At 39.7% G+C, this 144,179-nt stretch overlaps 4 protein-coding genes across 12 annotated transcripts; 1 reads left to right on the plus strand and 3 right to left on the minus strand.

Moving 5' to 3' along the window:
• Positions 1 to 26,905: 26,905 nt before the first annotated feature.
• Positions 26,906 to 39,609, minus strand: IMPA1 (inositol monophosphatase 1). Of its 3 annotated transcripts, none has more exons than XM_031590938.2 (9): positions 39,485 to 39,609; positions 37,146 to 37,227; positions 35,869 to 36,002; positions 33,566 to 33,670; positions 32,506 to 32,551; positions 32,245 to 32,353; positions 31,395 to 31,503; positions 28,974 to 29,125; positions 26,906 to 28,537 (listed from the first exon to the last, which is right to left on the minus strand). In XM_031590938.2, the coding sequence occupies exons 1-9, from the start codon at positions 39,559 to 39,561 to the stop codon at positions 28,419 to 28,421; spliced, it is 933 nt and encodes a 310-aa protein (XP_031446798.2). In that variant the 5' UTR covers positions 39,562 to 39,609; the 3' UTR covers positions 26,906 to 28,418. The 3 variants fall into 3 exon arrangements, with proteins under 3 accessions (XP_031446798.2, XP_031446796.2, XP_031446795.1); XM_031590936.2 differs by having other exon boundaries at positions 39,490 to 39,573; XM_031590935.2 differs by lacking the exon at positions 39,485 to 39,609 and adding an exon at positions 38,993 to 39,475.
• A 313-nt stretch (positions 39,610 to 39,922) lies between these two features.
• ZFAND1 (zinc finger AN1-type containing 1) lies at positions 39,923 to 50,489 on the minus strand. The gene is made up of 8 exons (XM_031590939.2): positions 48,499 to 50,489; positions 47,550 to 47,592; positions 46,626 to 46,665; positions 46,163 to 46,290; positions 45,983 to 46,074; positions 45,096 to 45,220; positions 43,229 to 43,384; positions 39,923 to 43,110 (listed from the first exon to the last, which is right to left on the minus strand). Exons 1-8 carry the CDS (start codon positions 48,551 to 48,553, stop codon positions 42,940 to 42,942), a joined length of 810 nt encoding a protein of 269 aa, XP_031446799.2. The 5' UTR covers positions 48,554 to 50,489; the 3' UTR covers positions 39,923 to 42,939.
• A 399-nt stretch (positions 50,490 to 50,888) lies between these two features.
• Positions 50,889 to 75,272, plus strand: CHMP4C (charged multivesicular body protein 4C). 3 transcript variants are annotated; one of them, XM_090137764.1, is made up of 6 exons: positions 50,889 to 51,290; positions 58,119 to 58,296; positions 59,272 to 59,386; positions 61,642 to 61,750; positions 64,198 to 64,303; positions 75,254 to 75,272. In XM_090137764.1, exons 1-5 carry the CDS (start codon positions 51,095 to 51,097, stop codon positions 64,260 to 64,262), a joined length of 663 nt encoding a protein of 220 aa, XP_089993890.1. In that variant the 5' UTR covers positions 50,889 to 51,094; the 3' UTR covers positions 64,263 to 64,303; positions 75,254 to 75,272. The 3 variants fall into 3 exon arrangements, with proteins under 3 accessions (XP_089993890.1, XP_089993889.1, XP_031446800.2); XM_090137763.1 differs by lacking the exon at positions 75,254 to 75,272 and adding an exon at positions 69,483 to 71,266; XM_031590940.2 differs by lacking the exon at positions 75,254 to 75,272 and having other exon boundaries at positions 64,198 to 66,237.
• SNX16 (sorting nexin 16) lies at positions 71,651 to 95,941 on the minus strand. Of its 5 annotated transcripts, none has more exons than XM_090137760.1 (9): positions 95,860 to 95,941; positions 95,304 to 95,441; positions 91,079 to 91,554; positions 86,630 to 86,716; positions 81,401 to 81,549; positions 79,247 to 79,316; positions 75,731 to 75,867; positions 73,519 to 73,635; positions 71,651 to 73,207 (listed from the first exon to the last, which is right to left on the minus strand). In XM_090137760.1, the coding sequence occupies exons 3-9, from the start codon at positions 91,448 to 91,450 to the stop codon at positions 73,096 to 73,098; spliced, it is 1,044 nt and encodes a 347-aa protein (XP_089993886.1). In that variant the 5' UTR covers positions 91,451 to 91,554; positions 95,304 to 95,441; positions 95,860 to 95,941; the 3' UTR covers positions 71,651 to 73,095. The 5 variants fall into 5 exon arrangements, with proteins under 5 accessions (XP_089993886.1, XP_089993885.1, XP_089993888.1 ...); XM_090137759.1 differs by lacking the exon at positions 95,860 to 95,941 and adding an exon at positions 95,732 to 95,802; XM_090137762.1 differs by lacking the exon at positions 95,860 to 95,941 and adding an exon at positions 94,941 to 95,173 and having other exon boundaries at positions 95,304 to 95,569.
• Positions 95,942 to 144,179: the final 48,238 nt, after the last annotated feature.

Here is a 144,179-nt window from a genome sequence, read left to right on the forward strand (position 1 = left end):
GTGGGCTGCTCACTCACTTCAAAGCAATCTGGGAGCAGGCTTATGGGCTCTCACTTGGGAATTATCCTACCCATGGTCTTCTCTGCCTTGAAAGAGACTTCTGTGACAAGAGATAGGCTTGTGGCATTGATACCATCTAATAGAGATCCTGCTGGCTCACTGGAGCAAAGGCCTTATGTAATACAACCCTGCTGGTAGAAGTTAGAATACTTAATGGTTATGGAGAAATTGATGATGATTTTGAGCCCAAAAACTTGGGCAAATCTGGGATGTGTCAGTTGTAGAAACCTTGCCAGCAAGAGTTGGGCAGCCTGTGGTCATCAGCACTGATAGGATCTAATACTATCAAAAGCAAGAAAATCTTAAAAAGTGTGGAAATCTTGAAAATAGGAGAGAGTTTTGAAGAAAACGCAGAAGATAAGAGGTAAAGCAAAGAAAGGATGCAGGAAAGGACTCAGGGGAGAGCTCTGTCTATTAACTGGGATATGAACTGATGTAGCTGAAGCCTGCAAACAGTGATGGTATACTGCATGTGACGTGTTTGGGGTGTTACGAACTCTGAGGATGGTCCTGACACAAGAGGTGCAGAAGTGGAACAGCTAAAAGGCAGCCATGTGGTGGAGATCAGTGGACAGGAAGATGGTGATGTTGGGTTGTGAGTCAGAGCAGCTGTGCAAATCTTAGATAAACAGCTTTTCACAAAAATGAACACTATAGTAAACTCCCTCTGTTTCTTTCAGAAGTACAGGAGGAACAACGTCATTTCCACTAGAGTATGTGAGAAGAAGGATGATTTTTTCCAGCAGATCTGTCACTTCGGGCATCTTTTGACAGAGAACTGTGTCAAAACTTTCATGGTACTTCAGATATGCATGGATTTCTCAAAAAATACAGCTTACTCTCAAATGTGAAAACGTGAAAAAGCAAATCAGAATTAGGGCTACTGGCAGGAGACATGAGCAGGTCCCTCCTCATCTGTTCAGCAGAGCAGTCTCCAGAAGCACACTGATGTTCCCCATGCACTCATGGCTGTGCCCTCTCACCTCACTCAGGACTCAGGGCACTATTTCTATGTTTGCTTTGCTAAGCATGTTGTTTTGGGTTTGTTTTGTTTTGTTTTTTTTCCATCACATTGAAAACGGATGCAGGTACTTCCAGAACATAATGTAGGCATTTATGTATAAGAGTATATAAATGCCAGAGCTTTACCTCAAATATACTGTATTCAGCAAATGCAATAGCGAGGTTAATGAAGTCTAACTCAATGACTTTCAAAAACTGACATGAAGATCCTGCTTCTCTGACTACAATGTAAGTACTACAGATGTTTCATGTTCCTAGGTACTGACTTCCTTTATCTAACAAACAAGTTTAAAGGCATTTAAAATTTCTGATTCTTAACCCTGTCCTGTTAACCATGTGTTTTTCCTATACTGTACATCAAGGCGTTTCTTCTTGAGAGTCTGCCATAACAGTTGGCCTTTCTCTGACTCCTACTCTGCTTTTTTCTGTAGACGTTATTCCCCTGGACTTGTCTTCTAACACATAAATCCTACCTGCTCTTCCAAAAAATATATATATATGTGCATATATATTCTTATTTATCCTTAAAATTTTCTCTAGATTTGCTAATTTCATTCTGACAAATACCTTTGCAGTCCTTCCATGGAGATGTTTTTCTGAATTATCCCAGATCATCCAGCTGAAACCATATCTTGACACATCCATCTGATCAAAGTGATAAGACTATTATATCTGCTTTAAGCCTGCCCAATTTGTTTCCAGTTCTGCCCTGTTAATGAGGCTCATATGATACTGCCTGCAAAGAGCCAGGCTTGGGTCTTATTTCCAGAGATTCTCTAAAGTCAGTCTGTCACATCTCAAGTCTGCAAAGGTCCTGGCTCAGGTTAGATAAGTAAAACCAAGGTGACTACAGCTGTCTCCTTATTAATTGTTTTTTCCCTCATCATGCAAGGCCTCATTCTTTACCTATCAGTTGATGAAGAGCTAAGAATGGGATACAGGTCTATTGGCTCCTAGGAGGAAATTCCCTCAGATCTTCCTAATTCTTCCTACACATACTGACAGTCTCAACAGAAGATTTACAGAGAATAAGAGTATCTGCTATTGTAAGAACTTGAAGTTTCTCAGGAAGATCTTCAGGACAGCTGGAGTCTCTTTTGGTGCTTTAAGTTGAGAGTAACACTGCATATGCAAAATATCAGTGAGAAAATGTATTACTTTTGGAAGATGACTGTACCAAACCCAGATTCTTTACTCTCTAGCTAAGAAACTCATTGTCACTAGCTTGCATTTAAAATCTTAACATTAACAGCTTGGCTTGAATCACTTTTACTTGCTGTAGGTAGCTTGCGTGGACTTCCTCTTGCTGTTTATATTAACCCTAGTAAGCATTGCCTTTTTCCTGAGGAGTGGCTGGTCTTCAGTGTGAATATAGTTACTATGAATGTAGCTTTCAATGTTATGATAAAGTTGAAATTTTACATTTAATGTTTTTTTCTCTCTTTTCTTGCTTGATATTTCCAAGCAAGCTGAGGAGAAGTGCTGACATAAAGATGATGGACTAATGCATTTTGATAATTTGCATTTGTATTGTAAAATGCAGTATCTTGTAAGTTTCAAGTATTCCTCTCACTGGCTGGCATTCTTTAGTAACAGCTGACTTTCTCTGAAGCAAGAACTTTCCCAGAATTTTGCTTCTTCTAAGAAAGCTGAAGAAAGAATAAAGTGTAAAAAATGCTATTTCAACAAGGCCAAAAAGGAACACTACAAATCATTTAACCTTCGCAGGAACTGTGGTTTGGGTAAATATATGCATTTTTCTGTCCTTATTTCTACATCTCCTCACTCTTCATGTCACAGTGTCTTGCTGCCAATGCAGTAGCCTGGCTGCTTGGCTCTAAAACCTTTCTGAGATCTCCTGTTGTATTTGCTAGAAAGCTCTCAGTTGTTACAGATGTACTGGGATTGCATCCAAAGACCCATTATTCCACGCAAAGGAAAGAAAAATCCCAAAGGATGAGATGCCCTGGCTTCAGAGACTCAACCTTGCTGAAATCAGAGACCCAACTTTGCTGCTGTGTGTGCAGCAGGGAGGTGGCTGGAGTCTGGCAGTTTCCCCACAGTCTGCATGCAGCACTGCAGCTGAGTGCTGCCGCTGGGCACTGGGAGCCAGGGGGGAGGAAAAAGGCTGCTTTGCAGACTGTCATCTGGCCTCATTTGGTGATCTCTTACCACAGCTTTATCCTCAGCATCACCAGCACAGCCAAATAGTTTGATCTCCTACTGGTCAGTAGCCAAAAGGACATCAACAGTGTTAATGTTTGGCATGTAAGCTTCCCTCAAGGAGTGCCTATAAATGCACTTTTTATCTCAGGTAGTAAAGCAGCTCCTCATTTGGAATGCTGCAGAGGGGCTGGAGGCACAGAGTAGCTGACACAGGGAGGCTGAAGCTGTGCTACTGCATCCTCTCCAGGTGTGGACAAGGTGCGTCCCTGTGCCTCTCGGTGTCTGGATCCCTAACATGAGCTGAGACTTAGTGTGGACATGCACAGGTCTCTAAAGTTTGTAGTGCCATAATGATGCCTAGCTGATCCCTGAAAGGGTTCCAGCAGTCCAAAAATGTCTTCTACTTTTTCCCCACTGAGGATCTTATCACAGCTTTGAGACATGGGCTGGGGCTGTGTATAAGTTGGGGTCTCTAGTGAAAACAATATGAGGAAAAAATGGAGATCTCAGTACTGTCAGCCATTTCATTGATTTATTTTCCCTGTGTATTAAACAGGGATTCTACTCAACATAGCATCTTCCCAAATTCTGTTGCTGCTTCAGATTGTAACTGGTAAAGCTGCTGCTGGTTGTCAACAAAGTTGGCAAGAATAAAAAAGACCTGGAAGCTTTGTCCTACATTATTTATTTGTATTTCTGTTACCAGCTATTGTAATGATGGTGTGGCATTTCTTCACAAACCACAGTGCAGGAGTTGCCTATTGCTGTTATCTGCCAGCTTTCAGACTGTTTTGAAGGTAAAGCTGCAGTGTCTTTCTGAGCTTCTTATTGCAGGCCTGAAGCACACAGAGCCATCTGCAGAAGTTCTGATGCATGGTTTTCCCTACCGCATGGGCTCGTTGCATTAGCCACCTTCATTCACTCAAGAGCCCCTCTATTCCTTTAGGGTATGCCAAGTTCTGCCATTTGTCATAGTGAAGGTTGCTGTAAATTTTTGGTAGAGCGTTTACTCCATGGTGAAGGTACCAAAGAATCATAGAATCACAGAATGGCTTGGGTTGGAAGGGAACCTGAAGATCACATAGTTCCAAATCCCTGCTGTAGGCAGCGTTGCCACTCACAGCACAGCAATTTATGCCACGTTAGGGGCCTGTACCCAGTGGGCCTGAGGAAACTGCCAGTGCCATGTTCATGGAAAGGACCATAGCAGATCTCATTCAAGAACTGAAGGAAGGGAGCATGACATGAGGTTAAACGTGCTATTTTTTAACAGACTCTTTCTCCCCCAGCCCCTGCAGATACAATTTCCTTATTCTCTTGTATCATTTTAGTCCTGTTGCCAAATTATCCAAGCTGAACATAAGTTGATTACTTTTATGATCTGATATAGCTTTGGTTGTACATATTACTGTTCTAATAGTACCTTCCATGCTAGTTTTTTTGTTTTGTTTTGTTGTTGTTGTGTTTCTACATGAAATGCTAGTAAGCCAATACCATCTTGCTGGAATTATAGCAAAATATTTGAAAATCCCTTTCTGTTTTCAAGTTACTGTCTGGCTTATTGCTGCTTCAAACCACTTGGCCACGAATAAGGCATGACTGTTGCCTTCTTGGTGTATACAAAACTCCTGTGAGAATTCCCCTTATTTTTTGCACCTCCAGTTTTCCCTTTGCTTATATGCATGGCATGAACATGATCATCAACATCAAGAGCAGAAGATGGGAAAGGCAGAAATGTCACTTCTGACTGCTGAGAATGACTCCCCAGGAACAGACTGTCAGCAGCTTTTTTTTTTTTTCCCCCACAAACATCTAGCACAATCCTGCTGTACAGAAATGGGTTGTGGTTTATCAGCTCCTAAAGTGAGTGACTATTATTTGCAAAGTAGGAAATACATTCTCCACTGTTGTCTGTTCATTGTGCTCCACTGCTGCTTTTTACAACTGCCAATACTTGGCAGCAGGATGATCTATGAGCATGTTGAATTGTCACACAGACCCTGCACTTCCATACAGATTGCACTTCATGAAGTGAATAATTGTATATATAAACCTGCCAGTTTTTTGTTTTTGTTGTTTTGTTCAAAAATAAAAGAATTTTTGTTACTTATATACATTATCTATATTATATATTCTATATGCAGCTGAAGATGATTCATTTTCACTTAATGCAGCCCAGGCAAGGCAAAAGTTTGGACACCCATGTATGAGACCATCTTCCTAGTATGACTTACTGCTAAGCACAGTGGTGAATTCCCCAATTCATCTTTTCTGGTTGGACAAAATATTACCAGTAACTGAGCTCCAAATGGGAAGCTGAACACAAACAGGACTAAATGCATTTGGCACATGTATTGGCTCAGCAAAGAAAGCCAGGAGCCTAATAACACTTAGAACTGTTGGTTTCTTCCCACAAGCTCCTTTTACTGCCAACGTGCTCATGACCAGACAAGCTAGAATACAGGATTCAAACATCCCACTGGCATCAGGCCTGAAAACAAACCCAAGAGAGAAGCAGATGGACTCACAGCTGCAGCAGGACTCCTCCAGAGTATGGAGGTGCTTTGTGTTATTTAAACTGCTAATAGCAGAATGAAAATGCGATGCCCTCACTGAATCTTGTTCTCCTCACCCTGAGAGAAGGTGAACCTGGAGTAAACATAGTCACTGTATGATATTGCCCTGTACATTACAATGACACCATCCTGCTTCATAGTCAGATAAGAGAGGACTGTAAAAGTTTAATGTAAAAGTCTATCTTGTGTCAGAGAAGCCAGAGTTTTACATGGTGTTGGTACTGAGACAAAAATGACTGTGGCTGCAGAAGCCAGAAGTGTTGAGGAGCAGCAAAATATAATACTCTGTTGATTTCTGAGGTGATACCAGCTGCTTTATTGCCAGGGTTCCGTGTTAAAAGAAACAGGAGATTTTTTCCTGAGCATGCACTCCAGCTGCCTGTGCCAAAGCTGGAAAAAGCCAGAGTTGCTACATGCAGAAGGTACAGCACAGATGTGTGAATGTTACCTAAGAGGATGATGCACATGACCACTCCACCTGCAGACTAAGAGATATTCACACCTGGAAAGAGGACCTTGCAGATCAGCAGCATGCCATGCAAACAGCTGCAGAGCATGCTTGTACTTACCTGGCCATGCACGATCGGGTCTTCTGCCAAACTGATTAGGATAGGCTGCAAGCCTGAAGGAAGCACCCAGGGATTTCCAGAGCTGTTAACAGAACAAGCTGAAACTTCTCCACCTGATCAATCCCAGGAAAATTATTTGCAGCACTAGTAGTTCTGTGCCCTTTCCAGAGACTGATCTGCAAAAACTGCAGATTTCTTTCCATCTTTGTCTTTTCAGAAGTGAGAGACGTTCAGTGATACAGTGCATGCACATTCCTGCTACAGCAAATGTCTTTATACCTGTGGCTTGGTGGATTTTTTTTTCAGAGCATCACTACCATGTTCTGACCACTCCCATGACTGATGCTCAGGGCTGCATAAAGATATCTTATGATAAGCAGTTTTGCAAGTAATTTTTATGCACACAGCTGGAATTTTACAGTCCATATAAATTGAGATAAAATGAAGTCTTCAAGACCCAAGACAGGTCTGGGTCTATTCATAAGTCTTATTACAAGTCCACTAAGAACATTCTGTGCCCATTTGGGAAGGTAAAGTTGAATCAACAAGTGGTGTTTATTTTGAGAAAATGGAAACTTTAGACACACGGCTTACCAATTTTTTCTCTTTTTTCCCCCAAATGTATTATGAACGCTCACATTTCATTTAGATTTTAATTCTGACCACAAGATTTTCAATAGTGGTGGCAGGCATGTCCAACCTGCAGGCCTCGTGCGGCCTGGCCCAACACATCCAGCAGCCGCCCCCTGCCATCGTGGTGGTGGCTCTTCCCACCAAGCAGCCCAGCCCAGCCCCAGTCCCACACCAATGGCTCAGCAACAGCACAACAACCACTATCAATTCAGGAGTGTAAAACAGCCTAGCTGAGGCTGAAGAGAAGAAGCAACTGGAAGTGGGACGGAACCTGCTTTCTGCTCCTCTGCTCTGCTCACCCAAACATCCAAAATCAAGCTTAGATAAACAATGCTGCAGTTTTGAATGGAAGTAGATAATGATGGGCTGCATTCCCAGAGATAATGAATGTTCAGTGCTTTGGTCCTTAGCTGAACATCAGCAAGAGAAAGGAAACATCAGAGGTAGAGAGTGAAGGTCACCTAAGGAGACATGGGCATAGTTAGTAAATTTAAGTTTAAGATGTGTCAGATAAAGGCTTGCGACCAGTTTAGAGTCAGGCAGAAGAAAAAAGTAGAGGAAAAAATGTGAGTTAATAAGAAAGTAAGAATTCATGGATTTGAGAAGTGGATTCCACAGTGACTCAAAAACCAAAAAAAAAAAACCCAAAACCTATAAGAAGTTGAGTGGTGCAGAGTTATAATGAGAATTTTGTAGAGAAACAGAAGGAAAAACAAATTTGTTGGATAGAGGGAGCATACTTAAACCTTGTTTGTGTTTCTGTTGTTTAGACCCTTCCCTGGTGCTAGGAAGAATAACTCATTCTGTGATCCTTTATCATCGTCATGTCATTACTTTTCCAATATTTCACTTACTGTAGGTCATCTGGCAAAGCATATAGCATTTTATCATTGATTTATCCTCTCAATCCATGGTGCCAGCTGAGGACAGAAGCACAAGCCTCATGCCAAAGGAGTAGGTTGTCCCAGGGGAGGCAAACACAGCTACTAAAACAAATTAACACTCCTACTGAAGGACTGCTGCCCCTTGACTCTGTAAGGATCTATGAATCTCAGGTGTGTTGAAACTTAATCCCTGGGAGATACATCCCACTACAGCTAATACTGACTGGCCAATTAGTCAAGTTACCTGTGTTATTGCTGGTGGGCTGTTCTTCACGCCCTGAAAGTTTTTCTAATCTTTTCACTAAATCCCATTCTAAGGAATTACTTAAGGGAAAACGTGGTACTGGGTAGAGCAAGATTAGAACAATGATCTTCTTGATGAGCTGAGACTCAGGAAAAGGAAGGTATCTCACAGATATAAAGTCCCTGAGGCTTAGGCTTCCTTTCACTGAAGAGGATTAAAAAGAACTTGACAACCTGCTAATGCTTCACCTAGGGCTTCCTTCCTCAACAAACACATAGCACAAAGAATTGCAGAAACCTACTGAGGAAATTCAAGATGACTCCAAGTTTGAAGTTTCAATGTGAATCCATGACAGGGGAGAGGCTGAAAGTCATGGAGTTTATGTATGGAAAACTCTGAATCATCCATCATGGATAAAGTTTTGAAACACGAGGAAAACTTGTTGTTCAAGGAAACCCTCTTTAAGCAGTGGTTTTATCACCCTCAAGGTGTAACAGTCCAAATACTAATTCCCACACTTTCACAAGACGTGAGCAGTTCACCCTTGAGAATATACCTGGAAAAACACGTGCAGTTCCAGGACCTGCTGGAAGTCTTACGTGTGCAGGAAGGGCTGGCTGGTAGCAGACTCACCTATGCCAGCAAGCTTGGCAGATTGCTGCCAGTGCAATTTTGGAGGGGAGTAAAATGAAATGTTTTCAAAATCCACAGAGTGCCTTGCTAAAAAAAAGCAATTCAAGTGAAGACCCAAAGCCCTGACAGGAACTGTTGATGAAGATAGCCTGTGACTTCACCCCTGATGAGAGCAGTTGTGCTCTGGAAGTTTTGTCACTGGTAAGAGGATATTCCACATAGTATATGTACAGGATATTTCCACTCTACTACCAGTTCCGAGAGCTGGGTTTACCTGCATCTCTCAGTATCTGACAGCTTCCTTCAAGTCCCATGGGAGACACAGGGCTTCATTTAAAATGTGTTTCTAGATTTGATGGGAAACCAAACTAAAGGAAAGCAAAACACAAAACTTAGAAATGTGTACTCAAAAAGAAATAAAATAATAAGTAATTTAGTTTTTCAAATACATCTGTACTTTAAATTGCCAATATGAACACATTTTTTTTGATGTTGGAGCTGACTGCTGAATTTGCTTAAATGTATCTACTTATATATAGAGTGCCTAGTCAGAGCCACGGGTGATGGGCTGACTTCACTAATATCAGCTGTGAAATGCTGCCAGTTAAAGGGCTTGTCTTGCACCATCAGGAGACTGCTAACTTCTGGTGATCCAAAACTACAAAGAAGTTTAAGAGAGTGGCAGGGCTTGTAAGGACAGTGACAGTATTTACAGACAGACTGATGTCTGGGGAAAAAAATGGACAAGAACCTGAGCACTTCACCTCTTCAAACATCTTTGCTTTTCTGTATTTATGCACATAGGACTGCCAGTGCTTCATCCCTGGGGTCTGCTGACCATAAGACAAAAACCACACGCAGCTGTTCCCTGCTTAACATCACCCGAAGAGCAGCCTCAGACCACGGGGAGAGGTGTGCAGACAGGTCCCAGCCACAATGACTGCAGGTATTGGGGATGGGCTGGTAAGTGGAGGTGAGCAGAGTAGATGCGATGTCCCACCCACAGGATCTGTAATCTCACAGATTCATTATCTCAGAAGCTTTAAAGTTAGTAGTGACAGAGCAATACTTTTCTGATATCATTAACATATCATTCAAATGCAGGCATACGCACACACAGAGTTAACTATACTGCAGCCATGAAAAAGGCTGCTGCTTTTTATGAAGCTTGGTTATGTTGGCAGATTGATAGCTTAGGCGGGGAAAAAAGGATTTTGCTTTTCCTTGATGAATGTGACATGTTACTATCAAACTGATATACAGTAACAAGTAGCAAAATCAAAGGAAGGACAGCAGGGAAAGGGCCCAGCTTGCTGTGAATAAACTTTTTATGTTAATAGAGATGAACAAAGAAAGGCTTCTACAAACAGCATCAACAACAGCCATCACAGTATGCAATGTCCAGGAAGAGCACACACAACTGGAAGCAAACAGGAGTGTGATTTCTTCTGGAAGTAATTGATGTCAGCTTATTTCATGAGTACCTGAGAGTGCCTAAACTATGGAGCAGACTCCCATAAACACATATTCCATCCTTCATCTTTAATACTAATAACATCTCACTCAGCATCTGAAATTTGTCTAAAAGATAGGAGAGCATGGTGTGCCAGATTAGAGGTACTAAGTAATTTAACCTGTCTTTCCCCTTTCAGATTATTCCAGTTGTGGTAATAGACTCCTCACTAGATGAATCCACGAGAAGACTGGTCTTTAATTGGATGGGTGAGACTTTCCCTGTCCTGTGCAAAATCAGGTGAATCTGAGCTGCATGGAGCTCCTTCCACTGCCATCGCACTTTGAATCTCTTTCAACCATGCTTATATAGGAAACAAATTATGCTCTAGACAGCTGGGGTCAATGTTCCTGGAGCCCTGCTAGGCACCCTGTCAAGGCGCAGTACCCATGTTTCTCTGATTTTTTTTCTACTTTGCAACTTAGACTGGATCCCAGTTTCTCCATTTATTCATTGAGCATCCTTGAACCATTTCAGCCCACCAGCTGAAAATCCAGCTGTGTAAAATTCTGGTTTTGAGAATTTTTCAAGCAGTAAAAATATGTTTATTTTTACAGACACATCCTTTTACGCCTTTACGGGATCTTAGAACACATATTGGCTGGTTGAGTTGTGAAACGCCTGGGCTGAGCCACTTGCGTTTTGCTGCAAACATGGCTGAGTGTGGAGGGAGGATGTCCAAAAAGCTGAGATCAGAAATAAGCAGGCCTTGTCTCAACAAGTCAGCTGAATTCATTACAGGTTTTCTGCCGAGTCTGCAAGCAGTAGCAAAGGAGAAAACGTCACTGCTCAGCTGGTGTAGCAGCTCCTAGCTCTCCTCTAGTGGCTCATGTCTGCCAGCTCAGAATTAATTTAACCTGCTAGATTGAAATCTGCAGATGGATGGGACACATTAATCCCTCTACGTGAATGTCTAAGAATAATTTTTCCCACCTCCTGATGGTGAGCAGACAAATCAATTTATCTGGTGCAGTGCACTTCGTAAAGATGAGGCTTTTATGTACCTGGCCTCAGTTCTACCATTTTGTTAGAATCTTAATTAACTACATAATTAATGTTTAAAGTCCTGTTGGTGTTGCCGGTAGGGCTGTCAGACTTTTGACTACTGCAGTAGTGATGCATACTAATGTTTAGAAGACTCCTTCACATTGCAGATGAGAAGCCTACTGTTATGACCTGCCAGTGTAAATATTTGTACATCTTCAAACTCCACTGCAACCCCAAGAATAATAAAAGACTGTTTCCATCTTCTAAGTGCTTTTCTGCTTATCATGTAGTCTTATTCTTATTTTCTCTGCATTATATACATAGACACTGCCTTGAGGATTTTCCACTCTCCTGAGACAGGGCAGCAAAGGAGAAAGTCCTGATAAAGGTCTCAAAGAGCTGGATTTTCTTCTGGTTGCTAATATATCTTCTGTCATATCTGCTTCTATTTGTATCTTATCACAGAAGTACAGACAACGTTGCAGGAAGGGACCTTAAGAGGTCACTGTCCTTGAAGAGACAATCACTAATGTCTCATTTCTGATGTATATCCACATTACCTGCTCTTGACAACTTGCAAGTGCAGACATTTCCAAAGCTCTCTGAGGCTTTTTTTTCTGAAGATAACTAATATTTCTTTCTGCTATTTAAGTCTATTGTTCTATCACCAGATGTTTATTTCCCTTTTCTTTCTGCATCAGCTGCGTTAAGTATTTCAAATAAAACTAAGTATTCTTATCTTTGTCTAACAATTTTCCTCTTAATAGCACAAATGAAGTGTCTTCCCAGCAAACATCTGTTTATCTCCTGCATCCCTCTGGCTAGCTGGCAGCTGTCACTGCTGAGAACTCGGCAGATGCATTCCTGTTGTTCAGTGTGCCTTTGCTGCCATGACACAGGCAGGTGTTAGATGCTGTTTTTACTAAATAAACTTTTACGAAGTGTGAAGCTACAGGTGACATGGCAGATTTGGATCTGGCGCTGTAATCAAGATCAAGAAGCTACTGTTCACACACAGTGTGAAGCAATCGTACAGACAAAGGTGTATGAATCATAGGAAATTATGGCTGGAAAAGGCTTCTGCAGTTCATCTCTCTACCTCCCACCCAAACTCTGGATAAACTCTATCCATGCTTCTCCCAGCAGATGTTTGTCTGGTCTTTTGTTAAAAGTTTCCAATGATGAAGCCTTCCACAGATTTCCCAAGGCAATTTATTTCAGGGCTTGACTGTACTCACTCATTTTCCTGAAGTATAATTTAAGAAGGACTAATGTGTAACTTAGCTTCAGACAAGAAAGCAGAACGATGAGAGAAAGATTTCTACCTATCTGCAGTAGTATTGCAGCTACAGAGTACACACTGAGCTCCACAAAGGTGCTGAACCAGAGTAACCCGTGTGGGTACCTACATGGGCATGGGCATAGCAGCAGTAAACTCGCCTGGAAGCTCTGTAAATTAGGCCACTGGAAGTGCTGAGGTCTGATATTTTCCCTACAATTCTCCCTCCCTGGGCCTGAGGTGTCAATCAATGCTCTGAAGCGATGCTTCCCTCCATGCAGGTTTCCCAACTTGGATCCTTTGCCTGCAGCCTCTCCTCCAGAGACGGGGCTCACTCCCTTCTTTCACACATTGCAAGGAGGAACAAGCTGTTTGCATCACCCAGCTGTGGAGCGCTCATGTAAGATGAAGAAAGTTGGGTTCAATGTCCTCTTCTGCCTGAGGAGACCAGGCTCATGACATGCACCAAGGTGCCTTGTCTGCAGGCTGCTCGTCGTCTTCTCCTGTTGCAGTGGCCTGCTTGGTATAAAATAGTTAAGGTTTTCATTACACTGGAAAGCAAGACTGGGACTTTCAGCCTTGCAATTAGATGCCTGCAATGAAGCTTTGGAACAGTGGGATTGAGCCTGGTCGGCAGGATTGCATCAGTATTTTATGCAATATTTATTTCATGCCAAACACATACACAAACTTTGGCTTGAAGGGCAGGTATCGCCCTCCGCCCCAACCACCTTTCTCAGGAAGCATGCACTCTTCCAGTGACTCACTGAACATTTCACTTTTCCACACAGTGGAACAAGTTCAGCAGGTGAAGCAGAGCCTTCCCTGCCCTCTGCTACACACCCTTTGGAAGTTGAGTCATTGGTGGTCTGAGTCCTTTCCCACAATGAGATGAACCCTATAGCCCACTTTGTGGTGGGCTATGTAACCCTAAAGCTGAATTCTGGCTCCTCTCACATGAGAACCACCAATTTCTTCAGATGAAGAACTAACAAGCAAAGTTCTCAAGGACCCCAGGTAGATTTGAGTTTAATAGCCCCTTCATGAACAGGCAAGGAATCTACAAAGCTGAAAACTTCCCATGCTCCACTGTAATGATCTAACTCCCACATTAAACTTAGTAATGTGATAAGGGATGTTGTCTGCTCTTAAAATTGTTATCCTGCATCTTAGAGAATAGGACACCAATTAATTAACATAACCTTCTTGCAATTACTCATCAAAGATTTTTTATCTAACGATGGCAGTTTACTATAAACTTTTCCCCAGACCATGATATTGCTAGGAGAATTGAATAAAGGCAAGGTGAGGTAAGGTAAGGTAAAGATGCACTATTCTAATTCAGTCATTTGGGAGTATTTTAGTGTCTAATTCCCACAGATTTTCTTATCTCTTTTGTTTTAATCTCAGATGTGGTTAAGTCAATTCTGGAAAATTAATTAACAACCAGTACAGAGAAAACAAGGTTGAAAGCAGCTTGCTTGAATGTGACGAAAGAGAATTCCCAATTAAAAGAAGAAAAAGGGAGAGATGAATAACAAAACAATAGACCTCAAGAAGGTAAATTTGAGCAAAATTAGGTAAATGCTTGAATAAAATTTCAGAGGAAGCAAATGAAACCAAAGGGTAAATTAAAGAGAATGATTTTCATTGAGAAAAGACAGACAAAGAGGAATTCGGAGTGCAGGCCTAAGGAACGGCAGAGAGTTTGTCGCTGTCTCTAAATGCAAAAGGAAAAAGAACAAAATGGAAAGAAGGACATTTTCATAATTACAGGAAAAGAAGAATAGTGTGAGCAATGAGGGATAGGCTCCTAGAGGCCAAAGCATAAAACAAGCTGCAACAAGAAGTTTGGCTTTTAAACAGGCTTACTAAGGGAAGAGTCAGGCAAGAGGAAGGCCTCTGCCTCACCAAAAAGCTTGGTGCAGAGAAGGATACTTTCTTTTGCTTAGCTTTCCCTAAAAAGTTCAAAAACAAGCAAACCTATAATTAACACCTGCCTCCCCCCCCCCCCCCCAAAAAAAAAAAAAAAAAAAAAAAAACAGAAAAAGAGTGTAAGATTTCAGCCTAGAATAGGAGAAGGATGGGATGAGGAGGTCTTGCATGGCAAACTTTTGATGCTTAATGTTTTAGCATAGCTGATATATTGCCAGGTATATTTGAAGTCAGGCTTAAGCAACCTCAGTGAAGAATATACAGGAGATGAACGTGAGCCCAGGGTAAGTGCCTCCAGAGCACCTGTCCTTGGGAGAGAAGAAGAGAAATAGAGACCAACAGGCTTTATTGACAGCTGTTGAAAAACCAATTGCAGCCATTCAGATGATTTTAAAAAAAAGGTAGTACTTGCTAACACAGATATCAAGAACAAGTTATGTCAATACTACTGTATTTTGGGAAGATATATAGGAACATTGTCAGTACATGCACGGATGCCACAAGGAAGGCTAATTGCTTGTAACTGAATCTGGTAAAGGACAACAACAAAGGCTTCTTTCAGTATGTCAGTAGCAAAAGGACAATGGGAAAATGTGGGTCCAATACTGAATGATGTGGGTACCATGGTAAGGCAGGACACTGAGAAGGCAGGGTTATGGAATGCTTTCTTCGCTTTGGTTTTTACTGCTAAGAGTGCACCTTGGGAATCCCAGACCTTGGAGATAAGAAAAAGAGTCTGGGGAATGGAAGAATTCCTCTTGGTTGAGGAGGATCTGGTCAGAGATCATCTAGGCAACATCAGTGCACACAATTCATAGAATCATAGAATCACCAAGGTTGAAAAAGACCTCCAAGATCATCTGGTCCAACCGTCTACCTACCACCAATATTTCTCTACTACATTTCTTTTGGTACAACATCTTTTAGTACAACATCTAAACATTTCTTGAACACCTCCAGGGACAATGACTCAACCATCACCCTGGGCAGCCAATTCCAGCACCTGACCACTCTTTTGGAGAAGAAATTTTTCCAAATATCCAAGCTGAATCTCCCCTGGTGCAACTTGAGGCCATTACCTCCTGTTTATTCCTACTTATGCAGAAGAGGCTGACATTAAGTTTCAGTAATATTCATTTTAGACATTATTAAAAACATTTGTAACTGTAAGTAGCACAAGGAAAAAGGGACAACTTCAGAATCTCTATCACTGGAGGTCTGTAATAACAGACTGAATGAGCATGTCAGAGTTAAAAAAGCTGCCTTGAAAGAGAAGAAGAGTTTAGGTCTCTTATCTCCCTCCTTTTTGTCTGTGATTAAAGGTATTCAACAAACAAACAAAAAGCTTTACTCAAAATGCAATAAAAATCATTTTGCATGACTTAAAAAGAAGAAACCTCCCAATGGTTTCTGGAATCAGGTCTTCACATATCCTCTATCACATCAAATACCGTTGATGTTTATGAACAACACTATCTATCTGTATCATTTATCTTCATTTCTAACAGCTGTAATCATAATTAAATTTCAACATTGCAGTTGTGGTTCACGCTAAAGCTTCTTGCTTTGCAACATCATTGCTGAGTGATCAATTTCTGGAGCTGATAATTAAACGACGAACATTCATGGCAGAAGTGCCAAGTACTCCCCGATGCCACTGGGAGTACATGTGAACCTAAATGTAAGACGTGAGGAGCAGCTGAGGTCCCTGTGTGCGCTCAGCGCAGAGCAGAGGAGCTGAGGGGAGGCCTGATGGCGGCTGCAGCTCCTCACAGGGAGCGGAGGGGCAGCGCTGAGCTCTGCTCTGTGTGACAGCGACAGGGCCCGAGGGAACGGCATGGAGCTGCGTCAGGGGAGGGTCAGGTTCGGGGTCAGGAAAAGGTTCTGCACCACAGGGCGGTGGGCACGGAACGGGCTGCACAGGGCAGTGGGCACGGCCCGAGTGCCGGAGTTCAGGGAGCGTTTGGACAGTGCTCTCAGACGCAGTGTTTGAATTCTGGGCGGTGCTGCATGGATCCAGCAGTTGGACTCGGTGACTCTTGTGGGTCCCTTCCAACTCAGTATATTCTGTGATTCCATATATGTAACATAATAATAGGTGTACACGGATTTTGGCTAAGTAACATAAATCATTTTCTTATGATGATATCAGGAGTCACCTCCGTGATTCATGAATCCATGACTGATTGTTCCAGCATGAAATCTACTGAGTTACGCGAAGAACCATCCTGACCTTACAGATTTTCTCCCTTAGTTTCACTAACCTAATTAGCTGAAATTACATCCACTAGAATGTTATTAATATGACAAAGTAGCTGCTGTATGTTTGTTTGGCCCACTTACAAACCTGCTGTGAATGCGTCTGTTTTAAAAAGCCATTGAACTGAGAGCTGAAATGACACCAAACATTCACGTTTTACTGCACAGGGCTTCACTTCATGCAATGTCTTCCCCCTAGTAGGAGGCTATTACAAACTGTCTTCTCTACCGTTAGCTTGCAAGATCTCTGTCACAACTAAACAGCTCACGTGCTCTCTTCAAAAATGAGTTCACGTTGTCCCTAAATGTACTTCAGACTGAATTCATTAAGTTTGTGTTGCCTCTGAACTCACTGACAAAGACATTACAACAAGCAGGTGGAATGGATTGCAGGCAGTCAGCTGCTGTGGTGTGTTTGGAAATGGTGTGGGCACATTCTCACAGGTTGTAATGGAAGAGTCACACATCTTAGACACTGCCTCTGCATGTCATCTTGCATATCCTGGAATAGATGAAGCAAGGAGGGTAGAAAAAGCCTTCAAATGAATACAGTATGTGATTGGTACAACACACTCTCCTCTCCAAGAAAATGTAGGCTACAAGACTATTATTAGTCCACAGACACTATTATTTAGTTTTTGAGTCTTTATTTCATAATCCAAATAACATCATTAATGTATTTACAAATCTCACTTATTTTCACTGATGAGTAGTTTACTGTAGCTGATGCCACCTACAGAATGTCATTAGCCTTCTCATGGGTTAAAACCATAACTGTGTCTTTCCTGGTTTCTCATCTTCTGGTATCAGTCAGATGATACCTTTATTGTGAAGGCAAAGCCAATATAAAATTTTAAATACTTCTGAAAAACTGTCGTATGATTTTCTTTTCTAGATATTCTGCTAAGATTAACATATTCTTTTAAGAAATGCAAATGTCTCTAATAAAATAAGGGCAAAAGAGACAAACATGCTGGTTGCATGTTCTTCATTCTTAGGAAAATCAATCAACTAACATATAGTTACATAAAGACAACAAGTGATCCTCCAGAGGACAAAGGCTCCCTGGGATCACCATCTTCCAGAGAGCACTCACTAAATGCTTTTGTTCTGGACTACAGTCATAAGGCTGAGGGTTCCGCCTGGATACAGTTCTTATCTGAGCAGTGCCCTTTGTGAAGCTGGAAGTAGCTGGTTTTAGAGTTCATTTTCCAGGGTGTTCATTCAAACTTGTTACTGCAGAATACAAACTAAATCATTAACACCTAAGCGACTTCCTACAGGCAGCCTGTTGAATGTGCATACTCAAATAGTTGAACACTTGCTGGAATCAGGGAGTATTTTTTCCAACTCCCGAGTTCAAATGGCTCTTCTGGATGGGACCGTGGAACTGATCCCATTCTGCTGAGGTGTATGGAAAATGTCCCATTAGGCCAGGATGATCTCAGAAATGATTTCATGTAGGTTCTCACTGAACATGTAACCATAAGAGAATGAAGAAACAGAAAAAAAAAACAAACAAACAACAAACCCCAATTCAAACCTCCGTAACTTGTCTGTACCTTGAGTTACTTACGTTGATTGGGAAATGCGGGCTTTTGTACTGCATATTTGTTCTGTATATTGTCTTTTCCCTGCAAGTGTAAGAAGACTGTTGTGGCTTCTCAGTTCTCAAGAAAAAACATATTCCTGAACTCTCACTTAGCATTTGTTTTCTAGGAGTGAAGATGGTGGTGTGACACCAAGGGGGCAGAATGATGGTGTGATACTAAATGTTGAGTTAAGTTCTTTACTAGGAGAGTGGTGAGGTGCTGGAACAGACTGCCCAGAGAGGTTGTGGATGCCCCATCCCTGGAGGTATTCAAGGCCAGGTTGGATGGGGTCCTGGGCAGCCTGGGCTGGTATGAAATGTGGAGGCTGGTGGCCCTGCATGTGGCAGGGGAGTTGGAGATTCATGATCCTTGAGGTCCCTTCCAACCCTGGCCATTCTGTGATTCTGTGATTCTGTTGGGCTGCATGTGTCCAAACCCAGTGATGTGAGTCCCTCTGCTGGTACAGGATGTCCAAAATGGCAGTGAACAGATGTTGCTGAAGAATCTTAGCACAGGAAATATGGGTGCCTAAGTCTCCAGATTCATTATCCAACAGATCTCTGCAGAGTTGCAGGCTCTCACTGGCAGCACCTAATCACTCTTACTACTTTGTTATTTGTCTTGAGAATTCCTGAGATGCCCAAGAGGTACGTGGCAGATGCTCAGAACTGCGTAGTATTGTCAGCAACTAACACCTCGGACACTCCAAAATTTAGCAAGTAAATCTGTAAATTTACCTGTAAATCTGTTTGAGAATGAAGATCAGACTAAGCCATTTGAGAGACTCTGGAAATTCTTACAGCATACTCATGGGGTGGCAGCATCTTCTTTCAGAGATTAAAGGCCAGGCTGTACTTGTATGGTCTGTTTTTGCACTTATTGAAGTGCAAAAAACACTGCTGTTGGACTAGGAACTGGAAAAATAAAACCAAAAAACCTCCAATTTCATGTGCAGGTGTGTATCTTAACCAGCAAACTGCACCCCACCAATCTCTCTTGCTTGCTCTCTAGCCCAATGCACGTCAAATTCTTCTTTGGTTGGATACTTATCTGAGAATGGAGCCTTGAGTCCCCTCAAGCAAAAGAAAAACAAAATGTGGCCTCCCACGTGCTGTGAGAGTATCCTCCACCAGGTACTCATCTTTGCCTCTAGTCAAGCCAAAATAAAATGGGGGCAGCAGGGAACCAAACAGTTTCTGCTTCAATTGCACAATAAGAGCAGGAGAACCACACACTCAAAAAAAAAAAATTCATGCTCCCAACTGTCATCCGCATTCAACTCAGGAACTTCCTGAGCAAGCTGTGATTTATTTATAACTTCTAGTGAATTTCACTTCACTGGTGACTTGAATCTACTCTACATCCTATTTTGGGAACTGGTTTTCAAATTCTACTAGGAATAGAATTCAAGACAGTGCTACTCCTCAGTTTTGTCTACTGAATAATTGTTAGAACTTCCAACTGAAGAGAGCTGTGTTTTGAGGGCCCCTATTTCTCCATGTTTATTGCACAGAAAGATAATGTAAACAACTATCTGGACAGGCTTGATAGCTGGACTGAGGCCAATGGGATGAAGTTCAGCAAGACCAAGTGTCCTGTGCTTCAGCCACAACCCCCACGCAATGCTACAGGCTTGGGGCATAGTGGCTGGAAGACTGTGTAGAGGAAATGGACCTGGAAGCATTGATTGATGCTCAGCTGAACATGAGCCAGCAGTGTGCTCAGGTGGCCAAGAAGGCCAGTGGCATCCTGGTTTGTATCAGAAATAGTTCTGCCAGCACGGGTGAGGCCATACCTTGAGTACTGTGTTCAGTTTTGGGCCCCTCACTACAAGAAAGACATTGAAGCCCTGGAGTGTGTCCAGAGAAGGGCAGTGAAGCTGTGAGGGATCTGGAGCACAAGTCTTACGGGAGTGGCTGAGGGAGCTGGGATTGTTCAGTCTGGAGAAGAGGATGCTCAGGGGTGACCTTATCACTCTCTACAACTGCCTGAAGTGAGCTTGTGGAGAGGTAGAAGTCAGCCTCTTTTCACATGTACTAGCAATAGGACAAGAGGGAATGGCCTCAAGTTGTGTGAGGGGAGATCCAACTTGGATATTTGGAAAAATGTATCTGAGAGAGTGGTCACGCACTGGAATGGGCTGCCCAGGGAGGCAGTGGAGTCACTGCCGCTGGAGGTGTTCAAGAAGTGTTCAGATGTTGTACTGAGAGACATGATTTAGTGGGAAATATTGGTGATAGGTGGATGGTTCAACTGGGTGATCTTAGAGGTCTTTTCCAACCTTGGTGATTCTGTGATTCTATTCTGAATTCCCAAGGAGGCATCAACATAACTGATGGTGAGGTACACTGATACTTCCCTGTTGAAGATTGCAATGAAATCTTCAGGAAGTAAAGGAAATAAATACTTGTAACAGAGCCTGCTGAACTGGAGCACCTAACTTTGTGCACAGAATTGGACTGACATTTCCTAAAACTTCAAGTATTAGGCTTAGCAGTTGGCAGGTACTTAGAGGGCAGAAAAAATACTTCTCATTTGTTCACAGATCATGCATTTTCCACAAAATTTCAATAAAAGAGAGAAGAAATTAGGTGAACAGGAGCACACGCTAGTGCTTATTTTCTCTTTTAATTGATTTGTTTTTCAGCATCAGATACACAAATGACTGTTGGTGGAAATCATTATTTCAGGGTTTGCACTGCCTTTCAGTGAAAACAGCTATTTAGACCTAAGTGTCTACAGAATTAAAGCTTTTAACCTCTCTGCTGTTTGCATTTAGTTTAACATGATGAATTCCATTTCAGCTAGTGAGCTGAAAAAGGTGCACCGATGAAGTGGGGTACAATTTACTTTCACATAGTTAATACATTGCTAATTACACCTGAGTAAATATTGAAACAAATTTCTAACAGCATTAAGCATTACTCTCTTTTAAATGTGTTTTGCTGGAAGACTGTTCAGAACTGTAATCACAATTTCAAGTATAATGAAGCAGAAAGAAAATGATTTTTTACTATGTTTAGCTTTCAGTAGTGAGGTGAAAATAATAACTATTTTCCAGCTGTTTGCCTACATGAGGCCAATGCTAACAGTCAGTAAGCTGAAGGTTTCTGTCATTAATAACTAATAAAGTTATCCTAGACCTTTTGTTTGGGGAAAGCTGCATCTACTTAGGCTTTCAGTATAGCTAGATGGAAAACCTATACAGAACTCACACTGGCTGTTCATTATTGGACATGAAAAATAATTGCCTTTCTAAAATCAGAATATTTAAAATCAGAAAAATATCATAGGTACTGATGCCAGCCCCAGACTAGGACCTCTTGTCCATTTTGCAGCTATCTGCTGCTGTTGGTCTTCTCTGGCCAGCTCCTCTGCTGTCCTCCTAAGATCATACACCCCATGCATTCCCCAGGTAGTTTTTTAGTCCCACATCAACACAGTCCCACAGCTGGGGCTGTCTTTCTGCAGCGATTTGTCCTTAGCCAAGCTCCTTACTGCCAGGAACAGTACTTGAAACTTTTCTCCAAATGGGAATTTGGAGCTGAGGATAGCCAGAGGAAAAACAAACCTTTTGCATCACCACAGAGAGGTCATAGCGGAAGAAAGTTATATTGTTATGATCCCACACTAGAGTAACTTGGTCATTTTATGTCCCTCTGGCTTGTAACGAAAGTGAGTTGCAGGCACTCCTGGACATATCTCTCCTTTTGCTATATGCTATTAGGATACAGAGTGCCTCAGAGCCTGCCCAGTACCCTGTGCTGATGTGCTCAGCAGGGCTTACAAAGGGCATGGCATGTTTGGGATGGCAGGGTCCCTCCAGATTTGCTAGTGAAGGCAATCCTTAACCAGCCATATTGACATAAATTGTGAACCATTCGTCTGTAATGTATTAGCATTACTTTTTTCTCTCTGTCACTACCTTACACAAATACAGAGAAACTTTCTCTTGTGTGCTGCATATAGACCTATGAGAAAATGAAATAAAGGGATAAGTCATCTGCCCATGCTAGAACAGGTTATTAAAAGCATAGGTCTCAATACACTTTTATGGTCTATTGACACAGTTTAGACACATCTGGTAAAGGTCCTTCAACATCATCACAACACATTTGGAAGCAAAATAGTTTCTACTATTTTGCTAGTAGCAAAGGGCTAGAGTTCTCTTTGGATAATAAAACAGTAGCATTGCTAAAATGATTAAGAGCTGTTCATTTGTGCCTGTAGCCCAAGAGCTGTTGTACCTGCATACAGATTGATGCACAGATACCTTGACCATTTTTTATAAGTTTAAAAAAGGCTTCCAAATGCCATGTCTTAATTTGTGACAGCAAAAAACCTACAGACTTAAATATAGTACAATCTAATATTTTGCAAAGCCTCAATAAATCAAAAAGCTCTTGCTTTAGTTTAGAGTCCAAGTACCTGTGATAAATACCACCATATTTCAGTACACTTACGCTAAAAGGCAGGGAATATTAATGCTGCTGGCACAAGAAAAGTCCTGTTTCAAATTTCTTGTCACGACACAGACACACAGAGTGCAAATCCTCACACATTCGAGGTATAATTCGTTTCAATAATTATGTGATATGGTTTTATTTGTTAATTAGGGACAGCAGAATGGGGTTAGAAGGGATTGAAGGGAACCCTGGTGTTTTCCTGGCTCTGGCTGCCATCTAGTGTTATGTCAGGAACGGTGAAGTTCGGCTCAGTGAGTCTGTGTGAGTCTCTATAAGACTGAACTCTATTTGTGTGCAGATACACAGATCTCCGAGGGACAGCAGAGGGGGAAAATTTAACATAGCAGGGGAGGAAGAGCTTCTACGATATTAGATGCCAAGTACTACTTCTGACTTAACTGCTTTCCATGGTTGTAAATGTGATCCCTAAGAACAGATGTATCCAAACATAAACTTTGATCCCCACTGCTTGAAGAGGGAGTGGGTTTCCATACCTCACTACTGCCATTATACAGTTGTCGCTGTTCTATTTTGGGCTTCTTTTCCTTTCACTTAAATGGGTGTGCATATGGCTTGATTGTTAACAGCAGCAACAGTGCTGTAGGAAAGAAAAAATCCCAGTGTAAAACTCTTGACCACAACCGTGGAAACCAATTGCAAGTACGATACACAGTGTATAAGCTCAAGCTAGTGTAGAAGCCATCAGCATAGGTGATAAACTTCTGGGACAGGATGGATATACACCATCATTTCTACCATTTTGACAGCTTGAATTGTGGTAAGAAAATTTCTGTTCTACTGCAGGAGGATCTAATCCATCCTCCTCCAGCAGGTAGGAGTTTGTAGCACTTTCACTCAGTGACATGATGTGCATTCAGCTGAGCATGCTTCTCAGTTTGCTTTGCATGTTGCATATGGCTTTGAAGCTTTTGCTTGTCCCACTGTTGTAGCAGACAGTGAGCACAAAGGAGGACATTTCAGAAATTCGTGCTTGTCTTTAGGAAGCCACAAATCAGCGTGTGAAGATTGTGCAGACTGAAGAGTGACGTGACAGACTGCATTCACTGCCACTTTTTGTGCAGCACAGGCGATAAGCCAGAGATGAAATGGATTATGTTGTCCTGGAGATGGCTGGCTCTGGCACAGGCTCTTGAGGTGTCACATCACCAACAATAACCTTCTGATGCCTGGAGCTTGCACAAAGGAAGTCATGCCGACCGCTGTAGAACCAACAACAATATGCTGTTGGAAAATTGCCTGTCAGCACTGTAAAAGCAGGATCAGACTTGTGAAGTAATTATTTCACCCACAAATAATAATAGAACTGAATTAGCAGCTGACTTTGAGAGGATGGGAAGCTCATGAAAAGACAGATCTCCTGTATTTAAAATGCTTCACACTGAGCTCACACATTGACATCTTGTGTCTAGTCAAAGTACCTACTCAGCTCTAGGCATTAGACCATACAGAAGAGCCTTAAAATCATAGCTTTGGGACACGGATATTAGGAATAATAATCTATATTTATTATTGAAGGAAAAAAAGGATTTTTCACAGCTGCTTTAGCAATACTACATGCAGGAAAAGGCTTCCAAGGATAAAGTCTACTAGAAGACCCTGATTTGAAGAAGTAGAAAAGCCCTGCAGTTTGTTACAGAAAATTATCACAATCTATCCTCAAATCAGTAAATGGAGAGGGCTACTGTGATCAGGGATGATAGCCAAGAAACATCATTTTCTTTCTTGTACATAATCAGTACTAAAAATAGATTTAATGGATAGACCATTTAGTGGGAAGGAATTGGCTACATAGCCACATTCAAAGTGTTGCAATCAATGGTTTGATATCCAGGTGGAGACCAGTAGCAAATAGTGTTCCTCGGGGATCTGCAGTGGGACTGGTGCTATTTAACATCTTTGTCAGTGAGGGCACCCTCAGCAAGACTGCCAACAACACGAAGCTGTATGGTGCAGCTGGGCAATGTACAGACAGAGAGCACTCCAGCTGAGAACTTGGGGTTGTTGGTGAATAAAGAATTGAATATGAGCTAGCAGAGTACACTTGCAGTTCAAAAAGCCAGGTGTATCCTGGGCCACAACAAAAGAAGCGTGACAAGTAGGCTGAAGGAGTCAATAGTTCCTCTCTATTCTGCTCTCTTGAGACCCCACCTGAAGCACTGAGTTCAGCTTCGAGATCCCCAGCACAAGAAAGACAAGGAGGTGTTGGAACAGGTCCATAGAAGGGCCACAATGATGATCAGAGGGCTATAGTACCCTCCTGCGAAGACACCAAGGAAACTGAGCTTGTCTAGCCTGGAGAAAAAAAGGATCTGGGTTAAGATCTTATAGCAGTCTTCCAGAACATAGAGACCTACAGAAAAGTTGGGATAGGGACTCTTTACCAGGAAGTGTAGTGATAAGACAAGGAGTAACAGTTTTGAACTAAAAGAAGGTTAGGTTTACATCAGATACAAAGAATAAATTCTTCATTCTGAGGGCAGTAAGGCACTGGAACAGGCTATCCAGGGAAGCTATGGATGTCCCACCCCTGGCAGCATTCAAGATTAGGCTGGATGGGGCTTTGAGCAACCTGGGCTAAGGGAGGGCCCCCTCAACCCCTATGGGAGAGGGGTTGAAACTAGATGACCTTCAAGTTCCTTCCAGTCTAAATCATTCTGTGATTCCATACATGGTAACTGGTTTTCTTTTCTGATTGTCTCACATGAATTGTCCAGCAGAAGCTATCCTGTAAATATATCACTTCATATGAAAATTTTAGAACTTAAACAATTTTAGCATAACTATCTTTGCCACCCCTTTTCAAAAAAAAAAAATAGGTGTTTTATTGAACTTTCAGATACCACATCTTATAGATAATCTCTCAAAAGCATTTTGATTACAGTTATCACAATTTTACCATTTTACTAAATCTTTCATCAAAATCACACACTACCAGAACACACTAACAAAAAGAAAATGCGTCTAAACAACAATGACATTCAGGTGTACTTTCTATATGACTAAAAGTCATATAGACATAAGACACATCTTACATTATGACTTATTTGAGAGAACCATGCTTCAGCAAAGTAGCAAGCAGGGATTTGTGATGTCCCTGAAAGGAAAAATGAAGTTAAAAAGAAAACAGAGAACTCCTAAAAGTTGTCACATAGTTTAAAAAAACAAAGAAACAAACAAACACAAAAAAACCTAGAAGGTGAATGTTGAGTAAGAAAGTAAATATGTGAAATGATGCTCCATAAATTCTCCATAGAGTGTTAGGAAAGCTAAGGGTGAGAAAGCTATGTGTTTCAACCAGCTGATGGGCCTCACAAACAGTAAAGAAAGTAAAGTGCTGTGTAAGATTTGAGATCTGAGGACTGACATAATTAGCATACTATGATCTCGTAGGAAGCTGTTGAAGTACTTTTTATAAAAACACTAGGCTGTGCATACACCTGCACTATTTCTGTAGAGGCATAACGGTTTATGTGTATCAGAGGCCATGAAGACAAAATTTTCAACTCAGAGACAGCCCCAAGCCCACATACCCAGCTTGCTGGGTCCCAGCATTGTACTATGATGGATGTTAATATTTTTTTTCTCCTCAGAGAGAGGTTAGACATTGCAACAGATCACCCAGGGATGAAGTGGAGTCATCATTACTGCAAGTGTTTAAGGAAAGGGTAGATGCAGTACTAAGGGATGTGGCTTAGCGGGCAACATTACTGGCAGGTGGGGCATTGGCCTTGGTGATCTCAGACATCTTTTCTAATGTTAATGATTCTATGATTAAGCAGGGAAACACACCTGAAGCAGCTGCTGCTCCGGGACCCATTTATTTTGAACACATTCTCTCACTTCTTTTTTTTTTTTTTTAATCTATGTCTCCATTTCACAAATTAATCATTTTTTAAAAAAAAGTTATGCAGGGTTTGTTCTACAAAAGCCAGAGAAATGTTACAACAGTCATACTCAAGAAATAACAATGATCCCAAATCATTTACAGCAATAAAGTTACAGTGAAACGGCCAAACAGTCCCTATCCATGTCAAATGGTAACTTTAAAAGTAAAATTAAGTCTCATTTTTCTTCTTTTTTTTTTTTTTTTTTTTTTTACAAAGACCTACGAATATCAGGCAGCTGCTGATCATTAATGTTAATCATCTGGCATTAGATACAGATTCAAATACAACATTTCAGCAAATTCATAAAACAAAACAACCCAAAAAAAAACCCTGATATTAAAAGCTCAAATTCCATAAGAGATCTGCTGGAACTTTCAAGAGAGAAGATCACTTGCCAAAACAAAAACAGTGGGACAGCAGTACAAGTCAGTTTTTCCAAAATGTTGCTATCTTTTGACTGGACAATCTCTATAAGACAACTTTATATTGGAGACCTCAGACGCAGAAAAATCAGGTTAAAAAGTGATCTAAATTAAGGTTTTTTCTTAAAGTGCATTCATTATTTGGTCAGTAGACTGATGCAAAGAACTGTATAGTTTTATAAGTTCAGAACAATAAACTTAAAGCATTAGATTACTGATATTTCTTAGATTTAAAAACACTTAGGGTTAGAAACATATTTTCTTTTGTGCCTATCAACAACATAACACAATGGAAGCCTGGACTCGGTCAGTCATTGCTTTTATAACTTACAGAGAATGATGTAAGGAGCCTGGACTACTGGCTTATTTTTTGCCAGTTCAGACTTTATTTCAGAACCTAAGGAATAATTAATCATGGAGAAATTCAAACAAGATTAATGGGTATTACAGTTCAAATAATAAGAGTAAGAACCTAGTACACACAAGCTGATAATTCCAACTGACAGAACAAATTTAAGTCATACTTGAGTCTTAATCTGGAGCAAGTCCATCTGTCAATAGGAAGTGCGCTCAGAACTTATTCTTGGCAAAAACATGTTTTCCTGGCACAGTAATTATTATTTCTGCAACTGTAATAAATATGCAAGAATATTGGCCACATAAAAAGCAAAAGAGTAGACTGCGTTTATCTCATGTAAAAAAGGTAGAACCATGACTACAAAAACAAAGACTGGTAAATAAAAGGGGCTTTGAACTACAAGCAACTAAAAAAACATTCAGAAACACACCAACTACTTCTAGAAAAACTCTACCAAGTTAAGGAAATTGATATGCTGATGACACTGAAAAAGAAACAACAGTCAGGAGATAAAAGGTTAGAGAATGGATAAACAATATTGCCTTTAGCTTCTGGTCAGATGCAATTATGTGGCATTGAGATAGTGGATCAGTTTTGTTATTATGTAACTAAACAAAAGATCTTAAGCTATGCTTTCCAGTGTAGTATAAAGCTTCAGAACAGCAGTTGTAGATCTATAAAAGGAAGCAAATATGTGTTTTTAATGCTAAATAGAATACTTGACAATAAAAGCTTACTTAGGTCTTGGTCCAATCTCAAAACACTACTTCACAGTCACACCAGAAGCTATCCAGTACTGAAAGAACACAATCTATTTTCTTTTTTTTAATCAGGTGCCAGGTGTGGAACAACCACCACATGAGAGAGAGAACCAGTGTATAACTGTATGTTTAAAGGTGCAGCTTTGGTACTCAGTTAGTTGCATCATCTCTTTTCAGAGGAATTATCTGAAGTGCTTTGGCTATTCTCTCTGCAATAGGTCGACTGCTTGCTGCAATTATTCTCCGAGACATCAAATCAAATGGTCCACCTAGAAATAAAAGCAAGCAAGTTAAGTAGCTTTTTGCTGGAAAAAAAATTATTAAAAGTTGCTAAGAAAATGAGCATTAACAAAAAAAAAAAAAAGGATATATTATGATTCTGGACCACATTCTGCCACTGGATAAAAACACATTTAACTGAACTTAACAGGCTTATGCAGCATATGAACTACATTTAAATTGTTCCGAACATATGTTTATTGCTTTTTTTTTTTTAATATTTTTTAAAATTTCTGTCTTTTTTGGTGCTCAGCCAAATGGGTTAAAAAGTGGTAGGTTAAAAAGTGGTATGCTCTTAAACTGTAAGACAATTCTCTCTGTATATTAACTGGATGTTAATTCCGTTTAGTAGTGATAACCTCTCTGCATTCTCTTTTCAGCTATTTAAAATGACAAAGGGAATGTCATGCATTTTCCTATGCTTACCTGATGCATCCAGGAGTACACCTCCTGCTTCAGTAATAATGATTCCAGCCCCTGCCATATCCCAGCAGTGAATCCCCATTTCATAATAGGCATCAGCTCCACCTGCTGCCACAAGGCACATGTTTACAGCTGCTGTACCAACGGCTCTAATCCTAAAGAAGACAGTTATTTTTCAGCTAAGAACAGTTTGTAAGGAAGTCACAAGATATGTGCACATGGCAAAGAACACAAAAGCATCATGTGCAAAATGAGCTGACCTAAAGCAAACAGGATGGAATGCTGCAGTGAAACAAATATACGTAACTTCATTCCCAATTACTTTGTCTAAGTAGCTCAAAGCTGTGTGCACAGCAAATTCCCAGAAATAATATTTATGAATTCCAATTTAAAAACTGGCTTTGGAAAGAAAATAAATATTGAATAACCTCTTAGCCTAAAAAAACCCCCACAGCTATTATGGAAGATAGCTAGGAGGAATGGCTGACATAACCGAAGACTGTGAGACCTAGACAGGTAGAAGAGTTGGGCAGAGAGGAACCTGATGAGGTTCAACAAGGGCAAGTACAGACTCTTACAGCTTGGGAGGAATAACAGCATTAGTATAGATTTGGGACTGATCTGCTGGAAAAAGAGCTCTGCAAAGAAAAATCTGGGTGCCGTGGTGGACAACAAGTTGACCATGAGCCAGCAGTGTGCCTTCGTGTCCAAGAAGGCCAGTAGTATCCTGGGTGCATTACAGAGCATGGCCAGCAGGTCGAGAAAGATGATCTTCCCCCTCTCCCCTACCCTGGTAAGGCCACATGTGGAGTACTGCGACCAGTTCTGGGCTCTGCAGTTTAAGAAAGATGAGCAACTTCCACAGACAGTCCAGCAGAGGGCCACAAAGATGAGTCCTGGAACACCTCCCTTAGAGGAGAGGCTGAAAGACCTGGGACTGTTCAGTTTGGAGAAAACTGGCAAGGGATCCTACCAATGCTTATAAGTATCTGATAGGCAAGAGTCAAGTGGATGAGGCCAGGCTCACTTCAGTGGTGCCCAGTGACAGGACAAGAAGCAACAGGCCCAAGCTGAAGCAGAGTAAGTTCCCTATGAATATGAGAAAAAAATATTTATTTTCAGGATGACAGAGCACAGGAACAGGCTGTCCAAAGAGGCTATGGAGTCTCCTTCACTGGTAATACTCAAAACCTGCCCAGATGCTTTCCTGGGCAACCTTCTGTATGGAACTTGCTTTAGCAGGGGGTTGGACTAGATGTTCTCCAGAGATCCCTGCCAAGCCCTACGGTTCTTTGATTTACCCATGAAACAGTAACAGATATTCCACTTTGCTTTTTGAATTCAAGACTTCAAATACAGCGTACACTTATCAACATTGAAAAGACAACTACTTCCCTTTCTCAAGGGAAGCTCAGTAAACATTTCTGGCTTGCAAAAAACCAATAGTAATCACGAAAAATAAATCACAGTGTAAGACCAGTCTGGGTAACTTAATCAAAATCTTCCTTGTGTTACAAATTCCAGCTCCTTTTGGAAATGTTGGTGTAATTAATTAAGGAACTTGTATAAGTAATTATTTCAATTATCAGCAGAATTTGCATTACATTGTAATTGATAGCAGCTAAGTAACAGCAAGAAGCAACTTAAATCAGCTTCAAGCTCAATTTACTTTTTACACATAAAATACCAAAGTTGAAGTGAGGAAACACTTCATGCTTTCCTTCCTTATAACTTAGCATATATTCCTCAATGACGCTGGAAGGATTTTTGAAAATACAAACTAAGTGTTAAATGTCAACACAAGAACCTTGAGAATCTCAGCATAAAATTAGAACTACTTTTAGATTAGAAACATGAGCAGACTGAACAACAGAAATCTGTCTTCTGAAACCACCTTTATTTAAAGAAAATGGTTTGTGGAAATGTAGGTTTCAGGTCACCTAGATGAGAAGAAACAAGGAACACATTGAGCTAAGAGCAGTTTGCTGGTAATGTCAATTATTTGGACAAATTAAAGGTATTTATGCAGCATTAAAAGAGGAAAGAAAGATCTACTTTTGTCTTCTATATTAGAAAATGACTTCTATTGCTACACAGAAATAAGAAATCTAACAGCTGCCTTAATCCACCATAGCTTATCCAATCATATTTCCTTAAAAAAACAACAACAACAAAAAAAATCCTAGGAAAACAGTACTTCCTAATCCTACAAACCATGCTTTAATTTTCAATTCTATCTGATTTGTTACTGTTTTCTTCATTATATCTCAGTCTCAAGAAGTGAAAATGCAGTTTCTCTGCAGAGCTACTACACAGTAACATTTATATCCCATTGCATTTCAAAATATGATACACAAGTGATCTGTACTGAAAATGGTCTTATGTAACAGTACTGGTAAATATCAAAAATTAACAGTATCTTACCCGTGAATAGGAATACTGAGGAGTCTTTCCATGTTAGAAAGAACAATTTTTATAGTCTCTGGATCACGATTTGATCCCAATTCTGTCACTAGAAGGGATTTTGTAATGTCTGAAAAAGAAATAAAACCTCATTTTTCCAACAGTACAACTTACGTACCTAATTACTGTTATTAAGCTTAAGATAAATTCAAGCAGAGATTACTCCATTGACTTCTTACACAAAAGAATAAAAGTCATTTAAATTTTAATACTACATGTACATGGATGTATAAAAATCCTTAATAGGCATAATGGCAGGATGATATGAAATAAAGTCAATATAGCATAAGATGGTTTAATTTTATATATACATTAATTGATGTCATTACTAAGAAAAAGCATTGTTAGAAAAATTGGGTGAGTTCTCAGAACTTTAAAAGCACTCCACTTTAAGTGAGAATTTTATTTTACATGGGATAGGCAAGTACAAAAGAATGATAGTGATTTAAAACCTGGACAAAGTTCACAGTTGGACAAAGTTGAATTGTTTAATAGATTTGTTATGGTTCCTAAAGAACAAACAGAGGGATTACAGACTTACAGGGAATACAATTTAAAAAAAAAAACGAACACACACAAGGAATAAGAAATTCAACTGCTGAGTGTTGATCATGCAAAGATCACAAGCATGTTATATGGATCAAAGAGAACACAACTGTTTCTCAAATCTGAATAATTCATGGCCAAAAAGCCTGTGTTTGTAAGCAAAACAGTGTGCTAAGAAACTGGAATACATCCAAATCCAAAAGTATCGATGCACCACTTGTAAAAGAAATGAAATTATTTTAAAAAGCTTTGTTGTTCCACTTACCTTCTTGGCCTGACACTTTAAGTTTCTGACCATTGCAAAATGCCCCTTTTCCTCTTCTAGCAGTGTACATCTTGTCTTCAACACAGCTATACACAATTCCAAACTCTATCTGCAAGGAAAAGTAAAGACACCTTGAGGTTTCTGGTTTTTTTTTTTTCCCCTTTCTTCCTATTTACTGTGAAAATACAAATCTTAATAATAACTAGCAACAAGAAATTGATTGGTTTTGCTTGATTAGATATTAAGTAATGAAAAGTATACCTTTTTGTTTACAACAAAGCCAATTGAAACTGCCACAAATGGAAACCTACAAAACAAAACATTTCACTAATGTGAAGATACCAAACTTCTTTTGTTACCATGCTTATGCTTAACAAAAACAACATTCACTCATATGCAATATATACCCAAAAAAGAAAAGTGGAGTATATAGGAAATAATACTTTTTCTGGAATTTGTACAGTTCACTATGAAAATACACCCAACAACACAATTTACTATTGCAAATACAAACTTTTCCACCCAGTGAAGCTAGGAATGTTACATTTGGACTTGGAGACTGCTGTTTTTATAGCCAAAGAATACAAGCAGGCCTCTATACCACTAACCTTTTTCAGAAGGAACAAACTGTCTGGCCAAAATGGCCTCATCAGAAGCAGTTAGTCATCTCCACTGTCTTCCTTACAGATTTAAGTCGGTAAATTCAGCAGAACATGTTCTTTTCTTCTGGCTTTTTATACACGTTAATTATCAGGATACAGCAGCTATTTAAAGCTGCGGCCCACACAGAAACAGTCATTTGAAAATGGAATTCAAGAACATTCAAAAAAACTCACCAAGGTCAAACTCTGTGTTTCAAAGATGAGGGAACAGTCAGTCGTCATTACCCTGAAAGCCCCCTTCTCAACATACAGAGCACCCACTACGCAGCCACTAGTGATAATTTCATTTTCTTTCATTGTAGGAGCTCCCAGATCAGATTTGAAAGCTGCTGGAAATCAGTGCTTAGAGCTGTTACTGCCTTTCACCAAAACCACTCTGAAGGTGTAGCTCCTAATTCTGACTCCTGATGCTTTTCAAGGCTGCTGACCACACATAGTAAAAAGCTTTGAAGGAATATATGTTCATGCTTATGGCAAGACTACTATAAAAGTTACATAAATACTAAAATAACAATTAAAATTACATTTCAACAGTTCATAACTATCAACAGCAACTCTTTTAAAGCAATTTAGAAAAGAAAAAGCTGTACTTTCCAGGAATTGCAGAAAGAAAAATGTTAATCAGTTGAAGTTGCTAACACAAAAAGTGAAAGGTGAACCTGTGCACGAAGTTGGTAGTTCCATCAATAGGGTCTATAATCCATGTAGGGCTATCTGTCAAAATGCTGCCCCCTCCAGCTGCAACCGATTCTTCTCCAATAAAGCTGCAGTAGGAAACATATTTAAAAGATACAAAGAAATTGTTTAGAAGTTCTCAATTACAATACTGTCCTTGAAACTTAAATTCTTGAAGCAAGACACAGGTTTTCATACCATCAGTAATCATATGTGAAAAGATGAGAAAAGCTGGAAAGCACCAACAGCACCTGATCAAGCTTGTGCTGAAATTTATGATGTCAGAAAATAGCACAAAAAGTGGGGGAAAAAATGCTATTTTCATATCCCTCACTGGAATTTAGCATTCTAAACACTGAAGTTTTCATTCTAAACAATAACACCATCACCAAGTTTTGGATAGACTACTTTCAGTTTATTTGTACTATAAAGCATTGCTTGTTGCCTGTATTTTAACTGCAGAAAGCTTTTATGGTCACACTCACGTGCTTAGGTCACTACAGTAACTGTTCATTAACACTTAAGTCAGATATGGCAAAATTGTTACAACTCAGAACTGCATTTTAGGAGCATTTTGAAAAAAGGGAACTTGGTTAAGGGACGAAAACCAAATGAGAGCCCCCCAAAAGACAGGGCAAAGTGCATCTGATCAGGCATGCTACTAAACCAAGGGACACATGCGGCTGTACCAGAGGAACCCAAATTTCAGAATCTGTTTTTTGGAAGTATTTGTTTTGAACTGCAAAATTATTAGGATCAGTGTAAGCAGATAGAATCCTCTTCTATGCCTTTCACACATTTATTTTATCACATATTACTCAACCAATGAAAAGCATGCATCAAGTGCCTGCTCTTATGATCAACTGGAGAAGTGAAGATGACTGCTTAGAAAGAAACAGCATGTTTCCAAAATGCAAGAAGGGAAAGACTGAAGAGTTATTTTAGGTAAATGAGAAATTTATCAGAAATAAATTCAACAGAAATGTATCCAAGGAAGTATAAATTACCTAATTAAAAATAAGTTAAAATAGTCTAACCTGTTTGTAAATACCAGAAACTTCTTTCTTCCAAGGTTGTTACTTACATCTGGATGCTTACACTGATTTGGTTAGGTTACTGACATTTTACATCACTTGAGTTCTTCTAACTTTGTGCTTATTTATTAAGTTTTACATATATTGCTATGATAAGAAAATCTCCAAGAAAAGGTATGAAAGTTTAGCAAATCTCCTTTAGAAAACTACTAAACTTCAGCCTTATGTCAAAATCAGAAAGACAGCAAGTTAATACAACTTGCCCTTCAAAAAGAAATTTCTTTTTATACAAACACATAAAACAAAGAAATTAGTATTTTGTATAACAAACCTTCAGTAATGCAGAAGCAGAAAAGTCAATCTGTTTTCAAGGCTCTTACACAGTATGAGATTTACCATAGGCACACTCACTACCACGGTAGCCATCCAGCTTAGGCAGTGAAGATATGCAAGTTCATACAACCAAAGGTATACAAGACATCTGGGATCCAGTTATCTTGGGGCTGCTTGTGATGCTCCAACACAAAAGACCAAGAACTTACTGACATGCAGCTGGTTCAGACTGAAGCGATTTTCAGTATGAGTCTTGACCCATGGTAATTCTATGTCACTGAACTCTGTGGATGCTACATTTTGTTAATATACCTCTCTTAAGTTGATAACAAAATTAGTAAGCAATGAATTTCAAAGCGTTTGGAAAAAAATAGCACTATGAAACAATATCCTAAAGCTAGAGGAGATTTCTGTAGCTTTCCAAGACAGTCATAACAGAATTTTACCAAGCAAAATCAAACTTGTCATTTCATTACCCCTTCCCTTTTATCAAAATTGAACTGATTAGAATCATAGAATGGCTTGGTTGAAAAGGACCATGATGATCATTTGGTTTCAACCCCCCTGCTATGTGCAGTGTCACCAACCACTAGAGCAGACTGCCCAGAGCCCCCTCAGAGATGAGGAGGCATTTGGCCTCTTCTCCCAGGCAACAAACAGGACCCAAGGAAACAGCCACAAGCTGTACCACAGGAGGTTTAGACTTTTTCTCTCAGAGAGTGGTCAGGCACTGGAATGGCCTGCCCAGGGAGGTGGTGGAGTTGTGGTCCCTGGCAGTGTTCAAGAGGTGTCTGGATGAGGAGCTACGAGATAAGGTTTAGTGGCTTGTAACAGCAATGGTAATGGGAGGACGGTTGGGCTCGATGATCTTGTAGGTCGTTTTCAACCTTGTGATTCCATGATTCTATGATCCACTATACCTGTGAGAAGGATACTTTTCTCTTATCAATGAGATAATGAAGTTTTCTACTTTTTGATCAGTTTCAGTCACTAGATCTACTGGTGAACTTTTAATCATAATGGATTTTTCTTCTTTGAGTGCTCCACGGATTATCTGTTAGAAAAAAAAAAAAAGAGGGAAAAAAAACAGCTTTCTTCATTAACAGCATGGAAAAAATTAGTTCCCTCAGGAATCTGAGCATAACTGGGCATCATTTTTACTGTGTTTTTCTACACTGCACATACATAACAAAAAGACAAACAGTGGCAAATCTCCACTTAATTGCAGGGGCTCATCCCTACATCTTTCTGCACTCCCTACTCAGCACAAACTTCTACATGACCTTTACAATGGTACATAACACCGAGCCCTGTTTTGTTACAAGTGCTAAATTTATAAATTAATAAACAAACAGAGATATTTAGGACTGAGCTTATGTGATACATTTTTAGCCAGATCTGACATTCATGATCTTAAAACTGGCAGAATCAGCTTGAATAAGAATGTGTGCCTCACAGCCCGGATTATTAGCTTACTCAGAAAGTTTTTTCAGGGAAGATTGTAATGAGGTTATTGCAGGGACAATGTTTTGTCCCTGCAGCTCCAAGGACAGCATTAACACATACGTGCCATCTTCTCAAGCTACAGACAGCTGTACCAAGCAGAACTACTGTGAATAAATGAACCTTCATTAACAGCTCCTATGACAAGCCTTTGCTAAGACAGAAAAGCTCTTTCAAGAGATCTTAGATCGTAAGACTTTAAAGTACAAACACTGTGAGAGATATTTCTTATCTGTAGATGTAAAGCATTCTTCAGAAAGAGAAAACAGCATGGTATGATGTGCCAACAAGTCACTGTGTAAAGCTGACTAACAGTCTAACAGTGTTCCAAAGAAAGACTGTCAACAGTTTTCAGGTATACAAAAAATAAGGGAAACAAATTTAAGGGAAAAAACAAACACCCATTGCTTACCATTATTCCAAAATAATTTTAAAATGAAATTTAAGGAACAAAAAGATATTCCTTGGTTTTTATTAGACTCTCATTCCAAGAAAGATGCAAGGTTCTCTATTACACTAACCAAGCTGAAAGGCACTCCAATCTTGAAACACTTATTTAACTACTGTGCTAATTCCTTTCTTTTTTTTTTTTAATACTCCTCAGAAGAATAGACAACACCAAAGCTCATTCAAAAGCTACACACATACTAGCCTCAATAAATAATGTTATTAGTTATAAATGGTTTATACTTACTTCCCCAGCTTTCTTTGCCAATGTAACTGCATAATCCATACATTCTTGCCAAGGATCTGCCATGTTTCCTTTGACGTACAACCTACCAAAAGGATATGTTAACACAAGAAATGATTACGGTTACTTTTTTTATAAATCCTAATTTTTCACTCTTCCTGATCAGCCTGAGTGTTTTCTCCTAATTGAAATACAGAAGTCTGTATTATCTTTTACTCAGGAAAGAATTTCAAATTTATTAAATGCCTAGTAGAGGTTACCAAATTATTTGCACATTTTGTGATGATCAATAAGGCACAACATAAAAACATTAACAAGTACAAATCCTCCGTGCTGAAAGACACAAGCATATATGCAATTTTACATTTAGACACTGGTCTTAAAGTATAAAAAGGCTTTGAAAAGCCATAGTGTGGTTATAAATGAGCAGTGCACAGCTCAAAGCCTGTTTGCTTAAAAGCCATAGAATCATCACTATAATTTACTGCAGAAGACTGTTGACATAAAGCTCAGTCTAGTTTCAAATATGGTTTAAATGAATGCGAATGTCTTAAATTTGAAAAGAATGAACCCCAATCCTATACTTCGTTGTTTATTCTGTCACTCTTTGCTCTAGGGGTGTGTTCCAAACATGAACATGAAATGGTTTTCATTCCACATGAGAAAGATCCCATAGTCACTTAAAAGCATCTTCTAGAGGCTTATGTATTAAGAAACAACACAAGCTACCAATACCACACTCTGTATGCATGCCTATGTGAAACAGCAATTACCACAACCCACATCATGACTGCTACACCCGCAGCAGGTCACACATTCATTCAACTTTGGAGGTTTGCCTCATTTTGGAGACACAGCCCTTTCAAAAGCCTTCCATATAGGATCATAGAATCATAGATTGGCCTGGCTTGAACAGGACAATGATCACCTAGTTTCAACTCCCTTGCTATGTGCAGGGTTGCCAATCATTAGATCAGACTGCCCAGAGCCACATCCAGCCTGGCCTTGAATGCCTCCAGGGATGGGGCATGCACAGCCTCTTTGGGCAACCTGTTCCAATGTGTCACCACTCTCTTTGTGAAAAACTTCCTCCTAATATCTAACCTAAACCTCCCCTGTCTCAGTTTAAAGCCATTCCCCCTTGTCCTACTACTATCCACCCTTGTAAATAGCCATCCTCCCTCCTGTTTATATGCTCCCTTCAAGTTCTGGAAGGCCACAATGAGCTCTCCCTGGAGCCTTCTCCTCTTCTCCAAGCTAAACAAGCCCAGTTCCCTCAACCTTTCCTCATAGGAGAGGTGCTCCAGCCCTCTGATCATCTTACTGGTCCTCCTCTGGATCCACTTCAAGAGCTCCACATCCTTCCTGTACTGGGGGCCCCAGGTCTAGACGCAGTACTGCAGATGGGGCCTCACAAGAGCTGAGTAGAGAGGGACAATCACCTCCCTCTCCCTGCTGGCCACCCCTTTTTTAATACAGTCCAGAACACAGTTGGCCTTCTGGGCTGCAAGCGCACACTGCTGGCTCATGTCCAGCTTCTCATCCACGAGGACCCCCAAGTCCTTCTCTGCAGGGCTGCTCTCGAGATCTTCCCCCAGGTAGTTCCTATGCAAGCAGTTCTCTTTGATACATGATGAGCAAGATGAGACCTGAAATGCTTGTCGATTTATAATGATAAATGTTCATTAACAAAACCTTATGCAATCACCATGACCCATCCCCAGCCTAAGCATCCTGATTTAACGGCCCTTGTCTAGTCCAGGTCCTAACAGCTGGTAATTGCCAAAAGAAACCCTACTTTCATAAAACACAAGGAGGCAATGGCCCAATTGCGTTCATAACCCACTCACCCCAGAGCCCTGTGCACACAGGGCCAGTCAGATAACACCAATAAGGTGCCGGGCACCGGGCTGCCTACCAGAGGCACCGAACAACGTCCCGCTAAGCACACAGATACCCAGCACAACGGCACAGCAAAGGAAAAGCAACCAGTTACAATCAGAAATCCATCCCGACAGTAAGCCTGCATGAATTCTAGTTAAACGGCAACAGCTCCTTTACGGGACGGAGCTGTTTTCTCCCTCCCGCCGCCGGCCGGCCAGCCCCGCCGGCTCAGCCCCGCACTGAGGGCGGAGGCACGGCTGGCGGAGCCCACACCCGCCGGTCCCAGCAGAGCACAGGCCACCGGCACCCAGCCGCCATACGGGGCAACCGGGGCTCCGAACGGTCCCGTCAGGTCGGAAGGCAGCCCCAGTCGCGAGCAGCCCCTGCTTCACGCGAGAGAAGGGCCGCGAGGGCAGCACCGCATCCCGCAATGGCGACCAAGCAGAGGGCCGCCTCACCTGACCTCAGCGCTCCGAGCTCCGTTAACCGCCGCCGCTCCTCCGAGTGAGCCCTCAGCCTCGGCGGCACTACGCATGCCCGGCAGGCGTCAAGCCACGCCCCTACACCGCCTGCTTACAGCGCGCATGCGCACTGGGGACCGGCGCCTTTAGCCGGCTGTCCCCGGCCTGCCCGACTGGGGCTGTGGGGTGCGCGGTGCCCGCCGAGCGCCGTGGTTCTGTCAGTTCAAGATTTTTCTCTAGAAGCTTTCAGCAGCTGTGCAACAGCCTCCTCTGCCTCCTCCCTCCCCCCAGCCTTCCCCTTCTCCCTTCACCCCCCTTAGGGCCGGTAGTGGAGATAATACCAAACCAGCAACCTGAGAGACCACTGGTTTTGTTTTTAAACATACAAATTTCCAGAAGAGCCCATACAATCCAGACAGATTTTTTGGAAACAAAAATAAAAAGCTGCATTTTTGAGGTTAACGTAATTAAAGAGACATAGAGGGAAACAAAAGTCATTGCTTTCCTTGGTAAGGTTGCCTGAGCAGAGCCATGTTCCCCAAAGTCTGGCCCTGCATCCTTCATCAGGATAAAACAGTGATGCATCTTGTGTTTACAAATGGCAGTTAATCTAGTTTACTCTCATATGTAAGATACTTATCCACAGCAAACAGCAAGGAGGACAAGGGCTGGCATGTACTTTATGGTTCAGAATGACCGTAACTTGTTTGCTGCTGCCAGAGGCAACCCAACCCACAGCTGCGTGCTTCTGCAGGGCAGCTTTCACCTTTTCCTTTATACCTCAGAAATGTGGTGTCCATTCCCACCAGTGCCAGGATGCTGAGTCACTGCACCTTTCCATGCTTCATCTTTCACATTTTGCAAACAGGCAGAGTCGTAGAGACCTTAAGCAGTGTTTGTCAGTCTTTAAAAGTTTGTACAGATGTTTTCCTGCATGATTATTTTGCACATCACTGCAAGGTTATACTAAAACCCGGAGCACCAACTGAGAGAGGTACATGGGCTATGGTTTAGCTTTTGTTATGACACCTGGTAAGCAAGACAACAGATCTGCTGGTAAACATCTTCAGGCCACGCAGATCACACACCACAGGGCACATACTCTTCTCTCTTCCTAAAAGACACACAAAGAGAAACTGCTTGAGAGATGGCTGTCTGCTTTCTCAGCACAACATAGTATTGCTTGTTTACTTTGGCACTGCCCAGTTGGTTCACAAGTCACTTACCCAAGCAAAGTTGAGTCTTTGATGCAAATTTAGGGTTTCCCAAAGTTTTTTCACACAGAGAAATAACAAAAAAAGAAGCTAAAGTCAAACAGCTAACACCTGAGCAATTCCATCTCAAACAAGATACTGCAGCTCAGTGAACGCTTCTGCTTTTACTCCTAGTCTGTGTAGGAATGCCATGATCAGGACAGCTATTTGTCTGTCAGCTTGCCTTCATTTGTTTCTGCTTCTCAGTTTCTGAAAACTGAGTGGGATGAGCTTCTGCATATTATCCCAGACACAGCCTTGGAATAAGATGAAAATGAATGTGAAAAATTCTTGGAGATCTAACAACTATGACTTGCTGTATTTGTACTGTCATTTACAGGCTGCTAGCTCATAGCATTAACTGGCAATTGGGAAAAACAAACTTCCTTATGAAACCTTTGAGATCTCCCCAAAGATTTACTTCTACTTCCCCTAGTCTACATTCTCCCCAGCTCCAGTAAATTTTATTATAGTCATTTTGCCTGCAGTTACATGCACAGAGAAAACCTGTATTATGAAATAAGTAAAACTTCTGAAGAGGCTGTATGCAGGCAATTCTGGCACATCTCTCTGCTCAGCCTTCTTATCCAAGTATGTTTATGTTGGAGAGGTGGTAGAACAGTCATGTAAGCCATATGCTTCACCTGCAGGTGGCATGTGAAGGGATGTGAGAAGAAAGGGAAGAAAAGAAATGGCAAGAGAGAGATGCCAGAAAGAGAAATGACACACAGCTTCAGAGAGAGGAAGGGAGAAAAATGGAGAAACGCACACGTAACATTTCACTATCGTGAACCAAAGATTTTTAAAATATTCAGTCACTGAAGATCAAACTGCTTTTTCCTACAAAGACAATCCCACTGATTTCTCAAAGCCTTCTACACATCTTTGCTTCAAAGTTTGCCATCCTTACTTCTAGCCATTCTCCCCCCATTCCATGAATTACATCTTGTCTCTGCCTATTGCAGGGGGTTGGAACTAGATGATCTTAAATGTCCCTTCCAACTCAAACCATTCTATGATCACCAGTTCTGCTCTCATTGCAGAACCATGCTTTAACTACATTGTTAGAAAACTTTGACTTCTGCTTAGCATGTCTGTATGTCACTTCGAGGGAAGGTGGAAAGAAGTTTTGAGACGCACCAGACAGCATAACTACAACAGCACTTCAGTGCTTTCTTATACTCTGGCTCATCAGCTCTTTCCTTTGTGGAAAGCACCTCCTTTCTGCAGCATCTACACAAAAATTGGAGTACATCTACTTATACTTCGAACAATCTTTTTAATGACCTCCAAACCGAATTACAAGACTGACATCAGAGAAGCCACTACAAGCAACTGCAGGTATAATTCATTAGGTCAAAGCACCATCAACAACCCCTTTAAAACTCAGAAAATCTATCTTGCAGACTGCTGAAGATGATGCAACAGAGATTTACCTATAACAGACACTGTCCAAACCAGGACAGGATGAAACCACAAGCTATTAAAAGCTGTGCTGCTGGTGTAACCATATTTCTTCCTTTTTGAAATCTTAACTAAGAGAGGGTAATTAGGTGGAATATTAAAAAAAGAACTTGATATTAAAATTCCAAAACACAGAAAAGACATGTGAGAATTATCTTTACTTTATAAAGCTTCTTCTCTAAAAATCAATGCACTAAGAAAATGTGGATCTGAAGCATGGGCTCCAGTGCTGCATTCCAAACTATCTGAAATCTGTTCCTGTAGACGTAGAAAATGTGCAGCAAGAGTGCAATGTGCTCCTTTTCTTCACAGAACTGACACACTGCGAATGCATATTTTCAATATTTATCAATACATAATTTAGCCATCATTTTAACAAAAATAAATACATATAAAATTTAGCTGTAAAATGTCAATAAAGCAGTTTATTTTAGCTAGTGAGTATCTGTAATATGAGTTATTGTAACAACTAGCAGTCCTTTCAGGACATAGTTCTGCCAATTATGCAGCTGAAGAATTCGCGGAAACTGTGTCTTCCAGAGGTGAGAACAGATTCTATCATACAGTAATTTAAGGGTGGCAACCCTGCCTATGGCTGGAGGCTTGGAACTACATGATTTTTAAGATCCTTTCCAACTCAAGCCGTTCTATGATTCTATGAAGAGGAAACTGGTCTTGGTTTAAACACCACATTTCTAGAAAATTTTCTTCTGCTGTTTAGTTTACAATATTTTACTAACTTAAGTATGACTCTGTATCTTCTATAAATAAAACATCATTATCAAGATACTCCAGAATTATATTTCCACCATTGAATAATGGATAATCTTCATCAGATAGCCATTTTTCCAACGTGTGCTCAAATGGCAAGGCTTCTCCAGAGACAGTATGGCATAACCTCAATTTCTACAAGAAAATTAACACAGAAATTAACATCAAAATTTGCCTGAGATGCAAAAAGGGGGAAGGGGGCAGAGGGACCATGAGGAGAGGGAGGGATGTGTAAATATTATTACTGATTTACCTGGGCTGTTGATTTATTGTTGTCATTTTTAAGGCTTGCTAAGGATGCTGCATAATCTACTACTTTGCCAATACTCCACTTACTGCAAAAGAACATAGGCTTGCTTTTCTCTTTGTTTCCCTTTGGTAGAAGTACTTGAAAGTAAATTCTTTCTGTCTAGAAAAACATAAAAACAAGTTACATTTATAAAAACATAAAAATGAAAAGAAAATAAAATCAGAAAAGCAAAACATAATGCATTGGTATATTCATCAGTTGAGTCTGTGCTTTACGAATCCAAGCCAGACACTGTCAAACAAGACAGAGGTCCTCTTTCTCAAGGATTTATTTAAGCATTCCCTAGGAAAAAAAACAAACAAAAAACACAGATCTATCCTCCTGTCAGCTTGTTCATAAAACTAAGGATGATTTTCAACCTGTGCATTTTCCTCACACAAAAATCTGTAACACTACAAAGGGTAAAGGGAAGCAGGACTTGAATCTTTCTAAAACGTAAATGAAGTTGTAAAACAGCTAACACAGCCATCTTATTACAAACACATGCTAATGTAACTTAGCTTCTAACAGTGTCCTAGCACCTTCCTCCAGTTCCTCCTCCAGTTCTAAGGATGACGAAGCAGTCTCCCACAGCTCACTGCAACATAATTCACAAAGCTGCTCATTCTACTGCTGCATCCTTAACTCTGGAATGTGTCTCCTGGAATTTCTATGCCATATCCAAGAGAATATCAGTCAGTCAAGGATACAATAACTAACACTATATTGCCACATGACCCTCCTGTTTTGAGCTGGTCAGTCTTGAAAGGAGCACCCAAAAGAAGCAATTACCTGCAGAAAACTGATCCCTGGTCTATCAAGAGAGAAAAGACATTTCTAAGATAGTCTGTTTTTTCCTGATCTTAGTTAGAAAGGACTGCTGGGGTCACATGGTGCAGACCATGCTCAAAGCAAGGCAAAATTAAAGCTGAGACTAACTACAAGGACTGCTCAGGTGGTGTCAAGTCAGATTCGGTCAAGTTTTGAACATCTACAACTTCACTATTCAGTGAGGAGAGAATCAATATGCCTAAGAAGCATTTGAGAAACTTCATATTAAAAAAAATCTGTCAAACCAGAACTAGCTGGGCAGTAGAGAAGAGTAAAAAATGATTATCTAGAATTTCTCTAGGAGGCAATAGAGAGGTGTAAGAGTTTATTCTAGATGGTTGGAGAATTAATATCCAAATAAGAAAATTATTAATGAGAGAAACTAGCATACAGTAATTTGTGTTAGACTTGTTAAGACTTTACTAGCTTTGAAATAGGATGCCACTTTTTAAGTTTTCTTGTAAGTTCTGATGACAGGCTTTTAAAAATTATGTTCCATAATATTTGAAATTAATCTCTCTTCAGGAAATATTTCTTACAGTGACACTGTGAGAAGTGTTACAAGCAGGTTTTTGTAATAACCCTGCTCATAGCAGAAGACCTATCTAATTTAAAGCACGATGAGTACAGAAAAAAATAAATTCATTAAGAGGACTCAGTAACAGAGTATCTGCAGTTGTTTTTAAAAAGAAATTAAACACCTAATTATCACACAGAATGTTTTCACTATTATAAATCCAATCTCAGAGGCCTAAACTTGGCGTGCTAACACAATTCTGTTTTAAAGGACCTGACTGTTCTAAACTCTAAACAAACACCTTACAAAAGACATGGGATCAGTGAGACAGCTTTTGGATGCCAAGTTGAAATCTATGTGTAAACGACTGAGGCCTTGGAGAATTAAATCCAAAAACAAACTGAGAGAACTAGAAGAAAAAGAAAGTAAGAAAACGTTTCCTTTCCTTTGAGAAGTAAATTATGGAAACCAAGTACGACTGACCTGAGGCAAGGACTTGTCACCACATGCGTGCATTTTCAGTTTCATTAATGCCACTTTTGCTGCTGTTTCACTGTTTCTTGCTCCTCTGAGTTTTTTGCTTTTTATTTCTTCATTTTTTTTAGAATCTGAGAACAATATTATTTGTGTTAGTATGAGTCAAATTTCTCATGAACATATCTTGGAACAAGCTTATATTCAATCTCTATGCTATAAGCCTTATTGTATCTCTTAAGTTGTCAACTCCCTTCCTGTCCTCCTGAAGGCAAGATATTATGTACCCCTATATTTATGATGTAACAGAACCCTGCTGCATAAAAAGATAGATCAGCAAAAGAACCAGGTAAACAACTTGCAAAAGCTGAAGAAACACAAATTCCAATGCTTTTGTAGCTGTGGTGATCACAGTATTCATATGGCAACAGGTTTAGGTTCTCCTTTCTACATATAATACTCATGGGCCAGTTAGGCAGTGCTTTCTATTCTTTCCTGCATAAAAGCTAGAAAAATTGTATTGTGGACTCACTCTCTTTTTTTGCCACCTTGATTGTATAGGTATAATCCCAGCAGTTGGGCATGTGCACATAATACAACCATTATCTGCGTATAAACTAAGATGCAAAGTTAACTAAACTAAAATTAATTACATGATAGTACTTGAATCAAAACAATGCAGTAATTCTGAAAGAAACTTGAATCTCCTCTCAATTTTCAAAAACTTTATTTCTAGGTATATGCTACTCTTTTCTTATTGCAGTCTCAGTGAACACAATTACATGCTGACAGGTGAGTTTAAGGCTATTCAAACAAGCTCCAGCCTAGACCATTAAAGAAGGCCACAAACCTTCTGAAGAAAACTGTAGTGTATACCTATCTTTCATTGTACTTGCCTATAATATCTTTAACTAGCTTCTGAGTGGCAACCATTCGAGGTTGTGGTGTGTCCAGTTTCTCACACTCATGATCCGATTGATGCCGATGTCTATAAATAACAGAGACAAAAGCTTGCATTAATTTTTGCCCCATGCACTAATGAACAAGCATTTATCTTTAAACACTATTCCACTCACCTCAGGCAAAAATGTTTTTCACAGTAGGGACATAAAACTGGCAAAAGTTCCTTCGCGTGGCAGTCCTTATATGAGCATAGGTAAGATCTGTGCTGATCTGGTTTCACAGAATTGTTTCTTATATTCACCTAAGCATCAGTACAAAATATTCTGTGTAAATAAACATCACAGACAAGTCACCAGCCTGGTTACTGAGAAGGTCTGTGCCTGCTCTCCATTCTCTAGGTAAAACTAGTTTAGCAATTCTCTCTTACTTCTCATTAATACAGCTGTTAGAAAAAAAACCATCCTCCTAAACAAACTTAATTCTGAAACACAGAGAAAGAGTACATTCATTTTTTAAGCTTGTCAATCACTCTCAGTTTAATAATTTGTAGGTATTTACTATGCATATATGTCTAATCTGAAAATAGCTAGTTCAGTTGCACAGAATTTTAAAGGTAGTCCTATATTATTAGATTACCTCAGAACATCCATGAGCATCCCGGCTCCTGTGCTGAAGACTCGGTGGCAAAAGAAGAAAATATCACAACATTATCATCATTTCAAGAGGAGAAAAGTGCACATAAAAACATACAAGTGTTTTAAGTGCAATCTAACAAGTTTTATCATGGCAACACTTCAACTCAATTCTCAAAATTTATTCTAACAAACGACTGTGTGGTGCTTTGCTACCTGAGAAGCAAAGAATCATACAAACACCAAGGTTGGAAAAGACCCACAAGATCACCCAGTCCAACCATCCACCCATCACCAATAGTTCTCACTAAACCATGTCTCTCAACACAACATCCAAATGTTCCTTGGACACCTCCAAGGCCAGTGACTCCACCACCACAGTTATTCATCTCTTGGGACTTAACACCCAAACTTAATAAAGCATTCCAAGACAGTAAGGTCATTAGCATGCTTAAGAATTCAGCTCAAAGCAACTGGAATTTGTCTACTTTAATGTATTTTGGATCACTCTCCACAATGCCAGAAATGCTTTGAGAGCATCTACAATTTTAAAGTGAAATCATTTCTCTGCTCTGATTTGATACCCTGGAAGAAATTTATTTTTTTTTCTACATAAAACAAATACTAACATCAGTACAAACCAAGGTCTAACCCTCATGCCTTCCATAATAGTTAACCACATTCCAGAGACACACTCTGATTTCAAATCTCTAAAACAGCTGCTTGGGAGAACAGGCAATGAAAAAAAAAAAAAAATATATATATATATATATATATATATATATATATATATATATATATATATATATATATATATATATATATATTTTTTTTTTTAACTGAACATATCTAGTTTGAGTTACTTCACATTCACGAAACATTTGAGTCTCCAACAATTGTTACACTGAAATTTTATAGGAAAACTTACCAAAAAACACCTGAACAGCCATCACATACAAAGGGGAGAAAATCTGAAAGAAATCATAGAATGGCCCAGGTTGGAAGGGATTCCAAGGATCATCGCGGTCCAACCCCCCTGCCACATGCAGGGCCACCAACCTCCCCATTTAATACTAGACCAGGCTGCCCAGGGCCCATCCAACCTGGCCTTTATCACCTCCAGGGACGGGGCATCCACAACCTCTCTGGGCAGCCTGTTCCAGCACCTCTCTTATTCTCTTGGCAAAGAGCTTCCCCATGATATCCAACCTAAATCTTCCCTCCAACTTAAAACTGGAAAGGGAGATTTGTTTTCAGTTAAACAACATAGCTTTCGTGGGGTTTTTTGTTTGTTTGTTGTTGTTGTTTGCTAATAGTTTTTATTTTAATTTTTACATGTTTAAGTTTTGTTTATTTTTATCACGGGGTAGGTGTCTCCACATGGACATTTAACAATTGCAGTCACACAATACCCCAAAGTGGCTTTTGTGGCCCAGTTCCACCGCTAACTCCTCCAGTTAGCATTACAGAAAATTGACCCGAGAAGGTAAATTAAATGTATATACGTTCTGTAATGATGCTATTTTTAAGGAATTATTTTTTCTCCCTCCAGTATCAAACACTGAAAGTAGAACACCAGCCGCTTATACTCTAAACACTCATCGCTTATACTGAGCAATTAGTTAAGTGAGGCTCTCAAAACGCAGCGTACAGAATGCTGGCCGACTGCAAATGCCCACTCGCCGCGTTTTCCCACCCTACAGATGAGACCCGCTGCCTCCTTCTGGTTACCTCTCCATTAACACCGTTTCCTGAAATCAACCATGGGGGAAGAGTGGAAAAACAGAATAACACCAGCCCTGCACCAGCACAAATGCTGTCCTGACAGGAAGCGCCCGCCCTCCGGCCCCATAGAGCCGCGCAGCCCCGCTGCTCACCCAGCTGGTGGCAGTGCGGCACCCCGCAGTGCTGCCCTACCGACAGCTCCGCCATTTTCCTCTCGCGCCGCCACAGACGGAAGGGGCGGGGAGCTGAGCGAAAGAGACGCGCAAGCGCTATCGGGCTGCTGGAGGACTCCGACCGGGCAGGGGGAGGGCACGGGGGAACAGGGAGAAAAAGGGGCGGGAGTACGTATGCAGATATGCGGCTCTCCCTGCCCCAGGGCGGGATCTGCGGCACCTGGCGGGAGGCTGTGCTACCCGTCGCGGTGGCTCCCCGCTGCTGCCGCTCAGGGAGCGTCCCGCAGGTGGCATCGGGCTGTCCGCCTGCTGCTACTGGCGGAAAAAGTGGTTCGTGCTTCTGGTTCTTTTGAGTCGTGTCGGATGCAGAATAGCGCGTGTCCAGGAAACGGAGGGAGAAGACAAGCTCCCGAGATTTTTCTTGCGCTCTTTTAATTGCTAACCACTGCTGTGGTTTCCATAGGTGTGCATCTACGTTTCTGAAAAAACTGCGTTTCTTTCCTATCAAAATTTACTCTTTATTTTATCAGTCCTATGTGCGTTTTTAAGATAGAATCATCACGGCTTAAAGGGGACCTACAAGGCCAATCGAGTCCAACTCCTGGATCCGTGCAGCACCACCCAGAATTCAAACCCTATGTCAGAAGGCTCTGTCCGAACACTCCCTGAACTCTGGCAGCCGCCCACTGCCCTGTGCAGCCCGTTCCGTGCCCACCGCCCTGTGGTGCAGCCCCTGTCCCTGACCCCCAGCCGCCCCTCCCCTGACGCAGCTCCATGCCGTTCCCTCGGGCCCTGTCGCTGTCACACAGAGCAGAGCTCAGCGCTGCCCCTCCGCTCCCTGTGAGGAGCTGCAGCCGCCATCAGGCCTCCCCTCAGCTCCTCTGCTCTGCGCTGAGCACACGCAGGCACCTCAGCTGCTCCTCTGGTTCCTTTACCATCTTTGTAGCTCTGTTCTGAATGCTCTCTAATGGTTTCAAGTCCTTCTTACGTCGTGGCACTCAAATTTGCATGCAGTGCTTCAGGTGAGGCCGTACCAGAGCCTCAGGGCACTTACACATGAGTGTCCTCTTGCAGCACGCTGCAGAGCATGGCTAACAGCTGCCACTCGCCACCACAGAGCTTGTGTCACCACTGACTTCTGCACCCAGTATTTACAAGGAGTCTGTGTCACCTGCTTGTCACTGACATCATGCATCAGGTGCTGGCACATTCATGGCTGGTTGGCATTGTTAGTGAGGTGATTGTTCCTCTCAAAACACTCCTTCTTGCAGTATGAGACTCACTGGAAGAAAGACATTGAGGACACGGACTGTGTCCTATGAAGGGCAACAAAGCCTTTGTACAAGGAAAGACTGGGAGACCTGAGATATTTCAGTTAGGAGAAGGCTGAGAGGAGAACTCATCACTTCATAAATACCTAAAATGTGGGAGTCGAGTCCATGAGAATGGACTCCTTTTGATGGAGAGCAGCAATGGGGGCAATGGGCAGAAACTGGAGTACAGGAAGTTCTGTACAAACAGAACATAGAACTTCTTTACTGTCAGAGTGACAGCACTGGAACAGGCAGCCCAGAGATCTTGTGGGGTCTCCTCTGGAGATATTCAAGACCTGTCTGAACACTTTCTTGTGTGACCTACTGTAGGGAACTCGCTTTGGGAGGGGGGTTGGTCGGACTAGATGATCTCCAGAGGTCCCTTCCAACCCCTACAGTTCTGTGATCCTGACATGGTGTGTCTGGAGCACAAGTCCTATGGAGAGCAGCTGAGGGAACTAGATTGTTTGGTCTGAAGAAGAGGAGGGTCAGGGGAGACCACATTGCCCTCTACAACTGCCTTAAAGAAGGGTATGGTGAGGTGGGGGATGGCCTCTTCTTCCAGGTAACAGTGATAGGACGAGAGAGAACAGCCTCAAGTTGTGTGAGGGGAGATTCAGTTTGGGTTTTCAGAAACATTTCTTGTCAGAAAGAGTGGTGAGGCACTGGCACAGGCTGCCCAGGGAGGTGGTGGAGTCAGCATCCCTGGCAGCGTTAAGAAACGTGGAGATGTGGCTCTGAGGAGACCTGGTTTAGTGGCATGGTGGGGATGGGTTGACAGTTGGACTAGATGATCTTTGAGGTCTTTTCCAACCTTTATGATCCTGAAATTGGAGGGAAACACAAGCTGTAAAGCTATCCCTAAACTTTCGATGTCTGGTTATCTCAAAACAGGACTGCGCTTCCTGCACTACTCCCAGGGCACGCCGTGAGCACTCAGCAGAAGGTGGGGCAGGGCAGAGAAACGCGCCAGGAGCGTTCCTTCGGTAGGAGCCTCCCCGCCGCCGCCCCACGTCCGCCGGGCAGCGGCCCGCCTCCCCGCCGCCCTCCGTCCCGCCCGGCGCCGCCCGCTCGCCGCCCGTGAACGCCGGTGCTGCCCGCGGAGCTCGCCGCCCTCTCGCCGCTCTTGGGATACGCGCGATCCGGGGGCGGGGAGGTGAGGCCGGCCGGCCCGCCCCGCCGCCAGGTGCCGTACCGCGGCCCGGGAAGTGCCATCGCGCCTCTGAGGCGGCCCGGCCCGGGCAGAGCCTTCCGACGCCGCGATGAGCAAGATCTCCAGGTTCTTCAAGGGGGGCGGCTCCGCGGCCTCCAAGGGCCGCGGGGGGCCCTCGCCGCAGGAGGCCCTGGCCCGGCTGCGGGAGACGGAGGAGATGCTCAGCAAGAAGCAGGAGTACCTGGAGACCAGGATTGAGCGGGAGCTGGCGCTGGCCCGGCAGCACGGCACTAAGAACAGGCGAGGTGAGCCCCGTGTCTGCCCGGGAGAACCTTTCAGTGGCGACCTGAGTGGGTTGTGTGTCTTTAAATGGCCAGGTTCCTGCGGCTGGCCGCTGCGGTGGCTTTGGTATCCATTTGTGTGTGGTGCATTGTAGAGTCATTATGGCGGACCGATAAGAGGATGCTTTATTCTTAACTGGTTTTGTGCCTGTAGACCAGTGGGCGGTAATAAATAAGGTCAGGATCCTGCTTACATCAGTGCTGTCGTCTCCGGGAAGCAAATGGTTGGAACCACAGGGACACACAGACCTTTGAGAAACGAGATAATTACTTCTTGAAGTTGCCTGGATTCCTGATTGTCTACTCCTAGACTTATTTTTTCTTAAACGCTTCCAAACAGAGGCAAAATGTTCTGAATCAAACATTCACAATGTAACAAAAGAGTAGTTCTTTCACCTGCTCCTTCTGTTGCTGGATAATTTAAAAAGTTAATGCCATATAATTTAGAGCTTGTGAGGAGTGTTTTGATTATCCCCTTAATGTATTTGTAATACTTTAGCACTTAATAGTTGTTAGCAGGAAGTATTTAGTTAGGATTAGAAAACATTGGTAGGAATTGCTCAGATTTTAAGGGACCAAAGCCAGCCCAGCAGCTGAGTCTGTCTGTGGCATGTGAGCTCTCAAGGATGTCACGTTGAGGACTGTCATGTTACAGATATCTTAGAGTTCTTACAGACTTCCCTGCCTTCAACTGGGTCGTCTCCCTGGGCCTTTCGTGCAGGCACTGGTTCTTCAGGGAGGGAATCTGGCTACAAAGTCACACTGTGGGACACAGTGACCAGATAGCTCCCAGAGCTGGGTCACTGCGCAAGAGCAGTGGGGCTGACACAAGGAAACAGGCTCATTCCCATGCCAGTAGCAATTCCTACCAAGACCCAGACATGTTGCTATAGAACTTCGTGCCAAGCCTGCACTTTAAGCTGGCATTACTGCAGTTTCCTGCCTCAGTCCTGCCTCACACTACTCCCATCCTTTTGTTGTCAGAGCTTCCTGAAGGGTGTGTTCCAGAAAGCAGCTATAAAATGTCTTAGTTTTTCAGCTAGATTGTTTTTTTCCCAGGCTAGGTTAAGTTTCTCTGGCTGCTGCGGAAGAGTTTGGGCACCTGTGAAGGAGAGAATGGTGCAGAGGCAGCAATTACTCACTGTACTGGGAGGTGGATCTGCTTCTGCAACCTGACTGGTTTATGTGGGTTCCAGCTATTAGTCAGTCCATTGCCTTATGCTTAACACATGTGGCATTAGCTTTGTGAAGCTTCTCTCCCAGGTGTTTGTTTCCTCTGGTGCACTCAGTGTGCAATCCTTCTGGTTTTATCTATGCAGGTATATGTGAAGTCTTGTTGCAAACTGGATTGTTGAACTGATTGTGGTCAAAAATAACTCCCTTTGACCTTTCTTGTCGTTTGCTCAGTAACCCACAGTTAAGGTCAGTAAAGAGAAAGTAGGGCAAGAAGTTCAGAGAAGGATTTTTTTAATGTAAAAAATGGCTTTAAAGCCAAAAGGAAGTGGTGAAACTGCACTCATGAGAAATGAGAGAAACTCACCTTGCTGTGCCACAACGATTGAATTTGGCAGCCTGAGTAAGCTTAATTCCTCAAGAATATCCCTCATTTGATGTGACGTTTGTGCTAGTTTGTATCACAGTTCATTAATGTATAACAACACTAACTGCTCCCTGTGCTGTGTTACAGAGGAAATCTGTGCTAGACTGCACCTATAGTAGTGCTGCGTAAACACAGAGTGTGAATGAGAGAATAAAAGTTGGAATCTACAATGCCTTGTTAAAGCAAATGTTTCAAAAGGAGCTGGTGGGTAGCTTGATATGTTCTTTTCATAATTGTGCCTGTGGAGGAGCCTGTGGAACTTAAAACAGGAGTGACTGGGATGAAGCAGGATTTATCCAGGTACGGACAGTGCTCCAAGTTAGTATGATCTCATTTGATTTTTAGGCTCATGAGTGTGAGTCAGTTTTACTGACACAAGTGAGATCATATTCAGGGGCTAGCAATTTTTAATGAGTTCAGATGAGTCTGAGTCTTGGATGGGTTCATGTGACATCAGAAGATTTAATTTGCCTTAAAGCCGTAGCATGTTAGCTATGTAAACAGATCTGAAGTGTCAGCTAAATATATTTGGCATCTCCTTCAAGAAGTCTGCATCTCTGCAGTTCCTGTATTTAATTTGAAATTAGCTGTGCTTTGGGGATGATACATTTGCCATGTTACCTGATGGTAACATTTTATTGTAGCCAGACTATCACAGGGTTTTCTGAACAAGGGTGTGTGCTGGAATTCCCATTGGAGAGGTTATGTCATGATGAGCAGTATTTATTTGTACAATTCGCATTGCCTTCAAATGTCTCACCACATCAGATCATAACTCAGGATTTTTTTTTTATATCTCTTGCTTTATTTTCTAGAGTATCTCTTGATGTTTCAATCAGTGCACAGCTGCCAACTCCAGCAGCATGCTGACCTTTCATCTTCAATATTCTGAAGGTCACGCAGGAAAATTTAAAGGACAGAAAGTGATCCAAAGTGTCAGAATTGATGAGGCTCGAGTTGAGAAATTGGGGTAGTGCTGAAGAGATGCAAGATATGTTTTCTTTGTGCTTCTTTGGCTCATCATGTCCGGGTTAGCAATGACAACACCCAGTTTCTTTATGATTGTGGGTTAGGATCCAATACAGCTCACTGCATAGGAGAGCTATTTCACCTGAAACTCCCCACCTTCATATTGTGTATTCTTTTAGCATGTGGAGGGCTACTGCCTCCACTGCTAACTGAGTGATGGAATGATGACCAGGACTCTTTGTTTATTTGTTTAAAGCAAGTTTATCAGCAATGCTAAATGCAATTTTATCAGTAATGCTAAATGTATGAATAAGCACAAAGTACAAGAAAATGTCCCTCCACGGTGGTCCTGGGGAGTGTTTGTGTTCTGTTCTTCAAAAGCTGCCTTGCTGTTACTGCTTGTTTGCTCTAACAATAATCCCTATGCCTCTGAATCTTCCTTCGCCTGTCCTATCTCATACCTCCACAGACATGCATGTCTTTTATTTCTGTTTTGCTGCCTGAGAAGTCCATTTAGAACGAAAAGGGTTTTCTGAAGTGTGTCAGTGCCTGTGAAAATAACTTTGTTTCAGCCTGAAGTCTACCACAGATCCTAAAATACGGATATATTATAGAGCCATATAATACTACTGAGAACAAAACCTGTAAAGAAAGTTGGAATAACAGGTAGGCTTATATGAGTGGATGCTGCTAAGTATCTTGTGTGGTACATTTGGGCAAGGTTCGTGTAGCCATGTAGCATTCCTTTTCTATGAGCTACCTGTAGCCAGAATGCTGTTGAAACTGAAGAGCAATGTGGCAGTTGCATGGTGGTAGGGGCAGGGCCATCATTCCTGCAGTGTGTGACAGGGTGTGTGACAGGTAGGCACTGAAGGTTTGTGGCTGGGAGAGAGGAGGAAACCTTTAAGCATGTCTTTGTTTTGTGACTTACAGCCATTGTTCTCTGCTCTTTTTGGTCACATTCAAAGTATCTTGCTGTCAGCTGGAGTGGTTATAATGAGTCAAGTGCTTTATTGTTACCGAATTATTGCCTCAGTTGTAACTGTATGTGGCTTTCCTCACAGGGTTTTTAAAGATTAAGAGTGCTGATAATAATCTTAAGGTGGTGCCATTTTTATGGCCACAACAGCATTTCATCTCAGTGTTCCTAGTTTGAGCTCAGATTCTGTAATCCATCAGTCTCTTATGGGACATGGAGTTTTTGTGAACCTTAGTCAAGAATGAGATCCAGTGTTTTCACAGTGGTGTTATGTCTTCTGAAGACATAACCAGTTTTCCCCTGGGAATTTTAGAGCTTATTATACGATGTTCTTAATTTTACTTCATGAGATTACCAATTCCTGTACTGATAGAAATTGGTGGAGGGCTTGTAGATAAAATGAGAAAGCACAGTGATAATTTTGAATTCTGATCTATCATGAGACTGTGATGAAAGTGCCACGACTGTGCCACTGTTTGTGTTCTTTACTTTAGAAACCTGGATATTCAGTGTGGTCAGAATTACTATTGCTGTTGCCAGAAATGGCCAATTTTGGTCATTTCTTCTTCCTTACTAAAGCATCAGCTTAGCAGCGATGCTGGAAAAGTGTCTGTGTGTAACTAACAGTAGTTCTTCAATACGCACACCTACACTGATGCAATAATCTGTTGCTGTTCCAATCACTAGACTGGAAGATAGAATAAAAACTCAAATTAAAAGCAGTGGTTCCTAATCCTACTGAGCTGTGTCCTGCCTGCTGGACTTGAAGTAGAGCACAATACAACTGGTAAACTACAAGGAATTGCTAACCACTCCATTATGAAATGCAGGAGTTGAATCTGCTTCACTGGGGCAAAACAGAGCATCTGAGACTGCTTTCTTTTTATCCTGGTGAAGACCTTCACCTCGTCCTGGTTAAACTGGTATTATGATTACTTCCTCAGACTCTCCCCTACTTAGACTCATCCTACCTGGCTGTCTTTCCTTTTCTGAAATCTTGGAAATGGGCAACGCTCTCTTTCAGTGTCATTCTTAGAGCTTCAGTAAAGTAAGTTGATGTTCTCCTCAATTTTTCTTTTTCTTTTTTCTTTTTTTTTTTTTAATTAATAGAAATTATGTTTCAGTTTATTATGCAGTAGCATTTCTGTGAAGCATTTAAATATTGTGCTTGCAAGAACTGGTACACAGATTTTAATATGCTTGTATGTGCAGTGGAAAATTACTTAAAAGTAAATTTAATTACAATCTGTAAAACAGAAAAACAGATTTCAAGTTACATTGAAATTCTCGTATTTTATCTGTAGGGGGTATAATTACAGAACCCTGCAATTAAGGGCATTCATTTAATATAAGTGAAAAGATCATGTAGTCTAGTGGGAATATGTTACAGATGGGTTGATAAGAAAAAAGTATGAATTGATTTGCTAACAAGACCTTTGTTCTGCAAGTCACTGAAAAGCCACTCTAAGGTCTCCCTGAAGCCTTTTCTTCTCCATACTGAAAGCTCCCAACTCTCTCAGTGTCTTCATAGGAGAGGTGCTCCAGCCCTCTGATCATCCTTGTGGCCTCCTCTGGACTCTCTCCAAAGCCCCGTCTCCTTTTTAGGATGGGTGCTCCTGACCTGAACGCAGTACTGCAGGTGAGGCCTCACAAGGACAGAGTAGAGGGGGATGATGCTTCCTTCCCCTTGCTGGCCACCCCTCTTCTGATGCAGCCCAGAAAGCAGTTGTCTTTCTGAGCTGCAAGCACACACTGCTGGCTCTTGTTCAGTTTTTCATCCACCAACATCCCCATGTCCTCTTCTGCAGGGCTGCTTTCAGTCCACTTATTTCCCAACCTATATTCATGCTTGGGACTGCAAAGCTTCAGACTGTGTCCCAAAAGTTGGCTAAATACTGAATTTAAATACTGAGTTAATCTATTTTGACTGTGGTTTGCTGTCCTCATACACTTTACTGTAGATTCTAAAGACACTTTATTTCAGAGTCTGTGTGTATGTATGTATCCTTGTGCAGCTAATGATGGCAATTTTGACCATGTCGATTCAAGCACTTGTCAGTAAAGCAGTAAATAGATATTTTAGGGTATTCTCACTTTATTTGGAGAACTGGATTCCCCAGTGTCTAGATTCATTGTTTTTCACACGAGTGAAACTCTTAAACAGAACACTTAACACCTAAACAGAACACCAACAGTAATTGCTTTTTTCCACTGACTGGGAACTGCAGTTGCTTGCTGGCTCTGAACATGATTAAAAAATTAAATATAACAGGAAAAAAAGACACAGCTATTAACTGGCTTTGAAAAAGCAATAGTCTCTCTTTCTCTCTCTCTTTCTCTCTCTTTTTTTTTTTTAAGTCACAACTCAGTCTCTTTTGTATGCTGTATCTTGCCTGGCACATGTAGAGTTTGGAATGAATAGTGGTCAGGAAATGCTTATGGCAAGATTGTGTGTTCCACACCCAGAAACTGAGTGAAAGCTCTTTTCTCCTTCTGTTTGTCACGTGCATTTATGCTGGTAATGATTTACTCTGGGCAAAGTATACTGTTCACTGAACAGTAATCTCTCTGATTTAAAGAGATAATAGGTGCTGGATTTAGGTGTGGTCTTATCCACAAAAGCCTTGTATCTTCTATATATTTTCAAGTTCTGAGTTTTAAATATATGTTAATTGCTGACTACAAGGAACAGAAGATACAACTGAAAGCCAAAGAAGTGTGAATCCTCCCTCTGAGCTAAGGTTATGTCATTTGGACTTGCCATTACACTTGACACTTTCTGCTACTGAGACAAAACTTTGAAAACAGCACTGATGGAGAGGTGGCCATTATTCCAGATCTTCTTGCTCTGTCTTCCTTAGTTTTTCCTTGGGTTTTGCAATCTCTTCTTTTCTTTCTCATTTCCTACTTTCTGATTTCTCTTTGATGTTTTTCTTTTTCATCCCTATCTTCCCTGTTTTCCCCACATGCACATGATGGAATTCAAGAACTTCTATAGTGGAAGAAGAAGCTGCTTTTGCCTGTTCTAAAAGGATTTAACCTAAAAGAGGCTTCCCAGCATGTTCATGCAACAGCATGTTGGTGATAAGCAGGCTGCTGATCCGATGTGGTCAAAGTTTGCTTCTCTGCTAGTAAGGTAGGAGGGTGAGAAGTGTGACTTCTCCTCGTCAGACTGTTACTGAACTGCTTGTCCTTGTGTTTTGCTATGAAAATACACAATGTACTGTGCCTCTCTGCATTCCAGCTGCTTTACAAGCACTGAAGAGAAAAAAGAGGTATGAGAAGCAGCTGAGTCAAATTGATGGGACACTCTCAACCATTGAATTCCAGAGAGAGGCACTGGAGAATTCACACACGAACACAGAAGTGCTCAAGAATATGGGTTATGCTGCACAAGCTATGAAAAAAGTGCATGAAAATATGTAAGTCACTTCTACTAGCTTTCAAAAGGAGCTTGGTAACAACTTTTAAACTATATCATTGCTATGGTCTGTTGTATCTAGTCATTCAGTTTTTGACTTCATTTTGGTTCAAGCATTTAATGTCAGGAATGCTGTTTGTGCTGTTGTGTTATATTTGGTAGAAAAATATCTTTTCTTGGCAGCAAGTTTAAGTGGAAGTCCAGCTAACTAAAGAGATCCAGATGGCACTTTTTTTCTTTAATTAAACATGCCTTGGCAGCAGAGACCTGCTGCTGCCCTCAAGTTTTCTACAATAAAACTGGGTTTCTTCAACTAGGTGGATGCTCTTCCTCAAAGTCTGTAAGCTGGAATATATGATTCAAAGTACTAGTTAGGCTCGAATAAAAGATAGAGTTTTTTTTTTTTGTTTTTTTTTTTTCTTTTTGTGTGTGTAATACTTTTATATGGCCTATGTTGTTTCATGAGGTGTTTTCCTGCCTGAATAAAGAGTTATATCAGAAAGGTTGTTCTGGCAAAAGTAAACAGGAACCGAAACAATAATGAAGTTAACAATAAGGGGAAACTTTTAAGTGTGGTCCTAAGTTTCCACCAGTTTTGCTGAATGCTTAACATCAAAAAAGATCCATTTATAATGATCTTCTCCTTTGGATCTTTGGATCTCCTCCTCCTCAGGAAGGAGATGTGCTCTGCCCAGTGATTGTAGCTGTTGGCTGATGGATGTATGAGAAGCAGAAAGAGGGGAAGCACAGGCTGCTGCAGAATGACTTGTGTTGTTATGCCAGAGTGGAAGGAATTGGACTGAGTGAAACACACTAAAACTTGCCAGGAAACAGTAAGGTTTAAGTAAAGGAAATTACTCCACGTGAGTTCTTCTGCTTAAATAGAAATAAACTGGGGTCTCTTTAGGTGTTTCTGAGTCCCTTCTGCACAATTTGAATAATGTATCTCTGAAAACTGCTCTCTGTTATGTTGCAGGGACTTGAACAAAATTGATGACTTGATGCAGGATATCACTGAACAGCAAGATGTTGCTCAGGAAATTTCAGAAGCTATCTCAAACAGAGCTGCATTTGGTGATGAGTTTGATGAGGTCAGTATTTTACTAAGAGTTTTAGCTGTAAAATCACTCTGTAGTTGTTTCGTGGTACAGTGGTTTGTTCCAGAGTTTTATTTCTCAAAAGGCGAGGACATGAAGTTTCTTGGCTCTTAACTTATCCTATGACATCTTATGTTTACTTAAATCTTTATAGAAAAAATAAACATAAAAATATAGACTAATAAAAAGAAAGTTTCAAGCCTAGAGCCGTAGTTGTTATTTTCAATTGTAGCGTTCTCAGCTGCACCATAGAAGGAGAAGGTCACTAAAGCATGTAATTTGTACTGCTTTAAATGGATACTGAAAGGTATAATTTGTTGTGCTCCAAACAGGCATCCATTTAACAAAGTGCATATTGCTATCACTGCACCATGAACAGGCTACTGTTCCCAATTTTTGCATGCATGGGCTACATTTTAAGGTATCGCATTGTTTTGGTGCTTGGAGATGCTGTCCTGCCATTAATTTCTGGATTTTCTATTGTAGAAAAGAATGTAGAAGTAATTCCTGTTGCAGGCAGTGAGGGTTCTCCTCTAGAGCTCTCTTCCTAGGCACCTTCCAGGAAACTGAAATTTCATTGCAGTAGCTTTTTTTTGCAGTAGCTTTCATCCAATTGTTGGACTTGACTGTTGTGTGTGAGGAGGTCCTTACTGCTCAAAGGTTGAATGTACTTTGTGCAGTCTGTGGGACGTGCAGCTGGAGGTCAGACTGAGTTAAAATACAAAATCAAACTAATTGTACTACTTTGTGTTAAGATGGCCAAGCACTAGGAATCATTTGAATAACCTCTTAAAGAATCAAGCAATTCCCACCCTTCCAGTTAATTAATTAATTCCTACATACCCAAATGGACAGCAGAGAAAAATACATGTGCTATATTGTATTTGCTTAATTAATCTTTTTGCCTTTTCATTCAGAAGTTATTTTTTCCACGAGTTTTTGAAAATGGTAGCGATTCTTTGTATTTTTTTTCTCCCTGTTATCTTCTTTCCTGTTTCTCCACTTTGAATCTAAATCATTAATGTTGGTGTAAAGAATGGGATCTGGCTGATGTAAACTGGGCTATAGTCAACTGGAAAACATACTGCCATTCCATGCAGCTATACAGGATCATTCAGTTTTCATCAGTGCTTAACTTTCAGGGGTCTAGACTCATTAGATGTAGTGCAGATTAACCCAAAACTTCCTAAGAGATGCTGGTCTAAGTTAATGAGTGTTTCCTGTTTGGGGAGAATAAGCCACTGTCAGTCACGTGAGGCATCATTATAGCAGCACCTGGTTTTGCATAGGAGCCTAATATTTACAGTACTTTTTCAGTCATTGGGAAATCTGGTTTGCATGCTACTTCAGCTTAAGAGTGCTAGAATCAGTGGCTTAATCACTAGGTTTTCAGAGGCTTTATGTTGGAGGAGGAGATTTAATTTTTTCTTTTCATTTGAAGGACATTTTGACCACGCACTTGGATTTCCTCTTCACATGCATACCACTGAAGCATGTAATTTGTGCTGCTCAAAATAGATATGTAAACATAAGGCATGACACTGTATGTGTGAGGAAGAATGCAAAACAAGGTCCTACCGTACCCGAGTAGAATCCAGGGAATAAGTCTTCAGCTTTTTAAAAAGCGTGAAGCCTTTTTATTTTCAGTATTATGCTTGTAGATGAGACTGTCTGCCCAAGTTAACTTCTGCAGCTAAAAGCCCAAGGGTGTTGTGTGCCTCAAGAGTGAGTAACAAGACCCAGGAGAACAACTCTCATTCCAGTGCTGCTTTGAAATCACAAGTAATCCTGGGCTTAGTGTAAAAGGGTGGAAGCACAACAATTAATGACAGTCTGCCTTGTAACCAATGGAAACTGTTTGGTTTTTAAAATGTGAAAAGATGCACATTAAAATTAGAATCAGTTTAAACTGTGCAGACTGTAGATTTGGAACAAATCTGATGAAGGCATTTGGACTTTTTTCTTTCTGTTTGCCTTTTTGTCACAAGTAGTACACTGGCATTTTTGTTTCTAGATTTATACTTTGACCTGTTTCAAACTTCTATCATCCTTATTTCAACTTTCAGTGAAGGTTTATTGTTATTGATCACAGTTATGAAAATGATACTTGCAGTACACTACTTGATAATCTTCCTTTATCAAGCATAAACTGTTATTTCAGTAATACTTTGCTTTATGGTGGTTACAAGTGCCCTTGTCTGAGATCACTGTCAGGACAATGAATTTGTTAATGTTTTCCTTGAATTTAGGATGAGTTGATGGCAGAATTAGAAGAACTGGAGCAAGAAGAAATGAACAAGAGAATGCGAGATGTCAGACTGCCAAGTGTTCCATCCACATCACTACCTTCTCGCCCCGGTAAACTGCTTGCTTGCCATTTTAAATTTCTTATGATTAAGCCATGCTGTGTGTCAAAGAGTGAGAGAAAATCACAGATATATATTTAACTCTGCTTTATTTTCTAAAGCATTGTAAATTCCTTATGTATTTTTGCATAGTTTATTAGAAAAAGGAATTCTAGTTTGATTTGTGAGAGCATTTAGGACCAAAATCTCTATAGATTTGAAAAGCCAAATTCAAGGAACTTGACCTTTCACATATCCTGGTGCAATTCCTGCTGAAATATAGTGAAATCACCAGAGAATGGAAGGATTTATTTTTTCTTATGGCAATTAAATTATCAATTTTTTTTTTTTAATTAGGGTCTGACCTAGATACAAAATGTTTGCATCACAAAAATTCAGTTTTTCAGATTAGTGGTTTGGTATTTGCCACTGATACTGTAATTAGAAATTCAAGAGGTAGCAAGGCATGCAAATTGAAAGAAACATTGTCATTCCTTTGGTTTCTTTCTCTGGAACATTAAGCAGTAGTCTTGTTTTTCTGTAGTTACGCTGTGTTTGTTTTGAATTAAACCAGGGGCAGACAACTGTTAACTGTATCTTTCACTGTGTCCCTGTTCTGTAGGAGCTGTAAGACCTGCTGTGTATTGGTGATAATAAAAAGAGAATAGATACTCAGTGGCAAGAATAGCACTCATGACACAAGCTGTGTGGTGCATTCTCTGCAAAATGGGGTACCTAGGTCAGCTTATTCTGAAGACTCGTGTGTGTGTTTTGGCAAGTGACACTTAAATCCCTGAGAAGCAGTTGAAAATTTTCCATCTGGAACTGTGGTCTCATCTCCTTATGTAAATGGAGGAATAGCTAGAAAAAAAAAATGGATTTAGGCAAACTCAGTGCAGATTGCAGTCTTGGCATTTATGGCTTGTTCGTATATCCTTTTCCAGATCCAGCTGTGCCAGCTGACAGTTTTATTTGAACCCACACCATCTCCATGTGATTCTCATTATCCCAGATTTGCTGCTTTATCTTTCTAAATGACTGCTTTGGGAAAAATTAGTCGCTTTTGCAAAACTGGCTAATCTATTTTGTAACTGTATGCTTACTTTTACAAAGAAGTAAGAACAAAGCAATTAATGGTTCTATACTGCTTCTAGTTGGACATGCATGATGTTAGAGGTCAGGGCAGTGGGGTGAAACAAGGCACTATGACCTTCCCCTGCTGAATAGTAAGCCAGTGGCACCTGCAGCATAGGAACTTGACTTGTTGGTCCTCTGTGTCCTTCTCCCAGCCTGAGCCTTTAGAAGTGGTACTCAGGATCTCTTCTGTGATGGTAATTTCCAGCAGTACGGCAGGAGCTGATTGGCTGCACTAAAACAAACACACAGGGCTGGTGCACACCCAGTAATGCAAATCCTGACGCACACACGGCATGGAGCTGGGGAGAGCCTAGGCCGAACCTGGGCAGTAGAGCATGCAGTTTGCAGGTCACTGAATGAAGGCTATTTGTATGAGGTTATAATTCAGGCAGTGTGAGGACAGGATAGGAGGTTTGGGCTTTAAAACAACAGTGAGAAAGTGAGTGTAGGACCTAGCTGAGTATTACTACTGCTGTGAGCAGAGCAGTTAACCAAGTAGCCACAGATGTTACTCGAGCAAAGCATGTTTAGGAATTTTTTTCTCCCTTTCAATAAATGATAACTCCCATTAAAACCTAGTGATACCATTTGGAAACTGGACATAGAATCATAGAATCACAAGGTTAGAAAGGACCTACAAGATCGTCTAGTCCAGCCATCCTCCCATCACCATTTCTACCACAAGCTACCAAACCATATTATGTAGCACCTCATCCAGACACCTCTTTAACACTGTCAGGGACACATGCATGACATGTGCATGCAGAACCCTTCAGCACTATTTGGAAAGGTAGCACAGCCAGCCAGGGACAGGTCATTTGTTCCTGCTCAAGTGGAGGGGAGAAAACAGGTAGTGTTGCAGTGCTTGCTCACTCACTGTAAGAGCTTTTTGGGGTTAAATACATTTTCTGTAGGAATCTTTCATTAGGAGGTTAATGAGACCTGTATTGTTAACAGTGGGGTTATATGTGAGCTAATGGTGTGACACATCAGTCGTATCTGTGTCTTAGTTTCAGTGGGGGTGGAATTGTTTTCTTCAGTGTCTGGAATGATGCAATGCTTTGGTTTGGAGAAAAACAGTGTTGATAACACACTGATGTCTTTAGCTGCTGCTAAGCAGTGTTGTACAGTGCCAAGGCTATCAGCTTCATCACCTACATTTACTGAGAAGCAAGATAAATGTTACCTATGTTTATCTTGCTTCTCAGTAAAGCAAGATCTTAAAACTAAAAAGCACTATGCAAGGCCTGATGTTCACAAATTAATTTGTTTCTGATTGTTATTATTAGTTAATGATTATTGTTAACCTCTCTCTCTGTGCAGTTTCAACCAGGAAGAGAGTGGAGGATGAAGATGACATGAAGCAGCTAGCAGCCTGGGCTTCCTAAGGGCATGGTCTTTTCCTAACATGGAGTGGTAGAGTACAGATGTAAAGAGCTATAATACTGTTATAAACTTACCAATTTAGTATGGTTGTATTTCATACACTTTTAAAATTGATGAATCTTGCTAAGAATAGTATGATTTCCATATTACAAAATGGGTTTTAAACCAACCAAGCAGAAAACAATAATTGCCAAAGCCTCCAAACTTAACATTTATTCCAGCCTGGATCAGAGATGTTTTGTTTTTAGTATCAGTTTTTATTAGGTTATATCCTGCTGTTCTGCGAGACCTCAATGCCTCACCTGTGCACACACACAGCTGGATGCATTACTGCGATGAAAAAGATAAATAATGGAAGCCCCATCCTAGGGAGTCGTGTGGTTCAGGCTGTTAGCCAAACAGCTTTATACACAGGACCAGTGAGTTCCTTTGAGCCTGAGAGCTAGTAGCTATTCGTGTGGGCATGGAGACTTCCCACACTACCCGGAGCACCTTGTGGTGTCCTAGATATTAAGAGAAGACTCTTCTGTAGAACTTTTAATAGTCTATTCACTATTTGTTTGTTTGTTTTGTTTTGTTTGTTTGTTTTAACTGTGGCAAGTGACAGCAAGACTATTCTGTGCACAGCTGTATGGTCAACTTGAATCATGTTTTAAACTATTTCCAACTCAGCTAAATGGCAGCTCCCCTATGACTGGGGAAAATAACAGTGTCCAAGATTGTGTAGCTCCCTGCTAAACACTGATCCTTTAAAAAAGCCAGAAGAGACTTAGCCTTCCTGACATCCTTCCTTCCACCGTTACTTTCTGGGATGAATCTTTACTTTGGTTGAAAATACGCATCCTCACAATTTGAAATTCTACAATTTCAGGATAATTTTTATTCATTTCCTGAATGGCAGCAGTATCAGTGTGTGATATTCAAAATGCCTTTTTAACCCTTTCTGCTGATCTAACCTACTTGTAAAGTTGACATGTTATTTTTAGTGTAAGGAACAGATGCCACTGAGTGCTAACCCACTACATATATAGAGATATCACTGTTAAAATACAATAAAATTAAATATGCTGGCTTGTACAAAGAAACAGTATTTAATCCGACTGAAGCTCCATGGTACGAGCTTGCTAAAATTCACAAGGAAATAGTAAAACACTGGGGAGTTCCTAGGGAAGTGGAAGCAGAGTCACATTGATGTTTGTTTCTTCTTTTCAAATTGATGTAATTTTGTGATGATTGAACCACTTGGAGAATAGTGGGAGGCTTGCTTTCTGTAAATCCATAGCAACAGGAGACTGACCAGTTACCCTGTGGGCTTTTGCCTGTGATTTGCTTTAATAGCCTACAGTAGGCTCCGCACTATGAAATGTTTGGTTAGGCGCAAGCTAATGGACGTGGCATTCTGGTGTGCTCAGAATCTTTCAAATTGTGTTCTTCAAATGAGACCCAAGATTAACTAACATTTTTAAAATTTCAGTTTTTCATTCATTTCGTTTATCTGTAGTGGAATTCCTTTTGGTTTGCATTCATCTGAAAGCAGAGCTCATAGAATCACAGGATGGCCTGGGTTGAAAAGGGCCACAATGATCATCTAGTTTCAACCCCCTGCTATGTGCAGGATCACCAACCACTAGAGCAGCAAGTCTCTGCTTTAGGTACAGGAAGTGCTGGTGGATGCTGATTGCATAACCCTGCAAAGCTTGTGGACACATCTGGAATGTCTGAATGCAGGCCATGCCAGCACAGCCCTGTGCTTCACTTGGGACAGCTGGTCTGTGAGTTGCTGTTTAGCACATAAGCAGGCAAGAGTGAATAGGGTCACCGTGTTACTGTAAATATGCTCTCTATTACCTTGAACATATTTTACCAGAGGACTGTGGAAGCAGATGGTGTACCATAGCTGACTCTGGTTAATTATTTTAAGGTTGTTTTCTTAACAGGTGTGGACATTTTGAATCCGGATAGCTTGACAAAAATATTGATTAAGAAAAAGAAGAGTTAATATATACATGTCTTGTAAATAAATATTTTGGTGCCATGATTGTGTTGTTTTCCTGGTGGGGAAAGCTTACCTGTGCTTCTTACGCTCCCATCAGGACACAGTATTCTATTTAGCGACTGTGAGGATTTCTGAGAACATTTTTTGATGTATTGGTCTTTCAGGTCCAGGTTAGAATTCAATAAATCCTCAAAGGTATAAAAAGAAAATTGGGAGAAAGAGCGGTGAAGACAAATAAAGCAACGCGGCGGTGTTTTGTGGAGAACCTGAGGAGAACGTCGCCTGCAGTAAGCGTTAGGGCCTGCAGGCGGAGCTCTGCGCACAGCGCCCGGAGGCGGCGGGCTGCAGGCCGGGCTCAGTGCCGTCATTCCTTCCGCTCGTAGCGGGAGGCAGCCGGGAAGCCCTGCTCAGAAAGCGGGGCTCTCTGCCGCGCTGTGCTCCGGAGCAGCTCGGGTACCCTAACACAGGTGTGCGGGAGTACCTGATGTAGCTCAGAGTTCACCAGCTGCTCTTCCTCACTGGCATTGCTACAACAGCTACAATGAGTAACAGTGCTGCAAGAAATGCTGCCTTTTGCTCAGCCATTTCCCCTATAACAAATACACAGGGAAAAACAAAACAAAACAAAACAAAAAAAAACCCCAAACAAACCAAACACAACGAAGACCACGTACAGGTGCACTGGTTAAGTGGATTGTTATTAGTGGCCTCCCTATGGCTGGGATAGAAACTTTCTAAAGGAACAGCTGAATGTGCAGGGCAGAGATTACCTCACGTGTTAAGGGTTAAAACTTCAGCTCTCAGTGCCTCGGAAGCTCTGCCAGAAAAAATGTGTTTAACTGAATGAGTTTCCTGGGGAAGAGTATCCCCCACTGCAGGCTAAGTAAGGCATTGTAGAAAAGGTTTCTAATAGCATTAACCTGACTGCGGATCTTATGCTGCACCAGATACACAAAGGGCTTTCTATCACAGAGAGAAGAGAAGAAAAAAACGGTGGGAGAAAATGATAACTAGTGAAGACATGTATTTATGTAGACGGATAAGCTGTCTGCTGTCTGGGGCACATATTAGTCTGAGTAAACTGAAATCTGAGCCAACATCTGCTTCACCAGCACAGAACAGAGTCCTTTTGTTGAGAGATCTCGCACTCTGACTTTTGGGATGTCACAAGATGCCTCTATCTCTTGTCATCTGGGCAGTGAGTGCTGTGGACTGCTCATGGAATGAGAGATGCACAACTGCAACATCCCTGTATCACACAGGGGATGCCAGTAGGGGTCTGCAGCATGCTAAGAGCACAAGAAGTCATTTGCACACGTCATCTTTCTTTAGTTAACTAACAAACAGCATGGTTGAGCTTTAGTTTTTCATTGATTAATACTCCTTCATAAGGAGTATTACATACATAAGGAGTATACACATCAGCATTATGGTCTGCAGAAGAAGCTGCCCCGCCTGGGCCCCACTTGCACACATAAGCAGCAGCAGAACCCACATCTCACTCACTGGATGGGTTGAATTTTATTTTTAAAGATTCCACACAGTAAGAGTTTTCTCATCTGCTTATTTCTACAGAAGTTGTTGTTCCCATGCTCAACTCAAAGAATTGCATGTTGATGTAACTACACTTACATTATCCTCTAAGCTATACTGTAAATTTTCTACCTTAATACTTTAAATTAACACACAAACTCAACACAAGACTTTACCTGACCATACATAGTAACTGCCATAATGGGACAGATTTATTACCCAGTGCCTCTACTTATCCCTACAACACAATGGATGCCTCATCCCTGGAGGCATTCAAGGCCAGGCTGGTCTAGTTGTTGGTTACTCTGCCCATGGCAGGGGGGTTGAAACTAGATGATCACTGTGGTCATTTTCAACCCAGGCTGTTCTATGATTCAGAACTGTACATACTACAGAATGAGAAGGAAAGAGGAAACCCTTTGCACTGTGAGCTATGCCCCCTATTTGCTGGTTACTAAGAACTAGGAAAATCACAGGAAATCTGAGGTGAGACCCAGTGGGAGGTTTACCACATATCACAACTTCTTCCTAAACTGCATTTTGTTTTTTTTTACTTATTTTCAAGCACGCAGAGCAGTGATGCAATCTTGAAAGGTCAGTGCACAACCATCTCCCATTAGGCATTTGCAGGATGAGCAATACTTGACGAACCCGCTTTAATTGCTATCGAACAACTTGCAGCATGTCATGGCCATCCTCAGCTCTCCCACTGAACAGCTGCAGCAGCTGTGATTTCTTCTAGATGAATAGCACTAATCCGCGGGGGTCAGAGAGCGGAGGCTTTGTGTCTCCACTGCATTAATGGAAATGTCTTTTCAGTTTCAGATGAAGCTAGTAGAAAATAACATCATAAAATCTAGAACAAGCTAACTTATCAGTGGGGATATTTAGATCCATTTGAAACCCAGTGAGGATAGCCCAGGACACAGTTCCTGTACACACACAGGAGACTCACTGGATCAGAGAAGCATCCAATTTTAACCTGCTGACAAGTCTGTGGGATCAGCAGTAACATTAAGACAAGTCCAAGTGGCTTCCTGTGCAATTAAGGTGAATCACATAATCGCTTTCTTCCTCATTTTTGAAGCAGAGGTAATGCAATACCTCTCTCTCAGATACAAAGCGAGGACAAATTCCTTTTTTGGAGAGTACTTTGATGACTCTTGAGTCACAGGAGAGCTCAGCACAACACAGCAAGCACTTAAGATCTCCACGGAGCTCTTAAAAAGGATAAAAGAGGTAAAGGTTTCCATGAGGACTGTGCTGAACACCACAAAACAGATGAAAATACTGCTGCCAAAGGCTTAACAAAGTGTTGTCCAGAACCTACCAACTTTCCTTAGATGAGCATTGGGAGCTGACCTCTGCAACTTACTCTAGGGAACCTCCTTTGATAGGAGGGTTGGACTCAATGATCTCTAGAGGTCCCTTCCAGCCCCTACAATTCTGTGATTCTGTGACCCCAGAATCCCATTTGTTAGGTCAGTGCTCAGATGAGGCACAGCACCCACAGACAGGTGAAACCCATGCTGATTGCCTCTGCACTGCAGGGGTGAATCTCTTCTCTGACATTGGAAGGGAACCACGGGGATCATTGAGTCACCTGCTTTCAAAGTTCAAACTGAGGAAAAAGGCTGTGATGGCACAGGTCAGCTAGCCTGGCACACCTTAAGGCACATTCTTTGTTTTACAGGAAGAATACATATCTAGATGTGAATGCTGGGTCTGCCTAGAAATCTGAATGCACTCTGAACGTGGCAAAGATTCAGCTGAAATACAGAAAAGAACGCTAGCAGGAAAGATACCCTGCCAGCTGCTTTTCTATGAAGAGTGTCTCTTACAGCATTCTTCCTTTCCTTGGTGGCTCATGGCTGTGGACTATTTATTTCTATTGTGACATTCATAAAACAACAACAAAAGCCACCACCAAACCACAAAAATCAAAAATTACACACCACAAAACCCACAGCTAAAATGGCAGCAACTTCAGAGCTGAAGTCTTCAGAATGTTTCCCCATTGATTACTTTGCTGAACACGGGAAAATAAAAACCTGTAAAACTTCTACAGAAATCCCCTTTGTTATCAGTTCTGCTACTAGAAATGTGGGTATCTGGCAAAGTAACCGCTATTGCTTCATAGCTGTATTCCTTTCAGCAAAGGAATTGGAGATATGGATAGAAAAATCAAACTGTGGTTTAACGAATACGTGCTTTTGGAACAGGAGTATCCACCAAACAGTAGCTGTCCACATCCCTTTCCTCTGCAACTATGAAACCCCAAAGCAACAAAGAGATGCTTAACACAGGAAGACGACAGGCTGTGTAGGCTGCTCCCTCCCACAACCGTCCGGTGCAGCTTTTTGAGTTTGTGATGTGCTTCCTTCTTTAAGCTGGTTCAATGGGACTATTATTACCAGTAGCTGATAGGAACAGTGGGAAAGGTATGCAGTGGGAGTTTTACAGGGACTCATTCTTGATTCAACAGTCAGCATGTGAACTAATTTAATAACACAGAAATCAAAAGCAGAAGTAGCGTGAGAAGCACGTAGGATTATTACATTTAGGTAGCAGTATAAGAAAATAAAAGCCCAGTAAGATTCAGCTGGGTACAATATAGTAAATCTACAACAAACAAACTAAAAAGACAAACCGTACATTAATGGCTGAACCTTCAAGACAATTACTTTCAGAAGAATTTAACTGTGGCAGATAAAAATAAAGCTTAACAAAATCTCATTCTTCACCTGAGATTAGAAGCAGCTTGATTTTTAAATTAGACAAAAACATCTGCTCACGTGACAGTAAAAGTTTTGGGGCAGCAAAATAGCTTGTAAGCTTCAAGGAGAAAGCAACAAAATTCACAGTGCTTTGCCCTCTCATGACTAAACTCTAAGATGCTTATACTGTTTTATTCAGAGTGACAAGCTGTAGAGATCTACTTGCAGTACTTCAGAACTTCCTAGTGCACATGAGTCAAGAGTTTTTTCAGGACTTTTGAAATATTTATAGTTAGAAGCTAGCACTGAATATACACAGTTCAATCAACTTCTCAAACACACAAGTGACATCTGACAAACGATACTGTGTACTTTCAATAAGGTGACATAACTTCATTGTTCACTGAGCGTCTCCCAGGATTCAGGCAGACTGTTGAAAAGATCAGCTCCTTTTGTATTTTAATCTTCAAAAGGAGTGCCCTAAATTGCACTGCTGAGGCCTCACCTGGAGTACTGCATCCAGATGTGGAGTCCTCAGTACAGGAGAGACAGAGACCTGTTGGGGAGCATCCAGAGAAGGGCCACAGAAATGATCTACAGAATTGAACACCTCTACTATGAGGGCAGGCTGAGAGCTGGAGCTGTTCAGCCTGGAGAAGAGAAGGCTGTGAGGTGACCTGGTAGCAGCCCTTCAGTATCTACAGGGGAGCTATAGGAAAGAAGGGGACAGACTCTCAAAGAGGGTAGATTTCAGCTAGATATAAGGAAAAAATCTTTTACAGAGAGGGTGCTGAGGCACTGGAACGGGTTGCCCAGAGGTGTGGTTGATGTCCTGTCCCTGGAGACTTTCAAGTGAGGCTGGATAAGGCCCTGGGCAACCTGATCTAGCTGCGGTGTCCCTGTTCATTGCAGGGGAGTTAGACTACATGATCTTTAAAGATCCCTTCCAACTGTACAGATTCTAAGATTCTATGATTCTGTAAGTCTTCTGGTGTGCTGTTACAACATTCTCATTTGTTTTTATGCAGAGGTCAGACCAATAGCTGAAAACCTGTATTAAGTCTTTTGTCTCTTTCTAGAAGCATTTTTATCCTTTTGCTAGACAAGATACTGAACTTTTTCTACAATAGAAAAGAGAAGACAGGTGTTTTCACCATAGTTTTATTCCACCAGGAAGGTTTATACAGTTCTGCATAAAGGTCATTGTATGCACAGCCTGAAGTACAAAGCTCCCTTTGAAAACTCCAGCACAAAGACACTGCATGTTAACGACATTAAACAACGATGTGGGTGGTATAGGGGAAAAAAAGAAATTAAAACAAAACAGCATTCTTTCTATTGGAAAAGCAGAATAAAACAAGGCACTTTCAGTAAATAAGTGAAGAAAAGAAACAAGCTGTATCAAATATTCCACAAAGCTGACCCAGAGCACTGTAACAAAATTCTGCAGTAATGAACAAGTAAAATACAAAAAGGCACTACATAATCCTCTCCCTGTGACTCCTTTCTCAACCAATTAGCCAACTGAACTTGGCACAATGGAGTCTTAGTTATAAAGTGCATCTCCTGTCTCAATATGTTTTGAAAAATAGGCTATAGAACATATGTAGCAATATTCCCACACGTACAATACATTGAAACAAAAATACATTGCAACTAGATTCAATCTAGTTATGAATTGTGCAGAAAAAAATATGGCTTCTTTACAGTCTTTCAGTTATCTCCATATAATCTGAAATATTTTTAAGCAAACATGAATGCATTAGCAAGATGATAAGAGGTAGTGTTCCAAGTAAAAGGCAAACTTGCTGATTTTATTGTTACATGGGTAACGTAGCAAAGGTATCCCAGGTTTTAAAAGCAGCATTATCCAGCTAAAAGTATTATAGTATGCCATCTTGGGATGAAAATACACAGTGTTTTGGGGGTCTCATCTTAGTTCCTTCAGCAAAAATGACCATTTCTTTAACATACCTAAAAAATTGTTGCATTATAACGTTGTTTCATATTTTTCTCCTGGTACTGTACATTTTCCTATTGCATTGCATTAAAATTTCCAGACAAATATTCTCCAACTTCAGAATTTAAAAACAACATATGCTACACTCTTATTAAACGTAAGATGAGTCCATTTTTATTCCATCGTTCGTCAATTTATGGCTCTAAGAATATGAAAACACAAATACCAAACTGAAGAACACATCAAATGTGTCACATCAGTGGCACCATTCCGATGTGACACAGTACACCGTGTCACATTTAAGAAGTTAAATGTGTTTGGTGATTTAAAGTTTTTGTCACTCTGCTAGGAAAGTCAGCCAAACTGTGGATGTGTACTATCTAAATTTTAGCTGATCTTAGCCCTTATTAGACTTTAAATATATTAAATATATAAAGGCTAAATAAAAACTGAAATGAAAGCAGCACTGGGTATATTTCTTATGTTAACAATTTATAAGGATTTATGTAAACATTCGATACGTGCATTCTTGCTCTTGGCTGTAAATTCCTTACAGCTTCTGTATGCCCCTACCCACAAAACATGTCCCAAACAGGAAGTTTTCCTACATAACAGCAGCTGCTACTGATCTATTCTTCTTCATCAGCAGTATATGCTACTTCAGCAACTTCAATTTCTGGTATAGAATTTTCAGGCAAAGAGCCACTCCAGCACGCCGCGTGATGGTTCTCTTTATCTGAGCTGCAACAACAGATCAATAAGCTTTGTCAAATGGAAACTAATATGATTCTCTGTAGTCACGTTATGCCCACAAACCACCAAACATTTACAAAGCTTGTTGAGTAAGTGATAAGTTAGACATCTAAAATGAGCTATCCTGAGGGCCTTTATGAAACGTGGGAGAGCTACAGAGAGGTGCAATAAAGCACTGAATTTCTCAGCTGTGCAGAACTTATGTGAGACCACACATCTGAAAACATACTTCAAGAAAATTAAAAATATACTTAAAATATATTTTAAAATATATTCTAAAGTAAAATAATAGTATTTACCAGCTGTCCTCACCCAGGGTACCCTGGTCTGCTTCTACTGCAGAAGACTCCACCTCACCACTGCACTCACTTCCTTCTCCTGACATCTGACGAATCATTTTTCCTGAAGATAAATCCCTACAAGTAAGAATGAAGTATCATCAACCTGTTTATAATAAATATTAATCAGGGAAAAGCAGTTTGTTTCATTTTAAACTTACTGGTTTCTGGGAACATATCAATCTGACTCATAACATGCTCCATATTCTTTCGTATCATAAAGACACAGGGCTTGGCACTGGATAGCTATTCAAACAGGTTAAACTAATTTCAATCCTCTTGTTGTATCATAATTTTGTAGTTGAATAAAATAATCCAAGTCCTGGAGAAACGATTTGTGACTTTAGATATGAAATTAGAAGGAGATGATCTAGGCCACATGCATCTTGCTTCAATGGCAGAAGGATCACTGTAAATTGCTAGATGCAAGTTAATCAGAGCAATACATTCTCCATTAAAGAGACAGGTAGTAATTTTTCCCTTACAGCAAGGCAAGATGGTGGTCCAATAACCCTCGTTAAAAATCAAACTGTGGTCGTATGAAATTGCGTAGAGAAACTACATTTGTTTCCAAAGTATTTCTGTATGCAGAAAACATACATAAATTTAGGGTTGAAATCTGTCACTTGAATCAGAAAGGCTTGTGAATGATTTTGGGCTGGAGAGAATTCTACTACATTCATCTCATTTTAAAGTTCCTTTAATTACTATTATTTCTATAGTTTTAACATTAATTTTAAGTAGCACTTCAGTATTACTCATCGAATTTAATGAATTATTGGCCTACCTTCAGCCAAATCCAGGATGGTAAGTAAAGGTCTACAAGTCTACATCTAATACTTTATTCAATTGTTCACCTCACAAACATTCTAGGTACCTGGCTTTGAGAGTGTAAGGATAGAAAATGCCTAAGTGTTGTTGGTCTATCAGATCAAAATTCCATTTCAACAAGACATAAGTAATATCATGCATCATTCCCATCAGGCAAACAGTATTTCTTAAAGTTACCACACTACTTGGTAACTCCACAACCAAAAATCACAGGATTTACTTTCAATTAAGATTTCAACTACTATTTGGCTAACTTTCAAAAGCCTTACAGGGTCTTGAAAACAAACAGGGTATGTCCGTGTTAGAAATGAAATAAAAAAATAATCTATATTTAGGGAAAGCACTGAAGAATTGTTATTCATGCCTTCCGATTTTATTTTTAGTCATACAGAATTTCTTCCCATGCTGTTTCAGCCAAATACAAGCTATTTAATTTTCATTAGTTACTTCAGTGCTTACAGCAGTAGTAAGTCATAATTTTCTTGAAAAACAGGAAAGACATCTTTCAAACATAGTTCATTGCCTCCAGGAGTAGTCTTACAAACTGAATATAGTATTTGGGTCAGAATTCTCAACAAACCACAGCAATTCCACTTAAATAGTTTTCCAAATCTAGTCCACAAAATACGTATTAAAAAATGTAGTTTGTTAGTCAGCTAGAATCAACAAACCAAGCAGTATTAAAGTAACTTCTTCTGGGTTTGAGGGGGTATATTCATTTCCTAAGAAAGCTCCACAAAGACAGAGTCAGTAAGCCTAGCAGAATAGTGAATATTAAACTCCTCTCCTATTGCAAAATTTAGCAGATGAGCACCATAAAGGCTTACTGTGAAACTCAACCATACTTTTTTCTTTAGATTTAAAGGGACAATCTTCAGTGGCATTTAAAAGCTACCTACAGCAACATTCCAGGCAGCTCAGAACAAAGTCAGAAATTAATATAGACAAGATCGCTTCACTGTGATGCTCTGTTAAAGCTTTGAGTACAGGAGGAATTTTATAACTCAAAGCAATTCTTCCACTGCTCTCATCTCCGCTACAGCATTTCACGTATCCAGCATTTCAAAGGCAGAAGAAAACCTTTACCTTATCTTTACAAGATTTCAAGGATTAAGAACCATAAACCCAGTGACTTCAAAAGGACAATATGGATCAATGCTTTCTCAGTTATTTGTATGAAATAACAGCTTTTAGCCAGAGAAAGATTACTGAAAATACTGCCTTGTGTGCAATTGTGGGAAAATTGTTTTCAAGAAGACATTTAAAGCCAGTTCTTCTAAACTATCTAGCAAGAATGCCTTCATGTGAAGAAACACCTAACAATCCTATGATGTCTACGTACCTAATTCTTCTTTCAATAGCATCTATATGAAGTTGTTTTTCACTTAGTAATTTCTTCAGTGATTCCACCTCCCTTTGTTTTTCAAGCAGTTCTTTTTGGAGACGGTAATTTGTTTCCTCCAAAGTTTCACAGAAAGCCTAAGAGAAATTTAAGAACAATTTAACTTTAGTGGAACGCCTTTATTGATACTTCTTTTAGAAATCTCAAACTGTAACAGAATTGTATCTGCTTTTCTTTGTATTGATTTCCATAAAGAGCTACATATAAAAAAACAGTTTTTGGTTTAATATTAAACATGCCACTTGACTTTGAACAATGAATTTACTGTACCAAACTGCAACATACATGCTTCACTGTATCTTCCATGACACCAAACAGAAGCTTTTAGACGGAGGTTACTCTCTTCTGACACACAGTTCCTAAGACTGAACCTGTGTGCCTACATGAAACATGAGGTGAAATCCCTGATTCCCTTTGCCTTTCATATAAGCTTTGCTTTCACAGGACTTTGAAGTCAGTTGCCTAGATCTAAGTATCAAAGATAGCAGGAACATTCACAAAAAGTGCACGTTCTTCTATATCCAAGATAAAGTCAGAAAGTTATAGTTAGATACCAAATAGCTGTTACAAGTACAGTAATTGTGAAAATCCTAAGACCAATAGAAACACTTTTGAAGTCTAAGGAAATGCCAAGAGCAGTAACTGCTCACTGACAATACAGGTTGTGTTACTTCTTAGTGCCAAGGAGAATATGTGTACATGGTACATTCTGATGAATTTGACAGTGAGCAATCCCAAGACTTACCATGAAGAACTAACATCTAGTGAACATCACTGAATGCAGGAAATGACCCAAGTGGTGGCAAAGAGCCTGTTGGTCAATTACTGGTAAAAGCAAGCCTACCAACAGTAATGTGCAATTCTCTTTTAATAATTTACACATTCTTGCTAAATAAGACGACCCACTTAGGAGGCTATCTTGGATTACATTATATGCAACTAACCACTAATTCATGGAATTCATTGAATATAAACATTTTATATGAGCTCAGTTAAGAACGCTGCTAAGACACTGCATTACTAACATTTTAAAAACATCAGGCTACAAACATTAAAGAATAGAATCTTCTTAATTATCCAATAACATAATAATTACACAATTCAAACAAGTGCATTGTTATTCAATCCAATAACAATAACATTTCTAATGATTTTTTACGAGTTTAATTTATTTTATTGACAGATAGCAGATTTTCTTGGATGACAGATATTTAAGACCAATCATGAGTTGAGTCACAGCTTTTTTCACATCCGCTACAGCTGAGAACACCATTACTCACCATTCATCCTTCATGCAGCATTTTACCTAAAACCCTGGCAATCATTTCAGTTGAGCAGTACTCCTGTTTCACCAAGCCAACTGAATAAATCCCAGTGTATTTTGTAAAACTGCTGAGGGCTGCTGTAGTCTAACTGAAAGCTGGCCATTATTTCCTTAAGAATATTGTTATATTGATTCTATCTACCTTTACGTGCAAGCAAATTTCCTGAATCCCAGAAAAACTCAAAATGTTCTACAGGTGTTGTGAATACTTTCATTGTTCCATGAGAATGAAAAAAGAAAGCTCAACTTTTAAAAACTCATTTCTAGCATAGATTATGCAATCTATGCATAAGCTCCCTGGAAAAAGTCACTGTTCACAATGAATAAAGTGAATATCAGCATATTTCAAAGGATACTATAACAGCAGAAAGGTGAAATAAAACTGAGACAAACCTACTGGGGAACTGCGTGAGGTATCTTGTTTGTCAACACCTGAGCCTAGTACAGATTTAATACCAGGTGGGTATTCTCTGTAACCTCTCAAAAGACAACAAGGCTAGGCCAGCTGAAAAACAATTTTCTTCTTCTCTAGACCGTGAAATAAATACAGCTGGGAAAGGGCTTGTGGAAACTACTTCTGAGATTATGAAGAAAAAAACCTGCTGTAGTAAATATTTTGCCTAAAATTTTGTGATTAATGCATATAGTACAGTTAATTATTGGATAGCTATTAGAACTGTGGTACTATACCCCTGAAAAGGCCTAATCCGGTTCTAATGGGAGAAGTGCTCTGCTTAGACTACGTGATCTCAAGACGTTCCTTCCAACTTCATCCATTCTGTAATAAGATGTGCTAATGTTATAGAGACCAGGATTTTATGAAAGACATATCTGATAAATTTACTAAAATGTTTCACAAACGAAAACATAGCAACACACCTATTTTAATAGTTTGCCAAAATTTCTATGGTAGAAGAATATCCCTGACACTTAAGCACTGTATCACAGAATTGCAAGGGTTGGAAGGGACCTGAAGGGACCTCAAGAGACCGCATCCTGCAATGGGTCACACAGATAGGCCTCCAGGTGGGTCCTGAATATCTCCTTAGAAGGAGAACACTCCACAGCCTCTCTGGGCAACCTGTTCCAGTGCTCTGTCTTCTTACTGTAAAGAAGTTCTTCTGCATACTTGTATGGAACTTCCTATGTTCAGATTTTAGTTCGCTGCTCCTTGTCCTATTGCTACACACCACTGAGAAGAGCCTGGCCTCATCCATTTGCCTTCCACCTCCCTATAGATATTTATAAATGTTTATCAATCCCCTCTCTGTCCTCTCACATTAACATTAATTTCTGAAGTAATAATAATGTAAATGTAATTCCAGAACAGGTTGGATATTAAGAAAAATTCCAAAAGAGTGGCCAGGTGCTGGAATGGGCTGCTCAAGGAGGTGGTGGAGTCACCATACCTGGAGGTGTTCAAGACATGTTTAAATGTTGCACTAAGGGAATTAGTGGGCAACACTGGTGGCAGGTAGATGGTTGGATAAGATAATCCTGTAGGTCTTTTCCAACCTTAATGATTCTATGATTTATATTTTTACATTATCAAATAAGAAAACCAAAAATATAAGTTGTAGACACACTTATATAGCTAAGCATGTCAGTGAAATATACACAGAACCCAAACAGAGTGCAGCACACAGCATTAGCTGTACACTGTGCTCACAAGCATACTGAAAAGCTGTGATCTTAAGAAACTACTTGACACTCTCAGTTATCTGCAAGAACACTATTTTTAGCAGTCACAATTATGCTCTGTTACTTTTCATAGTAAGAATATTTTACAGTAAAGCTTGAAGTTTATACTGTATACACTGTGACAATGTGTTGAATAAACCTTCAAAAAAATCCCTCCCTATATTCAGAACTAGACTAGTAGATTTTTAAAATAATCCACTGCTTATAAATGCTAAAAAGAAGAGACTGTATTTTTGTGCAGGGATAAAGCATAGTTGTCAAAGATTATTAGCATGTATCAATTATCAACAGGCTCAAGTTTTAGAAATACATGCATTGGCACATTTTTGAGAAAGAATGGAAATGAAAATGTTTCATTTGAAACATCCCAGCAGATTCTACAATATTTTACTGCTTGCTGTCTTTTTAAAGAAATATAATATAGTACTTACCCTGCTCTCTTCTAGACTGTCAAAAGGACCTGGAGGGTCATCCAGACAAAGAAATTCTCTCACTGCAATGCTTAACCAAATAAAATAGAGTGCATTACTTAATGTCCAAAATGTACTTAAAGATAAGGGTAGTATTTCTTTAAGGATGCAAACATGCATCCTTACATTACTTTCAAATAACTGTTCATTAACACTGTTTTGAAGGCCTCACTTGTATGTGTTACTGAAGAAAATTATCTAAAACAAAACTGAAGCAGCTGCACAAATACACAAGTTTGGAAACAAAAGGTAGTATTCCATTTAAATCACCTCTTTCCTTCAAATCTTCAGCATATATCCTTATGATATTATATCCAGATTAATAACCAAGCAGTTTATTAGCAATTCTGTGCCTGCACTCACTACTTAGAAATGCTTAAATGATCTCCTACTGCAATGAACGCAAAAATAAATAAATAAATAAATAAATAAATAAATCAGAAGATCCAAACTAATTTACTGACTCTTCCTCCCATCTAAGAATTCCCGTCTCCATACTTACTTTCACCTCATCAGCCTTTATACCAATCTGAAAAATCCCTCCTATGATAATGATCCATTCCTTTCTCCGCTTAATCTGTGTGACAGATGTTGTAAAACTTTCCTTTTTTGAGCCCTCTCCACTATATTATCCATGACGTGCACAGCCTGAATTTGTACTATTACAACTGTCTCTTCCATATAAATAACACAACTATTTGTCTACTTAAACTAATATTATCACTTCGACTAGCTCAAGAAGTGATAGATGGTAACAAGTCATTAAATTTGTTAAATGGTTAGAAAAATAACTGCAAACCAAATGAAGTTGTTCAGCCATATAAAGTAATTTCACAAGGAAGAGACTTTTTTTTTTCCCTGTCCAAATAGTTTAATCTGCCTGGCTGAAGTGATTCTTTTTCAACATGATGCTCAAATCCATCTTATAATGGTTGAATTGTTCTTTTCATAAAGATGAAAGTTGTGCTGAATGAACTCACATATGGCTAATGCAGAGGAATTCATTATATGGAAACACTTCTGCTCATTATTTCTCTCAAGCATCTTCATCCTTGATCACATAATTCAGTCCAGACCCTTAAAAATATTTCATTTCTATTTTTCACTAGTGATCTCATTTTGAAGTATAATAGTAAAATAAAAGAACATGCAGTAATGCTTGTGTGTGAGAAAGGAAGTATCCAGAAGAATAAATTTGCAAAAACATTTTATTTACAATGTACTTAGAAAAAAGCCATATCCATTTTTTGTTCTCCCTATTGCTGCTGGCTGAACACTGTCTTTTTATATTGCTTAGAAAACATCTGGAAAGCTGTAGATTCACCACTTAATATAAGGAAGTCAAGAAGCTTAAGGCCCAGAGGCGGACACAACTTAAGATCACTGAAAATGTTTTGCTTGTTTTAATAAAATATCAATCTGATGGAGCACTCATTTACAGCTCAGCTATACTCTGACAGCATGCTTTGACCTTGCTTTCCCCTCTATGCGTTTCTTCATTTATCAAAAAGAAAATGCTGCCCTTAGAGCGACACTCCAAAGAAATCTTCTACATTGTGTAACAGAGATAGTTGTTATTTCTTTCCTCCTAAGGAACTTGGCCAGCTGATGTCCTTCTCAATAGAGGCAGCAAAGCATAAGCACACACCAGTATGAAAAAGGACAGGAAAGGCAGTGCTGCACAAGAGATCCATAACTGAACTCTACTGGTGAGTTCCCCTTTCAAGCTTCCTTACAGGGTTAAGGCAGAGAGGAGCGACATCATTTATAAAGCCTAACGATACTTTTGTTTAGCAGGTTAGGCTTCTTTCTCCCACTTTGTGGTTTATTTTCTTCAACAGATTAAAATATGTAGGTGTATTTCAATTTGGCCTTTTACTGAATCTTTTATTTTAAATATTACTACGTCCAGTTCTTAGTTAACCATGTGGAATTCCCTTCTTCTGCTTATGGTTAAAATGTGATTAATAGGGCACCAAATAATTCACATAATGACCAAATAAAAAAAAAGTCAACAAAATTCTTTACTTTGTTGCTCAAAGATATACTGCTAGAATCCACAAGAAATTTGAATGCAAGAAACCCTAAACCCACAGGCAAATTCTAATCACATACCAGTTTGCAATATCTTTGTGAGCTACGAGGTTCTGGAGGAATGCCTGTAGTCCCAGCTGTCTATCTTCCAAGAAATCAGGATTATAATTATCCTTGAACCATCGCTTTGGTGGAAGGGCCAACCGAAAGCCTGGAAACATATCTTTCAGCTGAAATAGAAGTCAAAGACAAATGAAGAAAACCAAGAAAAAAAATCTTGATGAAATATTGAATCTGATGACAGCATTGATTTTGCTCAGAATTATAGGTTCTTTCTGTCTTCTGAAATGTTCAAGCACTAAGTACATCCTATAATTTGATTTTACTTATTCTTATAAGTAGTGTAAATTGAGGATACATTTCTATCACATGCTGCATTGCCCTTGGCAATCAAATGACCTCTTAAATTTACCACATAGGAATGGGATTAAAAAACATTGCTTTGTTATTTGATGTATTTGAAATGGTGAATGCACGAGAACTGTATAAGAAAGAAGCAATAGATGAGTAAGCATTTCAGTGGTGCTTCTAAACTACACAGGGATAGTAACTACTACATAAATATATAAAGCTCACTACAGACCTGTGACTGCAACTCATCCTTTTTGAAGGCAAAAAGAATGAATGATGATGCACACATGGGATACTTCTAGTAAAAATATTAAAGTTTAATATACATGGATGTGGTTCAAATCCCATTACTGCCATGCAAAATTTTTGGCTTGCTTAAATATTGATGATGTGTATTCGTTGTCAGAAAGACAAACAATATTTATGTGAACTGAAAAATGAAACACACAAATGAATGGATGCTGAAAATTATATAATGATTGACCTGCCCAAGGGCACTATTTATCCATTTTTCTAATACACATTAAGATCAGAAACATTAAAGCTTTAACTGAAAGCAATTTCAGAATGCCTTTTCTTAGAAGAGATGCTTAAGACACAAAAACACAAATAAGGATTTATCATCAAGAGAAAAAGCAAACAGGTTTTTACAGAAATAACTTCCCTTCAATTGCAAGAAAGGATTTAATCTTGTGAAGACAGGATCAAGCACATTTCTGCCAGAGATATACGAGTATATACATCAAATACATTCGTACACATGTATGGGTGATAGGAATTCCAGAATCTGCCTTGACAACAGTTTAGCACTTCATGTTTCAGTAGCTGCAAGATAATTCTTCAGTGAGCCTCTTGATTCCTCCATGGAAACAATTTTTAACTTTCTGACAATAAGCTTTATATTTTTTAGTTAATTTTAAGGAACTCTTGGAAAAAGCTACATGGTAGCTCATTTAAAAAGACATACTCTATTCCAGTTTCAACCTCTCTCTACTGTTTAAAGGAATAATCACATTTGTTTGTTACATTTGCACATGTAAATACCATCTCATAGCACCAGAAGGATGTTTTTGGTTTGACTTGATCACAAATATTGCACTTTCAATTTGAAGCCCATGATAACTACTGGTTTCTTCTAGTTTCTTATTTATTGAATGGATTGTCAAAGCCTTGCTCCTTATCTGTGCATTTAAATCTTGAAGCTTTCCTCTTCGCTTACTGAATTTTATCTATCAGATTTTATTGGTTTAAGTTTATCTTTAGTAATCTGAAGTTCCTTTATCTCTTACCAAGTTATCATTAGTACTGTACATATATGCATATTTTAAGCTCTATAACCTCTCTTATCTAACAAAATACTGAACATAACTCAAAAACAATAACAAAGGGACTTCCTGTCTTATCCCAATTGTAGATAAACTTTCACTTCCGGGAAAATTTCTCAAGCAGATGGATTTCTGCTTAATGACTTCACTCATCTGGTTATGTAGATAACATCATTTATTTCTAAGGAAAAAGTTTTATTTCTATCCACAGATTACACCTTCTGTGAATGAACACAGTATGAGAAAGCTAGCACCTGTCAGCAGACCAACCTTCAAAGGCACTGTCCTCAGGTATTCTTTCTTCAACACTAATTGACTGCATCAGGAAAACTCACGGGTCTGACAAGTTTTGCTGAATGTGATTGCTTGCTTGTATTCAGTGTTTTCTTAGATGTCTTTCCCCCATATCATCATGTGATAGCTCATGTATCACATGAGGCAGTATCTCAGGGAAAATTAGTTAACTTGGTCTATTCTTAGCTCAGCAGCTCTGCAGGCAGAGTAATAAATGATGCAATTTTTTCCCCACTAACTTTTGGCACAGGAAAGTACTTTCCCCATACTTTTCTAACCCACTAGGTGTCCTTAAGAGACAAAAATGTACCCATCTAGCCAAATTTTAGTCTTGACACCTAATCTCTCAAATTCTATTACATTCAACACTTAGATTGATTTTTTTTTTTCCCAATTAATACTGAAGCAAGAGAGTATTTCTGTCTTTGACGTATCATTTACTATTTGCTTTCCATAGTTTACACTCAAGTCATGCATTTGTATTCTTCTGTCTCCTTCCCTTACTTCTAGCTGACTCTAATGACTTACAGAAGTTTACCTCTCTCATTCATGGGATCCTGCAACAGTTCATCCTGCACCTCAGCAGTTTTAAAACTTATCTGTTTCATTCATAAAAGGACGCTTAATGGTTTTGGCCTTTCACTCTATTTTATTAGCTACTGTGTGCTGAAAGTATTTTAGAAACTAGCAGAAGATATGGCCAAAACACCTATTTCTCTGAGAGATCAAGGCGAAGAACGCCTTTTCAAAGTTCACTAGCTGCTTCTTTCAGTCAGCTGTGTGGCATTCACTCAGCCTTTAACTCTATCTACACGCGTCCCCATTCTTACCTTTTCTCCATTTCTAGCCACTGCTGAAATTCATCCCTCAGTTCAGTATGGAGTTCTGAATAAGCATATGCCTGACACATACAAGATGAACCGCCCTCTTTTCTTTATCTTGTCTTCCTGAACAGTCATTTCCCTCAGTTAACAGTTCAAACCATGACTCACAGTGATTAATTACTCAATTCAGCTGACATTTAATGCCATGCTTCTAATATGGTCGCAGGGAATTAATAACTTGCTATCAATCTCAAAAAAGATGTTAGCAAAAAGGATTTATAAGATAATGTATCACTAATGTTAACCATTGATTTGTAGGAGAGAGAGTATAGAAAATCCAGAAAGTATACATGAATGCAATTTCATTTCTACTTGCCTTTAGAGTGCAATCAACAAGCAATTGCAAATGTGCTATAATGTCTTCTGAACCGATGACACACCACTTATTCTTCAGTTCTTAAGAAACTGTATCTTTTATATATTAGATCTAAAATGTACAATAGTTCTGAAACTTGTAAAGAATTAGAGAGTAATAACAAAAGTTGACTACTTGTATACTTAGGGTACAGAAATTTCAGTCAGTGACACAGAGGAAAAATCAGGAAGTTCCTTTTAAACAGAAATAGTCCTACCCAAAAATTATGCTGGAAGTCACTTTTTAAAGATTTGACTGCAAAGACTAAAGGCTTCACTTGTAAAATCTAAATATCCTCCTAAAAAGAGTATCTGTGGTGTTCTCATTTCTTTTTCCACCTCATAGGCATGCTAGAAGACAGGGCAGTTCTTGGCCTATATATGACATAGCTCACTAAAATACACACTGAGATGTGACTTGACTTCAAATTGAAACCTCCAGAACAACATCACCATCTTAAAGGGATTCGTGTGTTTGCCAATAATCATTTAATTTATGACACAGAATTAAATTCTGACAAATAAATTTATAACAGAATTAATTAACACACAAATTTCTTCAGGAAAAGTCAAAGAATCATAGAATGGCCTGGGTTGAAAAGGACCACAATGATCATCTAGTTTCAACCCCCTGCTATGTGCAGGGTCACCAACCACCAGACCAAGCTGCCTACAGACACATCCAGCCTGACCTTGAATGCCTCCAGGGATGGGGCATCCACAGCCTCCTTGGGCAACCTGTTCCAGTGTGTCACCACCCCCTCTGTGGAAAAACTTCTTCCTAATATCTAAACTAACCTCCCCTGTCTCAGTTTAAAACCATTTCCCCTTGTCCTATCCACCCTCATGAACAGCCATTCTCCCTCCTGTTTATATGCTCCCTTCAAATATTGGAAGGCCACAATGAGGTCTCCCTGGAGCCTTCTCTTCTCCAAGCTAAACAAGCCCAGTTCCCTCAACCTTTCCTCACAGGAGAGGTTCTCCAGCCCTCTGATCATCTTAGTGGCCCTCCTCTGGACCCACTCCAAGAGCTCCACATCCTTCCTGTGCTGGGGGCCCCAGACCTGGACTAATTTGTATTCAACATTATGTGGTAGTTTCAGTTTCTACTCATCTTCTAAAAGTAACTTGAAAGACGTTCAAATAAGTAAAACCAAGAGCCCAGAGTGTGTAAGTTCAAATCCACATTTAGAATTTCAAAATAAAGTTCTTATGTAGTTACACATGCGGGTTCAGGTAAGAGAAATGGTAAACTAGAAATTCATTACTAGTGCCAAACAAAATAGAAGTTGCAAGTGTTAACCTGAAAGAATGTAACAGAAGTAAACACGTTAAGCCTGCAATGAAATTTCATTCTTGAGAGTTGACAGTAAAATAAAGGTGAGCATAGTTAGTCATTATTTTTTGGTTTTATGCTGTACAGAAATAATGCTAACTGGAATTGCTGAACATTATTCACCAATTCAAAAACCTTGTGCTTTTTAGACAAACATATTTGGTTTTGAATACTGTAAAAATACTGTTAAAGTTGATGTCCTAGAACTCTGATTTATCAAGAACCTGTCCTCAGCTTTAGATATCTGATATAATTGTTTTACAGTTACCCTTTGGTATGCTAGAAACAGAAGACTGATCAGCATAATTAGGACTTCCAGTATTTAAAAGGCTTCAGTTTTATTGGTCTGTGTAGAGTTTGTTGCACCAAAGAAGAATAAATAATTTACTGGACTGTTCCTGCAAAGGTATGTGAGTATCTAGTTCCATTTCCACACATAGGACACAACTATTGAAAGTTAAGTTCCTTCATCAGATTGATTAGGAGTAAAACACGAAGTATTCTAACAGCCTAAGATGAAAAAATATCACCTTTACACTAAATGTAGCTAATTTGTATGCATAATACTTGCATGCTACTGTTTTCCATTAAGACAATACGTATTACGTGCTCTGAAGAAGGAAAGAAAAAAGCGACACAAAGAGAATGAAATGAGGAGTAAGACTGAGGCAAGTTAGCTGAATATTTCCCAGTGTATACTTCTCACCTTGTCATTGAGCCTGGAGAAGTCGGTGTACCGTCTGAAAACAACCCAACTTTCCTCTGGACTTCTTTTTACCAGTATTTTGTATACCTAGGTAGAAAAACAGGAGTATTAGACAAACATGCAGAACTGAGAATGAGTTACTGGCTGGAAGGCTGAGATTATCCTTCATTTCTTAATGAAAAAGGCAGAACTATTGGATAAAAAATAGTTCAGTATAAAGCATAAATGAATTTCAGAACTTAAGGAACGAGTTTCCATAATTGTCAAATACTTTTAACCACCTTCTGTCTGTAAGAACGGGTTTCTGAAACTGCATACGCATTTCTACTCCAGGAGAAAACAAGTCCTGCCTATCAAAAGTCATCTGCTTTAACTATTACTGGATTTAGTTAGTAATCTCGGAGGCCAATCTGCCTTTAAAATGACTGTAATGATCAGTTGCTGCATGTTATATTACTTTAAAATGCCTCATGTGACTTGGTTCACAAGGAAATTAACGTAGGATAAAATTAGGACACTGCTTTGGTCTTCTTATCATAGACATCAGCTTTTGTTTTTCCAGGCAGAATATGACCACTTCCCCAGGTAACAGCATCAAAATAATTATGCCAGCACTGTAGAACTAAATAAATGAATCCTCAGAATCAGATTTAGCAAAACAGTAGTGCAGTATTACCGTTCCATTTAAAAGCAAATGGATTAAGAAAATGGATTAAAAAATTAATCAACTTTTAATCAATTTTTAGAAGGGAGATGGATACTGAAATCCAAAAAGTCAATCACCATAAAACTTATCAAACAGAACTTTAACTAGAAAAACATTAAGTAATGTTTAAGAAAAAGAAGTTTCCATGTCACAACCTCACTTTTCCCAACACAAAGACTTCAATCGTAATAGGTTAGCTTTCCTAGCTAAGTGTTCTCTAATTAAAGATGATGAAATACGAGTAAGAAAGAGATAATTTTGGAATTGTAATCACAGGTATTTCACTTCTTAAACATTTTCTACTCTGTTATGCAATGAAATATTTTATTTTTCTCCAAAGAAGGATGCCCTGGCTAATAATGTCCTGGCTTGGAATGGACTGCCAAGGCAGTGATTGAGTCCTCATCCCCACAGGTATTTAAGAGCTGTGTGGATATGACACTAAGGAACATGACTTAGCAAAAAGACCCAGTGGGTCATGTTGGTGGTTGGACTTGTGATTTTGAAGGTCTTTTCCAACCTACATAACTCTATGTTTCTAGTTCTGTATGTTCTTGTCATAACAAGTTCTTTCCCTGGACAATCTTTTTTTTTTTTTTTTAATCATTCTATAAATGTATTTTTCTTGTTGCAGTCCCAACATGCAATAACCACTAAACTTCCCAACGTCTGTGCAGCAGAAAGGCTTCACTTCTTTAAAAATATTATATTCAACTGCAAAGAGTTACATAAGCTACATACAACTACAGTAAAAAAAAAAAAATGAAAGCAATTTCTGAGCAAGTACTTCTCTTATCTACTTTTAAACATGGAACTCTACTTCCAAGCAGCAGCACCTGCAGACATCTCTGCCTACAGTAGAAGCAGTATTTTGGTCATGACCAAAGTGCTGTTAGCTTCTAAATCCATTTTGCAAGACATGCCTGCAAAGCAAGTCTTAAAATGTAATTCCTTCTTCCTTTTTCTGTGCTTACCCAAATGTTTCAGCTTTCCTTTCCTAGCAAGGATATAAACAAACTTTTATTATATAGAGTTTGATGAAGCATAACCACTATATAGAATTGTGAAGACTTACTGCTAGTACACAGCAAAACACCAGAACAAGCAGCTTTGCTACAGCTTTTCTGATTTACAGAATGTTCAACTAAAAGTTCAGCAAGTATATTGCTTATAAACGCATATATAAAAAAAAAAACAATGAAAGGAACACACCAAACAAATAGTCTGGCCCTGAGTGGCTTCCAAGTAAACAATAGGCAACTGAAAAAAATAAAAAGTCAGCTCGTGATTACCCATTAAAAAAACAGTTGAAAAAAAAATTTTTGCCAAAGTAAAAAAGAACCCACTTCTTTGAAGACTCATGATTAATAAATAAACAGAACAGTACTACAAAACCTGCTGCTCTTTCATGTGAAGCTTTTGAGAAAAACTACAAATGATTTCAAAGCTCTTTCTATCCTTAATTCCCACAAATACAAAATACTCAATGAACATATGCCAGTATTAAGCAGTAACACCTCAGCTGATTCAGCACCTCGAATCATTTCCAGCTGACTTAAAAATTAAAAAAGGGGGGTAACTGAACATCTCAGGACTGCCAGCACATGCGAAACCAACCACTCACATGCAGTGATGTCCTCCAGTCCCCCAACAAACAACAACAAAAGACCATAAAGAACCCAACCAACCAAAAAGGCCATGATAACAAACCAATCTCCTCTCACTTGTGGTTTTGATTTAATTTCCTCCACTGTCTTCCATCTCACTGATTTGAGCATTACAGAAGCAACCAAAATTTCTAGCACTAATTACTCACTGGTTTTAATACACAATAGCAAACTTATTTTCAACACGCAACTGAAAACAAAGTTAATTACATGCTTTCAGAAATAACAACACAGAAACGCAAGAGAACTATGGAAGAGCAAAAACACATCTAAGGAATTTAACCACGAAGAATGTTTCTTTTGTTCTGTAGCTCAGGATTCTAAAAACAATGACAACTTTGACTACTTAATTTAAGTGCACCTGATCCTGTGTGAACACTGGACTCTGCCTCAGCATATTTTCAGGTCTAACAGTCAGTTTAACAATACTACCCATTGTTTTAGTTTTAAAGGCACTGTTTTAAAGGAATCTTTTAATCTATATATAGCAAAAAACTGGCTCTTCTCCTATGCTACCAGATGATTAGAAGCTGAAAAATTTATGTCAAACCAAGCTATCATCCTCAAATAATTATAAAAGCCGCGCTATTCAATTATTTGCCAAAATAACTTGATGATTTTACTACTTTTTGAGGTATCAAAGTTCCACACATTTCTAATGGATCTGCTGTTCTCTTTTTTTTTTTACATCTTTGTGACAAATGTTGCTCTCTTGAAGCAACACAATAAGTAACAAATAATTTCCATCAGTTCCCCAAGATTTGCTTAGATGTTTCAACTACATTCATAAAAATAAATGCCTGAATGTATTTACGGTTCGTCAAAAAAAAAAACCAACTGAATTGACAGCTACTGTACATTTTGAGAAAAATCAACCCATACCAGTCAAGCTGGTGTTCTGTCATCAGACATTCCATGGCATATCTCGCTCTGATGTTTTCAAGACAGAAGTGATCTCCACTAATTAGAAACTAACAACCTAGTAAAACAAGAAGCTGTAAACTATGTATTTGTGCTTTAATGTAAATAAGATCATGAAATGAAATTCTTCATTTCAAACACGAGACTAAATTTTTATATATTTAACTACCCAGAACTTCCACAAGTTCACAAGAAATTACAACTTTGCAAGGATTCCTGACTTTTCTAGCAGATGTTCTTGATAACTGAAGTAGAATGAATTGCTTCTACTCCATGTACAGAGTTAAAGAAAATCACAGGAATTTGAAGGGACCTCAAGAGATCATTGAGTCCAACCCCCAGCTAAAGCACATAACTTACAGTAGGTTGCACAGATAAGCAACCATATAGGTCTTGAATACTTCTACAGGAGACTCCACAACCACTCTGGGCAACCAGTTCCAGTGCTCTGTTACCCTTATTGTAAATAAGTTCTTCTGCATGTTTGTATGGAATTTTCTACATTCAAGTTTTAGGCCACTGCTATCCACCACTGAGAAGAGCCTGGGCTTCACCATTTGCTTCCCACCTTCCTATATTTATAAACATTTATCAGATCCCCTCTCAGTTGTCTTTTCCCCAGGCTGAACAGACCCAGGCTACTCAGCCTTTCCTCACACAGGAGATGCTCCATGCCCTTTATCATCTTTGTGACCCTCCGCAGGACTCCTCTAGAAGGTCATGTTTTTTGAACTGGGGAGCCTGGAACTAGACACAATAGTCTAAACGTGGCCTCACCAGAGCAGAGTAGAGGGGGTGGATCACCTTCCTTGACTGGCTAGCCATGCTCTTTTATAATGCACCCCAGGATACCATTGGGTTTCCTGGCCACCAGGGCACACTGCTGGCTCATGGCCAACCCCTGTCCACCAGGACATCCAGGCCCTTCTCCTCAGAGCTCCTCTCCAGCAGGTCAGCCCCTAACCTGTACTGAGTGTGTTTTCCCACCTGTATAATGGGAGCAATATTTTCCTGTCAGGGTGAGGGACTTTGAAGCAAGACTAGTATTTGGTACAGTGCTCCAACATCCCTGCAAGATTAACAAGTGAAAGAGAATGCAAACTACAGTCAATATCTTATCATTACAGAATAAACTATATGATTCCAAAAACTTACAGTGAATTTCGCTCTTTCCTCCATCACCTCATAACCCAGTATAGTAGGTGTGGATGGCCGATCTTCCCAGCTCCTGGAATCTGTATTCTGCTCTATTTCTTCTATGGGCTGAGTACAGTACTCTATTGATGTATCCAGACCTGTGAACTTAGTCCTAACAAGTGGACTGCTACAAGCAGATGACGTAGAACCAGTCTGGTCAGGCGTGCTCATCTTTTTAAAACTACCAACTGTAGAATCCTCTGGCTGTCCTTTTGAAGAACTGGAACTTGTTGAGATGCTTCCAAGAGAAGAACGTCTTTGGTTTCTGTTTGTAAAGCTGGATGATGAACTTCCAACAGGAATAGGAACAGGAACGTATGGTGTTGCCATCCTTCATGGAAAAAAAAAAAACCAAAACACCCTGTTTCCAGTCCAAGCGTTTAAGGTTCATTCAGTGTATAGTCCATGATGTCTCTTCTTTTCAAGAACAGTACCTGCAGCAAAGGACAGGAGATCTCATTTTAGCTTTTTTTTTTTTTTTTTTTTTTAAAGTGATAGCAACTGCGATATACTGCTTTGGAAAAATCTGTATCAGTACTGGGATGGAGCAGTACTGATGGTTAAAGGTTCTCACAAGGCTACATATAAAATACTGCTTTATCTCTGCTGTTTGAGAGACTGATATTCAGGAGTTTTCTGCCTTTCACGACTATTAAAAGAGTATAAAGTGAAAGTACAACTATAAAGGAGAAATCTTTATGATGTCAGCAACTTTTAGTACAAGCAGAATTGTTCCTGTATGATGCCCACAAACAACACATGCACGTAATATTCATGACATGAAACAGATTAAAACACACTAAACAACTTCATTGAAAAAAACATAGTTGCACATCATATTCATTGACATATGATGCATTTGTTTTTAAAGCAACTTTGTTGCATGTAATCTCGCACACATTTTTAACAATTAACAAGGCTCATTTTCTGTAGCTTCAATTATAGCAGTAAATGTACCTCAAAAAAAGTGTTGCAATATTATTTTTCTATTTCAGGAATCTAAAACGGAAGAAACAAGTTTAAGCAAAGAAGTTGAATCAAAGGCTTTATACTGATCCACAAGAAAACCATTTTAAAGTAGAATTAATATTTAGGGTACATTTACATACATTTCTATACAAACTTTTTTGGCAGTCTCAAACTGCCAAAAGAAGCATCATCATCTCATACCAAAAAAAAGTTTCCTTGCAAGATGCAAATGAGATGCTATCTCTTTGGATTAACTGTTGAGTCACCACCCACTTCACCCAGGAGTACACCAATCACAAAGCTGCAGGCTGCTGTGAAATGGGAAGCTGTCAGCCTGATTCACATCATAGATGCAATCAGTCATCTACTGAAGCAAAAAACAAATGAGTTTTTTAATTGCTAGGGTGATGTGATGTTTTCATTCTTGTTTTACATAAGTATTAGAGAACATAAGAAATAAATGAATACAAACTGAATCATTATAAACAAGACAGAGTGAAAAAAATGCTCAGTGAAGACTTCTGTATATGTGAAATTTGAGGGAACATGACCAAGCATTTTCAAACTGGGAGCAACACACAGAAGTCTCCCTGCCCCACCCTGGGATGCAGCTGAACACTGAGCAGCAACTGATGGAGCAGAAATGCCAGTGTCATAAAACTGCTGATTTACTTTGCTGGCCAGGTACTTCATTTGAACAACCCAGCAGCTTCTACTGCAGCACAGCTCTGTGCTTTGTTGTGTGACTTCACTCCTTATATCAGATAGCTGATGAAGCAACTCACACCTGTCTTGGAGACAAGATGTTCTCCCGTAGCTAAACTAAGACACAAATCAGTTCTGCCCACGTGTATCTCAATAAGCATCTGACTTCTGCCTCAATGCAACCCTGCAGTGATTTTTGAGAGGTATAAATATCAAAATACAAAATCTTCTCAGGTAGATGACATTCCCTGGAGCTATTAGGTCATATAAAATATTGAACAAATTAATATCTGGCTGCAGTACATGTTACCAGCATGAGGATTGAAAGCATCCCCTATCCAGATATTCCTAGGAGTTCATAGGGATTAAATCCCTACAAACAGAAGCAGCCAGGTGAGTTGAAGGTTTGCAACAAATCAAAGAATCTATAGATAATGATACAAAAGTAACACAGTCTTCTGCTGCATAACTTTGTGAATCTAAACTAGAAGGAAAACAAGTCCACACTTCAGGGAACCTATAAAATTCAGTCAAGATTTTTTGGAATTTTGTGAAGGAAAAAGCCTGCACTTTTCAGCATTTTGTCTTTTTTAAAGGACATTCTCACAAGTTACAATGCTTGTGAACAGTGCCTTTTCCAGAATGACTCCCTTGTTTAAAGCAGAATGCCAGTCAAGAGCTTTTTGGAAATCAGGAACTTACTACTACCCTTAAATGCACACTTGTTACTGAGAGACTTAACACGAATGGAGCTGTAGTGCAAAGCACCTGGTGTAAAGAATCCAACATCCACACTATACATGCTTCAGCAACTTTTATCTCAGATTAGCTATAATTTGGTAGCGCTGACTGAACACTTAGAGTGTGCACCCAGGATGCATTTTTTGTTTAAGCTTCTCACATACACTTAAAGACCATTCCAAACTGTAAGTCAATGCACATTAAATGGCGTTGATCACAGTATTTGCTTCTAAAAGACACTCAAGCTAACACAGTAAAGTTAACATAGCAAACACACCCACAGATAAATAAAAGAAGTGATGCTAGCAGTGTCTCACTCATATTCCTAGATCTCTGAAGAGTAGCAGTATTCTTTGAGCAATGGAAGCATCAAGTCAAGTGAGCTAAGGGCATGCCATGCCATGCCATTCAAACTGATGTTTTTCAACATTTCAAGAAAACAGAGAAAGAAACATACCAAGATATTAGAACTTACCATACTAATTAATACATAGGTATATGTAAATTCATCTTAAACTGTAGAGTTATCGGTCTCCAGACACATAAAATATTTATTTGCTATGAGTTTCACCAGGATTTAAAATCACATTAATTTGCTCTTCATAAAGGCTAAATCTTTGAGAGAAAAAGTACAGTGCTGAAATGAGGGTCACAACCTTAGGACTTCAGTCTTTCTGTGTGTCCAGAAGTTCACTGTCAATTCATGTAATAAAAAGAACAGAAAGCAATCTGATAAAACACTTCCACACAAACCAGGGTGCTCCTTCCTCACATTGGTGAGGAGATGAAGAGAAGATTTAGATGCAGACTGCTACTTTCAAGCTTCACAGCAGACTGGTCTCATGTCACTGCATTAAACCAGTAAAAACATTGCACCACACCAACTTCCAGAACAAACAGATCAGTGGTGACACCTGAAACCAACCACATCAGTTCTTTCTTGTATAAGCACTTACTTTACTTTTTAATAAGAAATTTGCTCCCTGCTTAGAAGCCATGCTTGGACCCCACAGTTTGACTCCCAACTGTAAGTTTAAGAAGGAAACAAATAAATAAAGACAACTTCTGCTGGACTGAATTGCTAAACCTGAAACAGGATAAGACAGAGTCCTAGGAATGACAGTGTTACATGCTGCAAGACAGCAGGACACCAACTTAGCAGCTATTTGCAACAGGCACCTCCCTTTTTGCAGGCAAAGGAAACAGGCTGTAATTGAACCACTTTGCAAAGGGTTTGCATCCAATCTGAAGCAACTGCAATTCCAAACGCTTTTAAGCTAATGGCTTTTAGGCTCAGGGAGAAACATGTAAGCCTTTCGATTCAAGGATAACAGATTATAAACAGAATGATCCTTATTTAACACTTGTAATTGGATTTAGAAGACTTTCAGCAATGCAATACTACCTGTGAGCTGGCTGCATTCAGAACACCTCTGCTTGGGCAACGGAGTCAATGTGACCTCCGCTGCTTCGGGTGTAAACGCTATAATGGAACACTTGCTTAAGAACCAGTGGAAACTCTGAAGAAACAACGCTGGATTACGTTTTCGTAATTGTTTCTCCAACAACAGCGATTGTGTCCACTTTTATTCAGCCGCCTGCACGCTGTTGACAAGCTGAAAGCCCCACGTGCAGCACCTGCCAACACACGCGGTTATCACAAACTCGGAGTTTCCCAGCACAGCTGAGGAGCCCCCCGCTGCACGCGAGCCAACCGCAGGCAGCCCTCGTCCGCCGCCGCAGCACACGAAGCGCTCACGCCGCCTACCTCCGAGACGTAAGGGCTCGGGAACGGACCAGAGCAGCCACGCGTTCCCCAGGCGGTGACTTCGGCCGCTCCCCGCGCGGCTCGCGGGCGGCCCGCCCCGGAGCTCTGCCGGGCGGCTTTACGTAACTTGAGGACTCGCTGCGGAGGGAAAGCGGCTCCAGGCCACGCGTTAACCCTTCAGAAAGCGGCCCGGCCGGCGCCGCGGTTCGTCAAACCCACGGCGCCGCGGTAGCGCCGTACGCCCGCCGCCTGCGCCCGCGGGGCGCCGCAACCGCCCACGGCGCCCCCCGCCGGCGAGGGCGCGCAGCCGCCTCAGCTCAGGTGCGCGGGGGCGGCCGTGCCCTGCGCGGCTCCGCGGAACGAACGAGACACCCGGCTGTCCGCGGCCGCCCCGAACCCCCGTGCCGGCCGCTCCCGACCCCGCTCACCTGCTCGCCGCCGCGCCCGCTCCCCTCCGCGGCCCCGCAGCTGGCACTGCCCCTCCCCCTCGGCCGGCCGGCCCCGCCCCTCCGCGCGCGCGGCGCCCAGGGCTGGGGGCGGGGCCTCGGGGCGCTACCTGCGGCTCCGCGGCGGGAAGGACTACACGAACCGGCATGCTCCGCGAGCGGGCGCGGCCTGCGCTTCCGGCAGGCAACGCGAGGCTGCTTCCGGCAGCGCTTGCCGCGGGGCATCTCGGAAGTCGTAGTTCCCGGTCGGCGCGCTGCCCGCTGGGGGCTGTAGTTCCGCGGGGGCCGCCGTTCTTAAAAAGAGATGTACGGGATATTTTGGAGAAAATGAAAACAGCGCAGCTTGTGTCAAAACAAACGAACAAACAAACATTTTGTACATATACCTTATAATTTTTACGTGTTGTAAATATGCGATGTGTAGAATTTCTGAGCCCCTCTTAGTTTTCATCACAAGGTTGCCGCATGCCTGGTTCTCTGGAACTGCCTTTCCCGCCTTCCTTTAAGTCCTTTAAGGAAGGTATATGAGGACGTGGGGTACTTGCAGATTGTGAGTGTGGGCAGCCTGCTGGCACCATGGCTGTGGCTGCTGTCAGGTGTCTGCCTCACCTCTCAGGATGATGTCACAGAATCATAAAGGTTGGGACAGACCTCAAAGATCATCTACTCTGACTGTCAACCCATCCCCACCATACCACTAGCTGTGTCCCGCAGTGCCACATCTCCATGCTTCTTCAGCACCTCCAGGGATGCTGACTCCATTGCTTCACTGGGCAACCTGTGCCACTGCTTGACCACTCTTTCTGAGAAGAAGAAAATTTTCCTACAATCCAGCCTGAGCCTTCCCTGGTGCAACTTCAGGCCATTCCTTCTCATCTTATTGCTGTTACGTGGGAGAAGAGGACAACCCCCATGTTACCACAAGCTCCTTTCAGACAGTTCTAGACAGTGATAATGTCACCCCTGAGCCTACTCCAGACTGAATAATCGCAGCTCCCTTAGCCAATCTTCATTAGACTCATGCTCAAGACCCTTCACAGCTTTGTTGTCCTTCTCTGAACATGCTCCAGGTCCTCAGTGTCCTTCTTGTAGTGAGGGGCCCAAAACTGAACACAGTATTCAAGGTACAGCCACACCAGTCTAAGCACAGAGGAATGATCCTTGTTTCTGCTGCCTACACTATTTCTGATACAAGCCAGAATGCCACTGTTCTGCTTGGCAACCTAGGCACACACTGCTGGGTCATGTTCAGCCAGCTGTCAACTAACACCTCCAAATCCTTTTCCTCTGTCCAGCCACTCTACCCCAAGCCTGTAGCGTTGCATGGGTTTGTTGTGACCAAACAAGACCTGGACTTGGTCTTGTTGAACCTCATACAATTAGCCTCAGCCTATTAATCAAACCTATCCAGATCCCTCTTGTAAGGCTTTCCCTCAGGCAGATCAACACTCCCTCCCAACTTGGGCGTGACCTGCAAATTTACTAAGGGGTGCACTCAGTTCCCTCATCCCCATCATCAATGAAGACATTAAACACAACTGGCTGCAGGACTGGTCCAAGGCTGCTAGGAAGCTGTGCACCTCTGGTCAGATGCTGCACAGCTGATCAGCTTATTTGTAGAGTGGTAGGGTATACAAATAGTGTAGCAAAGCTTGGCTGGTGAGATGAGCTGATCAGTGACTGCAAAATGTTGTGTAATCATGCTGTATTACTCCCTCAACATACACTGGTCTGGGAGCTACTGTTACCATTGGCATGTAATCCTTCTGTTGGATTAATATTCCACAGAATTTTTTTTTTTAAGTTTTGTTTGTTTGTTTTTTTATTTTTTCTTTTTTATTTGTCATTGTTTAAACAGCATATTGGACTGTTTGGAATTTATTTTGAACTTAGACTTTTAATGAATGTTGTTCTTTCAAGTAATTTCCTCAGATTTGGCAGGCTAGCTAGCATTCATCATGAGCAGAATTAACAGACTTGGAAAGCATTTGTGAATGACTGGTGCAGAAGCCATGCTGCAAGGAACATTTTCTGAACTAATTTTCCACTTATATTCCCAATTCTATCTTAAGTATGTAGTACTCAACAGGGATAATACACTGGAATTTTTGAAATGCATTATATAACCTCCAAGGAGATTTAATCAGTTTCCTTTTGAAAATGGCACTGCTGAACCTGATACGCTCAGGATTTCACTATTATGTGCCTTAAACTTTGTCCTACCAAGATGAAAATATCCTCTAACTTACAGCGGTGAAAGAGAAGAAGCTGCTAGAAAACAGGAAAATTCTTACTTCCACTTGCTCAGAACACTTTCTTTTCTATAGCAATTTTATTGAACATTGGAACACCTGCTTATGTTCTATTATTTAATTATTTTTATCATAAATATTTATTTTTAAAGTAGCAAGGTACCTCTTAAAAAGAAATGGATTTTTTTTTCTCTATAATAATGTAATTTTTTTTATTTTTTATTTTTTATTTTTTTTAGTTAGCTATCCTTACAGCTTGTGAAGTACAGGTTAACAGCCCCCAGAACAATATTCAGGTCGATTCTCCTTATGGCCCTGTTGATCATGCAGGAGTTCTATCCCAAATCCTTTGAAGAGGATGGGGTATTTTTCATCACGGTGAGTAGTTGTAGGAAGGAGTGAGGCTGCATTTCTTTGGCCATTCGGAAATTCCATGGAAGTCAGTGGGATTTCTGGCTGCTGAGGAATGTGGGCTCAGAGCCTTCACATCACAAGACACTGGGAGTCATCAGCAATGACTGTTGCTTCACCAGGCTGAGAGAAACTATGCAGGATCAAGATGAATTAAAATGAGATCTGTTTCTTTTCTGCTTTTCTCAGCAGCAGCTTTTCCCAGTGCACTGCGGCTGGAGCAGGGCAGTGCATAAAGCTTTGCTTCAGCCATTTAAGGAAGCAGAAAAGCAGTGGCTTTAATTGCAGCTCGACAGCCACCATGTGGCAATAGCATGCATTTTGCTTTATTGAGTCAAGAGAACTGCAGAACAAGTTACTAGGAGCCTAATAGTCTGGAAGGTATTTGCTGGACTGCTCTGGAGTTGATTTTTTCCTTAAAATATTAGTAGCAGATTCCATTCATACTCTGCATCCATACACTAGGTTAGCTGGTTCTCCAGAGGAGTGGTAGATTTGTTATAGGCTCAATCAAAATCTTTTAGGCCATTTTAATCCATTGTGCTGAAGACATAGATGAGCTAATGCTAGCTGTTTAGATAGCTTATTTAACCTTGTTTAGGGAATATGCAACCTCTGTGAACTCCTCAGCATTTTCTCTGTTGTAGAATGCAGGAACTGCTAAGTTGTGTAACACCAGTGATTGTACTTTCTGTTCTCAAAACATATAAATAATGGTGAGAACTCCAGGATAACCTGTTATTGAACTACATGTAGCTTCTGTACAGTGTGTTTTCAAAGTCCCACCTGTCCTCATGATCTCTTGAAATACCAAGAATGGACTATCAATGGTATTATGAGATTTTGGCATATCTAATTATTTTTTAATTGTATGTAGGCACTCAAATTCCATTGTATTTTAGAAGAATTCTTTCATTTGGTCCCATAATATTTCATTGGGATTTGGGCCTTTCTCTCTCAAGATAAAATCTATAATTAAAATATTTCTACTTTATGATAAAGAAGCCTGTTTTTTTTTTTTTTTTTTTTTCTTTTTTTTTTTCCTCAGCTGTAGAACCTTAAGTATTAGAAGTGAGGGAATTTCTCCTAAATGCAATTGTTTCTGTAATTCTTTCCAATTTAAAAATTAGGACTCCAAAGTACTAATGAAGTAAAACTATGCTCCAAAATGAGACTAAGAATCTCATAAAATATGGGCATCCAAATACTGAGTTGTGATCCTGAAATACCATTGCCAAGTCATTCTAATGCATCTTTGTCTAATATACAATGCATTGGTGTGTGTGTGTGTGCGCTGTAGTTTAATACTTCCCGTGTTTCTGAGATGCTACTTCAGCACTTGTTCAGAGGGATGTTGTGTTTGAAAATGCTGAAAAAGTCAACAATTTATGCAAACTTTGAGAGCTCGTTGGAGACTGTACACAGTTTCAGATATCCAGTGGTAAAGGGCTGAGGGGAAGGTGAGAGATGGGATTTAAATTCACATTTTGTCTGGCTCTTTGCATGTTTGTTCTGACTTTTTCTGTGGCTGGCTGTGTTCAAGCCCACTTTGAAATCAACTTGAGGCATCTCATGCAATACAGAGTTCTGGCAGCCTGCACTCCTCAATCAGAGCTTGAATGAGATCAGTGTTAGGCTCAGTTGTTATCTCTAGAACTTTCATGTTTTCTAGGACTTTTGTTAGAGGTCAGCTTTTGAATTTCAGACTTGTTTCAGGTATGGGATGCTTATTGCCCCTTTGTCTTATAACTGGTTGCTATAAACTGGTAAGATCAATATGTTATCTTCTAATATCTGCTACAGATCTTACTTATGTTACAGTTTTACATCTAAATCCTTACTTGTGATATAGTTTTACATCAAAATTGTTTTCATGGTGGTATCCCAATAATAGACTGTTTACATAATAAAAGCAATGACTTTATAAGCTTTTTGTTGCTGTTTTGTTTGTTTTTTTTTTTTTCTTTTTTTCTTTTTTATTTTTTTCCAGATTTACAGGTATAATTCAGCTGGCATGTAATATTCTAGCAATTCACTGAGCTACAAATAAGATTTACACATTGCTTTCTACTAAGTTATGCCCATTTTGTTTCTCTCTTTGATTGAAATCCTCAGGTAAGGAAGCAGAAGCAGCAGCCTTTAGAGTTAAGGGTAGACCTGACTCTAGGGTAGGTCTATGTTGACTTGCAGGAAATTTTTCTGTCTTAGGGATTGATTTTGAGCAGAGAATCTTGCAATCTTGCAGACTTTATGGCTAGTATTTTCAGTTGAATTAACTATTTGCTTCTGTTCTGTAGCAGGTATTTAGACCTTGGATAAATGATGTCTGTCCTACCTTCTTTTCCTTCCTTTTCATTTTCACAGATAGTTTTATCAGCCCCTATCATAAATGAGTATATCTTGCTTTGACTCTAACATACACAAAAACACTCATCACTGATTGCTAATTACGATGTATCATTAGTAAGAAGTAATCTGAAGAAATGATTATATTAATGCTTGGATTAGTTATCCTGTAAATTGACAACTAAAAATTTATTGGCATCTGTCTACCCTTCTAGAAAAAGAGCAAAATATGTGTTTTTAGCAATAGGTAGATGTTATGATATTCCAGTAGTCCTACTTTCTCTACCATCTTTTGTCTTTACTGGTAAAATTGACTTTCATGGACTGTCAGTCCCTTGAGATCAATGGAAAAGTCTGGAACAATGTCAAGTTACACTTGGTGGAAGGCGATCAATTTAGGGAACGTTTAAACAAACATGACATCCAGAAATCCAGCAACCTGTCAGGACGCACACACACATGCTGACTGAGCAACGCAATGTTACAGAGAGCAACTCCTGATTGTCTTTGAAAGGGCATAGAGTTTGTGGGTGTTTCCTAAGTAATGGTAGAAAGAAAATGTCATACCTATTGTCAGTAAGGCCAAGAGAACAGATCTGGGGAGCTACAGACCTGATGTTAATACCTAAGAAGGTGATGAAAGCCATAACGCAGAAAAACATTTCTGAGCGTGAGGGACACAAGGATGATCAAGATTAATCAGCATAATGAAGGGAAAATCGTCTTATCAACCTGATAACCTGCTATAATGCAATGACTAGCTAGGAGGGTGAGGAAAGAGCAGTGGAAGTTGTTTATCTTGACTTAAATAAGGCTTTTGACATTATGTCACACTGTCATAGATAAACTCATGAAGTATGGGCTAGGCAAGCCTGAACTGAAAACTGGATGAAAAGCAGGGCTTGTGAAGACTTGTGATCAGTGACACAGTGTCAATTTTGAAGCCATTTACTAATGGTGGATGCTGGGTCTGTTCATGTTTAACATCTTTATTTATGGCCTTGTGATGGTACAGAGTATACCCTCAAGTTTGTAGGTAATAGAAGTCTACGAAAAATGGTTGATATACCAGGTAGTTACGCTGCCGTTCAGAGAAATGAGTGGGCAGGAATCTTGTGAAAGGAAATACAAAGTCTTGATCCTGGGGAATAATAACCTCATGGAAAAAAATACAGACTGAGAAAAAAAAAAAACAGCTGGAAAGCAATTTTGTCTCTGAGTAGACACTATGTTGAACCAGCAATGTGCCGCTGCTGCAAAGAAGCCCAGAAGTATCTTGGGCTGTATTAGGAGTGTTGTCAGCAAATTGAGGGAAGTGATCCTTTCCCTCTGCACCGGTGAGAGATCTGTGATTGTTCAGCCTCGAGAAGAGAAGGATCAGAAGTTATGGCAGGGAGTTAGAACTAGATGGTCTTTAAGATCTCTTCCAACCCAAACCATTCTATAAGTCTATGATTCTATCTTATCCGTGTGCTTAAGTACCAGATGGGAAGGTGTAACAAAGATGGAGCCAGGCTTTTCTCAACAGCATCCATTGGAATGACAAGAATTAGAGGTCATAAACTGAAACAAAGAAAATTCCATCATAAAATAAGTCAATGCATTTTACTGCTAAGGTGATAAAACACTGCAACAGGTAAACAGGTATCCCAGAGAGGTTGTCGCTTGGAGATAATTAAAATCTATCTGGTCACAGCTCTGAGCACCCTGCTCTAGTTGACTCTGGTTTGATCAGTGGCTGGACTAGAAAATCCTGAGAGGTCTCTTACAAAGAATCATAGAATATCCTGAGTTGGAGGGGAACTGCAAGGAGCATTGAGTCCAACTCCTGGATCCACACAGCACCACCCAAAATCCAAACTCTATGTCTGAGAGCACTGTCCAAACACTCCCTGAACTCCAGCACTCGGGCCGTGCCCACAGCCCTGTGCAGCCCGTTCCGTGCCCACCGCCCTGTGGTGCAGCCCCTGTCCCTGACCCCCCCCCGCCCCTCCCCTGACGCAGCTCCATGCCGTTCCCTCGGGCCCTGTCGCTGTCACACAGAGCAGAGCTCAGCGCTGCCCCTCCGCTCCCTGTGAGGAGCTGCAGCCGCCGTCAGGCCTCCCCTCAGCTCCTCTGCCCTGAGCACTACTCTTCAAAGTGCACTGGAGCACAGTTTTTTCTACTTATTTGACGTGGTGCGATAAAATGCAACTTGTAGCAAATAGGCAGGTAATCTTTGAACATACTTCCTGATGCTTTTTTCTGAATAAGTTTTTGTTTTTGTTTTTCATCCCCAGAATCAATCTGTAAAGAAAATTGTAAGGAAAATCCATGGAGTATAGAAAAAAGAACTGTTAATTCTCAATAAAAATACTATGGCAGAGATTTCAGGCATTTTGATTAAGGAGTCATATTTGTGTGCAATAATGGCTTCATTATAAACACTCGAAGCTTCAAGTTTAAAAATGATTACTTTGCTTTTAGCTAAAAGAAGTGATGTTAAATGTCCTTTGTTTTACATCATTGAAGCATTTGCTCACTTTTCAGTTCACTATGAAGGGTGTATGGAGGAGGTTGTTTTACATTAATAACCTTTTGGACAGATAAATTTCAGGTATCCTGAATTGTAAACTGGTCTGGTAAAGCTTTGGTCCTTTGGTACTGCCTTTGTAGGAGCTCCTGGTTTTCCCTCATAATGCTCTGCAACTTTCAGTTTTGTAGGTTGGGATGTATTTTAGCATCGATTTGTGATGGTCTCAAATGTCTTTTTTTTTCCTGTGAGGTAAAGAAGAAACTTAAGTCTTGTTAAAACTTGAGTGGGGCTTGACTTAATTCCTAACTACTGTTTCACTGTTTTTTTTTTTTTGTGTGTGTGTGTGATCTTAGACAAATCTCTTTAACTTCACTTTACTGTAAATTCCCAGTTTTTCTGTGGGTTTATTACACAAGATAAGAAAGATACACTAATATAATTTTTTTTCTAATTCTGGTGGCATGCATCACTATTACTTGTGTGACCTTGTGTTCTGAGTTTGAAGTGATGCACAGCACACCTCTGTTACAATCTGCTGCTGCACACAATTGCTGACACAGCCCTATAGGTCTGTGTTCCGATGTTCATTAACTGCAACCCGTGCTCAAAAGATGTGTGTTTCATTGTATGCACAATAATACAGAAACCTTTCCATTTGCTTACAAAGTTCAAATAGCAGCAATGGTGTGAAACAGCTTTGTCTTGGAGGAACATTTGGCATGCTGATATGGAAATGAGCACAGCCGCCCTTCAGTAAGTGCCAGGATGGCTATGTGCTGTGCTGACGTGCTAAAGTGAACTTCTGTGTTTTGTTCAGCTAGCCAAAATTCTAGCAGTGTTTTCTTTCCATATTAGGGGTAGAATCTGGCATCTTTACAGACTCATAATCCTATCCTTTTCTTATGAAGTACCAAGATGTAGCTGGTTGCTTTTAAGTGAATATTATGCAAAAATTTCATTTCATTTATGGTAAAAACCCCTCAAAACATTAACCAACAATAACAAAAGAAAAGACAAACACTAGATAATTCTTACATTTGGCTCTGAAGAAGAAAACAAAATCTCTGTCCTTCAGAAGGACTTTGTATCTAATGATTTTGGTTTATTTAACCTTTTCCTATTTCAACTCCACTTTGTAAATTGCAATTCAAGAGTACGTTGCATCCAGAAATGTTAATTTCACATTAACATTTGCAGGCTATTCCAGGGCTGGAGGCTACTGTTTTGTGATTATTATTATTACTTATACCTTGCAGAGCCCAGAAGTGTGCTAAATGTTTGCAGACATGGACAGAAGAGCATCATTATTTTCAGGATAAATTTGTAATTTTATATTGAACAGTATTGGAGAAGTTATGGTAACAAATAATTCAGGTGGATATTGATAAGAGAGAGCAGAGTTTATCGTATGAAGATCTATCAGTTGTTTTAGACCTTTGCCCTATAATTTTTTTATTATCAAGCAGTATTTATCACAATGGATGATAACATGGAACAAAGACAAGAGAAGAGCTTTAGTGGGAATGTCTCAAAAGATCTCAGCTGTGGCAAATTTCACTGAGCAGTGTGGTATGAAACTCTCATTTCATACCGGATATATTATTATTTTTTTTAAATGTAGTTAAAATATTTGAAGCATGGACTATTAAGTGAAGTCTTGAAATGGAATTTTAAAAATAAAACCTGGGACTATAAAATTACATAATAGAATGAAAGATAAATAGTTTTTATTTCACCCGCACCCTCTACTTGCTTTTCTCTTTGTATAAAAAGATTTTAAAAGAAACTTCTTCTCCCTGTTAGACTATATTGTATTCTTAAAAATTTTATTGAATGTCATTTTGGAAAAGCAAACAAACAACAACAACAAAACATTTTTCCAAGAAGATCCACCTTTTATCTGAAGTGAGTTCAAGCTATTGTACTTCCTAGCTGCTATGCTCTGATATAGTTTTGCTGGGAACAAATCAAGACAAATAGACACAAAAGGGGAGAGAACAACAAAAGTTTTTATCGTTGATGCTGATTTTTAGCATACAGTTCTGCTCATTGAAATGACAGGCATACTATGCCATCTTAGCAGCTAACCCAAGACCCAGCAGACCTGCATTAGCCACCTTTCAGGTCATGTGTTGACAATGAAAAGATATACCGTCTCGGTTGGGTCAGACTCCTTTCATACAAAACAGGAAAGAAATGTAGGAAAGAGCAAAAATAAGCCAGAGCAAGAAAGAGAGACATAGAAGAACTGTTACATATAAATCCAAATAATATGTTTTCTGTATATTACAGACTAATCTAATGAACAGTGAGCAGTGTTACAAAGGAGACTGGACTTCTCTTATCTGTACAATGTAGAATAGAATACAGACCTTTGCACTACAAGCTCAATTTATGAATTCTCTCTGCCTGATATTAAATGGAGTTTTGTTGCTGTGAAATGAATTGTACACTGTACTCTTTGAGTGGCAGCAGTCTGACTTCTTTGTAAGAAATACAGTTCAGAGGAAGCATAAATAATACTTTACAATTTCTTTCTGATGTGTAAGATTGTGCTGTGCCTTAGATGGTGAAGATACTTGTGTCCTTTGATGTCCTCTGTTCTCACAACAATTTATTATACATCAAAGAAATGAACACTGAATCAAAATGATAGTAAAAACGATGAGCTAAAAAGTAATGTTAAGAGTTGGTACCTGAGAAATTACTACACATCTGAAGAAACAAGGCAAAAGAAATTGTTCACAGAGTTGTTCAAGTGACTTAGGCTGCTGTCTGGAATATAAATAATTTGGGGTACAACTATTAAAAATGAATTGTGGTTACAAGATGAAGTTTTTGAAGAATGATATCCAATGCAAAATTAAATTACTGTATTACAAATCATCTTTTTTTAACCTCTTTTCCTGATTACAGTGTTAGAAAGTTTGTTGCTGGAAAAATAGAGGGCAAAAGGATTACCAGTGTCATAAAGAATCTTTGTTACCTGTCATTAGTCCTTGTTTTTGCCAATAGACTATGTAGTGGTCTATGTGAAATGGATTGATAAGACTTCCTACCTGTGTTTAGCCATCCAAATTTATGTTTGAAGTGGTTGTCCATGATCTCTCATACCCCATACATACATAGAGACAAAAACATTTTCAGATGATTTCAATTTCTCTGGGATATCCATTTAGGAGAGTTTTTGGATCAGTTGGCACAGATTATCCATGAAGTACCTTCCTAAATGTTGAACTCTTATTTGTTTCCTGCTGGGTTTCTGTTTTATTCCTATGTTCAGAAAGGAAGTTCAGGTAAAAAATTTAAGTAAAATTACACGTGGGATAAACTTTTACTTGATGGCTACAAGATTAAGAGCAGAGTAGAACAGAAGGAAAAATTTTGTGTGTTCTTAGAAACTGTTCCTATGGGGAAAAAAGCCCCAACAAAGTAGAAGAATGTAACATTTTGGTGCATGTTGAATATTCACACTGAAAATATTAATGATGAAACTTTCTTGGATGGATGATAGGAAGCAGTGTTTTCTGTTATTCGGAGCACAATTTTTCTACAGTTTCATCTTGTCTTTGATAGCTCTTCTTCCTGGATCCCCAAATTAATTACTTAGCTCTCTATTTCAGTTTCTCAGTCTGTAGTATGTGGATAACAGTACTTTCTACCTCCTTAAAAAAATGTTACAGAGTAATTCAGATTGAATAATAGGAGAGTGTTAGGAATTATGTGTTGTATGTACACAATGATCTGGACTTGCACCAGGATCTCTTGCAGTGGATCACAGAATCACAGAATCATTAAGATTGCAAAAGAACACTAAGATCACCTAGTCCAACTGTCAATGATGATACAGACTCAACTTTGATTTGTGAGTATCAGATTTCTGTCAACAAATAGTTATAAGTTGGCCATATGCTTTTCAGCTGTAGCTTTGGAGACTTGCCTTGCACTCTCTTATTGCTTGTTGTTAAATATATATATTTTTTTTTTCTCAGAGGGAAAACACAGAGCAGAAAGGTTACTATAAGCTGTGTTCTTGATGATATATTTTGATGTTATGGAAAATTGGAAAACAAATTATTGCCATGTATTATTAAATATCCATGTGTCTGGACCAGCTGTTTGCTCTACAGCCAGTTCTGCTAATGAGGGAAAGGGTAACTAACCATAACATGATTGATTTCTGGGTAAAGGTCCATCTTTGCCTCTAACCCTAGCAGGTGTGTGTATAAAACTAAACAATTTCTTTATTGCAGAGAATATTATATAGCTCATCTACTATCAGTCATCTACAAAAGAGCATAAGTTGGCAAGACCAACAGATCAGCAGTTTTCCTTTCGGAAAAAAAAAAAAAAAAAGCACAAACTGTACAACAAATCAATCCAACATATTATTTATTAAAAATATCTAGACAAGTGGCAAGTAAGTTTTCTTTGATTATACATATTGTACTGCATCTGTTGCCTTGAATTGCGATTGGTTGGATAAATGCATTGAATAACTAACTCTTGGCCTCCAGAAGTACCTCTTCATGTGGTACTGTTTTGTAATTTGCAACATTAGTCTCACTGTGTGAATCTCTACAGATATCTCAGGAAGCTTTTCAGGACTAATACAGTGTGAGTATGATTTTCCTTTGCTTCCAACAGTGAAAGAATAATACTCTCACAAAACTGTGCTAAATTGGAAGGCTGTTTTTTTTTTTTGTGCTAACTTTCTATTGCTGTGGTATGATTTTAGTCAGCATAGTTGAAGGAAATGATGAAAACTCCCAGCTTTTTGGGTAGTCTAAAAGTCATCATTTCCACTCAGTTTTTCACAAATGTGGTTTTTGCTTTCCTTTACATCTCATGTCTGAATTTGAGAATCACCACAAAGGAAAGAAAGGTTTAAGTAATTTCCAAGTGCAACTTTTAAGAATTGGAAATAGGACTACAGAAATGTCAGTTTAGGTCCCTGTCAGATAATTTACTGTCAGGCACTGAATAGAGCATGCTGCATGATTTGCTGATGAATCCTGTGGTATTTACTTAGGTGCAGGATCAACTATGTTGAGAGCAGAACAATAATAATTCAAGCACTTCTCCTTCATGACAAAATTGCTGTCTTTCCATTAGCTGAGTTAGTGCTGAAAGATGTAACAAGCTAGCTCATATATTTTCAACAGGACTTCTAAAATAAAAGTCAATAAATTTAAAGTACTCATCTGTTCTATAAAGGCACCATAAAAAGGGGACGTTGTATAATAAATTACCCTTCATTTATTTTTTGAAAAAGTGTTTCTAATGAAAACTTAGCAGTAATTGGATATAATCACATGGGGAATAATGAGCTTATTTCCAAGACACTGAGATTCTGTTTTTAGCTTTTTCACTATAACACTTTCTAGATTTCTGTCTCATCTGCCATATGTCCAATGTTCTTCAAAATGATTTTTTTCCCTAGAGACCAGAGACTGCATCTCCCATTACAAGCTACATAAGCAAGCAGAATTTGAATCTTAACTAGTCACATTTACAGAGCTAATTTTTCCTTTTCACAACAAAAAACATGCAACATATAAGCTGATAACAGTGTGCATTTACTCTCAGTTAGTCCTTAATCTCTTCCTACATATTTTCTTAGCATAACTGTTACTTTGTCTTCCCAACAGAAAATGTTTTGAGTTGTTTTTTTTTTTTTTTTCCTTTTCCTGTCAGTCTCATTCTAAATTTATCCCCATTTAAATGCACACACTGTCTGCGTGCTTGGGGATTTAGTGTAAATCTCTCTGTACTTGATTGCATTCTTCATCATCATTTGCTATGCTTCCAATTAAGTGCCATCTGAAGATTTGGCCATTTCCCAAGATATTTAAACAATTCATATTTTATTTTTGCCTACTTTCTTTTCCATTTCTTTAAAAACCCATTAAAACTAAAGCAAAGCAAAATTAACCTTCTCTTTAGATTTGTTAACATCCCAAAAAGGGAAGGGGACTTGTTAAATAAATGGAGCCATACAGCTCTATAAGAAGTCTCTTCTTTACTTATTTAACTTACTTCATTATGTTTAAGTCTATTCAATGATTTCTATTGAAGAATATGAAAAACATATAATTCAGTGGAGAATAAAGATACTGATACCTATAATTTTGCATTTAATACAATCAAATACTTTATTTTTTCCTTATGCAAAAAGAGGATGTTTTCAAGGAGAGTGAAAACATAGAATTTGACTGTTTTCATCTCTAATTGTTTTCAAAGATACTTAATAGATACCTCCTCTTGCAGTCCGTAGACTGAGAAACTCTCTGTAATGAATTAAGACATCAGTGCATCTTAGCATGGATAAAGCAACGTCCTGACAAATATTTAGAGATGGCAAACTGATCACTCAGATGACAAGTCATGTTCTCAGTATCAGGATAGAAGCAAAACTGTTGCATTCATCTTTGGTTTCTCTCACCTTAGAAGGTGCTGAAAAGTCAGGTGAGGTGAAGTAGGTCTTTTTAGGAGAAAATCTTACCTGAAGCTACTTTTACATTTCTACCATATACTTGGATCAATTACATGATTTAACTCTTTTGCCTTCATCAAAGTGAAATAACAGTGCATGTAATTGGTAGAAAATTACTTCGGTTTACTTCAGAGCTGATCCTACCAAGTCATGCTGCTGCTGCTTCTTCTTCTTCTTTTTTTTTTTTTTAATGACACTCTTCTCCTTCTGAGTTTTTAGTCATAATTCTTTGGACCTCTGTCATGTCTCAACAGTTATGATAGACCAATACCACTTCTTAGGAGATTTATAGTAGAAAACATTATAAAAGCATCTGTGGCCTCAGGGGCACTGGTAGTTTGAGGGCTGCAGTTACAATTGCTGCTGTGGTATGGTATTTGTCTTTTTTCCTTTTCTATGTAAGGAGCTGTGGTTGGACTTCTGATAAATAAGCAGAGCACTGGCAGTTGTATTTGGCTTTATTTGTTCACTCACATCCATCAGTCCCTCATGTTTGTCTTCTGAATGCTGGCATGTTGCCCTCCTTTCCTTCATTCACACTGTGAGTGTTGCACACCTCCTGGCCCTTCAAACCACTCATCTCATCTCAGGCTCATCTATATGTGGGATGAGCCTGATTTTTGTCTAACATTCATATTTGTACCCAGCTCAGGTCCTTTTGTGCCATCAGAGCAGTGTAAGCAGGCAGCAGTGGTGTGTATCTGAGAATTAAGGCACATTTAAACAGAAAGGGCTCGGTTCAGTCATCCTGACTCAATTTCACATTATACCTTACTGTACAAGTACTATTACCAGATTCACTGGATCTGTGTTTGCTGCAAAATACCATTTTTGTGAGAAAGGGAAGCAAAATTGGGCTGCTGGCATTTAAGCCCAATGGGAAATAGGATATTAACTGCTGTTACTGGAGAAGAGCTGTTGTAAAAGAAGTATTTGACACTGAGAAAGAAAGAACAGGTCAGCAGGATAACCCGCGCTGAAGAACACAAACAGTGATTATATGTCAGTAGTTGTCAGTGTTCCTCTTCTGTAATATAGAGCTGTGTTGGCAAAGTTAGCTGCTAAGCTCAGGTGTAACTCTAATAGGATGCTGGCATACCTGAATGGCTTAGGTAATGTGAACTGATTGTGATATACCTTTATCAGCAGAACTAAAACAGAAAGTTGTTCAAAATTCCTTCTATTATATTTTCAAGGATGTTCTCTGTAAATGAAAATATTGTTTTGAAATATATTTGTTCTGAAACATTTATCACTATATTGCTCATAATACCTCTGAGAGCTCATGAATAAAGTTTTGAGAAGTGATGGGGACCTCCATGCTTAACAGACTCTACCCTTATTAACTACATTTTCCCAGACTGCATAAATTTAAATATTAAACAATGGCAATTACTAAAGGCATTTGAAGAGTGGGGCATTGAGGAGTGCTTCAGTATTTTGTTAGTTATGACTAACAGCTGCTGAATTTAGAACAGGGATGTGAAAATCAGTCCGTCTCTTCAGAAGTACAGAAAAGTGGGAGAGTCATGCAGAGTGACAGATCAGTGCCAGTGTAGGAAACTGTAGGACCTGGGGATCCTCGTGGACAACAGGTTGGCCATGAGCCAGTAGTGTGTCCTTGTGCCAAGAAGGCCAATGGTATCTTGATGCAAGCAGGTCAAGGGAGGTGATCCTCCCCCTCTGCTCTGCCCTTGTCAGTTCACATTTGGACTAATGTGTCCAGGTCTGGACTACCCAGTTCAAAAGAGACTAGGAGTCCAGCAGAGGGCCACAAAGATGATTAAGGGCCTGGAGCATCTCTTGTATGGGGAAAAGCTGAGTAACCTGGATCTTCGCAGCCTGGGGAGGAGAAGACTGAGAGGGGATCTGATCAATATTTATAAATATCTATAGAATGGGAGACAAATGGATGAGGTGATGTGTAGTGACAGGACAGGATTAATGGTCTAAAACTTGAACACAGTAAATTCCACACTAACATGCACATGCGCCTTTTTACAGTAAGGGTAATGGAGCACTGGAAGAGGCTGCCCAGTGAGGTTGTGGATTCTCCTTCTGTGAAGATATTAGAGACCCATATAAACACCTACCTGTGTGACCCGTTGTAAGGAACCTGCTTTAGCAGTGGGTTGGATTCGATGAAGTCTTGAAGTCCCTTCCAACCCCTGCAATTCTGTGATTCTCTGAAATGTCTTAGAGGGAGATCATTTTTACTTCATGCAATAGTAGTCAAGCATCCCATATTTTTCCTCTGCAAATCAATGTCAAAATTCAGATTAACCTGATTAGGAATGCTTCCTTCCTTGCAGAGAACTGTCTGTTGCTATATCACAGAGAAGAGTTACATAATTACACTTCAGATGGAGAAAAGTTATGAATTCTATCATTTACATAATATGTTGAATGTAATGGTCTCAGGAAAGTTCTTAATATCACTTATTGTCCGTACAGAACAATTTTTGTTCAGAGAAACAAATGAGGAAGGTGCTTTTTTTCATGAATTTAGGAAGGCATTTTGAATTAGTATGCATAGTATGCATTCATGCTGATGCTGCAATGTCATTTTCTCACAGACATATTCCTAAATCGCACTTACATTTGGTGAGAGTACTTTGAACATTCCAACAGACTGCTCACCCATCTTTGGTAGTTTGCCTAAAACAGTGTGATCTCCATAGCTAATGATGCTTAAGGTTTTTTGTTGCATCTCATCCTTCATCTACATGGGGTCACCTTTGCCATTTTTGAAGAAAGACATTTGCAAAAGAATCCTGATAAGCCTGTTCAGGGGACATTGGCAGAGACCTGCAATATGTCTCAGGCAGGAAGCTAGATTCCTTCCAATCTGTAGTGTAAGTAATAAAATGTGGCCAGGCAAACCATTCTTCTTCTTTGGAAAAGTTCAAATAAACCACAGGGGAGATATGAACTCATTCAGCATGTGAAAAAAACTCATGTTCCTCATTCATTCATGAGGTGACAATACAGAATTTATTTTTTGTCTTGCATATTAATACTTTTTGGATGTCAGAAGTACTGCTTCCTGTTACCTCTTAAAAAGATTTTCTTGTGAAATCTTCACTGCTTTCAAGGAAGATGTATATTATACCAGAAAATTGCTCTTTTAAATTTTATTCACAAAGAAACTGTTTCTAACTTCTGAGTATCTAGATTATGAATGCTGCCGTTATAAGCAGAAATTTGCAAATATGGGAAAATATAAATGTGAGATTTCTTTGGATGATGTAGTGGCTTACTAAATGTAACAGTGCATCAGTCTCAAGATTTTCATAAATCGTGCCTACTTAACAAGAAATATGTGTTGAAGTGAGATTGGTTTAGTAGGACATTTTAATTAAATATAGTACTCTTGGTGAATAAATAATTTCAAAACTAGTTCCCACAATTGACTTGAGTTACTTCATTCTTCCTCCTGAAACGGTGATTCTCCTATTTCTAGAATATTAGCTAGTATCTAATATCACCATTGTTAATCCTTAGCTTACAAATCCAAACATAAATGCAAATTTTTGGTTCTTGAAAATCTGTTTTTCTGTTTGTGCCCTTTCAAAGTCATTTCTTTGCTCCTTTGTTCCAACACTCCTTTTTGTTTGTTACAAACTGATTTTCTTTAAGGTATCTGACAGAAAAATAAATGTGCTGCTGTTTAGTTTATTGCTTGCATTATTTTGGGATTAAAATAGAATTGTGCTGTGGTGTGTTATTGAGTATTTACAGTGATATGCATCCTGCATTGTCAGGGTGAAAAGCAAATTTTTTTTTGGCAGGCTGTAAAAGGAAGTAGAAACAGAAAAATGCTCTAATTTTGAACATATGGATTCCTATTATTATGGGTTGAATATAACTGCATTCATTAAATAGTAAGGCTCGTGCTAATTGTAAGTAGAGAATAGCTGTATTTTAGAGCTGGTATACAATTAATGAGCTTAAAGTCAGATTTGGTTTTGTGTCTCTTGGCAGTTCTGGTTGCTGTTTCTTCTTAGTTGTTGCCTTAGATTTCAAGCAAAGCATAATATGTGTATCTAGAATTCAGAAATAAAAATGAATTGCAATATGCAATCTAACTCCATTATGGGACAGGAGATGTTGCTTACAAAAAAACCCTATTGTGTTATCTCTGGTCTACTTTTTATATAACTCCTTTATTAAGTCTCATAAACTTTCTAAGAAGTTTTGTAGAAAAGATTTAAGAGTGGAAATGATAGGATGAATGTTTTCTTTATAAAGCAAACACTCTGGCTTCACTCCTGGGATGTGCTGCTAGTATCTCTGTTTTGTTCTTTTTTTTTTTTTTTTTGGATAACTTTTGAAGAAAGGAGAAACTGCGCAAGCATTCTGTAAATTATACTTTTAGTTAGGCTTGTTCTCTGACAGAGAGGTAAGAACTTTAACATTCCCAAGGGCTGTACTCTAAAATAATTATATTTTTTGCTGATTTTTTCCTTCCTAATTGAATATAATGAAAGTGCATGAAGCACTCAGGGTTGTGATCTTCGTCTACCATTCCAAAAAACTGAAAACAATAGGAAATTTTTGAATTTGGTGCAGTTGAATGTACTTGGAAAAAGTCTAATTTTAAATAGGACAGCACTGTATCATTTTAAAGCACTGAAGAGTAAGTAATATAAAATCATCCAAGAGGATAATCTCTGACATTTACAAACATTTATAATGGCATTAGTTCCAAGTAAGTTAGCTGAAGCAATTCAAACCTGTAGAGCTGAACAAATAAGTAAGCACAGCTTGCCATCAGCTATTTCAGAAATGTACCAGTGTAGCTGTGGAGCTTTGTGCATCCAAATAAGCAGAGAGATCTACTAGATTTCTCTGGGGCTTCCTCCAGTCAAGACGTTGTCTGTTTTACGAGGAAGTATTTTCATAAACAAGTAAAAAATGCTAGATTGCAGACATTTCCAGAATTTCTTGAATTTCTGCTGCTGTATTTTAGAGCTGGTCTAAAATTAATGAGTTTATGAAGGGCTCAGTGGAATTAAATGTGAAATTAGTTTTGATGAAATGACCCTAATGGGCAATTGTGGCAATAGTTTCCTTTTTCAGCCTCAAATCTTCTGTAGTTATGTACATGACTTTGTTACGTAGCTGTATGCAGTGGTCAGTCTTACGTTTCCAGTCCAGGTCTGAGCTTGGATTTGATCCCAAACTGACTTGTTCAAATTCTCTGACCCTAAGCCAATGCTGAAGCAGCTTTCTGCACACCCTGAAGAACAAAGGAGAATAATTTGGCACATCTTTAGCATTGGTAGAGCATGGGAGGTATCGAACAGGGGAGCAAAGCATGGGCATGCCTGCTCTTGCCTTAGGTTCAGTCCTCCCTCAGTTCTGTAATGCGGTTGTGTGCAAATCAGAAAGACTGGTACTAGAGTGACCTAGCCCGTATCACCATACAGGCTGTGGCTTTGGAAATATGCTATTCTCTGATCTGCTCCTTGATTCAGCATGTGCTTGGCCATGTAAGCATGGCTGCAGGGCTTCACGGTGCTGCCTCACCACCTGTGTGCATTGCAAGGCTAGGAAGAGAAGCACTGTACTCATCTCTTCGGATTGAAATGATAATTCAGGTCCTCACTGGCTCAATTCCTCTCTTCAGAGGAAATCCTTTTTATTAAATAAATAAATTAAATCCAAACTATTCATTGGGGAATAATAAGAGGGAGAAGAGAAGGAGGTATATGAGTCAGCAGTTTGAGGGTCAGACCAGTTTAGAGACCTTTAAGAAACCCCTCAGCAAGTTCTGGTTAGATACTCATGCAAAAGTGTACAGAGTGGGGCTGACCATGTCAGAGGCCAATGGTTAGGAAAATATTCATCATCCCGATTCCTTGCATTGGTGGTGCTCAGATATACCTCTGTGTCTCCAGTCTCAGTCCCAACAATTTGAAGTATTTGCACTGATAACCATTTAAAACAATTACCCTTGATGTAGTGTTCAAAACTAAAAGCTTGTTTTGAAAGCAGTGAATTTGCAGAAGTACAACTGAGTGTTAAATTTGGCTTGTGAAGTCTTTATTTCTGAAACTAAAGTTTAAGATGGAAACAACCCAGCTTGACTTTCCAATTCCCCAGAGTGAATTTGTAGCCCACAGATTTAGAAGAAAAAGCCCTTTCACTGGTATACTGAGTTATTTAATCTCCATATCTATGAGAAGGAAAAGCCACCGTTCTCACAGTGCTTTTAATGCAATCTGTTTCGGGGAAAAGCATATTTAAAAACTGGTAACAATGCTAAATCAATTTGTGAGATGCACCCTCTAATGATGAATTCCTGCTATTATCTGCTCTCTAACACAAAGTCAGACTTTCAGTTTCTGGGTCAGAAACAAGGCAGTAACTTTGTACTTCTTGGAGGATGTCATGTGCTTTAAACCAATTCACTCCCGTGGTGTTGCGCAGTGGGAGGTCATCTGAAAAGTTTAAGATAACCCAGGACAGTTTAAATCACAATTTTAGCAAGGGTCTGTTAGTTTCAACTACTAGTGCGGTTTGGCTATGTAGATTCTTCAAAGTTGAGTGAACATCTAAGTAAGACCTGGAGGCTTGCTGCAAATGGTTTTATGTTTATGCTTTTTAAGAGTTCCTTTGTAAAGTTCCTAGCTTGGTTACACTTTGTAGTTTATAGCAAACTTTTATAGTGGTGAGGACAAGGTGATTGTCTTGCCTGTAACTGCAATTGTGACTTCACAGAATATAGTTCTGTTCTCTACATTTATTTTTTATTTCTATTTACCTTTGGAAAAGATTTGACAGAAATCACCCGTACTGGCTGTGATCTGTCTTTATTTATATCAGTTTGTTCTATACAGGATCAGTAAATTAATAATCGCTATTACAAGGTATCATAACTGGTGGCTATTTAGTGCCTTAATAACATGCTGCACTCTCTCTATAACAAATAGTGAGGGTGCTGATTTCTGGGCTCAGGGCCAGCTCAGGGATGGCACAGCAGAGAGCTGTCTCTTCCTTTAACAGTGATGGACAGTGGCTCCTAGGCAGCGTGGTGTCCTGTACTGTCCTCATCCTGTCTACATCCCTGGAGGTGCCTCATGTCAGGCCTGGGGTTGCCTCTGGCTGCCCTGTCCCTATCTGAGAACTGGGGGAGGCATGGGCAGCGAGGCCCTGCAGAGCCCTTGCTGCTCCTTGCCCCTGGCACCGGTAACAGTGACTGCTTTTCATCCTTATCTTTTGTTTTAAAATACCAACAGTAACATTCAATGGGTTGTCCAGCCATGGTAAGAAAGATCTGGGCCCTGCATGTGCATCTGGGGCACCTGAGAATGGGGAAGATAAACAACTTGCAGGAGAGAGAGAATCTGTTCTCCAATAAGAGGTTTGTTTTTTTTTTTTTTTTTTTTTTTTTTTTTTTTTTTTCCCAGGTGGAGGGACTCATTTTAATATGGCTGAGTTCATTCAGACTGATCCAATGAAGGAATAAAGAGAATCTTTAGCAGACTTACTAGACAGGGTCCCTCTGTGCAATTTTGGTAGCAGATTTAATATTTGTACCCATAGCACAGAATAGAAATACTGCATCACAAAGTACATGTATTTTCTTTAAATTGTAATTTTTCCTTCTATTAAGAAAGGAAGTGAAAAAAAACTTGGACTTTATGTTATTCTTCCAGAACGGTCTTAAAGGGAATCTCTGCAGACAAAAGAAGATGTATAGGCAAACATTTGATGAGGATCTAATCTTCCTAATTTAGGTGGCTTCCTCATTCCACTACAGCATAAGACATGTAACACTTTCAGAGCATGCTGGAATTCAGTTCAACTGAGACCACTGGGCTACAGTTCAGATGGGAATGTAGGAAAACAGTGAGACCCCTGGCCCTTCCTTGTCTGGAAAAAACCAGCACTGAGGAAACCTCGCTGTTTGGAACCAGAGCTCAGCCTGCCTGGGACAGCCCCATGGGCTTGTCCACAGCCCAGACACAGGGCAGCAGGGCTCTCTTCCCACCTATGCCAGTGACAGTAAAAGGATTTTTTCACAGACTGGTGTCCTTAAGCTTGCATGCCTTGTTTTGCCTTGCCCTGGTTCTTCAAACACCTTCAGGATTGGTGGTACTTTTCCAATGAATTTAGCAGCCTATAATGTTGATAGATCACTTAATTATAGTGTTAGAAAGTAACAACTTGGATTGCAGTCATGAACATTGAGAACGTTTTCTAGCACTTTCCAAACATTTTCTTGTCCTCTTTCTTGCTCTGTTAACCTAGGAATGCTAATAAATGAAATCCCCTCCTTATTTAGAGAAATGTGGGCAGTGGCCCAGCATATCACACACTTATCACAGACACTTGTAAATTTAACTCTCCTGTAACATGAGTTGAGGACAGAATTCAAATGGAGAGATTAGAGTTAATCCTTGGAAATAAGATGAAGCTCACAAATTGTTTATTTGACAACTTGGTTTATTTATCTAGCTGGGCTGCTGTTGTCAATACAGTCCACCTCACTCTTCTTGATAAGGAGATCATTTATCGTTCAGAATCATGGCTCAGTTTTTTCTGTGCTGATGCACACAACTAATGCATGTCATTAATGCAGTCCAGAGGGAACAGTTCAGAAGATGAGAGGATAATTTACTCGCCATGGGCATTCAGTCTTCAGCCTCCTTGCTGAGATTCCCCTGCTGTTTTGGATTCTGTTTCCTGCCATAAACCTGCCCTACCCTTAATAACCAAAATGCAGTAAGCCTGCCAGTTTAATCCAAGGATAGAAAGGTGCAAATTCTCTTTGCAATCCTGTGAATTCAGAAAGTTCAATTCTGTTTTAATCTACAGAACCATTTCTAGTTCTGGCACTGATACCTCTATATGAATTGAAAGCTATGTTAGGAAAGTTAATGAGATAATTACAATTAGTAAAATATGAATAAATTATTCATTACAGGGGAGGTTGGTCTGCTTTGTCTCCTCAGGAGAAAGAAAATTCATATCAGAAGGGAATAACTTCTGCTTTCAAAATGTGCTGTGCTGCAGGGGCATTGCATGGTGCTGAAAGTACTGAAGTACCGTGGCCTCAGTGATGCAGCTCTGCAGCCTTTCCCTGAAACCACTGAGGGGGTGCAGTGTTTCCTGGAGCATCTGTGGCAGTGTTTTTCCATTATTGTTTTCATGCTGTTATTCTTGTACTGTTCTCATAGACTCGCAGCTGACTGTGTTTTTTCATCTGCCTTTCATAGAAGCAGCTAGCACTGGCATGAGAATCACCCCTCTTTCCTCTGTTTTTTTTTCACCCTGTTTTGTAGGTTAGATTTATATTAAATAGCTAGATGATCTGCACAGCAGAATAAGTAATAAACATTCAAATGCTCCATGAACATAATCCAATAATATATGGGAGTTTTCACTCCTCCTCTGCCCACCATAGAATCATAGAATGTCCTGGGTTGAAAAGAACAATGATCATATATTTTCAACCCCCCTGCTATGTGCAGGGTCACCAGCCACTAACTAGATCAGGCTGCCCAGAGCCACATCTAGCCTAGCCTTGAGTGCCTCCAGGGATGGGGCATCCAGTCTCCTTGGGCAACGTGTTCCAGGGCATCATCATCCTCTGTGTGAGGGGGACAATCACCTCCCTCTTCCTGCTGGCCACCCCTTTTTTAATGCAGCCCAGAACGCAGTTGGCCTTCCTGGCTGCGAGCACACACTGCTGACTCGTGTCCAGCTTCTTGTCCACCAGGACCCCCAAGTCCTTCTCCACAGGGCTGCTCTCAAGGATTCCCTTTCCCTCTGCCTGTCCTCCTGACTTCTTTTTATTGATTAGGTGACTTTATCTGTGATATTCAATACATGTTAATAAGCGTTTGTACCTGTTACCCTGTCTGAACACTCTGTGCAACTTGGGGATTGATGATCCATCTGATGAGAGAAGGCACATGAAGACAGGTAAAAGTTGAAGAAGAAAGAAACAGAGCAACAGGACTGTAGCCAGATGGAGAGCTGGTATGGATATGCTGGCATGGTTGTGGTGATCAAAGTGTTTTTGCTGAGGGTACTGTTTGGAACAGGAAAACTGTGGGATGTTTTCAGCTCTCTCCAGAAGTGGAGCTTTTCTGGAATAAATACAAGCGTGCAAGGACTTCACTGTCACTGATATGGCAGTCACAAGGACTCTTTTCATGATGGCTTGCCAGAAAAGTTCTGTAGGACACCAGAGTGTGTTTGTGCATATTTCTGCACGTGAAGGCACGTTTGTCCCTGTCTCTGCCTCCTGCCTCCAGCAGAGCTTTAAGCACTAATCAAAACCTGTCTGCAGATATCTGGGGCTGGTCTACATCTCTGAGTAGTCTGTGAAGTGACCTATTTTCACATTTGCTATTCCTTCTGCTCACAAAAGCAGATTTATCTCGGTCCTTATTTTGTTTTGATTCTAATGCGGATATACTAATTGTATATTCCATGGAAACTAGCTGTGTTATTCAAAAAGAGAGACGGTATCAAATATAGTGTTATTTTTTTCTATTCATAAGTAATTGATAGAAAACAGCGGGTGTTATGGTTTTTTTTTCTCTTGGAGTAGATAACATTCAAGAAAGAACAAAAGGAAACCTCTCATTTTCCCACAGGTAGGGGACCAATAAATTATTCCATGGTAGATAAAGATAGGACTCACACAGGTAACAGAGCATTTGAAAAAACATGCACATAATAGAAATAGTGATAGTAATAATAATAAAAGGAGAATGTATGCTTACACTGCTAAAAAATGTGTTTGGAAGCAGAGTTCCAAATGTTCCCACACTATTAAGTCTGCAAGAAAAGCTTTTTATTGCTTTTACGTTAAAAAAAAAGTATGTACAAAATACACTGGATTTGAGGGTTTTACTGACAACAGATAACCCTCAATTTTTTTTTTTTTTTTTAACTTTTTAACATTTGTGTGTTGCACAAAACTGAAATTCCGCTGTAGATGGAATCTGTAACTCTAACAAAGCTTTCGGCTGTCTTTGCACCTGTCAAATAGGGAAAATAAACATTTAGAAAGTTTTTAAAACTCTTGACTGCAAGTTATTGGAGTCGTAAACTGAGCCACTGAGTGGGTTTCTTAAGCTATCTCATACAAAAAGGACACCTGAAATGAATGTTTCTTGTAGGCCTTGGCCTGATATAGCGAAAATTTTCAATACTTTCAAGTTTGCTAGAAAATAATGAGAGCAAAATGGAGACACAAACTTATTCACTCATGTGGGATAATAAAAGAACTTCATGGCAAATGAAGGTCTGAGATATGCTTTCTCTGGCTAGGAAGAAGGACAATATGATTTTCCATTTGGCTGTGATCAATCTCCTGTTAAGTCTCTTTTCACACTTCCTCTGAAATAACAAAGAGATATGAGACATATTTCCAATAAAAAATTTGCAAATGCTTCAATTACATGAAATGAACTTTTGCCAGAAATGAGGTATAATCTGACATTTTTTCATGTGGCTCCTTAATAGAACCTTTACCTAAGGCCAGCTGTGTCTGATCTGTGTCTTCAAATCAAGTAAATTTGTGTTAGGCATCTGCTTGCTCTTGGGACGTGGAACACAGTTGTAGAAGTTGGAAGTTTAACTATGGATGACAATATAGATCTCTAGACTTATTGATGATATAAGTAGGAGCACATTGTAGCTTCCTCAGCTTTGTAAAAGCTTTACATTGCATTTATGCTGAGAAATGTTAATTTCTCCACTTAAGTCTATAGCTCAACGATGTGGATAGGTTTACTTTGAACTTAGTTTATCATAAAAAAAAACAAACAAACAGGAACAACTCCTTTTTTTGGGCTGATGATTTGTACATAGGCTCAGAGCTGAATCAGAGATTTTGCATCCTGTTGTTATTCACTAAGTAGACTGAAGTAAAAGAACGGGTTGAAGGTTTGATTTGTTTGATTTTAAGGCAAGAAACTTGCTGTTCAGTTTAAAGCTGTTGAATGCATTTGATGAAATGGAACATCATTCCTGTCCATTTTAATTCTTTCTGAAACTTTTGTGGACTGACTTTCCAGAACAAGTTGTGAAGATTTCTCTGCTTCTCTGGACATGTCCTAGAAGATGCCTAATGCTCCCAGCTGCCTTTGAACTAATTGAGCTGCAGCTCACATAACAGGACTCTCAGTTTTGTCAGTTGTTTTAGTTTGAACTTGTCCAGGAAGTGGGAAGTGAAAGAAAAAAACAGAGCCAGAATTTCATTTTTTGAGAGAAAAATATGAAATAAGAGAATGTCCTTTTACTGGTTCTAGATGAAGAGGAACTTATATATTACATCCGGAAAGGACTTTTTGCTGAAACCATTCTTGTCTATTTTTATTGAAATGAAAGGATGGGAAGTTCTGAAGAAATTTATTTTAAAATCAGAAATTTACTCTCAGGTTGCAAGACATAAAAATGCATGTCTGTGGATTAACTTTTGACTTGGAAAGTTTTGTCAATTATTTCCTATGGCATGGATTTCTGTTTATTTGAGATACAGCATAGAAGTTTTTTTCAGAGTTTTGAAATAACATTGGTAGAGATTATGAATATCATACTTCGAAATACTTTAACAATATTTTTAGTAATATTTTACAGAGTCTAATGATGATGTCTTACTCTGTAGTGAGTTTTTTCCATGTGATGATGTGAAGCAACAGTAAAACATTTACACTCCTTTCATATTTTTCCAGTGATGGGCCATGCTTTCTTATTTTTAGAATACGACATAGCTGTGATTTGGCTGACATCCTTTCTATCCAATTACATACTAAGTAATCTATGTTTTTTTTTTTTTTTTAATTAGTCTTCTAATAGAAAAATGAGTTGGGTTTAAAGTTCTGAACTGGTTAGTAGCAGGTTTAGTGTTGGCAGACCTTGCTTAACAGGTTGTTTTCTTTCTGAGCTGACCTTTCCCATCTGCTAAAAGATAGAGAGGTGTTAATAGTTCATCCTTTCTCTCATTCTTCTAGAAGAAAGTGGAAAGTATTTAAACATTTACTTAAATGCAGCTGTATCACTGGAGCTTATGTACACTCTTAAATCTAAGAGTAGTCTAATGCCTTAAATCCTTTCTCACATCAGGATTACGGACTGGAGGCTGTTCAAGGTAAGAAACACCCTTGAGAACATGCCTGTGTTTGTACATTATGTGCAGACAAGACCAGTTGCATAATCACCGTCAGAGAGAGTATTTTATTTTGGCCTGGGCTCTATTCGGAGAAAGGACATCTCATCAGGAATTACTCATGGTTTAAAGCTCAAGGAGAGAAGGTTTAGATTGGATGTCAGGGGGATGTTCTTCACAGAGAGGCTGGTGAGGTGCTGGAACAGGCTGCTCAGAAAGGTTGTGGATGCCCAGACCCTGGAGGTGTTCAAGACCAGGTTGGATGGGGCCCTGGGCAGCCTGGTCTAGTATTAAACGGGGGGATTGATGGCCCTGTCTGTGGCAGGGGGGTTGGAGATTCATGATCCTTGAGGTCCCTTCCAAGCCTGGTCATTCTGTGATTCTGTGATTCTGTGATCATGTCTACAAACACTTTCACACATGGGTGTCATTATGCATACTGTTCCCTTGCACCCTGGACTTGCATCAGCTTTGCTCCCAGAAGAGGGTGGGTTGAGGTTGGTATATCTCATACAAGAGCATTCACTTATGGCCTGTTTGTTTGATTTTAGCACTATTGTTCCAGGGCTGCACTGTGAAACTGCTCTGCAATGCCTATTAAAATGGGAATGACTTTGTCTCCTTGTCCAGCAACAAAGGAATTGACAGCTACTGTCAGGCTGTCTGAGAATTAAGGACAGCAAGTTCTTTGCTGTTTCAGCCTTGCTAAGCTAGTGCAAAGCAGAACAGCCTGGTTAAAAGTCAGGTCTGGTCTGGTCTCTTCACCAGTCAGTGCTGAACATCAATGTTGTGAGAGTACAGCTGCTTAGCTAAAATTCTCACTGTGTTACAAAAAGCAGTGCTGAAAAGAGATTTTTGCTGTATTCACCAATAAAATGGAAAATATTTTGAACCAATATTGAGTATAATCACTTTCTATACCAACACATGTATCACCTCTAGACTCAGCCCTGGCATGCATTATTGGAATTATTGGTATTCAATATGAAAGGAGGACACTAGGTCTTTTGCAGAATTGGGCTGTTTATGAGAGATGTTGGTGGAAGAGATGCTGGACTGTAATTTTATTGAATTAATCCCATGCTTGAACGTTAATTTTAAACTCTTCTTTTTCCTGGGAGGAAGATTATCTATTTGTTTAGCTTAACATTCAGTGACATTTACACTAGATCTGAACGGCTCACATCATTTCATTTTTAAGCCCAGAACTCATTTGGCATTTTCAATCCCCTTTCTCCCTCCAGTACACAGAAGGGAGTTGGAGATTGTTTTAGTTGTCTCATCACCTATGAGCAGTTGCAGTATGTCTGGTTTTAATCAAATTGTGTATAAACAAAATGCTTGCTCCCAGGCATTCCTCCTGAATGTTAAGGAGCTAGCATACATATAGTTTTATTATAAATAAATTGATAAGCTTTACATAAATTGATGGCAATATATCTTTCCTTCATATATGATTGGCAGGAGCCATATGAGAACAGCAAGGATTAGAATTATCTGAATGGAACGAAATTAAAAAAAAAATCTGAAAATGTATTAGTTATGCAGGGAAGAGACTGTAAAAAACCACGTGTGCTTTCTGAAAAATTTTATTAGTATTAGCATTTTAAAAAATCTGAGTTATAGTTGGTGCAGCTGAGTGGTTACTTCTGGGGCTGTGTGTGTTGAATAGGAATTGGTTCTACTTTGACATCCTTCTGCAAGACAATGCACAAACCTACTTTATATCCATCTTATTGTGAGCCATCTCCTCCCAGTTTCACCCCAAATTGGTTAGAAAGGTGCTGAAGCTTCCTATCATTTCTGTCTAATTGCACCATGTTTCACCTATGCTAGTTGGTGTTTCTTTTCCTGTTAAATTGTGCGTGATTGATTCTTCCATGCTACTAAAAATTAAAGCTCAATGTAACTAACTCTAACTGCACTTCTATTTGTACATCAAGCTGTTCTCTCCTTATGCCCCATGAGACCAAGATGTGGCACCAACTGTGATGCCTGCTTCCACCAGACATTTAAAACAAGGCAGAGAAATTACTGTGTGCATGCTCATAAATTAAAAACAAGTGTTTCTCTCAGAGCCTGAATTCATCTCTTCATGCTTTTTTTTTTCTCTTTTCTTTTTTTTTTTGCCCAGACTCTTGTACTTTTTCACCATTTGGAAAGTGTTTTGTTCTAGGTGAAAGGGTAAGTGAAAGGATATGTTGTCCCTTCAGACTACTTGATTCAGATTTGAGTGCAGATGAAAACATGTGTGACACTTATTTCCTGGGCTGTTTTGGGAAAGAGGGTGATTCTATTCAGAGACTGAATTTTGTGTCCATGGTGAGAAGCAACAAGATGCTAATATGCAGCAGAATCCTTTCTTATATGTCCTAAATAAATGCTTGGGATTTCACTGGGCTCTGTCAGGCTTCAGCAAGGTGTATTTAGCTAAGGTCACAGATAGTCAGTAATGAATGTCAGTGAGTGGACTAATATATTTATTGTGACAGTGGATAAGGAAAATGTTAGTATTTATTTGTAGAGTTTCTTTGTTCAGAAGCCTGCAGACCCATTCTGGTTCTTTTTTCTATCTATCATACCAAATCACCTTAAGAATACAAAATTCAAACTTAAGTTAATTTTATTGATATGACTTCAGTGAACCATTAGAAGCCCACATTTACCTGTACTAAATTTTGTTACTATACCTGGTAGAAGAAGGACCAAATATTTCTGGTACAGATTCTCTTCTACTATGGTGAAAGGGAAAAGGCCTGGATTGCTCACATACCCCAGCTAGTGCTGGCACAGTACAAAGGTCAGAAAGCTGGATGAGCATTTTACCGATTTACAGTTGTTTCTTTACCAGCTAGAGACTGCCAGAAAGCTCTGTGCTCCTGTCGGTTCTCATCACTGCTTTGGAGATTTTTGGAAAGGTGGTGCTGGGGGCTTGTTTCTGATAAGAGTGCTTTTTGCCTGGGGAGTAACCAGAAGGGGAATGGAGAGCTCATTTCTGCAGACCATGCTCAACCCTTAGGATGTAGTGCATTTGGCCTTACGTGGTCTAGCTGTATTAATCTGCTCCTTGCCCTCAGATACTGCCAAAGTGTGTATATCAAAGCTAAGTTACACATCGTGATAATGTCTGCCCATTATTATCTGCTCAAAAATCATTGTACCATTGACTTTCAGCACAAAATTTGAGTCATGAGTCTCGCGAGTGACTATGCCTTTGCTGCTAATGATTTTATGATAATAATGTCACTTGGAGACAGTAGATGTGAAGAAAGACCGAGTATCACTCCCAAACAATGTACAGAAGAAAAAGATGAACATTTGTGGGAAAGGCATACAGCAGACAGGTTGATGATAGACAAGCACTCTTTGTTGTTATTGCTTGAACATAAATCGATTCAAACTTCCCAGTCCTCAGAGCTCAGGAAACAAAATGGCAGCTAATTTCAATCAGTTTTTCTATGTCTGTGTAATGCATTTTTCCATTGCTGCCTTGTGCCTGGAAATTCTTCTTTGCCTGACCTCCCACTGAGGCTTTCAGCTATTTGCAGCTTGTTCTGGATGCAGCTGCTGTCATTTCAAAGTGCTGCTGTGGCAGAGGTGTGAGGCTAGTGTTCGTGTCTTGTTTTAAGACCAATATTTCAAGTTACGTAATGTGAAAAAGCACCTGAAAGGCTTGGTGTGAATTTGCAGCTCTCTCAGGCCTTGATCCTGTGGGGAGGCCAAGGCCAGTGCTCTCCTGCGCATGGATGAGTAGGCCACAGGCTCAAGGAAAGGAAAGCACACAAAATGCAGCAGAGAAGAAACATTATTTTCAGCAGCTTACCTGCTGCTTTAATCTCAGGAGCAAAGGATAAAATAAAGGTGCTGAGGTAGCTGCAGGCAGATGGTGTTTTTACAAGGTTAAAGTACAATCCTCCAGCTCTGAGCAGTCAAGCTCTCGTGTGATGGGGTTGGGCTTTGCTCACTGCTGATTTTTGAATGAACCTTTAGCTGATTTTATTATTTACACTGCTTTTTGGAAGAGATCAATAAGTGCACCATGGGACAGACAGATTTTGGTAACTCTGGGCCTATTCTTCAGCCATTTTAATATTCACAGCTTTGCAGGAGTAGAAGGGGGCACTTGCTTCTCATCTCACTGTCATACATTTCTCCAAGCTTGTGAGCAGGCTGGCATTGTGCAGCTGAGCAGGAGCTGTATGTGTTGCTGGCTACCTACATATTTTTGTTTTCTGTGGCTTGATAGTCTGTCTCTTGTAGCTCAAGGCTTGTCTTTGTACAGGTCTTCTCCCTTGTCTTCTCTGAGCCTTATAAAATTTATTTTGCAGAGGCAACTTACAAATTGCAAACTAGTAAAGTCTGTATGAGTTTCCAGGCATTCTGGCTATGTTGAAAATGAGGATATAACCAAGCTGGCTGTGAACCGTGTAGCTTGCATATAATGAGGACCATGTGCCGAATTAAAGTAGCTAGTTAGCTGTGATGAGAGGCTGATACACAGGGCTGGGTCAAGGAAGCTACCTTGCTTCTAGACGAGCTTGTTCGAAGGAGTCCCTGGGATTTCCCTGCAGCACCACACCTCGATGAGTGTGCACATCTCCAGCAGTGCAAGTTTGTACAGCTGTAAGCTGCCATTACTAATCTTATCAAGGTGCTGTCTTAGGCTGCATTCTGGCTTTTAATCAGACTGTGACCCTGGAGTGCACAGTGCTGCTTCACTGTTGCATCCTGTTGCTCTGATTTCTACAGAAAGGGAAGCCAAGCAAGCTCCAGCAGCATCTGAGCTGACAGTCAAAATACTCGGGCATGCTATGTGTTTTCTTGGTAATTAGGTGCCACTTTAGGTGGGATTCATCTCATTTAACTGGAAGTGTTGGAAAGTTAGCTGTCAGTTCTGAACTGATGAAATAGATTGCCTCAAAAGCAGAGAGACAGGTGACTGTGGATGCTTTATCTTATCCTGGAATAGATGAGATGAATCGCATTCCGGAGGTGTCTATCTTCCACATTAACTGCATAGAAGTATTGATGATTACTTTGAACTTGATGCTTATCTCTTAGACGGCTAAAATTTTGTGAGGTACATCTTTCAGCATCCAAGTCACATGTTTGATCATTTGCTGTTAGGGAATAGTAAGAGATATGATCCTAGTGAGAGTATCTGAACTACCTAGTGTAAAGTTTCATGCGTGAGATCTTCTGTGGGAATAATAGTATTTCTTTAACCATTTAAGAAAAAGATAATCTCAAAAATCCTACAAACCCTAAGAGTTCAGCCAAATAACTGTATGAATCTATTTGGTGCAATTGCTGAGTTGCTAAAACTAGACCTTGACTTGATCAAGCTTGCAGGACATGCTTTGTGGAGAGTGTTCTAGGGATTGCACTGCTTTCCTTTCCTTGGTATGACTTCTAACTAATCTACATATGTAACAAATGCTTTCTTGTTTCACTTTTACAGTAGATAGCAGCAGTTCACAAAGACTACATATATGTATGTTTGTATTTTATTTCTGATCAATGTACTTATGAATCAGAAAGAGCCGTAAAAACTTTTCACTCAAGAAGTCTGGCATAATTATAATGCATGTAATGCATGCTGATTCTGCCACCATAGCTAACACGTGAAGAATATTACTGAATGGTTGACTTAATCTTGAGACTGAGCCCCTTACAAACATTTTTATTCCCATCACCGAGGAATAAAAAGAAAAGAGGAACACAGGACTTTTTCTTGGTCATTATTTTGTAGACTCAAGTTCACTATTGCAAAGAAGTGCATTTTTCTTTAGAAGCTTGATTAAAGTCAACTTTAAGGTTGTTTTAGGAGCTGGACATATTAAAGGTTTGAAATACGCCTGTAGAACATGTCTGGGCTGTTCAGCCCAGGAGTTTTTCATTGTTTCCCAATTTGGTACATGCACTGGCTATGACAGAGTGAGACTTTCAGATAGCAGAATTGAGGTGACACATGGTCATGTGTCAGCCTGGTTTCTCCTAAAGCAACTGAGTGTGTATGGGGCAGGTTGGAGCTGCCTTCAGCTACCAAATGGAAAATTTTCAAACATTTTTTGAATAGATTGAGAGTGGATATGTGGTAAATCCTAGGACAAACAACAGCATTAACGAAGGAGAGGTAGATCCCAGAGGGTAGTAAAAACAGCAAAGTGAGTATTATCATCCTTATATCACAATGTATTTTTATTTCATCTGAACTTCTAATTATATTTAACAGATCTTGACAGGAATAATTGCTTTAGTCTTGGCTTTTGTACATGTCATTTTATCTTCTGTAAGTCTGTCAGTATGCTCAGAGTTAAAATCACTACTCACTTAGAAGTGTCTGAGATTCTTGCAGAGCATCTTTTCTCTGTAAGATCAGCCACAGCTGATCTTTGGCAGGGATGACCTGCTGTGTGCTAACAATAACCAAAGGCAGTTCTGTAGATTTTCTTTCATATCTGTAAAACAATTATGTGAATCTTCATCTGAAAGTGCACAAGATATTCAGTAGCATAATACAAGATGAAAAGATATTAAATAAAGGTAAATTCCTTAACATTGCAGTTATTTTGATATGTTCAGCTATTGTTACAGTCTCTGTTAACTGAATGGAAAGCTGAGATGTATTCATGGTTTGACAGTTTATGTTCTTTTTGTCTTCAGACAAAGTACATGGGTTGTGTTGAGAAAGATTCTGCTGCCTCATATGATGGAGTCCTTTACTTGACATCACTGAAATAAAGAATGACAAAATCTGAGTGGAAATTGAGTTATGCTTGAATTGTGCTAAATGGACAATTGCTGAAGTTCGGTAAAGAAGTCTGGTAATTGACTGAAATCTACATTTCTGCTGCCTGACCTTCAGCTGTATGAAGGACAAAATGAAAAAAAAAACCAGCTTAATTTGTTGCATTCTTAGGACTAAGTCTGCTTTCAAGAATCAAGGTTCAGTGTGCGGAGATGCAACCCACCTGTATGGTCTGATCTTGTACAAGTTGCCAAGCTAATGGGTGGGTTATTTGATCTTGCTTTTTCTTCTGTTTTGACAACATTGAATACATGGCTTTACTGATGTTAATTGAACTGTATTTAAATATGAAGAAAATGTGAACTACCTGTTTCTAGTGCAGTAACCAAACCCTGAATTCAGCTGCTGCACTGTGGTGTGGGTGGCAGCAGAATTCCACAGAAACTGCCTTTTCCTAATCTATTATTAAAGCTGTTTCACATGGATAGTGATGTTTCCATATGGCCTGGATTTCTAATACTTAGACACTTTGAATAGATGTATGGAATTTCGTAGAATCATAGAGTTGGAAGGGACATCTGAAGGCCATCTGGTCCAACTCCCCTGCAATGAACAAGGACACCACAGCTAGATCAGATTGCCCAGAGCCTTATTCAGCCTCACCTTGGAAGTCTCCAGTTATGGGGCATTAACCACATCTCTAGGCAACCACCCTCATTGTAAAATATTTTTTTCCTTATATCCAACCTAAATCTACAATCTTTGAGCTTGAAACCATTTCCCTTTGTTCTGTCACCACAGACCCTGCTAAAGAGTCTGTCCCCTTCTTTCCTGTTGCTCCCCTTTAGATACCGAAAGGAGAAATTTGTCAAATAACTGTCTTAAGGAGGAAAATAGAAACCATTGAGAGCTAAACTGGTATGATATTATCTAGGTGCTGAAATCAGGGTAACTCTGTTAACTCTGATTTCATCAGGTCTTGAAATTCAGTTGGTTGGCTACTACCACACTTTGGAAAACCTGCCCCAGCCACTGGTTGTGCAGGCATTTCAGTCCTTTAGACTGGTGTATATACCTTTGGCTCTACTTAAAACCAGCTAGAGAAAAAATGTGAAAATTGGAATTGGTTGATGTATTTCTTGGCTATGAAACTTCTAGATGGATTAAATTTGTGTGGCAGTGTAACTTAAGGGCTGAATTAACTTCATTGTCCCTGCTTCTGAAAAGATATACCTCCATATATACATAGCAGATAAACTACAGGAAACACTTTTTATAGATTATTTTAGATTAGAAGGATTATTAGATTAGAAGGAAAAAACTTCTGTACAGTTCTAAGGTAGCTGGACCATGTAAAGTGATTTATTCCAAGGTCAGCATAATGTAAAATCATAGGATGGTTTGGGATGGAAGGGATCTTTGAGATCATCTAGTTCCAACCTTCCTATGATAGGCAGGGACATCTCCCAGTAGACATTGTTAGAGTATATAGTTTAATTATGGCAGGATTACTGTTTGCTTGAATCAGTACTGTTTATTTTAAGTAGATTTTTTAATTGGGACACTTCAATACAGGGGTAGCATCAAGCTAGCTACGTTCAGCAGTCTGGTGAAAAGCTTGTTGTACTGGTTACATTTTGCTACTGTTGGATAAACAAACCTAATGAAAAAAATGATCAGAAAAAAGTGAACCTAGAGAAAAAATGAATGTAAGTAATTGGCTTTCTGCTATCAATTCAATCAAAATCCAATTCATGTGGAACATGGGGCCTTCAAAATCTAGGAGAGATAGATAAAGCCCTGATCTGATTATTTCTTTTCACATTTTCATGGATTCTGCCCATGAAAATTGCTAAGTGCTTGTCTGTTAAGACAGGAGAGTCTTAAACCATGAGCATTAATTAAGCGTATATATTTGCATTTGGTATTGACTTTTAATGTTGAATTTGTACACGTCCCTATAAAAATGGGATATAAATCTCTATTCTTTGCAGTGACAGCTTCCATATATTTAAATATCTTGAATTCCTCACAGATAGACTTGTAATGATTATTTTGGTCAGCAGCAGCACTTAGTGAGATGGCTCAGTGATATGGGTAATTCAGTGCTTATTCACCAAAAGAGGAAAAATAAAAGTCCTCAGCATAATGGGTAATGAATGTAACTGACTTCAGTGGCTACGAAGGGTAAATGGTGAATTGTCTTCCTGCAAGACTGAACATAGCTTTTTTTTCCCAATACTTCTTGACACTTTTTCTGCAGAATACATAAATCTTTTTTTTTTAAAGCTTAGCTTTAGCCGCACTGAGCAAGTTATGCTGAACAAATCAGTCTTTTACTTCAGGTCCACTGTCTTTCAGAATATGATGAAAATTATTAATTATTAATTATTATTAATCATAACAAATTTTAATTGTTATTATTACCAAATACACAATTTTGCCTATATTCACTTGCATAATCATCTTTCATTGTTTCAAATAAGTGACTGATTGCAAAAGACATACAAAATATTAGACTTTTCCAATATTACCTTGGAAACTAGACTTTCATCTTTCAGAGTCAGTCATGAGAGAATATTTCTTCTCTCCTGGTAAATTTGTGTTCTTTCAGAGTAAACAGTACTAATTTCTTAATTCTTTTACTGACTGCTGATTTTGCTTTGAATATGTAAAAAAGACCTCTATGATCAGATGATCCATCCTTCAGCAAAATAAAAGCTATTCACTTACACCAGCCCATTTTGTATCAAAACTGATAGCTTTGCATTTGAATTTTGACAAATCTTTTAGGATACGTCATGCAGTAAATACACAGCTAATTAACCTTCTCCTTGTGTAACTCACTTGACTGCATAAACCAGTTAGAAGTCTGTCACATTCACAGAATCATAGAATGGTTTGGGTTGGAAGGGGCCTTTAAGATCATCTAATTCCAACCCCAGTTATAGGTAGGGAAAACTCCTTCTAGACCAGGTTGCTCACAGCCCCACCCAGTCTGGCCATGAATGTTTCCAGGTTGGGGGCATCCACAACCACACTGGGCAACCTGTTCCAGTGTCTCACCACCTTCACAGTAAAGAATTTCTTCCTAATATCTAGTCTAAGTCTATCCTCTTCCAGTTTAAAGTCATTTCCCTTGTCCTGTTGCAACATGCCCTTATAAAAGGTCCCTCCTCAGCTTACCTGTAGATGTCCTTCAGGTACACGTTCCATATGATGCATTTTCTCTTCTGTTTTATTTTAGTGGTAGTATTCTTTTTTTTTGTTGTTGTTGCAGATGTGGAGGCTTGCACTTACTGAGTATTGAAAGTTATTCTTTCTTCTCTTCACCTAATTTTCAAGGTGCATGCTGCAAAAATTTATCTTGAAGAAGTTTTTGAACAATGCCTGCTTGCAGAACTGCTCCCTTTCATGTCATGGGAGGGTCTTTGTCCATGTTTGTGCCCTCCCCAGTTTATCCTCTCTGTGTCTTGAGAAGGTCCTTTTTTCCATCTCATTCTCTGTACTTCCAGAATACTGCAGTCGTTCAGTAACACCCAGGCTGCTGACTCAGCTATTGGGCAACACAACTGGCAGACTGAACACTGTAGTACATGGCTATAGACAGGATTGTTGTGTGAACTGTCACACATCAGGTGGCAGCATTTATAAAGCATTTTCCTGTATATCAGTGTAAAAAATGTAATTGTATCATTAACTGTTTGGTCCAAATAAGTACATAATTAATTTTATTTCTTGTTATTCCTGTCTATCTGAGATAGTCTTTTTAGTCTGATGGGTTATGAAATCCCAGAAGACAGCAGAGAGTATTAAAAGCAAAGGAAAGCAAATCTTGTTCTTCATTCTCATTATACTGCTGTTTTTCAGTAACAACAATTCTCTGTCAACCTACAAACAAACCAAACCAAACCAAACCAAACCAAACCAAACCAAACCAAACCAAAACCATATCTAAATACAGTTATTCATCTGCTTCTCTTGATTATCTCAAAAGACTGTCAGTCCCAAGATGCTGAGCTGGAATTTGAGCTGCTGGTACTTTCATGTGGAAGATGTCTTTGTTAAAAAGGGAGCAGATGATGTTTTGATGCATTGTCTTAGTAATGGGATGAGGCAGTAATTAATTGGAGACACCCATGCTACAGGATTTAACTGAAGATGCTAGTCTTCATCATCATCTCAGGTACCTTCAATGCCCCTGACTTTGAAAGTGTCCCAGGAGGGCACAGATCTTGACAAAATACAGCTCAATAGCTCATTGAGGATTCTAAAGAAAGGGCTGTCAACTTACTGAGAAATTGCTTATAGACAGATATATCTATTTTTCCTAATGCATATTGATATTTATTGATTATTCAGTTACAGAAGGAAAACAAAAGTTATTTCAACAAGGGACCAAGTGAAGTGGCTGTGCTCCTTTCTGGAGGAAGTTGGTCTAAACGAATTCCTTTATTCTCCTCTACCCAAAAACAATGTTTTCCTATATGGTTCCACTTTAAGCAGTAGAAATTTGTGGTTGATATTTAATTTCCTTCTGATTGCTAATTTAGAAATAAACTATGTTATTGTCAATATGGAATGAACAGATCAGTTAATGAGCTCTGTTTAACAGTTTAACAGAAAATATAAAGAGCTTACAAAAGGACATAAAAAATTTGGCTTGGAGGAGATATTATTTCATTCATTATCAAATTTCAAGATCTGATTTGTTATTTGATGGTGGAGTGTATTAAAAACTTTATTAGAGTGCTTTACTTATATTTTTGAACTAAGGAAATACTTAATATAGTGAAGTGTAATATGAGGTAACAATAGATCAGAAACTGGACTTCAATATTTTTTTTAATTTGGAATTGACCAAAATGGGAATAGAGTATGCAGTCCTTCGTTTTGGAACTTCTCTTGGAGAAGTCTGCATGGAGTTATATGTGAACAAAAGCTTCTCAAAACCACAGAACACCATTGAACAGTTGGATTTTTAGACTCAAAAGACTAGAGATATATGGACACTTGAATCTTGTCCTGTGAATATCTTGGCTGACAGCATAGCCTTTATGTAGACTTTCTAGCTGCATTATAGTGGCAATGTGTCGTAGTGGTGCTGAGTCAGCTGCACTCTGTGAAGATTAGAGGTATTTTATCACCTGCCAAAAGTTAATCTAGCAGTACTTGGAGTCTTGGTTTTGTCTCATCATTCTAGAAAACAGATCTGGGAATGACATATTTGTTAACTAAACCTTGGCAATAGAGCTATCTATTTTAGCTGTTCACTTGAAAATACAGACCAAATAATTCCTGGTACTCATATTAGCAGTGATGTCCTTTGCTGTACCACTGGTGGTTTCATAATTTTTCTGTAATCCATTCTGCCAATATAAAATAATCAAATGATGAGTTGGGAGGACTGCATTCAGAGAGTGATGCTTCTCTTTTCTCTGCCCTGTTATAGGTTTATTCCTGATTCCTTCTCGGCACCCACACAGATTATTCCTCTTCCCTTCATGCTGATAAATGCTTTTTTCTTTTGTTGACCTTCAGGAAAACACTTTTAAGATGATTGAGCTTAAGGCAAACTGAGTGTGAGGATGTCCCCTAAATGAACAGAAGATGAGGAAGAGGGGAGGCCAAATAAAGAAAGGAGTCTATCAGAAAAAAATCTGTATGTTTGTTAATTTTCCTTTCACAAATTGTTTTAGAAGATGTCCAGAAGAAGACCAAATACTTTACACTAGGAGCACTACACTATTAATTCCCATTTTTGGGAATCTTTCCTGAATGAACTCCATGGGCTGTTTTCTGCAGTGTGGTTTTGCAATTTTTTCTCTTTGAAATTTTAAAGAATGTAACTTTCTTTACATAATGAATCTAATGAATTCCTATCGCATGAATATTTTTAGCCATGTATGAGCATATAGCCAGACATGCTTGCAGCAAGATTGGTGCTGGCAGAAAACAGGTAGTTAGAAGGGAGGCTGTAAATATCTACAATCATTTGTTTGAAAGCTATCAATTTTTGTTCCCAAGTTTGGCTGTTGCACTGAATATTTACCCCGCAAACTGAGAAAAAGCAGCCAATCTAAGAGAATCATTTGCTTTTCAGTATTAGCTTCACTTGTGCCAGAATCTGTAAATGTTTCCTCATACATCATTGTCACAGTGCCATACATTTGAAATGTCATATTATGCAGCGTCTGGTGTCATAAGAATAACACTAGCAGCAGGGAGGAATAAAAAATACTATGCAGAGAATAAATACTTGTTTTCTATTGCTTCCTTACCTGGTGCTACAGGTCCACAGACAAGAGGGATGTTTGGGTGTATAGGAGATTGAATATTGTGTCTGGTAACCCTTTGAGGGTTACCATTTCAGCTGCAGTATGTCTTTCTTTCTTTCCTTAGGCTTTTGCACCCAAAGTGAATATGTCAGAAAACTGGATAAATGCCATTCTTTTTAGTTGTCATTTTCCAATTATTGTTAATTCCCAACCCTTTTATGAGAAATTACAGTGCTATAGCAAAGTAAGAGGCAAACTTTCAGTTGACTCTGTATTGTGTATATGAGGCAAGGGCTCCATTCTATTGTTTTGCCCTGTGTTTACCTTTAGATTTATACACATAGATTTATAGCACTGCAGATGAAGCAGGGATTAACCTTTCTGGTTATCTGCAATTTCTCACAGTATTTGTAAAAATAATATAATTTACCACTGGGTTATTATTTTCCTTGTGGAGTAATACTGCTAGAGGTTAGAGAATTCAGGGCTTTGTAATAACCTATTTATAATAATAAGTGAAAGGCAATCACATTATTATTCTCAAGAGGCTTCACAGAAGGAGGTCCATGTTGTATTGTATTTTGTCATTCAGACCATGTATTTATACCCAAAGCAAGAGAACCTGTGCTGCTTATCCCTGGAGCCAAGCCATGTCGCCTTGCCCTCTCCATTGCCATCTTTTTTTCATGCCTCTTCCCACTCTATGAGATTTAACAAGGAAATACAACATTATGTCAGCATCTCCTCTTATGGTTTGCACATTTTTAGACTGGTGGATAAGATGAGGAGACTGAAGACCAAGTTTAGTGTCCTTGGGCTTTATTCTTTTCCTTATGAATGAACCTCTAGGGCCATCTGAGCTCTCCTTGGGGATTTCTCTAGTAGTCTCCAGAAAGGAATGGATCTCACAGAGGTCTTGTGGGCTCTGTGGGTATCTGTCAGATACTTCAGTATACCTCGAAAGGCAAAAAGATGATTAAGTATGTGGTGCTACATCAAGCCCTAAATAATCAGTTTGTAAATCAGAAATGCATTTTCCATTTTCTGAGTACCAAGTCCTGTACTTTATAGAAGAAATTTAATTTCTTCTGTAGCAGTGCATAGGCTGTGATGCTCCTGAAGGGACAGTGATTGCCCATCAGTCTGTCTAAATGCTCCACACCATTGTTAATGTCTATGAAGCAAAGACACAGAAAATTTTTGGTATTTCAACTAACAGTCTGTGTAGGAGCAGGGATGAGCTGGAACCCCTATCATTTTGGCACTTCTATAACCTGAGGAAGAAGGTAGGCCTTTCCAGGATGTCTTATCTTGGTATAATACTAAAATTACTCAAAATGTAACAGTTGAAGGTAGGATGACCTGGTGCCTTGAAATACCTCTCTGTTTGCTTTCTCATTGCAGGTAGTTCAGAGAACTTATTTAGACTACATGTCTGACTTGCCATTATTAAATCAGTAAAAATGGATTCCTACTTTCAAAGAAGCTCTAGTTTGAACCGGACTGTATTTTTGACACAGAATTCTTACATAAATCAGTTGCTAATCTTTTGCTAATCTATTTCTTGAATAACTGTCTTTACTGTTATTTATCTGTTTCTAATTAAGACAGTTCTTATGGAATATAGTAGTTCGTTTTAAGATAAATCCCTCATGCCTTTCCGATAGTCTGAAGCCTGATGTCTGAGCCTTTCAAATAGCACAATGTACTGGATTTAATGATTTTAACATGTGGCACATGTTTTCAGTAGTCAGGTGGAATTTATGATGACTAATAAAGAACACATCTGTGAGTTACTGGACACAATTCAGAATTCATCATGGTGAATTGTGGTTCCTAGTTTGATTCCTTCACTGGCCCTATGTTTCATCTTGTGAACAATATAAAAACTTTATACAAACTGGAAATTGTGGAATGAGCTTTACCTTTATGAAGTGTGAAAGGGGCTTAATGCACTCTGCAATTGGGTCATGGCTTTTTAGTTTACCAATGACTAAAGTATAATAATATGATAACAAATAGTAAATATGACAAATAAATAAAATATGACAATAAACACCAAGAGAAATTTATGATATAATTGAATCTCTACAGCTGGCCTTTTCAAATGGCTAGAGTCCAAATAATGCTTCATTTGTTCTTAAGAAGCTCTGAAGAAAAGGATTTTATAACTTTCAGGACTTAATGCTCTCTATAAGCTGTCGGATTTTCCCTACACCTCGCCTAATTCTTCTTTCTTACTGATGTTGCCTATTTCTTCTATAAAGTGGGTGCACAGAATACAATTAAGCACTGCCATGTTTATGACAATATTTCATGTACCCTTATTATGCTTCTTCTGTGTTTGAATCTAAGCCAAATCAATCCCATTGCTTGATACTCTCTCCTCATATATTGTGTTTATCAGTCTTGTTGATTTCTCCTGAACTTAATTTCCTAAATTACCACCTGTGTCTGATGAACAGCGCTTAACAGCCAGTGCATCCCAGATTTGCATTTGCCTTATTTGCATCAGCATTGCACAAGTGGCTCCAGTGCAGCATATGGCTGCCTGGTCTTCTTTTGCTTGTTTTCGCTGGTTGCAATTGGTGACAGTGGATGTTCAAGAACAGCACATCAAGCAGCTCTGCTCCAGGCTCCTCATGTCTCCTCCAACCTCCAAAAGAGAGGCTGTTCCTTGCAGTATAGAATTCATGACATATTCAGCTCAGCTGAGTGTGTCTCATGTCTCCTACCTGAAGCTCAACTTCCTCATTTGAACAGATTGTATCAAACCTCATTCAGTTTCCAGTAGTTAATCATACTTAGCAGAAAGCAGCAATTCTCTGGAGAATACTTGCAGGGAGTTCCTCCTCCTTGTAAGGAGATGGCTGCTGCTTTCATTCAGCATGTGTGCAGAAAGTCATATGTGAAACTGTTGTCAGTGCTTTGTACAACATTTGATTTTGCTCTTGGCATTTATAAAGCTGCATTTAGAAAAAAAATCTTACATAGTCATTGTGTCCAAACTGTGGATATATCAGGATATGGATCACTGCAATCTTTGCTTTGGTAATCAGTAGGGTCAGGATTTCACACGTTATGGTGCAACTACAGTTCTGTATTCACTAGTTCTGCATTCCCCTTTCTTTAGCAAGCATGGAAAAGGTTTCTGCTACTTCCAGGTGGCATGAAGCTGATTGGTGGAGTTAATGAAGTCATCCTGGAGAATTAGTCTTTTTGAAAACCAGCTTATGCAGTGTTGCCTCTTTACTATGAGAGCGGTGAGGTGCTGGAACAGGCTGCCCAGAGAGGTTGTGGATGCCCTGTCCCTGGAGGTGTTCAAGACCAGGTTGGATGGGGCCCTGGGCAGCCTGGTCTAGTATTAAATGGGGAGGTTGGTGGCCCTGCATGTGGCAGGGGGGTTGGAGCTTCATGATCCTTGAGGTCCCCTCCAACTCTGGCCATTCTGTGATTCTTTGATTCTGTGCCTCTAAATATGTCTCAACCTCAAAATACAAATATCTCGTCTTTCTCTACCCCTTCACAGAATTTGAGTGACAATGACAATTTTAATTTTCAAAAGGGTTTATTTACCTAACTTTGCCTGGGACTTCAACTGCAGCAATTTCACAGACAGAAGCTGTACTGACCAAGACTGTTTGCCCTGGGTAGAAACATTTTTGGAGCGGAAGGTAACAGTGCTGGCTTCCCAGGCTCCTCTCAGCAGCACAACACACAGATACAGGCAGAGAAACATATGTGCTTTTGACTTCTTGATTTTTAACTGCTTTGTGATTGTTGAGAGCAGCGAGGAGGGCAGCTGCTGAGCCTTGCTGAGCTGTTCTCCTGCAGGTGGCAATGTATGGCAAGAAGAGCTCAGCCCAGGCAGTGCAACATTAAAATTAGCTCCACAGATGCGTATCAGAATGCCTCCCTTTAGTGTCTCTGACTGGGATGCCTGGCTCTTTCTGGTGTCAGTCATAAATCCGAATACTTGTACAAACAAATGCTGGAGTCATTATGGAAGTTGCTGTGTTTTTGCAGTTGGCTGTCTGGGCTTACTCTGTGAGGGGCATTTACAGATTTACAATCCTGTTTCCTCCCTTTTCCTGTTTGTCATCTTTTCTCCCTTTGTGCTACATACAGAAGTCGCTGCTTTAGAAAGAAGGCTATAAACTACCAGCAAGCCAGTTTATATCTTCTGGTTCTGTGGGTGCTCCAGAGGGCTTCTTCATGCGTTACACCTTTCCAGCTGGTTCTGGTGGGCACTACCGCCGAACCATCCCAGCTTCACCACTACAAACCCACATCTTCCAGTCCTGTTACCCCACTCCTTCATATTCGTGTTCCCTTCTCCTCTGGTCTTGAATTTAAACATGTTTGGTGCTGTGAGAATATTATTCTTTCTTTGTGAAATGTGAGTACAATTATTAGTCTTCCACATTTTTTTTTTCTAACCGAGCTACTTCTGCACTTAGCACTGAGATTTACAAAAGAGAACACAGAGAAGCTGTGGCAGACCACTCACTGAAATCTAGCAGTCTTGATCACAGACTTCATTACACTTCATGTAATTTTATTCTGCTCATGTTTGATTCAATTAGAAATATTTCCAGTGAAGCATGTTGCAGTAGTTGAAGTGTTTGATCTTCTTTGAGCCTTCTTCAATGTTTAAAAAAATGCAGAAAAATCTTGGATTTTTTAGCTCCCCCTCACCCCCTTTTCTTTTTTTTTCTGCTGTTTGTGTGTGTGTGTGTGTCTGTGACTGTGATCACTCAGTGGCTCTTTGAAGCCTTCTTGTAGCAAGAGATGGCAGTGAGTATGCACTGCAGTAATGGATATGCATGGCTTTTATAGTGCTAAGTTTCTAAAATGATACCTTGTGCAATACCAGTTGTGTACACAAATGAAAAAGCTACATGTGTAAAACTATTATTTCCAAAGAGAAACAGATGTGGCAGGTTTGCTTCTATGGATGCTGTAATTTGCATGTCTGAGTGGAAAGCTGTGAGTGGGACTTACATTTTATAGATATAAATAGAAGGTTCAAATGGCTTCTGATAAAGTTCTGATTTATTGGTTATTATTTTCCTCCAAATATATGTACATTTATTCCTATTATTGCCTTTAAAGTATCCAAAGCATGTTGCTCTGTAAATTGTACTGTTATTTAAATAGTTTTATGTTGTATTATACTTAGAGTAGTGAAACCAGAAGCTGAGGTAACCTCCAAAATACATGCTTTTGTGTGCTCTCTTTCAAGATTTTTGAAACCTTTGGTCTCCATCTTCAGTTCTTTGTACAAATCTTCGTTTGTTGACTTCTACTTTTGTAAAATGTCACCTATTTTAGCTACTGTCAACTTCCTTTGGATCTGATTTATGCTCTTATTTTCTCTCTCTCTCTTTTTAAAATATGTATTTACTTTTTAGAGTAGCAGAAAGAAGTTCAAATTAGTCATGAGTAGTCTATAAATAATTTAACCAAACCAGTTTTCATCATGGAGCATATATCTGTCACTTATTTCTGGTGTTCTTCTCAGACCCGAGTTCTTCTGTTCTTTTACCATAGTTTGTTAATCTGACAAATATAATTGATGAACACCCAAGGCAGCGTTGAGGAAAGGGTTTCAGCAAGGTTCATTCAATTTCAGTTCTCTGATTTTAGAAAAGCAAAGTTACACCTGAGAATTACAGTCTTGGTGATTTATTACTTTATAGCACTGACTCCATGACCCATTTCTGTTTTGTGATCTGTCTAGGATTCCCAAACATTTCAGGGCACATCATTTCACCATTGGAAAAAGAGGAGTGTAAAGATGAGCAACCCTGAGTTTCATGGGTCCTTGCCCTGGGGCAAGGCATTGAATGAGAAGGTTTCTGCATTGTGAGAGAGAAATATTTCTCTTCTTTGAGAGGCACCCGAGCATCCAGTAGGAACAATAGTGGTGTACAAAAAAAAAAAAAAAAAAAAAAAAAAGAGTTGGGGAACCTATGAGATCCCTTTGATTAAGTGTCTTTACCAAAGTCAGAAATAATAAAATGTGGCACTAGACTAGATGTCCAGCTGTAGTGGTATTCTGAAAAATAGCATTGCTGCAAACTCCTCTTACCTGGAGGAGTCCTTCAGAGCACAACAACTCAGAAAAGCAATTCTGGCAACCTTTTTTTCCAATTCAGTTTCTATTCAGGGTCTATTATTGTTGCTGTTGTCATTATTGCTATTGCTACCACTAATTAGTAATAATGTTGTATTTGATAATGATAGTGGTGCCAGATTTCTTTTGAACTTTTTCTCTACTTTTCTCCCTCCCCTTGCAGAATTAAGCCATATTTGGAACTCTTTTAATGGAATATTTCTACCATCTGCTCTCTGAGCAATTATTCAAATTATTTGCAACCCTCTGTGCCAGCAGGGGTGAAAATAACTCAGTCCTTTAAAGCTACAGATTTCCCAGCTGGCACAATTTTACCATGGAATATGCCACAACTGGTACAGATCGATAATTCCCTGGGGTGGAGTAGGGGCAGGAGGTCATACCTACATTTTGAACGGTTTCACTGTCTGACTCTAAGGAAACAATTAGTTCTTCATTTCTACAGGACAAATCAAGACAGGGACGGTATAATTTTTTGTCCAGGTGTTTGCTGGTTGTGACGGTTTGCCTTATTTTACAGCCTCAGCCTATTCTACAGTCCTCCAAATCCTGAATCCTGTAATTTGTTCACAGAACTGAACACATTATATGTTTGTATTGTTTATTCTGTCTGTGATTCAGAATACACATCCCTCTCTGTTTTGCTCTGATTGCTGTTGCAGTAGTCTCTCCTATATTTGTTCTGCCTGTTGTGATATTCACCTGCTATAATAAGAGGAGTGATTTTCCTGCTTCATGTCCTGTATTACTGTTTCTTGCAAATCAGGGTTGTTTCTGATGTGCAAACCCAAGCTCAAGATACCAGTGGATCTGCCTAAACATTTCATGGCCTTAATTTTTGGAAGGAATTAAAACGAAGACAGGAAAAGTAATGTGCATGTTACTGTGAAAAGAAGAAGCCTAAACTGCATTAGAAGCTGTCAGAATATTATAAAGAGATAACTAACACCCTCATGCCAATGCGCATGCATGCCAGCTGAGAGTTATAGTCAGTTCTGGTCCATTTGAGGCTTCCTCAATTAAGGAGGTTTTAACAACAGTATCAAAGTAACTCCATAGCCAGCAGAAATCTTTTTAGCTTTCAGCAAGTATATAATGATTTTATGGACATGCATACGCTATAACAGGAGAGGAGCATGCAGCCTCCCCCCCTCTGTATTTCCAAAGCCTGATGGGAAGCATTGCCTGTGCTTTTGTTTTGGGCAGCACTTATTGCTGGCATCTAAGACTGATGATCTCTTGTTTTGGGTGCTACAGTAATACAATCTAATACAATCCCTAAGCCCCACAGATCGAGATAATGATGCATATTAAAATATGTGGTTCTCAGTCTTCATTTAGAGATATTGTAAGATTTTTGAGATTTTCCAAGTAAGTTACTCATTTCTGTAGCTGCAGAAATATAAAACATAGTCAGCAAAGGAAAGGAAAGGTGTTCGGTATGGTGTTTTCCTGAGGACACAAGTGGTTTCTTGTAAAGTTGCTGTTTTGTAGATATTGATAGTTGATTCTGTCCATGCTGTCCTTCAACCTCATGCTTTTTGGCCAAAGGCTGCTGTCAGTTTTCACTTAGCTGTCAACATCCTTTCTGTTTTACTTTGTACCAAGTGCTGTGAGAGGGGCTGCAGGTCACTGTCATTGCTCCTCTTTTTCATATGGTGATTATTTATAGCCACAGTCCTAAGGAAATACTGCTTTCTTATGAGGAAGCCACCTTTGTCTATCTTAAAGAATATTCACCTCTTTGCATATTGTGTAATGCTATACATATATATATATATAAAATATCTGTCATAACCACTAGCAATGCACAAGTGGTACCACTGCTGGTTTTGTAGTCAGTCCAGCTGAAGGCAAGTTTTATGCTACTGATTATGGACAGATAATCTCCTGTTCTGCACATTGGTTCTACTCAGCTGCTTCACTTCAGAGGAATTCGACTGCCTTTTGGACATTCAGACTTAAAGTCTGTTTAGGTAGTGCCATTAGAGGTGATTAAAGTGCGGGAAAGGTCAGGAAAGCTGGAGACTGGCATCATATTTCCTCTTGGCATACTTCCTCTTGGTTCCTCTTGAACCTCTTGGCATGAGGTTCAATTGCATTCTAT

The sequence above is a fragment of the Phasianus colchicus genome, chromosome 3 (genome assembly GCF_987193195.1).
Source record: "Phasianus colchicus chromosome 3, bPhaCol1.hap1.1, whole genome shotgun sequence".
Lineage (NCBI taxonomy): Eukaryota > Metazoa > Chordata > Aves > Galliformes > Phasianidae > Phasianus > Phasianus colchicus.

Bases quoted from the DNA above. Each gene is read 5' to 3' on its own strand.
- IMPA1 (XM_031590935.2), bottom strand. From the start codon at position 39,171: ATGCAGGCTTACTGTCGGGATGGATTTCTGATTGTAACTGGTTGCTTT. The intron at 29,126-31,394 runs GTAAGATACTGT...TGTCTTCTTTAG, and splicing joins CTCAGTATTCCTATTCACGG to GATTAGAGCCGTTGGTACAG. The intron at 28,538-28,973 runs GTAAGCATAGGA...TTTTATTTCTAG, and splicing joins TGTACTCCTGGATGCATCAG to GTGGACCATTTGATTTGATG.
- ZFAND1 (XM_031590939.2), bottom strand. From the start codon at position 48,553: ATGGCGGAGCTGTCGGTAGGGCAGCACTGCGGGGTGCCGCACTGCCAC. The intron at 46,666-47,549 runs GTAAGTTTTCCT...TTTGCCACCGAG, and splicing joins GGCTGTTCAGGTGTTTTTTG to TCTTCAGCACAGGAGCCGGG. The intron at 43,385-45,095 runs GTCAGTCGTACT...ATGTTTTTCTAG, and splicing joins GTGACAAGTCCTTGCCTCAG to ACAGAAAGAATTTACTTTCA.
- CHMP4C (XM_090137764.1), top strand. From the start codon at position 51,095: ATGAGCAAGATCTCCAGGTTCTTCAAGGGGGGCGGCTCCGCGGCCTCC. The intron at 58,297-59,271 runs GTAAGTCACTTC...GTTATGTTGCAG, and splicing joins AAAAAAGTGCATGAAAATAT to GGACTTGAACAAAATTGATG. The intron at 61,751-64,197 runs GTAAACTGCTTG...CTCTCTGTGCAG, and splicing joins ATCACTACCTTCTCGCCCCG to TTTCAACCAGGAAGAGAGTG.
- SNX16 (XM_090137760.1), bottom strand. From the start codon at position 91,450: ATGGCAACACCATACGTTCCTGTTCCTATTCCTGTTGGAAGTTCATCA. The intron at 86,717-91,078 runs GTAAGTTTTTGG...TTTTCTACCTAG, and splicing joins AGGAAAGAGCGAAATTCACT to GTATACAAAATACTGGTAAA. The intron at 79,317-81,400 runs GTATGTGATTAG...TATTTGGTTAAG, and splicing joins CACAAAGATATTGCAAACTG to CATTGCAGTGAGAGAATTTC.